General features: G+C 37.6%; 19 protein-coding genes, 1 long non-coding RNA gene and 1 pseudogene across 32 annotated transcripts in view; 12 read left to right on the forward strand and 9 right to left on the reverse strand.

Moving 5' to 3' along the window:
• The first annotated feature begins 7,477 nt into the window (after positions 1-7,477).
• Positions 7,478-9,608, forward strand: LOC121793414 (small nuclear ribonucleoprotein SmD3b-like). Its single transcript, XM_042191422.1, has 5 exons — positions 7,478-7,804; positions 8,898-8,950; positions 9,027-9,093; positions 9,173-9,229; positions 9,328-9,608. The coding sequence occupies exons 1-5, from the start codon at positions 7,646-7,648 to the stop codon at positions 9,388-9,390; spliced, it is 399 nt and encodes a 132-aa protein (XP_042047356.1). The 5' UTR covers positions 7,478-7,645; the 3' UTR covers positions 9,391-9,608.
• A 1,700-nt stretch (positions 9,609-11,308) lies between these two features.
• Positions 11,309-12,337, forward strand: LOC121795523 (transcription factor bHLH35-like). The gene is made up of 2 exons (XM_042194067.1): positions 11,309-11,515; positions 11,996-12,337. Exons 1-2 carry the CDS (start codon positions 11,309-11,311, stop codon positions 12,335-12,337), a joined length of 549 nt encoding a protein of 182 aa, XP_042050001.1.
• A 3,493-nt stretch (positions 12,338-15,830) lies between these two features.
• LOC121793703 (zinc finger protein WIP2-like) lies at positions 15,831-17,567 on the forward strand. The gene is made up of 2 exons (XM_042191745.1): positions 15,831-16,333; positions 16,917-17,567. The coding sequence occupies exons 1-2, from the start codon at positions 15,851-15,853 to the stop codon at positions 17,355-17,357; spliced, it is 924 nt and encodes a 307-aa protein (XP_042047679.1). The 5' UTR covers positions 15,831-15,850; the 3' UTR covers positions 17,358-17,567.
• A 1,895-nt stretch (positions 17,568-19,462) lies between these two features.
• LOC121795525 (protein FAR1-RELATED SEQUENCE 5-like) lies at positions 19,463-21,879 on the forward strand. Its single transcript, XM_042194069.1, has 4 exons — positions 19,463-20,136; positions 20,380-21,217; positions 21,305-21,401; positions 21,476-21,879. The coding sequence occupies exons 1-4, from the start codon at positions 19,463-19,465 to the stop codon at positions 21,877-21,879; spliced, it is 2,013 nt and encodes a 670-aa protein (XP_042050003.1).
• An 833-nt stretch (positions 21,880-22,712) lies between these two features.
• Positions 22,713-27,700, reverse strand: LOC121795527. The gene is made up of 14 exons (XM_042194071.1): positions 27,678-27,700; positions 27,428-27,582; positions 26,021-26,709; positions 25,330-25,908; positions 25,109-25,219; positions 24,939-25,001; positions 24,722-24,865; positions 24,520-24,612; positions 24,293-24,442; positions 24,054-24,226; positions 23,752-23,932; positions 23,557-23,679; positions 23,328-23,471; positions 22,713-23,230 (listed from the first exon to the last, which is right to left on the reverse strand). The coding sequence occupies exons 2-14, from the start codon at positions 27,477-27,479 to the stop codon at positions 22,850-22,852; spliced, it is 2,883 nt and encodes a 960-aa protein (XP_042050005.1). The 5' UTR covers positions 27,480-27,582; positions 27,678-27,700; the 3' UTR covers positions 22,713-22,849.
• Positions 27,701-40,273: 12,573 nt separating this feature from the next.
• On the reverse strand, positions 40,274-40,738 carry LOC121795529. Its single transcript, XM_042194072.1, has one exon. The coding sequence runs from the start codon at positions 40,736-40,738 to the stop codon at positions 40,274-40,276; it is 465 nt and encodes a 154-aa protein (XP_042050006.1).
• Positions 40,739-41,312: 574 nt separating this feature from the next.
• On the forward strand, positions 41,313-44,171 carry LOC121797123 (carboxyl-terminal-processing peptidase 3, chloroplastic). Its single transcript, XM_042195853.1, has 12 exons — positions 41,313-41,727; positions 41,907-41,988; positions 42,063-42,193; positions 42,268-42,354; positions 42,474-42,552; positions 42,736-42,824; positions 42,912-42,944; positions 43,025-43,144; positions 43,218-43,304; positions 43,396-43,545; positions 43,623-43,730; positions 43,805-44,171. The coding sequence occupies exons 1-12, from the start codon at positions 41,380-41,382 to the stop codon at positions 44,051-44,053; spliced, it is 1,563 nt and encodes a 520-aa protein (XP_042051787.1). The 5' UTR covers positions 41,313-41,379; the 3' UTR covers positions 44,054-44,171.
• Positions 44,172-47,369: 3,198 nt separating this feature from the next.
• On the reverse strand, positions 47,370-48,044 carry LOC121794311 (serine/threonine-protein kinase Nek6-like). The gene has a single exon (XM_042192415.1). It carries the CDS (start codon positions 48,042-48,044, stop codon positions 47,625-47,627), a length of 420 nt encoding a protein of 139 aa, XP_042048349.1. The 3' UTR covers positions 47,370-47,624.
• Positions 47,370-51,566, reverse strand: LOC121794309 (serine/threonine-protein kinase Nek6-like). Of its 4 annotated transcripts, none has more exons than XM_042192412.1 (11): positions 51,464-51,566; positions 50,845-51,002; positions 50,100-50,165; positions 49,960-50,003; positions 49,797-49,842; positions 49,626-49,706; positions 49,504-49,546; positions 49,358-49,407; positions 49,209-49,290; positions 49,074-49,123; positions 47,370-48,690 (listed from the first exon to the last, which is right to left on the reverse strand). In XM_042192412.1, exons 3-11 carry the CDS (start codon positions 50,163-50,165, stop codon positions 48,154-48,156), a joined length of 999 nt encoding a protein of 332 aa, XP_042048346.1. In that variant the 5' UTR covers positions 50,845-51,002; positions 51,464-51,566; the 3' UTR covers positions 47,370-48,153. The 4 variants fall into 4 exon arrangements, with proteins under 4 accessions (XP_042048346.1, XP_042048345.1, XP_042048347.1 ...); XM_042192411.1 differs by having other exon boundaries at positions 50,845-50,971; positions 51,063-51,472; XM_042192414.1 differs by adding an exon at positions 48,910-48,983 and having other exon boundaries at positions 48,534-48,690; positions 50,845-51,476.
• A 1,085-nt stretch (positions 51,567-52,651) lies between these two features.
• On the forward strand, positions 52,652-54,904 carry LOC121794312 (zinc finger A20 and AN1 domain-containing stress-associated protein 8-like). 4 transcript variants are annotated; one of them, XM_042192416.1, is made up of 2 exons: positions 52,652-52,800; positions 54,132-54,904. In XM_042192416.1, the coding sequence occupies exon 2, from the start codon at positions 54,153-54,155 to the stop codon at positions 54,651-54,653; it is 501 nt and encodes a 166-aa protein (XP_042048350.1). In that variant the 5' UTR covers positions 52,652-52,800; positions 54,132-54,152; the 3' UTR covers positions 54,654-54,904. The 4 variants fall into 4 exon arrangements, with proteins under 4 accessions (XP_042048350.1, XP_042048353.1, XP_042048351.1 ...); XM_042192419.1 differs by having other exon boundaries at positions 52,679-52,800; positions 54,140-54,904; XM_042192417.1 differs by lacking the exon at positions 52,652-52,800 and adding an exon at positions 52,828-52,952.
• A 6,712-nt stretch (positions 54,905-61,616) lies between these two features.
• LOC121794313 (probably inactive leucine-rich repeat receptor-like protein kinase At5g06940) lies at positions 61,617-64,921 on the forward strand. Its single transcript, XM_042192421.1, has 2 exons — positions 61,617-64,327; positions 64,407-64,921. The coding sequence occupies exons 1-2, from the start codon at positions 62,044-62,046 to the stop codon at positions 64,766-64,768; spliced, it is 2,646 nt and encodes an 881-aa protein (XP_042048355.1). The 5' UTR covers positions 61,617-62,043; the 3' UTR covers positions 64,769-64,921.
• A 126-nt stretch (positions 64,922-65,047) lies between these two features.
• Positions 65,048-66,955, reverse strand: LOC121795530 (annotated as a pseudogene).
• LOC121794314 lies at positions 66,816-71,513 on the reverse strand. Of its 2 annotated transcripts, none has more exons than XM_042192422.1 (8): positions 71,361-71,513; positions 69,407-70,458; positions 69,042-69,327; positions 68,552-68,761; positions 68,162-68,335; positions 67,835-68,032; positions 67,645-67,758; positions 66,816-67,312 (listed from the first exon to the last, which is right to left on the reverse strand). In XM_042192422.1, the coding sequence occupies exons 2-8, from the start codon at positions 70,432-70,434 to the stop codon at positions 66,962-66,964; spliced, it is 2,361 nt and encodes a 786-aa protein (XP_042048356.1). In that variant the 5' UTR covers positions 70,435-70,458; positions 71,361-71,513; the 3' UTR covers positions 66,816-66,961. The 2 variants fall into 2 exon arrangements, with proteins under 2 accessions (XP_042048356.1, XP_042048357.1); XM_042192423.1 differs by lacking the exon at positions 71,361-71,513 and adding an exon at positions 70,971-71,336.
• Positions 71,514-84,693: 13,180 nt separating this feature from the next.
• On the reverse strand, positions 84,694-89,054 carry LOC121794315 (transcription factor bHLH48-like). 3 transcript variants are annotated; one of them, XM_042192425.1, is made up of 7 exons: positions 88,145-89,045; positions 87,950-88,072; positions 87,770-87,835; positions 86,114-86,182; positions 85,598-85,666; positions 85,074-85,287; positions 84,694-84,962 (listed from the first exon to the last, which is right to left on the reverse strand). In XM_042192425.1, exons 1-7 carry the CDS (start codon positions 88,565-88,567, stop codon positions 84,955-84,957), a joined length of 972 nt encoding a protein of 323 aa, XP_042048359.1. In that variant the 5' UTR covers positions 88,568-89,045; the 3' UTR covers positions 84,694-84,954. The 3 variants fall into 3 exon arrangements, with proteins under 3 accessions (XP_042048359.1, XP_042048358.1, XP_042048360.1); XM_042192424.1 differs by having other exon boundaries at positions 84,694-85,287; positions 88,145-89,042; XM_042192426.1 differs by lacking the exons at positions 84,694-84,962; positions 85,074-85,287; positions 85,598-85,666; positions 86,114-86,182 and adding an exon at positions 86,655-87,285 and having other exon boundaries at positions 88,145-89,054.
• Positions 89,055-101,227: 12,173 nt separating this feature from the next.
• Positions 101,228-106,454, forward strand: LOC121795769 (UDP-N-acetylmuramoylalanine--D-glutamate ligase-like). Of its 3 annotated transcripts, none has more exons than XM_042194366.1 (14): positions 101,228-101,362; positions 101,719-101,823; positions 101,914-102,057; positions 102,253-102,369; positions 102,465-102,569; positions 102,731-102,793; positions 102,865-102,991; positions 103,245-103,327; positions 103,569-103,785; positions 104,313-104,440; positions 104,536-104,610; positions 104,720-104,840; positions 105,266-105,416; positions 106,113-106,454. In XM_042194366.1, the coding sequence occupies exons 1-13, from the start codon at positions 101,282-101,284 to the stop codon at positions 105,370-105,372; spliced, it is 1,473 nt and encodes a 490-aa protein (XP_042050300.1). In that variant the 5' UTR covers positions 101,228-101,281; the 3' UTR covers positions 105,373-105,416; positions 106,113-106,454. The 3 variants fall into 3 exon arrangements, with proteins under 3 accessions (XP_042050300.1, XP_042050302.1, XP_042050301.1); XM_042194368.1 differs by lacking the exon at positions 106,113-106,454 and adding an exon at positions 106,073-106,091; XM_042194367.1 differs by lacking the exon at positions 106,113-106,454 and having other exon boundaries at positions 105,266-105,453.
• An 8,341-nt stretch (positions 106,455-114,795) lies between these two features.
• LOC121793700 (receptor protein kinase-like protein ZAR1) lies at positions 114,796-117,946 on the forward strand. Its single transcript, XM_042191743.1, has 2 exons — positions 114,796-116,252; positions 117,254-117,946. The coding sequence occupies exons 1-2, from the start codon at positions 115,034-115,036 to the stop codon at positions 117,862-117,864; spliced, it is 1,830 nt and encodes a 609-aa protein (XP_042047677.1). The 5' UTR covers positions 114,796-115,033; the 3' UTR covers positions 117,865-117,946.
• Positions 117,947-125,484: 7,538 nt separating this feature from the next.
• On the reverse strand, positions 125,485-127,597 carry LOC121793740. Of its 2 annotated transcripts, none has more exons than XR_006049156.1 (3): positions 127,449-127,597; positions 126,799-126,850; positions 125,485-125,667 (listed from the first exon to the last, which is right to left on the reverse strand). It is a non-coding gene; the product is annotated as an uncharacterized LOC121793740 (long non-coding RNA). The 2 variants fall into 2 exon arrangements; XR_006049157.1 differs by having other exon boundaries at positions 125,485-125,693.
• A 1,429-nt stretch (positions 127,598-129,026) lies between these two features.
• On the forward strand, positions 129,027-129,445 carry LOC121795531. Its single transcript, XM_042194073.1, has one exon. The coding sequence runs from the start codon at positions 129,027-129,029 to the stop codon at positions 129,411-129,413; it is 387 nt and encodes a 128-aa protein (XP_042050007.1). The 3' UTR covers positions 129,414-129,445.
• Positions 129,446-129,538: 93 nt separating this feature from the next.
• On the forward strand, positions 129,539-132,140 carry LOC121793948 (protein POLYCHOME-like). Its single transcript, XM_042191969.1, has 3 exons — positions 129,539-129,704; positions 130,153-130,549; positions 131,383-132,140. Exons 2-3 carry the CDS (start codon positions 130,154-130,156, stop codon positions 131,731-131,733), a joined length of 747 nt encoding a protein of 248 aa, XP_042047903.1. The 5' UTR covers positions 129,539-129,704; position 130,153; the 3' UTR covers positions 131,734-132,140.
• An 891-nt stretch (positions 132,141-133,031) lies between these two features.
• Positions 133,032-134,806, forward strand: LOC121794076 (cytochrome P450 93A3-like). Its single transcript, XM_042192076.1, has 2 exons — positions 133,032-133,934; positions 134,015-134,806. The coding sequence occupies exons 1-2, from the start codon at positions 133,032-133,034 to the stop codon at positions 134,630-134,632; spliced, it is 1,521 nt and encodes a 506-aa protein (XP_042048010.1). The 3' UTR covers positions 134,633-134,806.
• A 1,357-nt stretch (positions 134,807-136,163) lies between these two features.
• Positions 136,164-139,926, reverse strand: part of LOC121794322 (bZIP transcription factor TGA10-like) — a 4,213-nt gene continuing 450 nt past the window's right edge. Inside the window, exons 1-11 of the mRNA XM_042192438.1 lie at positions 139,862-139,926; positions 139,669-139,763; positions 139,126-139,208; positions 138,910-139,023; positions 138,719-138,787; positions 138,552-138,611; positions 138,387-138,464; positions 138,217-138,289; positions 137,862-138,133; positions 137,191-137,430; positions 136,164-136,485 (exon numbers count right to left, since the gene is read on the reverse strand). The exon at positions 139,862-139,926 is cut by the window's right edge and continues 450 nt beyond it. Of these exons, the coding sequence (XP_042048372.1) occupies positions 136,336-136,485; positions 137,191-137,430; positions 137,862-138,133; positions 138,217-138,289; positions 138,387-138,464; positions 138,552-138,611; positions 138,719-138,787; positions 138,910-139,023; positions 139,126-139,208; positions 139,669-139,763; positions 139,862-139,926 (1,299 nt within the window). The 3' untranslated portion in view covers positions 136,164-136,335. The remainder of the gene's footprint in view (positions 136,486-137,190; positions 137,431-137,861; positions 138,134-138,216; positions 138,290-138,386; positions 138,465-138,551; positions 138,612-138,718; positions 138,788-138,909; positions 139,024-139,125; positions 139,209-139,668; positions 139,764-139,861) is intronic.

Here is a 139,926-nt window from a genome sequence, read left to right on the forward strand (position 1 = left end):
GACTCCTTTGATTTTTCGCACTTGTTTTGTAAAAATCATAATAAATAGTTAAAGTGGAAGAAAAGTAAATTAAAAGAGAGAATAATATGGAAGATATTGTCTTCTACATTATTCTTTTTCTTAACTTTAACTATTTATAATGATTTTTATTAAAACACGTGTGAAAAACAAAATGAGGCATCTTAAATGGGACATAGGGGTACTTATGATATACATAGAGCAAAACTGTAACTTAGATATCATAATTAATTTAATCATCTTATCTTATTTTTGATGACCACATTTGATATGTTACATTGTTATATTATGTTTTTTTGGATGGATTAGGACTTTACAAATTTTGATACTAGTATTGCTTTTGTCATTTCATTTGAAGATGACTAACATTTCATGACATGTGTGTTCAAAATGTATAAATTTTTGGTGCAAGACCATCAGATATTTTGGATTTTTGTATATTGAAGTTTGGCATTTTATTCAAAAAAGAGTTGTTTATAAAATTTTGTTGAATAGAGTATGGATTTTGTACATGAGAAAATGTATTTATATATTTTTAAAAAATGTAAATTTTAAGTTTTTAAAGAATGAAAGTATAATTTGCAAATTATGAAGATCGAAATATAAATCATAAATATTTGTAGTTAGAAAATATAAATTATATATGGAAAATTGTAATCATAAATATTTATAGGCTCCATTTAATGTATATTCAACTATAGTAAGTTAGTGTAGTCTTAGAGGTCATCTTGTGTCACCTTCTAGTGACACAAAATTAGTTTTTCCATTGACAAATTTTATGTGAAGTGATAGAATCTCTATCTTTACATATAATTTCTTCTTATTATTAGTTTATTAATATTTACAGGAGTATTAATCTTTAATATCACGTGTTACTTTCAATGATGTTAGCAATCCATAAAACTCTAAAAAAATTCTAAAAACATAAATTTTATGATAACTTTCTCAAATTAAATTATTTTTTCACATACTATATACTCTAATTAACACGAGATTTTATACAATTTCGTTTTATAAGTTGAATGGAAAAAGAATAAAGTAGAAATAATGATGTTTTCATTTTAGAATATGTGTCCACTAGAATGCGACGTCCAAAAACGGAGAATATGCCACTTAGAGTGAGATGGTGGAGTATCATAAAAGGAATTTTACTATGATTTTAACAAAATCTTAATTGCAACAAAGAAATTTGCAAAAAAAAAATTGGATATATCTATAACAACCTGTAGTATAATGTTTTTCATTGCATTGCTATGATGACTAAAGTCAATGTATAACGTCCTAAGAGCATCAGCAGTGGCGCGAAATTCCCAAAAACATCTCCTGCCACGTCATACGGACTTCCCACTGCACTGCCACGTTATAAGGAATTCCCACTGCACAGTGACAGACATCCACAAGGACATCCCGAAGGACTTCCCACAATTAAAATAATTCACAAATTCACAAATTAAACAATTTCCGGAAGTCAGAAATTTACAGAATTAAATAGTCGACACGAATACGGAGAAAATGCAACCACTTTATTTTAAAAAAACATACCACTTTATTTTAAAAAAACAGACTTCATTATAAAAAAATACATAATTACTAAAAAAATGACATTATTAAAATAAAAACCGGCTTCTCACTCCTCGAATTCCCTGTCGCCGTCCCCGCCGCCGTCACCGTCCAACATGTCTCCGAACCCCAAATCGCGCAGCATACTGTTGATGAGGGGTTTAAGCGACCGCTTGTAATGGGGGTCGGTCGATTGGCGGCATTCAACCATTGCACGTAACAAGGTTTCATGTGTCGCGATGCGGGCGAATGAGGGGTTCTCGAGATCGTTTTGAGCGGGTGCTGACGATTGGGCCCGGCGGATCCGCTGGTGCTTCCCCTCGCCATCCGCGCCGCGGACTTTTGCCCAACCGGGTGACGACAGTGGGCCGACGATGTGGGTGTCGGGAACTCTGCCTCGGGGGGAGAGTTCCGCAGAACCGGCACTGCTACTGTACTCTACGGAGTCACTGATCTTCGGCCGCTTCGGCCAGCCAGATTCAACACCCGCGGTGAACTTGGCCGAAGACTGCACCACAAGATACACCGCCCAATATTTGAATTCCCCGAAGCCCAACTGAGTGTCGGGGAACTGCTGATGAGACAGGAGCTTCACATCCTCGGCAGACATGCCGCTGGTTGCCGAGCGGAGGTTGTTTGTGTAAATGCCGGCAAATCAGCCGAGCTGCCTCTTCAGCCGATCACACTGTTTCCGGCATTGCTCTTCTTTGTGAGGCTTCCCCCTGGCGGTTTGAACTGGAGTTAGCTTTGGCTAATGCGCCACCACATCCGGTCGATGTGTTGGTTCGCCCCGACATAAGGATCCTCCACTACACTGATCCACGCCTTCGCCAGTGCTACGCACTCGTCCATGATCCAGACGGTCCTCCTGTTCCCGCTGGATCCCTCCCCCACCTCAGCGGCCCCCTCCTCACCACCGTACATCGGGACGCCCCGTCCCCTGCCCCTCATTCGCCTTGTCCTCCCACTCCTCACTGTCGCCGGTGGTGCGTCGGTGGGAGAATCCCGGATCGGAGAAAGCCCCAACTCCTCGAGCGAGAACGTGTCATTTCCAGTGAACTGAGTCTCGAGAGGAGAACTCGTCGGGTTGTCCGTCGACAGTAAATCCATATAGGGTCGATAGACGTTGTCCACCGGCGATTTGGGGACCCTCTGCCTACTCCCCCAGGCAGCGACATGCGATCCCTGCATCATCCCGGTCATCATCATCCCCGGCATTTGGGGCATCATTCCGGGCATCATTTCCGACATTCCGGGCATCATCCCCGACATTCCGGCACTCGCCCCGGGCATCTGGGGTATCATCCCATACCACTACGGGTATGTTGTAGTACCCGGGCATCATTCCCGATGGCATTTGAGATTGGGGCATCATCCCCGGCATTCCGGCACTCCCCGGCATTCCGGCACTCCCGCTGACGGAAAAATAAGGCGCCGGTGACTCGCTAGTGGCGGGGGAATCGCTATCGTGGTGCTCCATTGTTCTTCGAAAGAAAGGTATTTTTAGAGAGAGATATACTCGTTAATACAAGTGGTGCGAATGAAATGAAGTTCAACGGGGCGTATTTATAGAAATTTTAAAAAAACATTTAATGCAATAAACGAGAATTCCGCGCGGACGTCCGTGGGAGTCAACGCAATGACGGACGTCTGCGCGGCGTCGCGACGGAATTCCGCGTAAACACCGCGGAACTGCGGTGTCCTCGGCGGAATTCCGTATATGTGCCTACCATGCACAATGGCGGACGTCCGCCGCGGAATTCCGGTACGCCGGTCGGAATTTCGCCGGGACGGGCGCCATTGCTGACGCTCAACTATAACGCGTATAATGCCAAAAAAATGTAATGTTTGAATTTGTTTTTAAAAATTGCAAGCAGTTGTGGTTTATTGTAAATGAACTAAGTGCAATGTTATAAGTAAATAAAAATTTATTCTCAGCTATCTAGAAAAAGTACACATATTTAAATAGGTATTTCATTCATCCCACCGTAAGCAATTTGTATTCTTTTTACAGACATCTTATCAAAAAGTGAGCTATTTTTTTTTTTACAAAATATAATATTATCCTAATTTATTCTTTCTCCACTTCTCTAATTAGTTTATTATCTTGTCAACTTTATTCTCTATCCACATACTCTGTAAACATCATTTCTCTCTGTAAACATCATTTCTTAAATATTATATCCAAAATAAACGTTTTGTTTATGTAGGGACGTATACATACTCTGTAAACATCATTTCTTAAATTTTATATCCAAAATAAACGTTTTGTTTATGTAGGGACGCATGGAGTATTAGTTATTGAAACCAATATAACCGTCACACATATGAATGCACAATGTATGTTATAATTAAAATATACTCCTCCCATCCCTGAAAAGTATGAATTATTTCCTTATTAGTACGCTCCTAAAAAGTATGATCTTTCTAATTTCGAAATAGTTAAACAATACCTTACTCCTTACACATCTTTTTATTTACAACTTATATCACTACACTATACAACTAATGATGTGGAGCTCACTCTCCACTAACGCTACTCACCGCATCTATCTCTTACTTTACCACTTTTTACCATTTCTTATTTCATCTCTTAACTAATAAATAACACATCTAATAATCCATCTCATCCCTTAACTTTTCATGGGTCCCATTATTTTATTTCTTTTTTATTTTATTTTTTCCAACAAATTTAATTTCAATTAAACAATATACTGTATTTAACTTATTAAAAGGATATTTATATCTAAAATAAAACTAAACAATTGAAATGTTAAAATTACAATTTATTGAAAGCAATAAAATACTACTCCCTCCGTCCCAAGCTACTCGCACTTATTTCCTTTTTGGGCGTCCCAAGTTACTTGCACTCTTTCCATTTTTAGTAAAAATTTTCACCTACAGCCGTCATTTTTGACTTTCCTATACACTCATTCCTTAATCTCCGTGCCGAAAAGGAAAGGAGCGAGTAGCCCGGGACGGAGGGAGTACATAATTTTCGTGGAATCGCCTATGTGTTGCCAAATCTCATCCAAATATGTTTGATTAGATGTATGGGATGATTTGGAGGATTAAAAAAATTAACAAAGAGAAAAAAATGGTAATAAACAGTATATCAATATTTTTTTGATTTTTTTCAAAATTTTCCAATTCTTAAAAAAAATAAAAATTCCAATGGTAAAAAAGACACCCACTCACGAGGGCGATTAGGCGGCACTGCCCTCTCCATAGCGCGCCACGTGTGCCGGGTGCTAAGTCTCCCCATATAATTTTCCGCGCCGGCGGCTCGTCCCGCTGCGAGTAGGATCTCGCCACAGAGACCACGCGGGGACACACTTTTTTTATATTTTTTAAATATTAAGGTCAAAACTAATTGGCCACTTGCGCATAAATAAATATAGTCATATTTATGATGATTGACTTAGTTGTATGAACTACAGGTAGTGATAAAAATATAAAATCTTTTCGCAGTCTTTTAAATTTTATTTTAACCCCAAACTATTTTCGCAGTCTTTTAAAATCTATTTTAAACCCAAGTCAACCATTAAACCAACCACTAATTATTCTTTTAAACTTTATTTTAACCCCGAGTCAACCATTAAACCAACAACTAATTATTCCAATTCAAATATCTTCATTCATTATTTTCGTTAATTACGTAGGAGTAGTACATTTCCTAATTTTCTTTATCGAACTCTAAGATATTAAAAACTTAGCAACAAAATGGAAACTTAATTTGTTTACTCTTGTAGCATCACTTGCTTATTATCTTCTCAAATATCTTTATTCTTGTATTATGTATTCTACCACATTATATACTCGTAGTGAGCTAAATCAATATTCGTAACACATTGAATAAACCAAAAATTACAATTTTTATGAAATACTAATATCTATTAGGGCTTTTATCTATTTAACTAATGGATAAATACTTTCAGTTAAGAATTGATAGTAGTATACTTAGAGCATCTCTAAGAAGGAAATGTAAATGGAAGAGGTATATCATCTACTTATACTTTAAAAAAAATGAAATATACACTTTCAAAAAATAACATCCAAAAAATAACACATCAGTTTCAATCAATGGAGAATTTTGTGATCAACATTATTAGAAGCTAGCAGCAGCAATAAGTTTAGCTACAACAATACTTATTTGGAAATTAAAAGACAAAAACAACCAAAACCAAAAGCTAGAGTTTAGCTAATTTATCATTAACATAGAGCAAGGACAATAACCTATGGCAATATTATTATCATACTTTCCTGTCTCATTCAAGATGTCCATATTTTCTTTTTAGTTTGTCACATTAGAGATATCCACTTTCTATATTTGAAAACAAATCATTGTCCCCTCTGTCCTCATTAAAATATTTAACTAACTTTTTCTCCTGCTTACTCCACCTAACTCCTCCTAAAATCTTATATCATTCAAGATGTGAACATCTTAAGTAGACGGAGAGAGTATAAGTTAAGAAGCGACATCATAACTCTTAAATCTGAATGAAATTATCTTTACAATGACCATGCAATTTCGTTTTTATGAATATATGCAAGATATTATTAGAATTCTCATTGCGTTATTTTAACTTGATATATGTTTTATAAAAAATATTTAAATCAAGAAAACAATGCGAAAAGTTAAAAATTAAAATATTTTTTGAGATATGGTGATTATTAATAATTAAGTGATTTCAATAAATTAAAGAATAACCACAACCGAATTTGTGTATAATGACTGAAATACTATACATTTTAGTTAATTATTTAAGAATGACATGTGTCAGAATTAAAACTGTGTGAAATTCGAAGTTAGACATTAAAATTTTATTTAAATATTTGTTTTCATTTTAGTAGTACTACTATCATACTTCTGCAAAGACAATTAATGTTGAAATCACGAATTTAAAATTGGTTCAAATTTATCCCCTAACTTCCAAAATTCGAATAAAAACCACAAACTTCCATTTTTTTCCCGAATATTTTTCAAGATCTCATAGTTTTGAAATCGCTCGACTTCGAATACCTAAAACTCGAATTAAAGAGAAATTTCAGAATATGAGTTTAAATTTGCTGACCTTTCGAGATAAGGGATTCAATTCGCTTACCTTTTGAAATATGGGTCCAAGACATGCAAATTTTTCAGAATAAGGGTTTTACACCTTTTTATATTTATTCTCTTCATTTTTCTTATTATTTACCTTTCAATAATTATAGATTTACTAAACTATCCTTTAACTCATCTCTCAAAAATTTCATTTTACCTCCCTCCAAATTATTTGCGCTCCACTCTTAAAAGTCAATCTTCTCTCTCAAATTCTCACGAGAGAATGATGATTCACTACACATAATTAAGAAGCATGAATTCCTATCAATATCCAGTAAATGGTCATAAAATATATTGACTTTAAGCTGCATTAACATTAACATTAGAGTCATATGGTATTTCATCACATTGTCAATACTATGTAACATTGTAAACTGATTTTTAAGTTGATTGAGAAAAGAAAGGGCTGTGATGGAATATAAAATACAACTTGTTCACATTAAGCAATACCATTTGGAATTTGAACAATCTATTCATTTCTTCATTTAGACCAGTGAACTTGATTAATCCGGGCTAGTTTCCAGAAAATCTAGTAGCGCATAGAGATAAAATGAAATTTTTGAGAGATGGGTTAAAGGATAGTTTAGTAAATCTATAATTATTGGAAGGGAAATAATAAGAAAAATGAAGAGAATAAATATAAGGTGTAAAACCCTTATTCCGAAAAATTCACATGTCTTGGACCCATATTTCGAAAGGTACGCGAATTGAATCTCTTATCTCGAAAGGTCAGCGAATTTAAACTCACATTCCGAAATTTCTCCGAATTAAATATGCAATAGATAAGAGCGCAAATTCACAAACAACAGGGGTGTGCCTGGAATTATCATAAATCTACCCGCCAGCTATCCTCCCCGATCTCTGCACCTCGCTTGCCCTAATTTGAGCGTAAAGAAATTCAAATTCATAAGGCCGATTTTCCTTTCTCCGCGTGGTTGTGCGTGTTAGAAAGCATAACGGAGAATGAGTCGGAGCTTAGGAATTCCGGTGAAGCTACTGCACGAGGCGTCGGGGCATGTGGTGACGGTGGAGCTGAAGAGCGGCGAGCTCTATCGAGGAAGCATGATTGAGTGCGAGGATAACTGGAATTGCCAGCTCGAAAACATTACCTACACTGCTAAGGTAACACTTATGAGCTCTCTGTGTTTTACCGCATTAGTGAACTTGTTGCTCGATCAGTTTATTTTTTCTGTTTTTTTTTTAAATTTCTGGAGGCTATAGCTCGTTGGTAATTGATATGATTGTTGTTATGTTGTGCCTTCTCAAACCTTAGAGAGTGTGCTAAACCCCGATGGAGATTATATAAGTGGAGGTGGTAACTGTTTTCCTTCCTTCGTTTGCATTTGATTTTGTAGGAGCGGATAAATATATCTTGATCTTAAAACCTTGTTGATGGAGCTTGGAAACTTCAGTTGTTATATTTGGTTGGTTTGTCTTCTAAAAGTCTGTTACAGTGTGTTTCTATTGCTAGATTTCAGTGTTAAGTTTGCCATTGTTTGGTACTTTGGTCACTTGGTGAGTGGCAGTTTACTCTTGTAACTCTAGGCGTATGTTAAAACTTCGCGATACGATTTTCAGTGTAGATGCAATTTTGATGCAATCTTAATTCTTAGGTGAATGTGAAAGCTTGCAATGCTATGTTTTTCCTGTTTTGCCACAATGAATGTTGTTATTTGTTCGATTTTCTTATATTAGTTGCAGTTTATACGTACTACTAAAGCCCTGGTCTATCTAATGATGTACACTGTCGTTTCTGTTTGAGTTGATTGTTTTTCTTTATACTCACTTTACCTGGAGACTCTTTTGGTTTCATATTTGGTGTTTGGTCACCTGGGGAAAACCTACGAAGATTTCCTGAATCTCTTAGCTTTTATGAGTTTAATTTTGCTGGAAAAGGAAAGAAAATTTTGTAACTATATTGGGGGAATTGGGGGGGGGGGGGGGGAATTGGGGGGGGGGGGGGGGAGGGGGAGGGGGAGGATTCTTACACTAGTCTCAAAACTTGGTGCAGCATGCAGTGAAGTACACTATCTTCTGTCTTTATAAGAAAAAAAGCAGATAATTATTACCAGAAAAAAAGACTGAAATATTTGTATCTAGCATTTGAAAGATTGAGGATGCGGTATGCTGTTTGAATTCCATCACCAAATTTGATGGCTAAAGTCATCCTCGCATGTATTATTAATATTTTTTGTATCTCGACTACCTTTTACAGGATGGGAAGGTCTCACTACTAGAGCATGTTTTCATCAGAGGCAGCAAAGTCAGGTATATGTCTATCTTGGAAGTGTTCGCTTGCGTCAATTTGCGTGGTGATTACTAATCCTCAATCTCTATCTGCCAGGTTCATGGTAATTCCGGATATGCTTAAGAACGCTCCGATGTTTAAACGCTTGGAAGCTAGGATCAAGGTACACTATCGACCCGACATGTTTATTCTGGTGTCTCCCTGTCTAAATATTTACTGATCCATTCTATTTCCACCTACAGGGTAAGGGCTCAGCTCTTGGAGTTGGACGTGGCCGTGCAGTAGCTATGCGAGCTAGAGTAAGTTACTTCTTGTTGTCGAATGACACGCTCTGAGAACTATGCTTGATGTATGACTTAAAATTTCATATGGTTGACTTGCGAATTCTTTTTATCAGGCCCAGGCTGCTGGTCGTGGAGCTCCCCCTGGTAGAGGTGCTGCTCCACCTGCGCGGAGGTGATCATGCGTGGTAATTAGCATAACAGTGGCTCTATTACTATTGGTCATACGATGCTTGATCTCAGTTTCTCTGCTTCCCTGCTTAGTAGTATTGTAGACTGGGATGATTGATATATGCTGGGGGTGGCTGTTTTCCCAACGGCTGTAATTGCTGCTATTGCTCATGTTTTGTGTAGATCGTAGATGCAATCATGCCTTACTATGGAGCTTATGTCTATCTTTCTGCCCTCCCTCTCTCAAGAGTTTTATCACATTGGGTCCTAAAGAATGTGTTTCTGAAGGTAATAGTATGAAAAACTCGTTGAGTCTATAAAAAATCCTAAGCTAACCCGAGGATTCTCCGAGTAAGAACCCTCGGTTGATCACGGATTTCATGAATTGGATAATATGACTAAAAAAAAAAGAAAGATTTTTCTTTCTTCAAACGGGTTGCATTTTTTTTGCCGCCGGATACGAGGTCAAATATTCAGTATGAATCATAGTTCAAATATTTATTAATCTTATCTGTCTTTAAAACTCTATCCATCTCTATCTCTCTTCAAATCGTTGCTAAATGATCCGTTATCTCGTCGACGACATCTATTTGAAGTGGCTCACCCCCGAGAACACTATTTTTGGTCCCAATAGGCCAAAAAAGTTCATTTCGCCCTTAGAATGCACAAAAACCAACGAGCATTCAATGTCCTACAAACGCTAATAATTTTGGATGTTAATCGGGCTAACACGTTTGAGTTGTCAAGCTATCAGGCTGCGACTTGGGTTATCATTTTTAGTTATAAATTGTCAACCTTAACCCCATTGTGTTTGGGGCTAATCCATTGAGACAATCGAATTTAAAAAATTATCAGAGTATGAATTTTTAACTAATATACTTATGTTGATAATATTATATTTATAATAATTAAACTAGTAGAGTATGTATGACGTTGTGATGAGAATACATTTTTTTTCTAAATAATTATATACTTATTATTTTTTACTTTTACATATAATTTTTTATAAGCATAAAATTAAAATATAAAAAAATCTACTGTGTTAAAATATATTTTAATGTGCATTGGAAAAAATATGTTACTAATTTTAAAATTTTGAAAAAACAATGAAAGTTGAAAGCTAAATAATAATTTTTTATTTGCATATTTGTTATAAAGTTCTAAATTACTATAAATTAAATTATATTTTATTTTATGGAGGAGTTTTTATATAGTAAATCTACAAAGTATGAGATTGAAATGAATGATTTGACTGAAGCTTCACAAATTGTCGATGTTGAAGAACAATTTTATTCACATGTTTTGGATTTATATTCATATATACTTTGACCCATGTATCTTCAAATTTCATACTACATACATGTGTATTTATTTTAAACATGTCATTAAATATAAAATAAATAAAATTTAATTTTCATAGTTAAGATTGAATTTTATAATCCGTTAAAATTTTGGGTCCCATAACCCATACTTGCAGGCTGAACATAAATGAATCAAGACTAGTGAAGTGGCTCCATTTTACTCGGTACACATTTGGAATTTCATATCATCCTCAACATCTTGAATTCCTCTGTAATTAGGTTGCGTGGCGGCATGTGATTGGCTCACAAGCACATAACAGATAATCATATCCGTCAACAATAATTGGTGGCCTTTTTGACAATGCTGATAACTTGAAGTCTCGCTCGCACCAAGCCTGAATCCGAGTGGTTCTTCATGGCCTCCATCACCAGACTATTCGCGGCCACCGAAGACCTCGAATATCTGGCTGGTCGGGCCCCAGCAGCTCAGCCTCTGCGGCTCCGAGAGGGCCAAAGAAGCTGAGCTACATGGAGTCAGAAAACCCTCGCTCTCGTACCAACTTGTAACGGCGTTGTCGAATTAGGCTCCTCTGATTTGATCAAGGAGAACTGGTTGCTTATCTACATGGTTGCCAACTCTTTCAATCCTCAGATTCAATCCGGGTCGTCCGAGAAAGAACGGACAACTCCGGAGGCAGAAAGCCGGAAGGAGAAGGTTCCGGTGAATCATCAGGTGGCGGAGAGGAAGCGCAGGGAGAAGCTGAACCAGCGATTCTACGCTCTGAGAAGCGTGGTCCCCAACGTGTCGAAGATGGACAAGGCCTCGCTGCTGGTTGACAAGAATATTATCGATTTGAATAGAATAAAACAATATTTAGCTTAATATAACTAACCGTATCACAATATCAAAAACATGAAAATCATCCTAGACAATGATGCCAAAAAAATGATACACTATTTATTAAGTTATAATTTTATTGCAAGAGGAGAATACAACTACTCCATAATATAACAATGCAATGATCACTAAAAGCTCATATCCACAACCTATTTATACTATCTAGATGACACATTCATTTTCAAGTCATTCCATATATATATATATATATATATATATATAATATGACACTATTCACATTATTTTACATCAATTTTCAACTCACTAGTACCCTTTCCCAAGTCAAAGCTGATGTTCCGATCATTGGGCTTTAGGCCCATTATTCAGCAACCAATGTATCGGCCCAATAAAGAAAACTTGCGAATACGATGGCCCAAAGAGGAGAGTGTATCGTATAGTCTTATACCCTTGTAGGTAGGGTTTTGGCAGCAAGAGAGGGAAACGGAGCGCGACGAACATTTTCCAGCGATTCCACCACAAGCAGCAGCCATGGCGAGCACGAAAGTTCAACGTATTATGACCCAACCAATTAACCTGATCTTCAGGTATCTTCAGAGCAAGGCGCGCATTCAGATTTGGCTGTTTGAGCAGAAGGATCTGAGGATCGAAGGCCGAATTATCGGGTTCGACGAGTACATGAATTTGGTGCTGGATGAAGCTGAGGAGGTCAACATCAAGAAGAACAGCAGGAAGCATCTCGGGAGGATTTTGTTGAAAGGGGATAACATCACGCTGATGATGAATACTGGCAAGTGATGCTCAACTTCCAGGTACTGAGTGTAAATGATTTTGGTTTGTTTTTTGATTTATTTGCTTTTATTTATTCTGGTTTGCCCTTTTGTTGTGTTTCGACGCGGAATTGTTAGGGTTTATGATACTTTCACGTGGTCTGTTTGGTACTGTTATAAGTGTTTGATGAAATGTCCCAATTGGGAATTGCAGTTACATGGTTATTGAACTGTACTTGAGTAATGGTTGTTTGTTAGAATGGCTTATTTATGGTATACCTCATAGTTGGCATGGTGCGTGCGAACTGTTTGTTGTGGTAAATTTGTTTTGGAGAACTGGAAACAGGGTTGTTTTGAGCATGTAGCACACAAATAACATTAGTTTTAGAATTGCCTGCACTAGAATTTAGATATGGGCGTGTAATTATAGCTAGTTTGTGTAGGATGATATTGTGTTGGATTGGGGTGAGTTGTTTCTAAACAATGATTAGAGAGGTAGTCATGTCTTTGTGTTAATACTACTAAGCAACCTGTCCTAAGACATGATCATTTTTAATCACTTAATCGTTAGCTAATACGAGTTTTTTTTGCCACTAAGTCATTCTTCCATGCTTTTAAGGTCTTACTAAGTTTGAGCTGTTAATTATGCCATTTTCTTTTCCAACACACTTGGCTGATTAATCCTTAACATGGTTGTTGGTTATTGTGATGATATGACATAGGTTCTCACTCTCTTGAATTTTTGCAGGTTAAAAGACTAACGAAGGGGCTGGGTTCTTGCAGTTCTTTCAGAATGACTTCGTCTGGATTTGTCTCGTTAGGGTGTCTGTTTGCTTATCCTGGATTTCACCCCACCTCGTGCATTATTTCTCTCGCTATCCTACTTACCTGTATGCTACTGTGTTTCTGTACCAAGATTTGCTAGTATTTGAAGTTGGATATCCTGTAAAGAATAGAATTTGCTTGAATCTGGCTATTGAAGAATCGAAAGTATTCATTCACATATCTGACCCTTGTCCAGTCTAATTTGTTGTTTTTTCTCATAATATCCTTACCTTATTGAGATGATTCTTCATGTTATGCTCGTTGATGCTAACAGTATGCTGCCAATTTTATTGGAGCCATATGGTCATAATATGACTTGATAGTTGATATGTAAAGTTGCTACTAACCTCAGATAGCAATTATGTTCAGTTTTCCTAGAGAATGTGAGACTGTTTGGTGGCCCTTGACCAGACTCCCTTGAATTTAGAATCACACTCTGCTGCTTATAGCAAATAGTGTGAATGATTATATCAGGATAAGCATGGAATGTTTGTTTTTTTACTGCTATGCTACTTATTTGTTGCGAATGTTTTCTTCACTGTCCAAACATATCACACTACCAAAACTTATTCAATCCCTACATCTTCTCTTTTAGAGTCTTTCATCACATGGCATGTTCTGTCCATCAATAATGTGTTTCTTACCGAAGTCTTTATTTCTTGAACGTGTACTGTCGATTATCCTAATCCCTAGGAAAGCCGTCTTTATTCTTGCAATCATGCTAATTTCGTCTACCTCGAACTGTTTCATACTCTTGCTTTGTGAAATTTACAATTTTAGGAACTGTTTCTTAAGGGTCTGGTTACCCTTAGGTTTTCTTACCAGGTTACTTGCTAGAAATAAGAGTGTTTATCTGATTTGCAGTTTATACATGATTTTTTCGTAATGTTGCAAATTTAACCCCCTCCCTTTTATTTTTCCAGTCCTAGTTTAGAATAGAACGACGTTATGCCTAGTTTTGAGGTGGTGTTATAATTTTATTTTGAGTAATCAAGCCTTGTATACCTCGATTGTTCCTAATTAAGGCTCACTTTTTATTACTACTACGTTTTGATAAATAAGATGCTACTAACTTTTTATAGAATGGTAAAAATAAATTAGGCAATATTGAAAGTTTACAGAATGGTAAAAATAAATTAGACAATGATATGATGCAACTCTTGGTTCCATGTTTTCTCCATAAAATTTATGATAGATATGGATTGATCGTTCTCGTTATAAACCATATAATACGTAATTGATATTGAGCCAAAATTTATTGGTTAATGGAGTGGAGATAATAGTAACTTTAGATCAATGAATCAATGGAAAGTCTATGATTAAAGAGAGGGTAGATAGCATTTATTCATGAGGTTGTTGGAAAGATTATCCTAATTAACTTTATTTATTTTCATGGTAAATTGCTTTTTGTTTGACGTTACCCTTAGAAAATGACCATTTTCCATGGCTAGGATATGCAGGAAACGTCAGGACTCGATATTTTAAGTATTCCCTCACACCAGAATAATTGTATTCATTCTTACACTCTTGCAGATTTTTTTAATATACTTTGTACATGCACAAATTTACACGTAATTTTATTCCTCCTTAGTAGTATATAAGTTTATCAGTCGCTTATTTAAGAGTTCAATTTGAAAATAAATAATATAATATGGTTTTTTGTTGAATTATTTGAGGTGTTCATTTGTAAGGGCAGAAATGCTATTTTTAAAGAGTGACAAAATTATTACAAATTAAAGACTATGTACGAAAAGAAAAACCTTTGACAAAGACTTATACTAGTTTGAATACAGACAAGTCAAATTTAAGAGGATATATTAAAAGCATCGTAAATGCTTGATTGAATTGAAATGTAATGTTACTATGTGTACTTATTATTACGATAAAAAAAAATCATTACAGATGTATAGTGTGTATTAAATCGGACCTAAAAAATGAATGATGCATGGAAATTGCTGACAGCAGAATTTACCCTATAGTTCAGCAGACAATATGGGAAATGTTTGTAAAGACTTTCTTTTTTGGTTCTTACAAACGTATTATCTACAGTCAATGTTCACATTAATGAATAATACAAAATATAATATCTAGGTTAAAGAGAAATCAACTTATATCCATTGTAGTTGCCCAACAATTTGAATAGGTTTTGCAGACTTTTTAAATTAAACCAAGTTGCATGGACTCATATAGTATAGTATACTTCTATCACAAAACATAGTACTATAATATATTCTATTTACTGCTATAGAAATGCATTATTTTTTTTTACCAATTATGATTATATTTATAATATCTTTGTTTTACTAAATTTTTTAAAGATATTATTATAGTGTTAACTTTTGTTTCTCAAAAGGATGATAGTTGTATGATTTATCCATTTCTTAATATATATGATGAATTGTAAAATTTTGTTGTGATCAAGTCAGTCTTTTGGAATGATGCAACACTAATAATACAAAATGGGGATACATAAAAAAGGAAATCCAATGATTTTCCCCAGTTATGGGGTAGTAATAAAAAAGGTGCATCCTCAATACTCTTTTCTTAAATTTGATTCTTTAAATCTAATCATGTCCCAAACATCAACTTTAAATTGTGTGTGTGTATCATTACATTATATACATACATACATATATATATACATATCTCTTCTCTCTCTCTCTCTATAAAGGCAAGGTCCTCCAGCCCACCATTTTCCTCTCCCACCTTTTTCACAATGACTGATCCCCACTCAAATCTCTATGCTCAATGGCTCTTCAAATACAGCCATTTCTCCACCTCCAATCCTCCCCACCACCACTCCTTCCTCCACAGCTACGCCGCCGCCAATAACGAAACCCCTCCCCCCTCCCCTCCCCTCCGCGAGGCCCTCCCTCTCCTCTCCAGATATGAGGAGCAGCAGCAGCAAGAGCCCTCCTGCTCCGGCATGGATCTCGACAAGATCACCAAACCCATCCCAATTGATGATGATAATGGTGTCACCGTCGCCCTACACATAGGCTTGCCAAACCCTAGCGCAGCTGATCTCGCCTCCATCTTGGTCTCCGCCGACAAGGAGGAGGAACCCCCCGCCACCGCCATCACCAGTCTCAACAAAGGCCAGTATTGGATCCCCACTCCCTCGCAAATTCTCATTGGCCCAACCCAGTTTTCATGCCCGGTTTGCTGCAAGACCTTCAACAGATACAACAACATGCAGGTTTTTGATTTTACCATTCATTTCTCTTTTTTCTTTCATCAATTTCTTTATAGTTTTCACCTTTTTCGAATTTCTTCATTTCTAGTAGGAGTGTAAAAACTTTTTTTTTAAAAATACTACTAATAATCTGTATATGTGAATATGTGATATATTGGGGTTTATTTAAAAGAGATTGGAAATTGAATTATATTGCATGGGTTAAGGTAGTAGTAGAAGTTAGAAGAAAATAGAGTTTGTGATGTGTGATGGTGATCAGACTTCATTTATGTGATTGAACTACTCAGGCAATGTTCCTTATGCTTTTTGCTAATTACCCCTTTGAAATCTGTGCTCTGGTAAATTGGTAACTGTGTTGAACTGAAACTTCAACAGTTTCTAGGGATTCAGATTTGATCTCTCCCTCCCTCCCTCCCTCCTTCCACACAGTCACACTCACTCAACTCTGTGAATCTCAATCCCATACCTAAACTTTGATACTACTCCTACTATCATCTCAATAGTCTTCTTAATTACTTTGGGAATTGTTGCTACTACTACTTTTTCAACATTTTATTTATATTAAAATTGATACCACTAATTACAGATGCACATGTGGGGCCACGGGTCTCAATACCGGCGAGGGCCGGAGTCGCTGCGGGGGACGCAGCCGACGGGGATGCTGCGTCTCCCGTGCTACTGCTGCGCCCCCGGGTGCCGCAACAACATCGACCACCCGAGGGCGAAGCCGCTAAAGGATTTCCGAACCCTCCAAACGCACTACAAGAGGAAGCACGGGATAAAGCCCTTCATGTGCAGGAAATGCGGAAAGGCCTTCGCCGTCAGAGGCGATTGGCGCACTCACGAGAAGAACTGCGGCAAGCTCTGGTACTGCATTTGCGGCTCTGATTTCAAGCACAAGAGGTCCCTCAAGGACCACATCAAGGCCTTTGGCAACGGCCACGGCGCCTACGGCCTCGACGGCTTCGAGGAGGAAGACGATCCCGCCTCTGAGCTTGAGCAAGATGATGACTCCTCAAGGAATTAAGCTCTAATTTTTTCCTAGGGTTTTTTTTTTTTTTTTAATTTTTGGTTTTGGATATGTCTGGAACTCTAATTATTTTTAAGATGGGTTTACACCAGCTAAGCTTATGTAATGATGTAAATCGTTGTTTTCTTTTTCACTAGCTAGCTAATGTATCTCAAAGAGAACCTTAATTTGGAATTGGATTATCATGCTAGTGTTTGATTAGTCCTAGAATATCTACCATGATAATTAAGTGACAATTAATTATGATAATATTTTGATTGCACACACATCTGGCTAAGTTTAGAAACAGTGGACATGGGAAACATAGCCCCATAAAGTGCGGGAAAGTATATGCATTAATTGCGGTCTAGGAAATTTGATCAGTAAGTTGTTTCAAGATACAAAAAAATCAGTAGAATTTAGGTTTTTATATTTTCAAGAATTTGTCACTACTCACTAGCTAGATCAAGAAAAATTGTTCTTATATATATGAGTCAAGCTTTGATCGGATATATACTAGCTAGTGGTTGAATCTTTGCTGTTTTAGGGTTGAGGATATGTTTATTTTATCATGAGAATCATGATCAGATAGTCATGGGGTTTCATTTCAATTCAAAAAGAGAAAGAGAGAGAGAGAGAGAGAGTGTGTGTCTGATGATGATGAGGTGTTTCCAGGTGTTATGTCTTTCAGTTATTCTGTTTGAGAGTCTTCACTAATCCAAAAAGAATCAAGGAAAGATGAAGAGAGAGATTATATATATGCCCTAGAAAAATGGCCATAATGTGGATAGGCTTTTCATTCTGCAAAACACACACCAGCTTTTGGGGTGCATATGAATATGATGCCCTTTTGATTTGGCTAGTGGGAGATATAGGTCTGGTCATGGATGGAACATATACCATTTCAGATTCACTGCCTTTAAAAATAATGCAAACCAAATGATTAGCCAACTCTCTCTAGGTTTCTCTCTCTCTTTGTGGAGAAAGAGAGAGAGAGTCATGATTTAAATGTTGATGAATTTGATCAATAAGAGAGTGTTTGAGATGTGGATAGAAAGATTTAATGTACTACTACTAATGTTTAAAGTTTAGATGGAGTTAGACTGAGAAAGATAAGATGGAACAAGAAAACATATATACTTTGGGAAAAGTATATCAATCAATCAGTGTACATGAAATTGGTTTTTCATAGTTACCCTAGCTAATTTGATAAAAGAAAAGCATAAATTTGTTTTGCAGTATACTAGTATAAAATAAAAGAGGGGCCATATACTGTTATATAGGTTCTTGTTCAAATACTAACTATTTAGTGAAATAACTAATACCATCTTAATGGCCTTTTGATATGGGTGATCTCATGGCCTTAAATTGATACAAACTAATAATTACTAAATATTCAAAATTAAGAAAAAATCAGACAAGGATAATTATGTAAATCTATATAATTGACTGTTACTAAATCACATGATTGTCTCTTCCTTTCCATTTTAATTATGATACACGATCTGTCTCCATTAATTCACTAATATTAGATGTCTACCTACAAATACAACTCATATTCCTACACAGAAATTTCATCACATTCATCTCTCTTCTCGTGTATTCATCTCTCTTCTCGTGTCTTCCCCCAGGAACTCCAACTTCACGGTAATCGTATGCTATCTCTTATAATGTTCTTCATTGTCTTGAACCATGATTCTTTATTGTGTATTTATTTTCGTCATCATATTCTTCCTACCTTCATATATTTTTGCGTTCTATGCAATTATCTATTGTTTCACATCGGAAGTTGACGTTCTATTCAAGCGCGTGGTTGTTTGTCGGTGAGTTTTCTCACTGCTAGAAAATTGCTTATTTTTTCTAGTTTGGCAGATTCTAGCTGATTTTTTCTCACTATAAAAATGAAAATGGACAGATTCATTCATCTTTTCCTTAATTTCATATAGTTTTATGTACACTGATGGTTGGCCAGATTCTAGGTTGATATATTTGTTTCCGTATGATGACTTTTTTTTTATCTGTGTTGATATATTGTTAGTCTTTTACGTTGCTTTCTTGATACATTGATATTTGTCCTTAATCGTATATAGTACTCATGTTTTTAAATTTACTGTCAGGCAGTTATGGTCATACCCGAATGCAAAGATGGTTTGAAGCCTGTTGTTGGCATGGTCTTTAAATCAATTGAAGATGCACGTTCGTTCTATGCTGAATATGCTCGAGATGCAGGTTTTGAGACTCGGAAATTCAGTCACAAAGCATCGGGGGATGTTGTTACGTGGCTGTATATGGTGTGCAGTAGGGAGGGTATAAAGAGGACACGAGAATTTGATGCAGTTAATGCTCGACAAGGTTTTGCAAACAGACGTAGACGTGGATCAAAGAGATGTGGATGCAATGCAAAGTTAACGTTCAAGTTTGTCTCCGAAGGTGGGGTTGCTTGGTATGTTGTTCACTACTTTATTGAGGAGCACAACCACTCTATGGTGGAGGATCAACATAAGCGCTACATGAAATCGAATCGTCGACTAGATCAACTACATTCGAAATTCATTGACGATTGTATGAAAGCCAACATTGGTCCCACAATGACATTTAATCTATTAAGAGAGGTGTTGGGCGGATATGATTCGGTTGGTTGCACCGTAACGGACATCAGGAATTGTGTTCGTGACATGAAAGAACATCTGAAAGAGGTTGATGCTCAATTGATTCTGAATAAAATGAGTAAGAAGAAAGAATCATGCCCAGGCTTTCACTATGTGTTCGAGGTAGACTCCAATAACAAATTGACAAGGTTATTTTGGTGCGATGCTGTGTCAAGAAAAAATTACCATATGTTTGGCGATGTGGTTGCGTTCGATACTACGTACTCGACTAACAGGTCGACCCCACCCTCACATTTTGTTTATGTTATGCACATATGTCACTACTCCATTTTATTCCTTGATTTTGCATATATGCACTACTGCATTTATAATTATAATACCGTTCGCATTGACTTTACTTCAATTGTACTGATTTCATTTTGAACATGAAGGTACTGTATGATATTTGGTCCTTTCACGGGTAAAGACAATCATGGTTGCCCTGTAACCTTTGCGGCTGGATTTTTATCCAATGAGAGTAACGAATCATTTTCATGGTTATTCAAGCAGCTTGTTGAATGCATGGGTGCAGCCCCTAAAATGATAATTACAGATCAGGATCGGGGCATGAGACTTGCTATTGAACTAGTGTTGCCAGATACAAGACACCGGTGGTGCATGTGGCACATTATGCTCAAACTTGCGGATAAAGTACCTAAACAACTTCATGCGGATGAGTCTTTTAAGAAAGATTTGAATGCTTGTGTTTGGTCTGAATTGTTGGAACCTGCTGAATTTGAGGAATCGTGGAATAATGTAATCACACAATATGGTTTGGAAAATGTGCCATGGTTCAAGACAATGTTTGAAGATAGAACATTTTGGGTTCCTGCGTACTTTAGAGATTTTCCAATGGCCTCTTTATTGAAGACAACATCAATATCTGAAGCAGAGAATAGCTTCTTCAAAAGGTACTCAAAACCTCAATTCTATTTTGCTGAATTCGTTATGCAGTACGATAAAGCGTTAGATGCTCAAAGGAATAAGTCAGAGAGACTCGATTATTTCGATTCCACAATTGTTCCAATACTTGCAACAGAATTACCATTCGAGGAACATGCGACTACAATTTATACCGACAAAATGTTTAAAGATGTTCAGGCTGAAATTGTTGAGGCTTATCATAGCTGTAACATGGTTGATATGTCAGTTCAGTCAAGCAACAAAGTTTACAGAGTATCAGATGGTAGTCGCAATACCTTTAACGTCAACCATGAAGTTGGAGCTGAGGTGTATAGTTGTGAATGCAAGTTGTACTCAAGGCTTGGTATTTTATGTAGTCACATATTTTTTGTTTTCAAAAATACTAATGTGCAGCAAATTCCTGAGCAATATTTTGGATCACGATGGCTGAAGAGGCCCTTACTAAAGGCCGTACATGGTTTTCCAAGACACGAGTTTGAAATGACTGGAGGTACTTTGTTTTTTATCTGTGATGTCCTGATATGTTTACTAAACTGTATTGACACTTTTCAATGGTATTAACAGCTCCAGAAGTTGACGCTAAACGAAATGCAATCACCAAGATGCACAAAACATATTACCGTTTAGCTCAAAAGGCAGAGTCCCACATCAATGATGTCAATGCACTCATAACTGGAATGGAGAGGCTTGGTCTTGAACTGTTTGGTGATGAATGGTTAGAAGTGCCTTCTTTGGATAAGGGAAAGAGGATTGAAAATGTGTTTGGTGATCCAATACCGGATGCTATCAATGTTCACCCACCTGATACTGTGCATACCAAGGGTTCTGGAAGCCGGAAGGTGTCAAGGAAAGAAGCGGCTATCAGGCAAATGCATAAACCTCTGCGACGTTGCAAGAAATGCCGTGAACTAGTGAGGCATGATTCAAGAAACTGTGGCAAAGAGAAAGAGAAAAACAAAAACAAGTGACAATGTTAAGGATTTTTATTTCAATTTTTCCTTGATTTTGTTGCCCCATTTTTCTATTCGGCTCGTCTTTTTTATACAGTTCATTGGATATTTTTTTAGTTTATTGCTTCTTTGGATTCTTCAACAAGTACTCATATTGTTTGTTTGGTTGCCTCTATTTTCAATTATATAGTTTAACTGCTATTTGGTCAATTGCGTTGTTCAATATACAGTTCAATGCAAAAATGTGCAAATATCTAAACTCTTTTTTGACTCGTATGCTGCATCAATGTTGTTCAATGCAAATATCAATCCAACCCAGTTCAAATTTCAAAGCAAAAATGTGCAAATATCTAACTGCTATTTTGTGTTGTCTATACGTCAACATTGTTCAGTATAAACTTCATTGCAAAAATGTGCAAATATCTACACTCTTTTTTTACTTGTATGTACATCAAAATTGTTCAATGCCAAAATCAATCCAGTCTTGTGCAAATATCAATCCAATCCAGTTCAAATATCATGTCTTGTTTTATGGAGCTGTAGAACTATTTTGTCGTTTCCAATAATTTTCTTGTGCACTCTGAACACCAATATTGTTCAAGATTAATTTGACTGCAAAACTATCAACATATCTATGGCTTTTTTAGTTGTTTGTAAATCAATGTTATTCACTTTAAGTATCAATTTAATTTTTTATAATTATCAATGCACTTCGAATAAAATATGACCATTGACATTATTCCCAATAAAGTATGAATTGTTGCATGGAGCATAAAAAATGACGTGCTGCTATATTAACAGTACACAATGTAGACACAAATTCCTTAAAAAAGCTACATATAAAAATCATCCTGTAAAACACATCATCCAGAAAATAACAACAGAAAACATCATCTTCATAATAACAGCCAAAAACACCATCTAGAATTCAAAACAAATGATCTAGAAGATCAAACACACTGGACAACTAATATAATTAAATCAACTTTCACTTAGGCTTCTTGCACATCAAATCTGCCATAAACTTAACTATCTTGGTCCTCTTCTCTTTATTATCCTTGAAATATTTCTTCACGCAATCCTTAATGTCAACAGAATGGTAATTGAAGTCTGTCGTCAGCAAGGCCTTGCAGTATTTACCCCGCATATTCTGCAGATTCTTCATAGATATGTTTGCAAGCCCCATATGCCAATCCTTCACCTTTTGGCCCATATATGTTTCCATGTGCCGCATTAAGAATATAGCATCATCATCCTTGCCTCCGGTACCTTGCCATGGCATATTTATGATCCGAATTTCGCACCCTTTGATTATGTTTGCTAGCATTTTATGTTTCTTACCCTCAAGATATGAACTAAAAAAATATTGCTGCAAAAGAATAAAAGGACTTCACTGTTATACTGAATTGATGATTGATATCTATAAATATGCTACAAAATATCAATACATCAATGAATGTACATACCAGTAACTCAATGTCGTCACCATACTTGCTATGATCTTTCAATCCATTGGATGGGGGGCAGCTGTCAATTATGTCCATTTTTCCAGTCTTCAGTCCAAAACTAATAAGGTAATAATGTCGTTTGGAGTACATAGGAAAAAGCACCTAATATACAAGGGGCAGATGGATTAACTAAAGGCGATAGATATTGAAGAAAAGCTAAATAAGTATTGACTTAAAAGGTATTTACCATATCGATCACATTCCAATTGAAATGTGTGAGATTCTGGACATGAGAATCAACACTTTGGCAGAAATCATGAAATCCAGCAGTACGATCCCAATCGCGAGTATGATTCAGGAAACTGTGCAACTGCAATTAATATGTATTTCAGCAACTTTATAGATTAGTTTGGTTTTACTGTTAGCATAGTGGTTCACATACACATGGGAAAGTGGTCATGAACACCCGTGACGGTGACGACGGTGCTCGATAAAATTCCATGTTATTCAAGTATGACGACCAGGCGTCAACCACCTTCTCAAAAACATGGCTATGAGGTTTCATTGAGAGCATCTGTATCTTTGTTAGTAGGACGATGTCGTCGAAGTAAACCTCCATGTTGCTGTATACGAGCCAGTAAATTTAGTAAATCAATAAATCAACAACAAAAACTCAAATGTCAACATAAATAGAAAACTATGTCAATAGGACGAGATGTAAATGTAAATGCGAAATTATCTTACTCATTTTCTCCTTGAGTCCACACCAACCAGTAGTACATGTCTCTTTCTTCGCTACTCAGTTTTATCGTAATCGGTACAGCCCTTTCATTGTAAGGTGAACACAAAGCTGGACCCTTACGCTTCGTAGCACGCTTCTGAACCCCTCGCACCAGCTCTTCAGATATTGGAGACGCCTGAGTTCAAGGATTTATAATCAGAAAATAAGAACTTTAGTGAAACAAATTTTTAATATCTTTAACCTCAATTGCAATCTTGTCTGTTGTCTGGTGTCTATCTTGATATTCTGATACTTCCAAAGTTGGTCCATGTGCCTTTTCTTTCCCTTTCTCGACAATCAAAGCCTGTTGATGTTCCGAACATATAATCGAGTCTGTGTGGTCGTGCTCGAGCTGTTGAAGTTTAACAAAATAACGAAACATTGTAAACTTAAAACCGTCACACGATAACTTCTACTATGTTGTATTACCTCTCTTGCTATGTCCTGGACAATTGAATTTGTCAATTTAATTGCGTTGGCAATCTCAACACTTGTTCCCTTCTCATGACACCAAGACTCGTCCTACACGGATGTTGCCGACAACATCAACAAAATAAATATTGCATATCAATATAGTATAACACTTCAACACAGTACGAAAACGTAGACTGCTATGTGTAATACGTCCTACCAAGCTTATGCCGTCCGATTTATTCACTTTTGGTATAGTATGCACACCACCAGCCATTGTACTTGGAGTATGATTTGCAACACCTTTTGCGATGACCTCAGCACCATTGTTCCCAACAGTCATATCCGGTTCCATATTACATTCCTAAACATCATTTGTCAACACATATACGTTAAAACTTTTTTTTGCTTTTAGTAAGTCTCCTAATTATGCTTACATATTCAGTTAGGCTTGCAACAAGTAGGTGATGCTCTTCAATGTCAATGTCAGACCATCCCCCCTTAAAGATGTGAAATGTTTTCAACATCAATTCAACTTTATAATTTTTTATACGAACTAATTGCATTGATGTTGTACTGATACTGCCCTGATATTAAAATTACTAACCATTGCATCTATTACCACGTCATCAGTTTTGTGTTTCTCATGAATAAGAACTTCGTTTATAGCCCCGAGGCCTCCATTGCCACCACCAATGTCAGCTCTGGCATATAAATCCTTACAATTAATCAAAAACACCATATATTAATCAATATCAACCTGAATGCTGCTTAATGTTACAAGCATTAACAAAAGTATATTTTTAGACAGACAAACACTACACTTACTTGTGTGAACCCCATGCCCAAACTAAAACTTGGGAACTCATGTCTTTTGTCTAACAACTCCTCAGCCCCCTTCAAGAGCGCATCCAATGTCTCGGACCATTGACTACCATGACACTCTTCCTGTGACATTGATTGTGTGAGGGTGCCCACTGGATTTGTGTTTTGTTCAATTGTGGTATCAGCTATACCGAATGCCCTCCTCATCATGTCCCACATCATTTTGAAATAGTCTGAACTTCGTATTTCTACAGGAGTATCCTTCAGTACTTGCATTAGATTGATCACAGCATCAGCCACCTTAATGGTACCATTTGTCCCAGATAGGTGTGTCGTATTTCTCGGATAATCAGTTGGTTGTTTTCCACTCTGTCGTTCGCTTAAACCACCGTCAACGAATTCAGCCCTAGACTTGTCTTGACGTTTGTCAAACTGTTGATCTAAATATCCCTTGCCATAAGACCCGTCCTTTTTTTCTGCTTCATGCCGCTCTTTCAAAAGACCTTCAGTCCATCCTTTGACCGTAGGATAGCAACGTGGCACAGGTCGTTGGCCATGGACAATTCGATCAACATAGCAACACTGACAAAATATAATTAAAGTATATAACATCAACACAATACGAGGTTATAATCAACACAACAGTATGCGCATGTCAACACAAGAAAATACTGAATTTAATTTGGGAGCTTACCACCAAAAAAACAATTGGACCACTAAATGTTGCTGTTTTGTGTTCTTTCCAATGTCTATGCATTTTAAGCAGAACGGAAATCATATACCCACACCAATTGACACGACGAAAATCTGTAATATCTTCGATGAAATGTAATATTTTTGGCCTAACATAGCCACACGCCGACGTCTCAATTAATGCAGACTCCAACAAAATTAGAAAAAGCTTTTTAAACCAAGCTCCACCTTCAACGTCCTTCAACATCTCCTCTGCAACCTTACTAGCTTTAACGTTTGGTCTTTTTTTACCCACTACACCTGCTATCTTACTCATTATGGTTAGATCATCCTGCCTGTCAATCCTTTCTACTCTGACGTCACCTCGTGGAAAACCGAATGTCAATTCTACATCACTTTCATCTATGTGCAAATCAGGCCCACTACCTGGTAGCGCAATGTTGCATTTAATTGGGTCAAAATTGTTTAACAACCAATAGGCCAACTCTCTTGGTATTGCATAAACATTGTAATGTATAAGTTCTCCAAACCCCATTTCTGTAACTGCTGCTATTTGTTTTTCATTCAAACATTGTAAAATCTTCACAAAATTTCTTGTATTCCTTTTGATTAGGAGCGTTGCCCCATCATCAGTTGCATCAATCCTATTGCTTACAACGATTGCAGTTGAGGCTTTATTACGCTTTGTACCTATAATGTTTACAATGATTGACATTAACATTTATAATATCTACATAGCTAGTACGACACATCACTACAATAGAGGAGATACATCAATACAGCAGATACATCAATACAAGGGAGATATCAAACTTTCTTACATCAATACAAAGCATATATACATCAACACAGCAGATACATCAACACATCACTTAAATGAAGGCCAAAATTTCTCTTTGTTCATCAACCCATCAGATACATCACTACAACAGAGGAGATACATCACAATTACTATGGCAAGAGATCAATAGTGTCTGCTAAATGTCAAGAGAAATTTGAAATTAAATGTGCAAAGAACTCGCTTCTACAATATCTAAACAATACATTGGACAAATCAACACAACAAAACACCACACGCCCTTCATTATCACCGAAACAAGTAATAGATTAACTGGACAAACTCTATTGTTACCCAATTGTAATCGGAAAAAACAGCGAGACATTTTTGGAAAAACCCAATATCTAAACAATACATTGGTCAAATCAATACAACAAGACAACACACGGCCTTCATTATCACCAAAACAAGTAATAGATTCACTGGACAAACTCCATTGATACTCAACTGTAATAGGCCAAAACAATGTGACATTTTCGGAGTTCGCATAAATGAACACCAATGGAAGCAAAGTTCTACCGAAAACACCAAATTAAGAACGAATAACATAAAACATAGACATTAAATCACCTCCAGATGATTCCCCAACATGTTTCGCCGCCATTCTCTTCAACCGGGACATTGTTGTTCGATGATAACTGATGCCGGAGAGAGATTGAATCTGTTTGCTTCAACACTAGGGTTCGCCTGCTTCAGTAGTTGAGGGAGAGAGTGTGAATACATTCCTAGAATAAGAAGCATGATTGATCGGAAAATTAGGGGAGAGGGAGCGAGAGATCATACGGAAGATCTGTTGATTTCCAGAAATCTCGTTGCCCACCTAAAATAAAAATGGACGACATTTTACAATGTGACTCAATTACCCTCTTTAGATATTTCTCCCAAACAGTATTGCCATCCATCTAACTAAATTAGAAGCACACGATTTCAAGATCATATGACATACATTTGGTAGTTGTTATTTACTTAAGGTGGTATCACACTAGTGTGACCCTATATTCTTATACTATAACTTTCAACTGTAGTTGAGGGTATTTATTCAGAATGTAAGTCTATATGAGTATCAACTGTGCTACATTAATCAACAGTGCCATTAAATGGATGTTGGTGGGAAGGTATGAAAGATGAGAGAGAAAGTGAGAGCATGGGCAAATTAAGGTGAAGAAAATAGCTAGTTCAGACAACTTTAAATACTGTGGAGCCAAAGCTTCTATTTGTTGAGGTTTTATGTAAAAGCCTCCAACAAAAACACTGTAGCCCCCAACAGATTGCCCATACAATATAAATTAAATTATAAAAATTCAACTGTAGATTGAAACGACATGTCAATGACTCTTTTGACCGCTCTCTCTATCTCTAACACACAATCACAGTTGCATTTAAAAACGAAATATTGGTGGGGAATAATACTACATGAAGTAGTAGTAGTACTAATAAAATGCATTTACACTTTCTCAAATTAATAACAGAAGATAAAAACAGCATCCCGGGCAAAGATATCAGCCAAATTCAATTAATTATATTTTTCATGGTGTGATATGGAAATGGTTCGATCGATGATCACGATTGTGTTTTGAAGTTCGAAATTACGGAATGGAGAAAATATAAAATATTAGTACTAATATATTTTGAGGTACATGAGAAGGTACCATGGTGTAAAATCATTAACCCTTTTGAGTTTTGAACGCTGTGTGTACATCAATCGAGTTACTGCACCATAAATCAGCTGTAATTTTTTTGTTATATTTGATTGTTATATAGCATTTCTATGATTGAAAATAGTTTCTCTATATGTAGCATATATTTTCACCTAAGTTAAAAGCACTAGCTATTCTTGCATTCCAGTCTTTATCTGAGCACTGTTTGGACCGACCCTTTTGTTCATTTGTCTTTATGTTGGTCAAAAGAATTTCTCATGAAACAATTAATTTAGCTCACACTAATTATAATCATCTACCCAATAATTTGCATTTTCTTTTCCCATTGGCTCATCTTTTTTTTTTACAATTCAATCTTGAAGTAACAAAGTAAAGTCTTTCTCTTTCTCTTTCTCTTTCTCTCTCAACCTAATAAATATTCTCAACGTCCTATTCATTTTGTATTTTCTCAGTCTTAAAATCCCAATGAGCATTGCTCTATTTTCCTCATGGCCATGATCTTTTCCCATGTAAGATTGTGTGTGTATTTGTGTTGGCATAAAAAAAAAGAATAATGCTATACGGCCACATTATGACCAGCCATAAATTAAGTAAATAACAAAAAAAATTGATTTTTTTTCAAATTTTTGGTTTAATACTATTTGATTTTACTTTTATATCATCTTCATTATATGTTGCTCAACATGTTAGTGTTGTTCTTTCGTAGTTTTTGCTCAACTTATTACTACTGTCATTTCTTGATTGTTGCTCAACGTATACAGTAATTCGTGATATTAATGTGTTTTACGTAATGAAATTCAAAGATAAGTATCAACTCACAAGTCCATTCACACACATATAAGTTTATATCGATAATTCTAATTTTTTTTATACATGTAAATGGACTAAATTAACTTTTTATGGCCAGCCACATTATGACCATTTAGCATCACTCTAAAAAAAATGTACATGGGAAAGAATGCAGGGAGACCAAGAATCCGAACAAGAAGGAATTATGCGTATATGTTTTATCCTATCTTTGTATTCATATTCCTCTATAAAGGAGACAGCTTTGTCTCCTCACACCCTCTAAAATATAATTATTCTATTATTTATTTTAACTCAATCCCAAGATATAGTATATAAAGCTCACCCCCCACTGAAAATATAATATACTAATACTATTACACACTAATGTATATTTATAGTATTTATTTGTTTGTGTGTGTGTACTTACACACGAGTGGTGTGTTGGGTATGTGCCTTGATACACGCACGGGTGCATATATACAATATGACATTGAGTTCCTTTTTCGATGTTTTGAATTTGATGTAACAAATATTGTTGTGTATAGTTACACTATAAAGTAACTATTTAAATAGCACAGGCAGGAAGTTAAATTGGTGCGTGTTCATATTATGTCGAACATATGTACTTATATAATATAGTTCGTATGATTTAATTAATTGAAACTTGGTCTTTCAATATGTTCTTCAATTTGCGCGGATGAAATTCAATGGTTCACATTTTATGTCCTACTATTATAGTATACATCTTTTTTTAATTTCACTTATTTTAAATTATAATCTTGTTTGTTTTAATTGGATTTTGTATATTGCATCATATTATGTAATTATTTTTATAAGTTGATAATTTCAAAAGTAGGGTATATAATTTCAAAAATAATTATAGTAGTAATTTATAGTAATAAATATTATTAAAATAACTAATTTACTAATAAGAGGTAAATGAGACAATATATAAAGAACACTACATCACATTCGATAGTGCATGGATAAAGAGATCTCATAAATCAAATAATAACGCGTGTGTATAATTGGTGTCCTATCATCTAAAAAAACTAATAAAATTTTATTCACTATTATATTTTTAGCTTATTTCTTTAATTTATTTTAATTTTAATTCTATTTGCCTTTGTGGTGGGAAATATGTAGTTAAATAATCCCTGTTTGACGTCGGTGGTTATGATCATATATAAGTAATCATACAATTAATTTAATTTTTTTGGGGTATGCTTCGAATAAAAATTTCTAACATCGTAAATACTATGACTAGACATTGGCTAGTTGACACGTAATAATAAATATAATAATTACGGCATTAATTGTACATGAAATATCAAAAATGCCCCGTAGCATAATTCATGAAAGACACCTTTAGTTCATAGGCCCCGTTGGAGAAAAGATAAAGAGGTAAAGAGAAAAAACCATTTTTTGACTCATGATTCACCTTTGAAAAAGAGAAATAATAATATAAGTATTAGTCGTATAATAGTATTAGTACCCATAACGACAATGCCATATTTGATGATCAACTATTAATTAGAATTTAGAAAAGCACAGCATAATATAAATACATATACGTATTTATAAAAGAAGTAAAAATATTTGTTTTATTGGACTAAATATCCCCCAAGATCTCCTTTTGCACTAATCATTATCCATGAAATATGCCTTGCATTGATTGATTGATAAAGCTATCTATCTTTGATGTTTGTTTGGGAGATTCTCCAATATATATAATTTGTATTACATATTACATTATCTTTGTTGTAGGAATATTTATGCAGATAAAATCTTCATTGTGAAGATACACACACACCCTTCTGTGTGTGTAGAGATAGAGAGAGATGCAAAATCTAGGTTTTTCTTTCTGCATAACTATAAGGACAAATATCTCATGGCGTAAGATAAAAAAAAAACATGAAATGTTACAACGCGAGAATATTAATTGTGCATTTATTCGGCTTGTATAGTTGTATATATATATTGACCGTAATTAGTAGTATAATATTGCTCATAATCTATTTTATACATACTAATTACTACATGCATTGATGATGGTTCCAGAAAAAGTACTATAAATTGATGAAATTTCATTTGTGACTTGACACTGTTTCTTTTGCAACAAAAGAATATATGTAGTGAAATTCAAAGGATCTAGCCGAGTGGCATGAGACTCGCTCATTTTAAATTAGATATTTAGGGGATTGATCTTTGTCTTTGGATATGGAGCAATTTTAAATTCTTAGGTCAGCTATCACACTCTTCGAGATACCCCTGTCGAAAAAAAAGAAGAAGAATATATGTAGTGTTAATTAGCTAGTCTTAATTAATTTGGAATGAGAACAATGGTCAAGGTATATATAGTATGAACTTTAACTAATATGTTTTTCATCATATCTTCAACAAAATAATATCATATGTGGGCTTCATATGGTATGTTATTTTACATAATCACACCTATCATTCCCATTTAACGGGTCATCATTTTTTGTACTCCAAAGAATTCTAAAGAGTAGTAAAAGATTTAGCTATATATGGTGCTTCATAATTCATTGTTGTATTACTATCATTTGATAATATCTACAAAATATGATTAATGTTACAAAATATTAAATAAATCATTATGGTAGTCAACATAACCACTAGAGATAACAATAAAACAATCATTAAGAATTTTCTTTGTTATATCTCGATCAAAATTACTTTCTTAACTTATTAATGAAACTTTTGGTGGACCATGATATCTATCAGTATTACAGCTTTCTATGGGTTTATAAATTATAAAGTATATGATTATAAAAACTAGAAAAATCACCAAAGTTGAAAACAAAATTTAAAGGGGAAACTCTTCCTTTTCACAAAAGAGCACTTTCACCAGTTTCTTAGTAGGATCCTCTTTTTCCTCCTTATACATCTAGTGGATGTTGCATGTCACCTATAATTAAATAAGAAAAAGTTTATAAAAGTAATTTCATTCACATATATCTCGATATATCGTGTATACTAATAAATGTATTTAATCGGAGATATAATTAATTGGAAACAATTTCTTCACAATCCCTATTGTGTATTACCTATATCAGTGGTTCTGGTGAAAACATTTTTTAAACATAAAATAGCTTAGAAATATCCATAAATGGTGAGAGACAGTAATTTAAATTAAATGCTCATGAAGTAATGATCTTAAAATTTAGTTACTTGAGTTGTGAGATTCATGATCCTTCACATTCTTGGAAAAGGGTGTCTCTTTTATGGCCTTTATTCCATTCTGTTCATCATATAATTCCCCATGCAATGTGCCCATACTTAAATATTGAGAGAATTTCTATCATTTTTCTGCACATAAATCCCCTTTGTCAGTTGTACTGCTTAGACACTTTCAGATGCCACTTTTAATGCTAACATTCACAGGGTCAGAATCTTGATTCTTTGCCCACTATTCCCACCTTTTGGATTATTTTCATTCTCTTATTTTATTTTTACCAACAACATTAAATACGTACATTTTGTGTGTGTGTGACGTATAGCGGTAAATCAATGGGAAAAAAAGAGAGGCAATTAATGGGCACACGGAAGCACATTATCGATAAGTAAAAAATTGAGTGGCCATTAAGAAAGCTAGCTAGGAATTTATCAAGAGCAAGAAGACTAGTCCTAACCAAAGTAGTTCTAATTTCATAGAAAATGATCCAAAAATCAAATTATACAGACCCATATATATAAGCCCTGACAAGTGTCCCATTCTAGTGATCCGGATAAATTGATCTTTGTGCTAGCCTCTTTACAAATGAGGCATAAAAGCCTATTTGTACAAGAAATCAGAAATAATATAAAAGCCCCAAAAGTAGGCTTGAAACAAGTTCAAAAAATTGACCCAAAGGTGATCCGGTCGAGTTGATCATGGCTTCATCAATTTCCACTGGGTCGGGTGGATGCTCCTGACTCGACCGAGAACTCACCCAACCAGGTGAATGTGCGAGCAAGGCTGCTGGTCGGGTAGCCGAGTCTGTTTTCTAAGGAGCCTCACCCAAGCAATTGATTCGACCTCCTTTTGTTGGTAATTGAAACTAAAAAAATATTACTCTCCCCGTCTCCAAAAAAAATATGTGCACTTTTCATTTTCTGCCTGTCCCATAAAAATATGGGCATTTCCACTTATGGAAAGTTATTTCCAACTCATTACCCATATGCACCAATTTATTTACAACTTATACCACTATTACCCACCATTACAATTCATTAAACACTAATAATCCACTAACACTATTTTAACTACATTTCACAACATCTCTCTTACATTACCAATTGTGTATTAATTCCTGTGTCATTTCAAATGCCCATATTTTTATGGGATGGAGGGAGTAACATATAAGTATCACACATTGTTGTCAAGAGAAAGCTGAAACCACTATATAAAGTATCATGGGCCAGTCATCCGATCACCAATTGATTTTGGGATGAAACTCATGGATTTTTATCATGGTATCAGAGCGGATCGTCGATTGTGGGTCAAATTTAATTGACCCAACAGTACATCTAGACTGAAACCAAAAAAGAAAATGACTGCCCCAGCAGTATATCTGAGCTTTAAATTGGACCAGTGGTCCAACCGATCAGAAATAATTTGGGCTAGTGGTCCATCTGATTAGAGAAAAAAGTCCAACCCCTCCAATTGGTTATATGATGGAAACTGCGGATTTTTATCGCCTTTGGTCTACATGGCTCGACCCATCGTCCTCGTCTCACCTCTCCTTCCTTCGTCTTTAGCCCCAATCAGTCCAAGACCATCGAGGACGTCGTTTTACATGACGTGGAGTACCCGGGCTTGCATCAGCTTGATTTCTCCATATCCGAAAGAAACATACTACTAATATGAGCATCATTACTCCTAATTATCAACAAAATCATGGAAATATGAAGGCTCACACAAGAAAAGAAGACGCTTTGCAGAATTGTTCCTTAGATCCAAATTGTATGATTGCGAACCTTGATTCTCCAAATCAGAAACAGTGTTTTTCATCTCCTTGATTCTCCGTATCAAAATAAGTGTTTTAGAGCATCCGCAGTAGGATAGACTAACGATTGGTTTTTGTAGCGGGATAAGAGCACCCGCAACGCGGGCCGTGGGCGTTCCGCGTTTCGTTCCTCCGGAACGAAACCGTAGCGGAACGCGTTGCGGCGCTACGTTTCGTCACGGTTCCGTGCCCATGCCGTCCCGGGTGCCGTTGGCACGAGACGCGGCACGGTCTGTGCCGCCACGCGCTTCGGCGACGTGGCTCTCCCCGCGACGTGCGTGACGCCCACTCGCTGCCCCGTGAGTGGGCGTCGTCACGGTGACGCAATAATTCGATTTTTTTAAAAAAAAAAATCAAAATTTAAAAAAAATACTTTTATTTATAAAAATTGTTTTTATAATTAAAAACAATTTTTACAAATAAATGAATACAAGAAATTCGTAATATCCCATATATATTTGATGGACTTGCGAATTTATGAAACCATTCTTGGTTGTTTCTCTTTTATAGAGACAACCTTGAATGTTTTATGTTCCACTTTCGATGTGGGATAAAATCATCCTTGGTTGTTTCTCTTTTATAGAGACATCCTTGAATGATTTTGTCCCACATCGAAAGTGAAACATAAAACATTTAAGGATGTCTCTATAAAATTGTATTTTAAATTATGTCATTTTTTTTAGGATTTTAATTATATCTTTTTTTATTTTTTTGAATTTTAAGTTGTATTTATATTTTATGTTGTAATGTTATTTTAATTTTAATGAAGTGTGTTTGTTTTAATTGAATTGGATTGGAAATAAAAATAAAAATGAAATTGAATGAATAGTAATTTAAGGAACGGTTAAGGAACGGATAAGAAACGGATGGTTGCAGGTTCCGTTCCTTAGTTAAGGAATGGAGTAAAAAAGTACAGTGGGGCCCTCAAATAGTGGTTTAAGGAACGGGATAGAAACGGTATAGGAACAGCGTTGTGGATGGCCTAAATAAGAATCTATTTAGTTTGATTGATTGATTTACATCTAAATATGCCTTTTCAAATTGTAAACTTAGAACCATTTTCAAACAAGCATATAATTACATATCATACTGAATATATGCAATTAAATACAACATACAGTAGAAATTCAAGAGTTGAATCGGTCACCTTCTTCAATTCAAACTCTACCACGGATCTTCTGATCTGTTCCATTTAACTTGAATTTAACCTTTGTGTGGGCAAAGCTCGTCAAATCCTCAAAAGCTGGAGAAGAATTGAAGACAGAAAGAAGAACCCTAAATCTCGAAATTTCACTCTCTCACATATGGCAGAGAACGAAAATTATCGGTAGAATTAATTCTGTCTTTTTTCTTCTCTCTTTTATATTAAGTTAATTATTTTGGGTCAGACCAGGAATCTATGGAGGATTGGATTGTGCCACAGTTCAGGCTTTCACTAAAAAAAATTAAAAGTAATTTAATTCAAGCCCAAACTTAAATATTATTATCATCCACTATAGATATAATATTGACTGCCCGTCCAAACCGAAATTACGAGTATTCCGGGACTTCCTCTTTAATTAAATTATTTCCCGTGTTTAAGATCTAAATATTCATTAATTAATATCAAGTTCTGACTTTTATTAATTAATAGTATCTTTTTCCAAGAGTGGTCTAGTTTAGAAACATTATTTATTATTCATTGAATAAATTCCAACTGGCCAGTTTTCTGAATAATAAAACTTTTTTCTAAACACCTCTTGAGGATATTATCATACTGGCCTCTCCCAGCTCACGATTCATTGCAATAACAATACTAGCACCACTTAGACATATGATTATTACTCAATCTATCAGGATTCTTGGGCAACGAAATACCCTCACCATTTGATAAGTCAAAGTAGTTTTCAATTAATATCGTATGCTCAAAGTTATGTCGACAATTATTAAGAAACGACAATCACCGAGACCTCGTATTTCAGTAAATAGCCAAGAATGACTTATCTCACTGTTTGATACTTTCTGTCACGACCGCCCACCCCAGGGGTGTTACAAACGAGGCGATCGTGACCAAGGGACAAACATTAAGAATAGCATTTAAGGATAACAGTTCATAAGAAAGGCTCAATTAGCTTAAAAGAATAATATATATCAGAGTGTATGATACACAGAGTGCAAACTCGACTTTAGCTCCAAACAAATGGGAAAAGCTCAAATAAAATCAGAGTGTCTTTTCAACAATCAGCAACTCGAGATAAAATTATCTCAACAATACTTGGCGGAAGCATTCGAGAGTAGAATACTATTATGTATGAAGACATAATATATTCAGAAAGTTTTATTTACAATCTTCTTCACTTTCATGCTCAACACCCACCGCGCTCGTCACCGCTCAACCTGCACATAGAGAAAACATGCAGGGCTGAGTACTTGGTGTACTCAGTGGACACGTGCCAAAATATATTTTATAAAAATAGATTTTGTCAAGCCACTCTTTGAGTGAACTCGGGATTTTAGGAAAAGTCCGAGAACACTAAACATTTTTCTTTTCCTTTTTCAAAAGCGATCTTTCGATCTATTTTCCTGGAACATATGCCGTATCTGACAAACCCGATTTCACTATCTCTTGTTCATTCATCAGTCCATTCATCATTCATCTTTCCTTTCATCATTCATCATATCTTAACATTCAAGTGCCTGGGAAGTGGTTACCTCCCACGGTCACCCATCAATCCATTTCATTCATCGTTGCAGTCAGATAGGCATAGTTCCAAAACAAAATATGGCTTGACATAACCTTTTCAACTTTATTTTTCTGTAAGACCGTTTTTTTTTTTTTAAATAACTCATCTTTCTTTCATCAAAAGAAGCACATATAACCTTCAAAACATCAAAACTTCATCTCTTTTTTTTTTCGTCGTAAACGTATTTGGATCAAAACTCATTTCTATCGGTCAAAGCCGAACTCAAGAATCAACGCAGGCTACACTTCATAAGCAATCGTAAAGCAACACATAACATCATATAATAACACCAAGCAAATAGCACTTTTCATAATACTTCACGTTAATTAGCAAGCTCGCACGTAACATCATATAATAAATAGAAAGCACATAAAACAATTCTCATAACCACTTTATAGTAAACTAAAAACCTTCATAAAAATATTTTAGTTCGAAAGCCCACATAAATATACTTTTCGTAAAAAAAACTGTAACTTTAACAGAAAGCCCACCTCGTTTGCTTAAACCATTCAATATCCATTTAAGGCAACCCTCGTTCCTTGTGCTCACGTACACACAATAATCCTTGCCAACATCACAACATAAGTCAGCCTTCCATAAACTCATTTTTTTCTATGCATGTCCTATCGTTCCTCTCTCATCGTTTTTCTCAATTTACCCAACCCAATGTTCAACACAAGAGGGAAAAACACACCATAACATATTTCAAAGTGCAACACCTAACCACACCAATAAACACACTCCTTAGATATACATGCATCATATAACACCATATATCTTGAAAATAAGCACTATTTTATTAAGGCATAAAACTGGCAGAACTGCGCGACCGTTTTGTAAAAATCACTAAAAATCCATTCGACCTCATATGAAGCTAAAATTTGGTCACAACACAGTAGACACATTCAAGTTCACCCAGTTAAAATTTCACACCGAAATAATATCATTTGGTCAGTCAAAACATTAATACAACACTCTGGTTGGAACATAAAGATTCGCGTAGCATTGCGCAGTTCGTTTGAAAAATTCACCATAAATTCATACGATGTCCAATAAGGCTGAAATTTTTACACGACTCAGACGACACTTCAAATTTTCACATAGTTCAAGAATAACATCAAACGGAGGTCATTTGATCGGTCAAACAGAATACGAAACTTTCTAGCCGAGAACACAAGTTTCTGGCAGAATTGCGCAGTCAACTTCAAATATTTTTCAAAAATTCATTTTTCGATAAAAAGGGCTGAAATTTATACGAGACATAGAAAACACCTTGAAATTAACTCAGTAAAATTTTCATACCAAAATTCGATCGTTTGGTCAGTCAAATACACGTCGGAATCCACTAACCGAACACCACAATTTTCATACTCAAAATTTCGAAATTAGGGTTTCTTCCACAATCATCCAAACAAAATTTTCTCATGCTTATAACACACAATCATGCTTGATAAGACTCTTATAAATATGTTTGCACATAAACTTACATCATTCACCAAGGATTCAAAACAATCTCTACATAAACTCATTCAAAAATCGCATAACTATCAAAGTTCTCAAGCAGACTCACTTTCCCACCGATTAACTTTGTGATCTATGATTCCTACACCCACTACATGCATGTAGGAGTCAAGAACATGGTTCAAACGAAAAGAATGAGGGAAAGTGAAGCAAATATACCTTCTTTGACAAAAATGGATCGGTAGAGACAAGAAACGATGCGATTCGTCGGAGATTCTTGAAAATAAACTTCAATGGTTGCAAGAACAAGAATTGGAAGGAAATTTTGAAGAGGATGAAGAGGGGTCGGAAATCTTGATAGTAGCTCTTTGTTGTGAAGTAAAAGAATGAAGTGAATGGAAGGTTATATTTATAGAAAATTTTTTCATAAAAGACAAAAATTCACGTCTTTTCGTTTTGATTTGACGACTAATTAATGCGGCCTTAGGAAAACGTGTCTGATGCGACGTGGTTCTTATCTAATTTTTCGTCTTGATGTGACGCGGTTCTTATCCAACTTTTCGTCTTGATTTGTTGTCGAAAGTGTATTTGATACGTGGTCTATTCTTTCGTGTAGGTATCATTTTGGGCTCGTAACAATTGGGTTTCAAATTGGGCTAGGAAGAATAATTGTTTGGCCTCAAAAGTGAAATACTTCTCTCGACAAAAGAAACAAGGTCGAAAAAAATTTTCAAGTGCACAAACGACAGTCCTTTCAAGAACTCAATAAAAAGGTAGAAAAAGTCGGGGTGTTACACTTTCAGTGCTATACCATACCGACGTCGTTCATTTCCTTATGTAAGGAAACTTTTAGACTGACGTCACAACCTTTCACGATAGGTGGTCAAAGCCTATCTAGGTTGTGAAAAAGTTTTCATTCTGCAAGAATCGACAAGTTACCTACTGTGAACGCCTATACTTCTTCAATCATATCCTGCTGGAGTCGAATATGGGCTTCTTGTTGGCGAATATCGGCAAATGCTTGGACCCTTTCGACGTCCCCTCAAGGTATCCCCATTCGTACATTGGCGTTGGCCACGCCGTGGCTTAGACCGACAACATCTTCATTGGCCCAATCAATCAGTTCTGGACCTTAATTTTTCACGATCATATTGTGCATGATAATACATGTGTGCATGACATCAGCAATGCAGTGTTCATACCATATCCACGTTGGACCCTTCACCGCCGCCCATCGAGCCTGGAGCACACCAAATGCCCGTTCCACATCCTTGCGCACCGCCTCCTGTCGTTGCACAAAGTAAATCCTCTTTGGATATGTTGGGCATCTGATCGTCTTCACAAAGATGGGCCACCTAGGGTATATCCCATCCGCCAAATAGTAGCCCATATCGTGCTGGTTACCGTTGGCGACGAAACTAATGGCCAGACCAACGCCCATGCACTGCTCGTTGAAAAGGGACGGCGACTGGAGGACATTGACATCGTTGTTCGACCCGACTACCCCAAAATACGCATGCCAAATCCATAGTCGGTAGTCAGCTATGGCTTCGAGGATCATCGTGGGATTCTTGCCTTGAAGCCGGTCATGTACATCTCTTTCCAGGCGGTGGGGCAGTTCTTCCATTCCCAATGCATACAATCTATGATGTACAACATTTCGGAAAACCCGTGCAAATTCCCGTGCATCTCCATCAGACCTTGGCAGTCTTCGGGGGTAGGCTTTTGAAGATACCTATCTCCGAATATGTGAATGACGCCTCGACAGAAATGCTATAGATACTCGCGGGCAGTCGTCTCGCCTATGTGAAAGTACTCATCGAACATGTCGGCCGGGCCTCCGTAGGCCAACAATCTGATTGCGGCAGTGTGCTTCTGTATGGGTGAGTGACCGGGTCTGCCACTCGCATCCTCTCTGAACCGGAAATACTTGTACCAACGCTCTAAAGTGTTCACGATACTCATAAATAACGGCCGGTGCATCCTAAAACGCTGTCGGAAGAAGGTCTCCCCAAACCGCAGCTGCTTAGCGAAGTAGTCGTCATACAACCGTTGGTGGGCACCGACGTGGTCCCAGGGGACTACAGCTAAATGATGGATGTGGCGAGGGACCGTCGGCTGCTGCTGCTGCTGCTGGCACAAGTGCTCTTGTATCAACCGATTTATATCCGCGGACATATAGGCCCGCAACTCTTCGTTAATTCGCCGTGCGTCGTCGGCATCACCATCACTAGCCATATTTTATCTACAGATCAGATGAGAAATGAAGAGAGAAGGAAGAGAAACTTGTTAACACAAGTGGTGCGAATGAAATGAAATGCAACGAGCCATATATATAGAGTTGGAAAAAAAATAAAAAATACCGCTAGCCGATCGCGTTAGCACAACAGCGGACGAGCGATCAGCTAACGCTGATGCATCGCGGACGACCGCTCGTCCTTGCCTTTCGTCCATTGTGCTTTCGCCGCATGCAATAGCGGACGAACGCGGTGCCCTAGCCGCTAGCCGGTCGCTAGGGCGTGCGTTCGTCCGCTATTGCTGGGTGCTCTTACGTACCAAAATTAGCGGCTAGGGCACCGCGTTCGTCCGCTATTGCCGGGTGCTCTTACGTACCAAAATTGCAAATAGAGATTAGTTTTGGCTTCCTGACTCTATGGATGTTGTAAGATAGCAAAATGAAAATTTAGAAAAATTCATTTGTAAAAATAAATAAATAAACAAATAAAAACCATTAGTTGTCAGTTTGTGGGAAGATTCTGGGAGACACGCAACTAACTTAACCACCACAAGACTCAAGATTCATGTGGCGCCACTCCCTTTGTAGAATCAAGAAACCAAAATTATAACCATCTCCCTCCAATATTTGCAACACTTTTTGAATGAGAAATTCTTGCAAATCTCCCATGAAAATGGAGGCCCTCAACTCTAATCTTGACTCTACCCTCTCCACTCTCTCCAAATTTACATCAAAGCCCACCTCCAAACCCTTCTTCTCTTGCCGATCTCCGAGATTGAGCTGTCGGAAGCCCAAGAAATTTACGGTGAGCAGCAATAAAAGAGGCAGTTTGGAATCGCAGAATGGCAATTTTTTAGCAGAAAATGAGGATTTGATGAAAAGGGTTGGAAGAGGAGTGCTAGGTTTCGCCGCTGCAGCTTCATTGTGCTGGGATTCGTCAGCGTCGGCGGAGTCTCTGACGGTTGCGTTTCCTGTTTCTCACACTCGTGAGGTGATCGAGTTCTTGGAGTCTATTGTTTTGAATTTTGATAGCTGTTTATAAGTCTTAATTAATGTTTCTATTTTGGACTGATTAATTAAGCTATTGCATAGTTATATATGATGCTTATAGAAGATTTATGATTTGTCGTTTGCGGAAAATGTTGATGTGGATTGAGGTTGTTTGAGCAGGTAAATACAGTTCAGAGAACTCTTGTTGAGGCATGGGGCTTGATTAGAGAGACCTTCATAGATCCAACTTTCAATCATCAAGGTAAGTGTAGGAAAATGCCCTTTTCAATTTCTTTGGTAGATATGTAGTGTTGAAGTTGTTAGAATTATTTGCAGATTGGGACTTGAAACTGCAGCAAACGATGGTGGAAATGTTTCCACTGAGGTCAGAAGATGCTGCGTACAACAAAATTAAAGGCATGCTTTCGACTCTGGGTGATCCCTTCACACGCATCATCAGTCCTAAGGTATTCAAAACTTGGCTGCAACATTAAACTGAATGGCAACATTACTACTCTTATGATGACATGATGATGTGCAGGAATATCAAAGTTTTAGAATAGGGAGTGATGGAAATTTGCAGGGCGTTGGCTTATTCATCAATGCTGAGCCAAAGACCGGCCACCTGGTGGGTTGAGTTCAGTTGATTATACGCATGTACACGGATTTGAAGCCAATATTATCTTCTGTGGCTAACAACTGAGGCATACATTTGTTGCTCTAATCTATGTTGTGTCTCTGTTTAAGGTTGTTCTGTCGTGCATAGAGAATAGCCCGGCTGCACGTGCTGGCATACACGAAGGAGATGAGCTAATGGAAATAAATGGTACTGAATCCCTCACTATCCAATATGTAAAAAATGTTTTGTTTTTCTCCTTTTTCTCGACCCATGACGTGTGAGCTCAAAACACACGACACTTAAAGAAATAACCCAACACCCCATACACGAAAACACATTCAGTTTCATATATGACATATTTCATATTTTCTTCAATGTGGTATTGTTCAGGTGAAAGACTCGACGGGGTGGCCAGCGAAGCAGCTGCACAGAAACTAAGGGGGCGCGTTGGAACCACTGTCACATTAAAAGTTCACAGTGTGAGAAGAAAATTTGTTCATGTTCTACAATAAAAGTTTCATAAGTCTTGTAATTACAGATTCTGTTCCTCTTGGTGTTTTTTCCAGTTTGATGAGTTGGGGAGTCCTTGTATTAGAGAGGTATACTTCCAGTGTAGGTATTTCAGGATACCAACAACAAATAAGCAACTTGTTGGCTAATACCGCGTGAACTTTGATAGGTTAGGATGCCTCGCGAAGTAATCAACCTTTCACCCGTTTCTAGCACCATCATTCTCCACAGAGCACCTGATGGTCACGTATCAAAAACTGGATATGTAAAGCTGTCTACTTTTTCACAGGTATTCTTAAGCATGGTGTTTTTTTTCCTTTTAAAAACGGAGTTGGTTTATTAAGTTTTCAAGAAAATGATAGACTGCTGCAATGGAGATGGAAAACACTGTTTCTGATATGGAGAATCGAGGTGTGCAGTCATACATTTTGGATCTAAGGAACAATCCAGTAAGAGTCTTATTTTCTTGTTTGAGCCTTCCTTTTTTCATGGTTTTGTAGATTGTTAGGAGTAATGATGCTTCTCTCTCTCTGTGTAAAGGGTGGATTGGTGAAAGCAGGACTCGATGTTGCACAGATATGGCTCGAGGGGACCGAGACGCTGGTGAACACAATCGACAGAGAGGGGAACATGCTGCCTATCAACATGATAGACGGCCATGCCATAACACATGATCCCCTCGTCGTCCTTGTAAGTTCAAGTTCATTCACATCGCGTCGCGTTTCCAATATTACCTCACCATTAAATCCCTCTTTCCTTATAAAAAGGTGAATGAAGGAAGTGCGAGTGCTAGTGAGATTCTTGCAGGAGCGCTCCACGACAACGGGCGAGCCACCCTCATTGGACACAGAACCTTCGGCAAAGGAAAAATACAAGTAAAACATTACTACAAAATAAGTTGTTGCCTTACTTATTATCAGCCGAATAATTCGAAAAACATTTGATGCAGAGTGTGACAGAGCTACATGATGGATCAGCCCTTTTCATTACAGTAGCCAAGTATTTGTCTCCTTCACTTCATGACATAGATCAGGTTGGAATCGCACCAGATGTGCAGTGCTCAACTGACATGCTAAATGCACCACGATCCGACCCTCTTAAGGTCCGGAGCTCTGGATCCAACTTGGAGAGAGATTCTTGCATACTGGTTGCGGAGCATCAGCTTGATATTCAAGAATCTAAAGGCTCTGCTTCTTGATACACAAGCTTGTATAAACTTGGCTTTATAGATATGCTTCTTAAATATATGTAGTTGCAGTAGTATATGTTGTTACACCAAAGTTGATGCTAATAATACATAGTATTGGTTTAGGTAAGAATTCTCACTACAAATGTGGACTGATAGAGAGTACAATTGAACATGTAGAGAAGGGATTTTATTAACACATCAAAACATGACAATATAATGTACAAAGCACACTCATAAGAAATATGTATACAAGCTTTATATCAAAATCACACTTGATTTACGCAAGCAATATAGTGAAAAGGTAAAGTAAAATAGGAGAAACTGTAAGTAAATAGGAAATTACAGGTTGAAAGCCGTTCCCTGCAACCGCATCCGGTATAGGTGCCGGTGCAGCATCTTGCGCTGCCACCGCCACCGACAAAAATGCAGCGACGACGGACAAAAATAGAGCCATGTAGAGGAAGGTGGAGATACCAAAATTTGCCATTATATAGTATCAGTATAAATTTCGAATGGAAGAAGAATACAATGTCTTCACTATGGATGGTGGTATGAATATGTTGCGGAATTGTCCCAATTTATATAGTGGTGTTTTTTAAGTTCATTTCTTGCCTTCTATTTTAAGGTTACTATTATTAATAGTAGTAGTATAATGGGATCCACATGAATGTGAAAGAAAAAAATAGGTTGTATATCTCAATCATGGTTCAATTGCGATAAGTATACTTGTTAATGTATTGTTTTAATGACGATGATAATCCACCCAATGTACAAATTAAATTCTCTATAGTTTGTTTGTATTTTGTTAAGAAAAAAAAATGTATTGATATGCATATTTATATTAAAATGGTCTATGAGTGAGTAGACAATATTATCAGCATATACATTAATTTATCAGCATGCACTTAAATTGAAATCACTTTAAATCCAAAACTATTACAGCACATCAATTATATCCCGAATTTGAAATCATTTTTAAATTGTGAGCGGCTCCAAAAGAATTGAAGCTGTTCATTGAATTGTCGCAGTGTGTTTAATTTCTTTATATATTTAAATTAAAATTAAATGGTGGAATTTAATTATGAGTGTCAGTGTTTTGGATCCAAAAACTGGACGCATAGCACAATTTATAGAAGATCTCTACTCACAACTTTTAGCCAAAATTATAAACTTAAATCTTATAGGTGGATTTCTTACAAATTTGAACTTTTTTCCAAATTGAAACCAAACTTGTAGTAGAAAATTGTTACAAGGCCTAAGTTTATAATTTTTGCGATCAAATTTAAATTCATGGAAAATATCAAATTTGACACAAGTTTGTAATGTTAAGATACAATAGCCTTTATTATGTTTGCTAAGGTAATAATATAGTAGCTTATTATAGTTTAATGTTTATATTTATTCACCTTTTATAAAACTAATTTTGTAGAACTTATACAAATACAAACAATCAACAAAGATTTTTTCCTTATATACCATCAAACGTATCTCATTCGTATTATGAGAAGCCTCGTAGTAGATTTTCCAAGACATGCTGTTTCAATTTGGGGAAATCGAATATTTGAAAAATTCACTATAATGCTTAAATTCATGATTTCTGCAATTAAAATTTAAACTCATGAAAAATATGAACTTGGGCTAAAGTTTATTTTAAGTACGGATGGTATGAATAGTTCATTTTCTAGAAACAAAACTAATTTTGATAATGTAGGAGTAATTGATAGTGTATTAGTAGTAAAGGTCTTAAAGTGATAAATTTCCAATATTCTACTAATACTATTTATTAAAAATCGAAATGGCAAAAGAAATAGGTAGTTTGCAATGGTCCGGATGGGACGCCTTGCCTTATCATTTATAGTAGGGAATTGGTAAGACATCAGATTTTATATCTTATGATTAATAATGATTTTGATAGTTTATCTCAGAAAATGCCCGTCATAATATTCTCACCACATACTGATCATCACACATGTCGATTGTTGATCAATCCATATTATATAGTGCTATGAAGATAAGAGCATCCGCAGCGGTGAGATTTGTCCGTCCGTGCCAGCGGCAAGGACACCCCTGTCCGCCGTTGCGCTCTTGCCGCTGGCACGGCGCTGCTCTTAGCTAAGAGCACGTCCGTGCCAGCGAGCAGGGCGACGTGACGCGTTTCTATTGGCCGTTGACATTTTGTTAAAATAAAAATAATACCAAAAATTAAAAATATATATATTTTCGGATTCCAAAAAATATAGCCGTTTTATTACCGTTTTTTTTAAATTTTTTTGAAAATTTAAAAAAAAAATAATCCCAAAATCATCTATAAATACACACATTCATCATCCATTTGGACGAAATTCGGCCACTTATGAATTAAATTATGCAATTTTTAATTTTTAGGATTTAAATTATGTAATTTTTAATATTTAAGACTTTAATTATGAAATTTTTAATTTTTAGGATTTTAATTATGTAATTTTTAATTTTTTTAGTAATTAGTAATAGTATTTTGGGTATTTTTAATGCATTTTAATATTGTGGAAAGTTTTTATTAAAATTGAATAATAGAATGGTTGGACCCTTGAGCATGTCCTTGCGGAAGAGCACGGATGTGGGTGTTGTGCTCTTGCCTAAGAACATGGAGTAAAAGTGTGTCCGGACCTACATCCGTACTCGTTGGCAAGAGCACGGATGTGGATGCTCTAACTCAATATTTTTTACTCTAAATTACATAAGTTTCTACTTATTCTTAGAAAGATACCTGAATTGCGTATTGGATATGCAGACATGTCAATGCTAGAGTCGGTCGCTACAGCCAACAATATATACCCCCAAAACTTTTATGTCAAAATTTCGGTACGAGTAAAAATCATATCTTTATCTTATTTCAATTTTTCGGTATATCTTATTTTTATTTTGATACGACACCGTTTTTAAATATGCCAGAAATTTGATATATCAAAAGTTACATATTGGATTTTAATTTATGTATATTAATATCTGTAAATTTTTTTCATACTACATGTTTATATATTATGAAATAGGGTAGTGATAAATGCAAACTTAAATATTGTACAAACACCAAACTGTGATCTTGACCATTAAAAAATATCAACAGTTGACAAAATAATAGCAATAGAAAATGCCAATACAATATGAACAAAACATCAACCGTTGATACTGCATAGAAAATGCGTTGACATTTTCTGTTGCTACTATTTTGTCATCTATTGACATTTTCTAACGGTACAGATCATAGTTTGAAGTTTGTACAATATTTAGAGTTTGCATTTGATTACGTCCCTCATATAAAATTCATTAGCAGTAATAAAGAAAACTCTTGTCATCATCCTCAAGCTTGAATTAAAAAGTAAAAAAGATTACAATATTTTGGATAGTTTCTTATTTCAATACACTAAACACCATTTAGGGAGAAAAGGCAAAATCAAACTAACTTTAGTTTCCTCTACAGATTCATCCTTAAAACTCAATCACACTCGCTTTTAGCTAACAAATTATACACACACCCCACAAAAAAGCACAAACTTGACCTTTACAATAAATAAATCACTAGAAATTGAACACTAATAAATCACTAGGAGTTCTCAGCCTGATTCTGAGCCTTCATTAAGCTTTTGGTGAGCCAGATCGCTGTCTCTCGTGAAGAGACAGCGTCTTCCCCGAAGGCCTTTAGCACGCCCGCGAGCTCATCGAACTTATGCTCTTTGAGCAAACGTGCACACAGTTCAAGGAGTGATTCTAAAGCATGAGCTCTGTGTTCACCTGGATTTTCATGCTTGCTTTCGACAACATCGCTGCTCGCTGCAGTCCGCGTGCTCAGGAGTAGATTGTCACCCGTGGCTTTCTTCGTTGCTCTTGGTGTAGTCCAGAGATCATCTCTGATCTTCAGGGCATCCTCATCAACTTTATCTTCATGGCTATTCAACAACAGCCCGACTTTCGTATCTTTCTCTGTTTGCCTCGATTCAACTACGACATCATCTTTGCTCTCCATGCGATCCTTATTGGACGACTCACTTATGCTTTCGTCTACATGGGATGAGCTTCTTGATTCTTCTTCAGCTTTAGATCTTACCTTTTCATCGGTTGAGGGGCCATTTTCATCAGTAGAAGATATCCCCACCTTCGTTTTCGCACTCCCTCTTTCTCCGTAACTTCGTATTCTTTCTGAGAGCATATTCCTCTGGCTCCTCACGCAACGCGTTTGCCAGTCTTACCAAAGCGTCCATCATGTAGATGCTCTCTTGATGCGATGAAGACTTATGATTGTCATGATCAGTCATCTCGCTCGTGTCCCCGCTCTTTGAGTCCTCGCTGTCGTGAGACATCTTTCCCGAGTAGCTCGTTGGATCGACCCTCTTGGTCTCAAGTAGATCTTCGATCAAGGCATCATCATCTAGTAAAGTCGGATGCTGCGTATTAATACTCCCTGTGAACAAAAGAAGCAGATCCCTCTGTTTCAGCTTCACCTCTCTTTCTTGGTGGCTTTTCCGACCCTCGGAGCTACAGGGTGATAACCTATTTGATCTCCCGTTTGCAGCATCGGGTGACGGAGACTTCACAGGGAGGAAAACAGTAGACAGGTTCTGACAGCGAAGGAGAAACGGCTGCAAATGTGGGTGTCTTAACAGCTCTGCGGCCTATGATGCGCATATAAATCAGATTAGTATGATACTTACCATTGCGAGCAAACGAAGTAAGCAAAAAATCGTGAACTTAACGTCGGCCTGTGTTTGGGGCTCATCCTCAGCATACTCTTTATAATTTGTTTCCTTAAGCCCTAAAATTTAAATTCTATTTAGCAGAGTATTAATTTTATGCCAGCGAATAAATATTTTCAAATTTTGAGAAAAACTTACTGAGTTGAAGAGTATATGATAGGCATTGGTGAGATCAAAGATCTGTTAATCTTGTTGATGAGTCCATCCATATCCTATTTCATTCATTTTTCTAATTCAGAATGTATCTAATTGTGTATATATAATTATAGTATTTACTACAATGCGAAACTATTAGAACTTACAGGTGCTTTGAATGCTTGTTGGTGTGCAGCAATCTCAAACATACAGCAACCTGTAACAAGAAACACCACACTTTAAAAAAATGAAGAAAAAAGAGTGAAATGGATGTTATATTCTTGTGATTGAACTCTGTTTACCTAGAGACCATATGTCTGATTTATAGCCATACGGTGTATTGGCAAGAAGCTCGGGACACATATAGTTTGGGGTTCCAACAACCTAGTTTGCCGCAAAGAGGTCATTAGCTTACAATTGCGCATAATAGAGATATGTTGTGCTATCATACCGATGAGGCTACGCTTTCCAAATTCAGAAGTTTACCTAATCCAAAATCACCTGTGAATTACATCAGTGGAAACATTACATCATTGAAATGAACAAAAGATGGTTCTAGGACCTAGGTGAGAGTACAACTTGCTTTGGCATTCTTACCAAGACAAATGGTATTGTCCTTTGTCACAAATATGTTTGATAACTGAAACGAGAAAACTATGCATGTAAGAAATCAATCAAGACAATGCACGCCAACTGAAAATTATGAGCATGTGTCGAACCTTGAGGTTCCTGTGAAGGACACGATTGGAATGAAGATAGTCGATAGCTAATAACAACTGAATCATCCAATTGCAAATTTTCTGGGCATTAGCAAGAAAATTAGAAACTCGGCATGAATTAGCTAAAGTAGATAAAAGAGAGACTTCTGCTGATGATACCGATCAGATTACCTCCTCCGGGAAATATGCCTTTCTTGCCTTGCTCATTACATCAGATCTGCAAATCGAATTAGTAAAGATAAGAGAATACTGGGAAAGGCATAATATATTATTTCTAGTTGCAGGAATGGTATTCGGGGAGGACTGAGTTCGAGTTTTCAGCTAAAGCACTTACATATTTCCTGATTCACAATAATTGGTCAGGATGCAGATATTCCCCTGCGAAGAACGAAAACATAAGGTCACCTTTAGCATTGGTTTTCAAGCCGTTCGTATGAGCTTTCGATATGGAAATCAAATTAATATGCACCATACTTTTTCCACCCAAGCATCTTTGCACTCAACTATGTATGGATGGCTTAGTTTTGCAATTAATTCCATCTGCAACAGACACAGGCAAACATTACAATATGGTGTACAAATTGGTGAAAATTATTGTTCTCTTCAAGGTTATCCGACAATCTAATTTGCCAAAAACCAACAATACTGGAGCCAGAATTTACAAATATAAGGCTTCACCAAAACAAAAATAGAGTACATGGCTTGTGGAAACAGTGGAAAAGAATTTCAGCTGCTTAGAGTGTTTTTATCAATAAAGCATAATGATGATCAGAGTTGCTTCTCTGGAAACATAGAGAAACTAACAAGGAGATTCAGAATACTCTAACAACTCAGAAGCATCGTCGAAATAGTTCTGTTCCAGAATACTTAACAACTCAGAAGGCTCCTTAACAGATTAGTATCCGAAGCACTATTCAGTAACTTTTTCCCTATAGATACCAATCAAGAGTTCAATAACGAACACAAGCAATAAACGCCATATATTTCTTATTTCACATAGCCACTCCAAAAAAGTCAGGGATGCTAATTTCGAACAAAATTAACTTTGTGATTTCCACCTAATCTCGCTCACACAAACTGCCATTGCTACATTACAAAAATTTTTCTAATTTCTAAGCCGTGGTTAGCATAATAGCATCCCTTGAGCTAAATTTGCAAACAATTTGAGAAATATTGAAAACTTTTTTGCATGCACCGACTTAGAAAAAGAAATTCTTACTGCTGATTCTCAGTTTTATGCAGCACAAGAAATGCAGCTCCAAAAGCACCCTTCCCAATCTGCTCAATGGCTTCATAATCTTCCATCTTCGGCTTCGAAATGCCGTTCTCTCTCTCTCCATCAAGGCCTTCAAAACCCAGAATCTCCATATGGTCACCCTATTTTCAGATAAAAAAAGATTCAATCTTTAACCAAAATCCATCCGTTAATAAACTCACCTAATTCTTCAGAGCAAAACCTCCACAGCCCAAAAAAAAAAAACAATTCTTGGGTGCTCAAAGAACAGCAGCTTCAAGCAGAAGACCCCTCCAAAAAAATACATATATAGATATCTACCATTCTTTAATTGCCTTATATTTTTTTTTGTCTAATTCAGTTTGCCTAATCCAACGTAGGTATCAATGTAAAACATAACAATATGTAAGTGCAGCAAAGAGGCTGGCCAGTCAATTTTGCAATCTATATCTATATTCATATAGTACTACTCCATAACACAGTTGCCTTGTGCAGTCACTCATAAATACAAGTGCTTCATAAAGAGAAACTAGAATTGCAAATGCTCAATAAAAGATGGGAAGCAACAAGATAGGGATAAATTGTGCGAAAAAAATTGTTTTACCGTGAAAAAAATTGTGGGTAGAATGAGATCTTTATAGATGAGTATCGAATGTATTTCAGGGAAAAAAATAATAAAGGCGAAATCCGTTGGATTCCTTAGACTATTCAACACAAACTTGTGAGTGGTGGAAATATGTTCAAAACATTTTTAAGCTATTCAAAAAATAAGTTATTCAACCCAAATTTATTTTTCGTAATATAGTAAGGAACAACCATTTTATAGAATTAAATTTACTGTAAATTATCATTTTTCTACCCTTCCAACATCATTTCTCAAATATAGCTAATTTTATTATTTTCACTTTCCACTCAAAATTCTCTCTGTAGTATATAAGCTACATTATCTAAATATTTTAATAGCTCATCAACCCTTTTCTCATCCATGGGTATCACCACAAAAATGAAGGGATTAGATTAGATAACTTGTGATACGACATAGCTTACTAATAAGTTTAGATACGTTATTCATGTATTTGAAAAATAGAAACATTTGAAACGGCATAGATTTTAATGTACAATTGGTAAAATAAGAGAGATGAAGAGAAAAACGAGTAAAATAAGAGAAAGGAAGAAAATAAGTAATTGAAGTATTGTTAATGGATTGTGGAGTCCACTTTCTAATTTAGAAAATTTCTATTTTAAGGAACGTACCAAAATGAAAATAGTTTCTATTTTTAAGAGACGGATGTAGCATAACAATATCCATATATTATATTAAGCCCAAGATGGGGAAGAGCCCACTGATAATAGTATTTTATAAATGGATTACTACCAACTTCGGGCTTTTATATCTTGGGCCGAGGAACTACAAAAATTATTAGTCTATTACGTAGATTATTGAAATTGTAAAATAATATTTTTAGCTACGGTAAAATAAAAAATACATGAAATAACACATTTAGGTGAGAATTTTAAATATTACTATTACTAGTATAACTTTCGTTGGTTTGATTTAATCTCACTTATCTATTTGTTTCCATTTCATTTATCTTAAGTTGTCATTGGTGCAGAAAATATATTTAATTTAATTTTATGAATTTGTGATGACATACAAGAAATAGTGCTGAATGCCTGCATAAAAGGGATTAAAAACTTAATACTCGTATTATTTTGGATTAAATTAAATGAAACATTTAATATGAAATCCCTGTCTTCTCAATTCAAAATCCAATGTATTCATATTTAATGTTTTTAAATAAAAAAATTTACTTTAATTACCGAGGGGTACAAACAAGGGCAGAGTATTATCGCCTGATCAAAGATCAAACCCGAGTCTCTTTCTCCTCTTTTGTAGCCCCTACGCCACTGCAATCTTGATCATATAATCCATCATACCAGGTATTTTTCGTCTTTTTTCTTACCCAATTCTTAGTTTCGTGTAAAATTCGTTTACGGTGTTGTGATCTGCTTGTGGGTTTTGTTTCTTTCGCGGAAAAATTGAATCTTGCGGTTTCTTGTTGGAGGGGAAATATAGTCTACGCGAATTCTAGGTCATCTGGAAACTTGCTTTGTTATGCGATCCAAGTCTGAGAATTTCTTTCTCTTTTTCATTTTATTCTAATTATGACTTGCAAGACTTCATTATTTGGCTCATGAGATATTATGATTGAAGTGGAAAGATTTACTCTATTTTTATCATTGTTGGGGTTGAGTTGTTCATTAATATGGGTTAACTCTTAAGTTTTTGTGATCTTGGTGCCCTGATATTTTTTTAAAAACTTGCTGTAAGCCAAATCTGTGTGATATTCTTTGTTTTTTTTGAAATGAAGCATAGCTTCCCTTTAACTTAGTATGTTTTAGATGATTTTTTTTTTCAATTTTAAACCGAGGAATTTTGATTAAAGAAGAAATTTGAGAATTTTGGAACTTTTTTCTAGAAAATTCTCAATTTTTAGGTGTTATTATCTTTTAGTTTCTTTATTTAAGAGTAGTAATTTGGCAAGCTTACTATAATAGTGTGATCCCTGCGGTATTTTGTTTCTGTTTGTACTTATAAAGTCTTCATGAGTTTTTTAGTATATACTCTATTTTGTTTGCCTGTTTGTGCTACGGATGAGTCATATATCAACAAACATGGCTCAAATACAGATAGTAAACCAGTTTTTTTGTATTGTAATGAGATGAATGACATGCCTGGGTAGCTGAATGATTAAGCATAGTCCTTCAATTATCAAGTAGATTAGATCTTCATTGCCTGCATCCTATTCCTTTTGTGCTGTTACACTTTATGGTCTGTTGCTGCTACATCGATGTTAGTGGTCCAATTTCAGACATCTCTTTTTAGTTACTCTTATTGTTGAAGTTTGTTGAAGTGGACCGGTGGTTGGATTTTCTGTAGTGTGATACTGTTTACCTAAAAATGTTTTGGATTTGTACTCCTATCAGTTAAATTTGATTATTTGATCCAACTACTTGTTAAAAAAAATTCTTGTTATTGTTTCCTTTTGGAGACTTTGAGATTACAATTATGCATAATATTGATTCCCTATGTTCGCATTCTCGATAACCGAGTATAGATGAACAGGTTAAGATTAATTCATAATCGTCCAAGTGTGGAATATATGTTTTTTTTTTTGTGGAATTTCATTGTTTTTCATGATTATTTTATTGTGAAATTGCATGAGCATGTTACTCTTATAACCTCCCGGGCCACTTGTCATTCGTTGTAGATTGACAGGATTCTTGCACATATGGAGTCCTCCAAAGAGAATGATGGTTGCCAACCTGCAGAAGGTCCTATTTTATGCATCAACAACTGTGGCTTCTATGGGAGTTCTACGACGATGAATATGTGCTCCAAGTGTCACAAGGACATGATACTGAAACAATCGCACGCCCAGCTTGCATCATCGTCCATTGAGAACGTTGTAAACGGTGGATCAAGTAGCAACTGGAAAGCACTTGTTTCTGATGATGCAGCCAGTGCGGAAGCAGGATCAGTCGAGTTGAAGGCAGCACCCCAGCAATCATCCAATGCAGAGCCTAAGGCGAAGCAGGGGCCGAACCGATGCACTATCTGTTGCAAGCGAGTAGGTTTGACTCCATTCAAGTGCAAGTGTGGGGACCTCTTCTGCTCAGTTCATCGCTATGCAGACAAACACGCCTGCCCATTTGATTATCAGGCTGCTGCTCGGGATGCCATAGCAAAAGCAAATCCTCTTGTTAAAGCTGAAAAGGTGGATAAGATCTAGTAGCAGTCATGAAGAGAAACATGATGCTCACTTTGTACATCTTTGTGTAAGTCCATTATCTTCAAAGCTGTCTAGTTCATCTTGGTTGGCTGGGGTAAGTAAGGCGGTGGTATTTGGGGTTTCGTTTTCTTGCATTCTACGAACCTTTCAGTTGTTGCACATTTACTAGATCATCTTGGTTCATCCAGTGTGTAAGTTGTTATTTGCTGGCTCAAAATCAAGTTATTATAAAATTCATGACTTGGCAATCATGTTGCTATGCATTTTACGCCCCTTTGCTCGTTGCATTCGCATCTCTTCCACACTGTATTCGTCTTAAAAAACTAATCAAACTCGCATATTGATCATACATGTTTCTGCATCAAACCACCACATGATGCAGATGGAGTCGAAGCAAGCAGGTATGTTTGGCCGTTCGCCATTTCTCACCCGATGATACATGCTGCTGGTTGGCTTCTTTGCAAGTGTTGGTCTTCATCTTCTGTGAAATTTTCTTTCTACTTATTTGAGATTAAGCAATCTTGTTATTGTACTCTGACTGTGGTGAAGGCTTTGAGTTTGAGTGTGAATCTCACTAATATCTTACTTATATCTTAAATTCTGAATATTTAAATGAAATGAAAATGAGCTTGAACCTTTTATAACAAATGTGCATTTTGAGGTTGCCCTAATTTCTACTCCTCTGTCCCAAAATAATATATTCTCTTTCCTTTTTAGTTCATCCGTTGATAATATGCACTTTTCAATCTTGAAAATTAAGGTGAAACTCATTTTTCATTAATAATATTTTATTTTTATTTTTATTTTTATTTTATTTCTCTCTTATTTTTCCAATTGCTCATTAAAACTCGTGTCCATCTAAAAGTGTATATTTTTGTGAGACGGAGTGAATATTTAGGGCATAAAGTATTAATTTTGTTTGTTTTCTTATAAAAAAAATTGGGGTTTTCTGGGGTACAATTCAGGATGTAATTTCCAACACTCAATTTTATTGTTCCGATGTATGATTGGGTATTAAGTTGGATAATCAATGTATCATATTGGTTTCCTCCAATAGTCTTGACGGAGAATTGTTGCGAAAATATGTACTTTCTCTCTCTGAACTAGCATTTTTTTAATTAATAAAACATACTCCTATAAGTAATTCTTCAATTAAAAGACTATAAGCATTCTCTCTTGTAATAGGCTTCGTAAAAATAAATTATAAATTGTGATAGTGTTGCCTCATTGAAAAGCTGAACACCATCTATACCACCAAGTTACACGTGTACAAATTACACACAAAATTGTGGACAGGGCGTCTATTACCTTTTTTTCTTTAATGTTTTTTTTTTAAATTAAAAGTGTGTTTTGTTTTTTGTTTTTTTTGGGTATGTGAAATATTATCATACCACAAAAGCATCCGTAAAGATATGACAAAAATAGACTTTGCAAAAATGTTGAAGGTAAAGTCATGTGAGCAAGAATATATTGGATGCTGTAAACTTTTTGGCATTTAGATCCTCACCCCAAAAAGCTGCAATATTAACTTTTCAATGTTAAAAGAATACCTAATTTTCGATGAAAGTCAGCTTGCAATTTAGCCAGAAAGATGAAAAAAAAGGTGTCCTACTTTTATAGTATATTTTTATTTATGAATAACAGTTCCAGACTTCTAAATTTGCTCTTGTTTAATTGTTCGATAGTACTACTCCATGATCTTCTAGAGTCTTTCCCACAATAATATTATTTTCAATATTATTATGATCTCTAGAGTTTTTTTTTTTTGCTAATACTAACACTTGTTTGAGCAGAAGATTCACTTATTCAACTTTAGTTGTTTAGTTTCATGTCATATACTTGGTCTATAAAAATAGTCTCATGTTTTTGTCTCACCGGATTCTCTATTATGTATGCACTTACTATAAATAAAATCAAATTTTAAAATAAATAACCACCCGTCAGGTACATAAAGCACACATATATAATTTCAAAAACTACCATATACCATATACACATTTCAAAACATTCTAAATCATAGTGGGACCATCTCACCACTCTATATACTACACATTTATCTACATGCAAAAATAATGAGGAGGAGAAGGTTGTCAAAACGCGTCAGCCGCCGAACCTGATGACACGTGCAGTTCCTACGACCCACGTCAACCAAAAACTTCATTGATATTTTATTCCTGAAAAATAATAGTGGTGTATATGAGCCACAACTCAGTGTCTACAAATCTTACCTTTAATTCCACAGTCCAAAAATCAAATATATTCTTTAACTAGTATACGTAACAATAATCAACAAATATTAACATATACATATGCATATGCCACTCAGTTCAGTTTATTATTCTGTGACAAAACAAGCCTGGTATCTGCCCGGGATTCCATTGTATATGACCCGAAGGTCCCATTGCTATTGTATATATGTATATATATATGATCCGGAGGTCCATTGCCATTGTATATACGAAAAGTAGGTCCCATTGCCATTGCATATATACGACCCGTAGGTCCCATTGTCATTGCATACATATATATGACCCATAGGTCCATTGCCATTGTATATATGACCTGTAGGTCCATTGCCAATGATATCAGACCCATGACAAGACTGTCAGAGATCTTATTTAATCCAATTATTCAAAATAGTTCCAAAACCATGTATGAACATATCGATTGCATCAATTAAATATCAATATCATATTCCACCATTGATATCAAATAACACATAATCATATTAGAGTCACATCAAATAGTCCAATTATTCACTTTATTTAAATACCTAGCTAATAAGCACATAAAATATGTAAAATTAAAAGTGTGATTTATACACACCTGATTATGACAGATAATCTAGTTGAGCACTTGTTCTTGCTTCACGATCTACGATTCTTGATGCTATACAAATAAATACAAAAACTACTTTAATGCCTCTATTTGCATATTAACTACTATAATAATTACTCTAGTTTGATCTCATATAATCACTAAAATGAATTTATATACTTATTGACTATTGAAATCATTTGATTATAGTATTATAAATACACAATTGATTATGATGTAGTAATATATATTCCAAAATTATTTATGAATCTTCGAAATTTCAAACCTTGTGTTCTTCAAATTTTCTTTACATAAAATTGAAAAGTAGGGTACTATATGCTACTTATGATAATTAAATCATTGATAAGTATAATTATTATTCGAAGTCCATAAGAGTAACTAACTCAATTAAATATCTCACCTCCCCTAATCCAAGAAATTCGGAGTAATTTATTTGGACTAATCTTTTGCTTTCTCCTTAGTGCTTTAGTCCACCGTACTTGTGTTTATACTTCATATTGTAGAAAATGAACACTTATTTATCTTGGCCGCCTTAATTCTCTACTACAAAACTAATGGTGAAAAGTGGCCTACTAATATCACTACACGCACACACATACAGTGGCGGATACAGAAATTTTACTTTGGGGGTACAAAAATTGTACGGCAAATAATCACATCACCTATTAAAAATAAAATAATACTCACTATAAATAAATCCGTCCACTCAATTTAGTTAAGTCGTATTCCTTTTTAAGATGTCTCGACTTAGTAAAGTCGTTTTATTAGCAGAGAAACAAAACACATAGTCACTCTTAACTCTACTTTATTCTCTTTTTTATTTTATTTTATCTTCATTTATTTTGTATAACACAAATTTTCAATATTTATGCCCAAAAGAAACGCTTTAATTAAACTAGGACGAAGAGAGTAGTAGTGTAACCAAATTAACAAGCTATATTCGTAAAAATGAATACTATATCCACAAAAGAAAATAATAAAAAATAAAGTACTATAAAAATATACACACATACTTAGAATTATTTTAAAACAATCATACTAAGCCATGAAAAATATTATTGAAATAAAAAATAAATTGCAAACTATCACATAAGAATATAATTTAGCTAAAAGAAAAATACTATAAACTGCTAATTGGAAAGAAAGTGTCAGCCCGAGGAATCAAACACGGGTTCAAAGGAAGGCAAGTGAAGCGTTCAACCACTAGACCACAAAGACTATTGTTTATTCATACAACAATTATATATTAAGACAACTAAATATGGGGTACAGTTGTATCCCCTTGCTCCCATGTGGCTCTGCCACTGCACACATATATGCTTGCATGTATAGGAAAATATAGTGTGTGGCATAATAATAGGAATCCCTAATTAATGATGATTAAAACATATAAACTATATAAAAAAATATTATTTACACACTTTAATTCATTTCCATTTGAATACAAATATATATAGATACTATATATTTATCTAACATTTTCGTGCATAACTACACACATTGATATATTTTAATTTATTTGTTTTGTATGTGTATTCTAAACACAATAATATTTACGATTAGAAAAACTATTTGGTATAGTTACTGTGTAATATGATATGCAAATTATAATATAATATGTAATCATGAAAAATGATGCATGTTGCGGATTTGGAATGTCACAGTTTTCATTTCAATTCATTCATTAAAATTAATCTCATGTCAAAAAATACAAAATTTTTCATAATTAATTAACATACTTTACCTATTTTTATCTTTATCTCATTTACTTACCTATATTTTTCCTACTTTGCCCCTTTTTAAATCTAATTTTACTAATTTTATATTAAAACTGTTGTTGTTGCCTGTCAAATGACTATTTTATACTGAGAAATTAATATACGACTTTCACGAATTCACATTCCACTGACTAAATGATTTCAATGACAATGAGACATAAAAAAACACGAAAAATAACTTTTTCTAAATTGAATATTGCTAGTTTATTTTGTAACAATCACAAGAGAATCAAATGCCCTATAATTATTTTATTCACGGTGAAACAAAAAGAACTTTTGATTCTTTCTTTTAAAAACATGTACTATTCCATTATAATTGTTCAACTTCTTAATTACACATGTTGTTATATAAATGGATTGACAATAAATAAGGTTTAGATTTTACAAATATGTTCTGCTGATATTGTTGCGAAAACAATAATGATATTTGTAAGTAATTATTTGCCAGATTTTCATATAGAATCAATCATAGGGTGCGAGAATGCTGCTAAATGAAAGTAGTCAGAAAATTAATGATAAAAAGCAAACCATAAAATTCATTGCATCTTTCTTAATTATGAATTTTGTTGCTACATACTATAAGTTGCACTACCCTACATATATGCAGTGTTCAATTAATTCATAATTGTAGCCTATAACGCATGGCATTGTCAATAAAGATAGCAATATTAAAGTTGCGTGTTTTTTGTCTTTTCCTTAATGAATTCATTTTTCTTTTGTTTGTTCTATAGAAAACATTCATTTATATTGCATAAATAAAATTATTACTATTTCATTCACTCATCAATAATATAGTAATTTCGTATTGTTTGACTTTTGTCTCTCTAAATAGAGGGGTAATATAATGATAGTTGGCATAAAATTATCGGTAAAGTGAAGAGTGTATTTTGTGTATTGCACATGATTTGGCCATATCAATTAGTTTCCTTAAATTGGGTGTAATAACTAATAGTATGTCTTGGGTCTTGGGTAAAATTAGGAAATTATCATCGGTGATATGGACAAGGAGCAATTCCTAAAGAGTTAACCGTTGGTGTATAGGCACAAGCAATTGGATACTTCTACTTCTAAATGGAAGGGTGTATGAATGAATTGAAGCACACTAGAAAGAGAGAAACTCCGAGAATATATAGGTATGTGAATGCATATAGTTTCGATTATAGTTTAGCATATTTGATAGGTGCTACTTATACTAATAAGATATCATCTTCTTATTGGTCGTTCATCTCGCAAGAACTCTAAGATTAAGCGTGTAACTTGATGCAAGGGTAAAATGAGCGATCCTAGGAAGTTTTTCAGAGAACATGTGAGAGAGGGAGGGACTCCTAAGAAGTTTTTCAGAGAGAGTGTTTGTGAGGATGAAACACACTAGAAGTTTTTCAATAACATTTTTTAATGTATTAGAATTAAACAAAATATATAAATCAAAACGAAAAACCCTAAATGTGCGTTAAACGAGAGTGATGCTCTCAATAAGGTGTGTAACATATAATTCATCTATATCATTTTGCATCTGATAAATTAATTTGTTATCATGTTAATTAATTTGTGATATCTTTGTGTTTTACATACGTAGTAGGAGTAGTATTAAGTTAAACGTAAAAAAAGTTAATAAATAAATCGAATGTATGTTGTCTTTACGTGAAGAAGCTATCTAGCCAAGAGAAATTCACGGATACGCAATAGAATAGCTCGTCATTTAAACACACTTCTGTCACAAGACTGTTATTTTATTTTATTTTATTTTATTTTTACTTTATTTTTTGATCCGTTTTTTATTACTATTAGTAAGTAGTAGTAGTAGTACGAGGATTTCGTAATTTTTCTTGCTTATTCACAAATTCGTTTTTGCCCGAATTTAAATAAATATGGTGACCACCATTTCTTTTGATGATCGATTTGATTGCTTTGCTTACTATGAGTTTATCTATTTCCCCTCCAAGCTTTTCTATATTGCATATCATTTTGAAACTATTCTTTTAGTTTGAGCATAATCAAGTATTTCTTGAAATCAATCAAAGTATACGTTATTTGTATAAAATTAACAACTACGGTTATATAATTATATTATATGCCCTTGACATAGATGCAAATTGCGTAATTTAAGGAGTAGTAGAAAGTTCGTTTCTGAAAGTCAAAAAAATCACGGATGTTTCATGAAATAAACTCAATAATAGTGTTACTACTATTATAGGTTGGTGTAAGGTCAAATCCTATAGACACAGAAAAAGAACAAAATCCCTAAATTTGTACTATGATTAGATGTCGCATTGGATTCCTTATTTTGAGAAATATAATGCCAAAGTAAAACTCCATTTATTTCTGCAAAAAAAACATAAATCCAAACCTCTATTTATGAAAGTTCTCTTTCTCACACACACATCCTTGGATGCTCGACCTTTTTTTTGATAGTTTGAGCTGTCATCCTCATTAAATTGGTCATGATTTCAAAACCTTTGAAATTTACTTAATTTTTGTTGATATGGTTGTTTAACAATTAGTCAAATAAAAGATGTTAAATTGTGCTAATCTTTGTTTCTTGTCGCCATTGACTTCGTAGCCTTCAAAAAGGGTCCAACTCCAAGCTGTATTAGCTTTATGTTGACTAGGTGAGGTTGAAAACAACAATTCATTCGTTCCCAAATCTTAATATATTAATTGCATTCTCTCCCGCAAATCTCTAATCCAACATTGAAACATTCCAAACGCACTGTAATCCCTTTAGCAAAGTAGCACCAAACCCTCACTCATCACTCTCTCCCCTCCAAATTCCAATGGCCACCGCCTGCACCCACTATCTCTTTCTCTCACTATCATTCTCACTTCTTCTTCTCACCTCAGCAGTTTCTGAGCCAGAAATCTTGCTCCAGTTCAAGAACTCCATTGATGACCCTTTGAACATTCTATCTGGCTGGTCCAGCGCTTCATCACTTCACCATTGTAACTGGACTGGGGTTTCTTGCACCAATGCAGCTCCATTTCTGGTTACTTCTCTCAATCTTCAAAGCTCGAATCTTTCTGGTGAAATCTCTGCTTCCATATGCAACCTTCCTAGCCTTGCTCATCTCAATCTTGCTAATAACTTCTTTAACCAGCCTATCCCACTCCACCTCTCTGAATGTGAGACTTTGATAACTTTGAATGTCAGTGACAATCTCATTTGGGGCACAATCCCAGAGCAAATTTCTCAGTTTAAGACTTTGGAGATTCTGGATTTTAGCAGGAATCACATTGAGGGAGAAATCCCAGAAAATATTGGCTTGCTGCAACAGCTTAGAGTTCTTGACTTGGGCGGCAACTTGCTCTCAGGTAGTGTTCCTGTTGTTTTTGAAAATTTTAGTGAGCTTGTGGTTCTTGATTTGTCACATAATACATTCTTGGTTAGTCAAATTCCTGTTGATATTGGTGGGCTAAGTAAACTTGAGCAGCTTTTGTTGCAAAGCTCTGGTTTTTATGGTGAAATACCAGATCTTTTTAGTGGGTTGAAGAGTTTGATGGTTTTAGACCTTTCTCAAAATAATCTCACTGGTGTTTTGCCTCAGATTGAGTTGTTACTCCCAAATTTAGTTTCTTTTGATGTTTCACAAAACAAGCTTTCTGGGCCATTTCCTGATGGGGTTTGTGAAGCTAAGGGTCTCGTGAGTTTGAGTTTGCACACAAATTTCTTTAATGGATTGGTGCCAAATGATTTGATCAGTGAATGCAAGAATCTTGAGAGGTTTGAGGTTCATAACAATGGTTTTAGTGGAAACTTTCCTTCTTGGTTGTGGTCACTGCCTAAAATCAAGCTCATCAGAGCTGAAAACAATATGTTTAGTGGTGAAATCCCTGATTCGATCTCACAAGCTGCTCAGCTTGAGCATGTTCAGATTGATAACAACAGTTTTACCAGCCGGTTTCCTCAGGGCGTTGGCAGAGTTCGAAACTTGTACAGATTCTCTGCCTCATTGAATCGTTTGTATGGAGATCTCCCTCCGAATTTCTGTGATTCGCCTGTCATGAGCATCATCAACCTCTCCCACAACTCTCTCTCCGGGAGGATTCCGGAGGTGAAGAACTGTAGGAAGCTGGTGTCGTTGTCTTTGGCGAGCAACAGTTTTGTAGGTGAGATCCCTGAATCTCTGGCTGATCTGCCTGTGCTAACCTACCTAGATCTTTCTGAAAACAATCTGACTGGTTTAATTCCACATGAGCTTGAAAAGCTAAAGCTTGCTCTCTTTAATGTGTCTTTCAACAAGCTATCTGGCAGAGTTCCAGCCTCGTTGATTTCAGGCCTTCCAGCCTCGTATTTAGAGGGAAACGCCGGGTTATGTGGGCCGGGGCTTCCCCATGGTTGTTTAGGTGATGACAAGCCAAAGCGCAAACAATCAAGCTTCGCTAAACTGACCTGTGCTTTAGTTATCATAACCATAGCTTTTGCCCTTTTCGTCTTGGCGTTTGGATTCTATCTGATGAGGTCTCACAAGCAGAGAGCTCAGTTAGGGATGTGGAGATCAGTGTTCTTTTACCCTCTTAGAGTCACTGAGCACGACTTGCTTATGTCGATGGATGAGAAGACAGCCCGTGGTGCTGGTGGGGATATCGGGAGGGTCTATGTTGTCACCTTACCAAGTGGTGAGCTTGTTGCTGTGAAGAAGATACTGAATTTTGCCACCCAGTCTTCAAAAGCTCTGCAAAATGAGGTCAAGACTCTAGCAAAGATCAGACACAAAAACATTGTGAAGATTCTTGGTTTCTGCCACTCTGATGATTCCATATTCTTGATATATGAGTACCTACCAAAGGGAAGCCTTGGTGATCTTCTTGGCAAACCCGACCTTGATTTGCCATGGAGTTTGAGGCTTAAGATTGCCATTGGCATTGCTCAAGGCCTGGTTTATCTTCACAAGGATTACCTCCCACGTTTGCTGCATAGAAATTTGAAGTCGAACAACGTGCTTCTTGATGCTGATTTCCAGCCAAAGCTCACTGATTTTTCCTTGGACAGGATCATCGGAGAGAACGTATTTCAGTCAGTAGTTTCTTCAGAATCTGCAACATCCTGCTATTTTGCACCAGGTAGTAAGCAATGCTCTTAGATGCTGCCTTTTGTTTTTAGGTTGTTGGCTGATTTTTTTTCTCATATTGTATTGTGCAGAATATGGCCTCACAAAGAAGGCAACGGAGCAGATTGACACATACAGCTTTGGTGTCGTCCTGTTAGAGCTCCTAACTGGTCGACTAGCAGTAGAAATGGAACCGGAGGATCCTACACTTGACGTTGTGAAGTGGGTAAGAAGAAAGATCAACATAACCAATGGCTCCCTCAAAGTTCTTGATCCCAATATCTCAAGATCCTCCCAGCATTTGCAGCAGATGCTCGAAGCCCTAGAAATTGGGCTACGTTGCACTTGTGTGATGCCGGAGAAGAGGCCATCAATGGCTGAAGTTGTCAAAGCACTTCAGTCACTTGAAACCACTACTTTTCAAGGTTTGGAGTTGTCTGCTGATGTTGCTTAGTTCAGTTCCTGTCTGAACCTACCTGTGTTAACATCCTCATTCTGTCAATGCTTTGAAACAAGGGAAACTTGTATTTTGGTTTGATCTTTTCTGATCAATGTAATATAATCTTGTCTGCCTATGCATATTTATATATAAAGAACCTTGACATAACTTTAACATCACTATTATTAGTTATTAGTATAATTTATGTAGTGTTTCTCTGCATTAAATAGACAGAGCAACACAATAAGCAAAACACCACTACAACCAATATGCTAATGTAGTATGATCAAATAGCTATATATTGGTTGAGCTCTTTCTGCAAATGCTCATGAGTTCTTGAGCTACTTCATCGATCTCTTGATCGCCCTTCCAGGCAAGCTTCGTTATAATATCATCAGCCTTCCCCCTCACATCGCCACCACCATCTTCCACCACGACATGATTGATGACTGCAGCAACGGTTTCTGCATTCAGCCTCCCGTCTCTGTCTCTCAACACCTCCATCCCCACACCAACCTCCTCGACTAGCCTAGCATTAATGGGCTGGTCCAGATGCATTGCAACCGCGATGACTTCAAGCTCTCCATCACAGAGTTCCAACGCAGTGGCTCACAAAGCCTCCCACATTTGCATGTGCTAGGATTTTTGTCTGTGGCGCCCAAATCTTACCCCTATCACCAACCTTTGGAAGAAATCCTTCTGGAAACTTCTTTTCAAGACAACCATTGCGCACGACACCTTCTGGAAACCTTACAACCCAAATAAAGTTTACTTTGGATAGCAGCAAACCAAGAGCAATCCCATCCATGTCCTCCTTACTAAGGAAGCACTCACTCCCGAATGAGACAAAGGCAGTCGATTTCGCCTCTTTCTTGTCCAGCCACAACAGCACCTCTGAGTTCCCAGCATCATCTATAGAACAAGAGGGCCAACAAGAACAAACCTCTTTCCAGTCAAACCAAACACATAATCAATGTATCTCCCTTGAATCTCTCTAAGACCCTTGATTAGAACAATCTTTCAAGACTTGTTGACTCCTACAGAGCCCTTCTCTCTCTTTACAGTCCCTAGCATTCTCCAACAACTCATCCATAAAACGAGACTCATAGTCATGAAACCTGATATTCTTGTAAGGGAACTCAGTGTCTGGATTGTTGAAGTGGTGGAACATGAAACTGGTCATGACAGAGCTACTAGTGATGAATATAACAGATGGGATGTTTTCATCTTCGGCAAGCAGAGGGGCCCATGGCTGTAGGAAATCGAAGATGAGCAGATCAGGCTTCAAATTTTTAAAATAGTTGAGAAGTTTAATTTTCGACGGATTTGTCAAAAGCCTCCTTCAGCTTGACCATAAGATGGGGTGGGAGGCCAAAGGTGGTGTGCAACTTCTCAGGGAGCTCGGATGAAACCTCTAAGAAAAGGGGCACTAGTTTAATGGGGTTTGAGAAGTTTTGAGTGATTTTGTTATGGATGGAAGTGAGTGTGGCTTGAGTGGAGCACAAGTATACGAAGAAGCCTTTTGTTGTGAGTTTTTTGGCTAGCTCCAAGTAGGGTGTTATGTGGCCATAACCTAACCATGGGAACATCATAATACGGGGGCTTTCGTTTTTGGTGGAATTCAATCCCACCACTCAATCCTAAATGAATAATTATGGAATAATTAGTCATAGCTAACCCCTTCCAACTAAAATAATTTCACAACTCAATCTCATATCTTAGTAGCACTATTTTATCAAAGAAACCAAACATCACCTAAAGATATGGATTATATTTTGATTTTGCCACCAACTAAAAGAGGTAAATATGATTTAGAATTGGGATTTCAATCTTAAGTGGGTAGTTTGGTCCATTTATAAATTTTGTGTGAGAAATAATAAGAAAAAAGAAGAAAAAATAACCAAAAATCCCTTATTCTTAAAAATTCACAAGTCTCGGATCTCATATTCTAAAAGGACAACTAATTTCATCCCAAATTATAAAAAGTTTAGCGAATTTAATCTTTTTTCTGAAATTTCTCAAAAAAATGGTCCATTTGTAATGTGAGAAAAGGGGCGTAATATACATATGGAATCGATGAATTATGTTTTTTGCTGTAGTAAAATTTTTCACTCAGTTCTTTCAGTATTTACCTGTTTCTCATAATAAAGAAAAAACAAAAAGAAAATACATACACAATTCTTGCAAGCAAGCATATCCCATCCGTCTCTATGTGGATTGCCAGACCTCACGAAGAAGATCATACCTAGCGTTGGCTCCATCATCGCCACATACTTCGCTGCCGCTACTACCTTTGCCATTTCCCCTTACGGCAGTGGGAGATGGAGGAAGCGTGTCGACGACAGAAGACAAACACGACTCCATTTCATCCAGCTCCTCGTCGCTGGTGTACCCTTTTCTCTGCACAGATGATGCACTTCGGTAGAACTTAGTGCTTGCACCGGCCTCTGCGACTTTCTCTGCCACATCGGAAGAGGAGGGAGGCGTGTACACCGTCGGAGCAGCAGTGTAAGGGAAGCTAGTGGCGGACTCCCCTGATATTCTACGCTCTATGATGGACTGTAAAATGCAAATCAACTCTTTAAAATAGTAACCTCAGTAACATAGTCAAAATATTGAAATCTCAATCACCAGAAAGGAGGGAATAATTTCCAAAGGCTTCATTGATGTCTAAAGCATAGAAAACATGCAAATTAAAGCGCCTTTATCTGAACAAATAATTTGTCAAATGATACTTATTCACAAAACTCAAACTCTATTCACGAAGTTCCGTTTTCCCCTCGTTTTTACAAGAATGCAACTGTCGTGGATAGTGTGCTCACAGAGAATATTTTATTTGGACAAGAAGATAGAGAGAGCTGCTAAAGACTGTGATGCAAATAATAGCATACCTCAGCATTTAGCGCCTCTAGCACAGAACCTGGGACAGGATCAGGACAGAACTCATCAGGAGAGAAGTTGCAGAGCACTCGCTTAACCAATGCAAGACTGATTTCAGGACAGACCTATAACGAGACAATGGTTGAGATGATGATAAACATAACATGGAGATATGACAAAGTAAGATTTAGTTCGGCTGACCTCCATTCTTATTGTACGGTCCATGAGCATATCTTTGGGGAGCATTAGAAGATCACTCAAGGCGTGAAGAAGTGGGAAGCTCTTTGGTTTATCGGTACCTTGCTTATCATCGTTCTCCAGCGTAGCATTTACGTCTTGCGCAGAACTATCAGAATCCATGCCAAGAAAATCAGATAACCATCTTCCCCAATTGCCAACCTGAGGAAGTGTGCAGTCAGCATAATACTTGAAGGAAATAATATAGGATGTGATTAAGCTCCTGACCTCACTCAAGCAACTCTACTATGCATATGATAATGATTGCCTAGAATAAAGCAAGGCACTTACAGAATTTTTAAGTTGTGCACCAGAACCAAAGCTCAAATCTCCGGCGGGAATAGGCAAAACCTTGGAGTCCACAATAGGATCAGATACAGGGTCAGTAGGGATCTCATGGGTCGACTCACGAAGAATAGCATTAAACATGGCTACATCAAGCCTGCCAATACATAGCTCCATCACCTAATAAAATGCATATGTCCGGTTAGTTATTTTCAGTGGTATCACCATGCAGCCAAAATATTGATTAAAAGAAAAGAAACTCATGCTTCAGCTTAAATATCATATACAACATGATAATCACCCCCTCCCCATCTCCTAAAAAGAAACAGAAAAATACACTATACACGGACATGGGTAGAATGATGGAAAAGAAGAGTAGCACGAAGCAAAATGCACCTTCCTAGCCAAAACTGGCAAGCAACCACACTCATGTCCCCCAGCTCGAACAGGGCAAAGTCTTCTGAAAGCATCCTGAAAGGCATTTTTCCATAGGTTGATGGAAAAGCTTCCTTGTTTCTGGTCACCAAGGGCCGGACCAAGTAACCTATCCGAACCTTTGGGTGTGGTAGAATCATCAACAGGTGATTGCATGTTAGGTGTCAGTGTCTGAACCAATAGAAACAGTACTTTAGAATCAGATGAGAGAGTTTAAATGGACTATAGAAATGTGGATAATAATCTTAATAGCCCAAAATATATGAAAGCAAAATTTGATTCATTAAATTTTAGATGAAAGGGTACATATCATTTTAGATGGAGAAACAAACTGAAATCGGAGCATGGCAGCAATCCAGTGAGATGATTAATGTTCAATCCTTCAATTGATTACCTCAAGTAATCAAAATACTAGCATAGTTTCTCTGTGTGAAGGTTATAGAGAAATAACCTGCCACCAGATTGACTCAACAATCCTTGAGAAAATCCAGGACTCAACTTTCTCCAAGGCAGCAGTGAAGGTTCTTGTTTCTTGCCAATCATCCACAAACTGCAAGAAACCCTTCTTATTCAATTGTCTGTTTCCACCACTATTCTTCCAGTTATTTGTAGATGACTTTGTGTCACCTCCACTGGACTTGAATAATTTTGCAGAAGCATTAGATTGACATGAACTCCCAAATGCGTGAGATATAATTTCCCGTAGTACAACAGTGTTCGATAGCCAAAATGTCAACCTAAATAAGACAGTATATGAGATATTGGATTTCCTTATGTACATGCTTACTAACCAGAAGAATTTCATGTTATACTAACCTGGAAACATCATTGCCACAGGATTTAGAAACTAAAACAAACCCAGACACAGTGTTTCGAGCCACAGTAGCTCGCCTATCTTGAGACCAGTGTTTGCAAGCATAAATATATAGCCTAGAAAGGCGTCTTGCAGGTGTATGCACCTTGTGTGCGGAGCTACCATGCTCGGGAACCACAGAATATAGTGCAATTTCAAGAGCAGCAACTTCTCTAAGTTCGCTCTCAAGATTCTTGATCCTCGTTTCCATTTCCTCAATCTTTTGATCTTGATCAATGTTGTCTTCTCGCTTGCGATTTTCCTCAGTATTGACTGCTTCATCGTCACTACACACAGTAAGAGCACCACTGGAAGCCTCATCCAGGGGATCCACTCCATTGTCCTGTTCAAGTGGTTGGCTATCAGCCCCTTCGGAGGAATCAGAAAGAGCCTTTGGATGGACCTTCATATTTTTCAAACTATCAGATGAACTCTTGGCAGATTTTAATAACCCATTTTCAGGCCCTTTCCTTGGAGTTTGCTTAGATGCTTTAGTCTGTAGATTATTTGCTCCCCTATCAGATTTCAATCTCTGTGCTTGGGCAGAGCCAGATGAAAGATTTCTAACCCGGGTAACTTTTTCTGCTTTACCCTCATCTGCTGTTTGTGGATCCCCTTGAGATGAAACTGAATCATTAGTAGTCTCAGCATCAGATTCATCCACAATATCCATATCACTAGAAATATCACTCAATTTTTCATTGCCTCGTCTCTCATCTGTTTTGAGATTTCTGGTACTATGCAGTGATTCCTCTGACCTGCACTCATCATCGACATAACCTATCACCACATTCTCGAAAGCTTCTGATGGCTCGACACCACTTCCTAAATTTCTGTTCTGTTTATCAGACGAAGACTTGGCCTCAACCTCTCTTTCTTTCAAGTTTCTACCAGCATTCTTTCCAGGAAGCTTCCGATCCCTTGTTTCAGGTCTTGCAGGACGGGTTTTCTCTTTGTTGTTTAGGCCCTTTCTCCTGTCAGTCTCCTTCATGCTGTATATATTTCTTCTTTATAACTGAACCATAACAAAAATGAAGACCACATAAGAAATCAAGGCTAGAGATTATTTTTTTCCAAGGGCTAGACTTGTTCACCGAACTAAATTGATGCCACTCAATTTTACTCTAAATCGACAATTTTACTCTTTTATCCACATTCCGATTAACAAATAAAAGAATCATCTTTGTGCTACTACTTGTAAATTAACCTCCAATTCAACGATGAGAGAGAAACTTCCAGCTTGATCAGACGAACAATAAGAAATCACACACTCCAATTTAATGCTTATCACTTTTCAGATTCACAAAGAGAAGGAGAGAGATAACCGCTACGCTTAATAGATCACCGCCAGAAAATGTGAATATCTTAATCAAACGAGTCCCATACAACAAGAGATCATCAAAATAAAGGAAATGGAACTTGTGAAGAAAAAAAAATCAAATGATTTAGCATAGAACATAACATCTGCTGCACAATTCGTTTAAGCAAAAACACACAAAACTACGGTGAGGGCAAGAATTTTAGTACCGTATCCAGAAATCTGCAATTTCGATACAAGGATTAACGCGGCAGTAAAATGATGAACGCGGACGGTTACATTGCCGCAGAAGAAGTGATAGTAACTGCCATAGCGAGAGGCACGGTTTCTCGGACAATATAATAACACCACCACAGAATTTAATTTCTACGCAATCTAAAACCTAATGCCACTCCAATCGGATTTAAAAAGAGAAGAGATAAAAAACTACAATCCCATACAAAAAATTGATGATAAAATAATAAGGCTTCCAAAACGACAAGATCTAAGAATTGAAACAATTGAGAAAAAGTACATCGAGAGTAGCGAAAGCGATTTCTTTTTGCTCCAAACCATCCAAAAGAAATCGGTTAAAAGGTGTAATTCAGATGGTAATTTACCGTAGCTTTTAGGAATAGCAACATCGAACTTCACAAGCTTTTTCCACTGTCACCAACCAAGCTCCTCGCTGCCTCTCTCTCTCTCTCTTGGCTGGAAACTAGTAATGCAGGACCATGTGAATATCTGTGAATACATGTGTGCGTGTTTAGAGGTGGTGGAGTGAGGTGAGAAGGGAGTTACAGTGGTGGAGGAGGGCCCCACGGTTAGGCTATTTTATTTAAATATTTATTTAATTGGATGTATAGATGCGGGCCGGGGTGTCGGTGGGGGAAAGTGACCGGGGCTCCCGGTTGCGTTACGTTACACCAACAATGTATTTTTTCAAAATAATTTTTTTGGTTCAAAATCGGTTATGCAACTGAAATTATTTTGTTGGAAATAAATTAGGTGCGCCGTTCATGGAAAATGCTTATCAAATTGGGCTAAACTTTCTGATTTTAGGAACTAATTAGCTTTACTAAATCTCATATTTAAAATATTTGCTACTTATACTAAATACTTATTTGGCAGATAATATTAATTAAATTAATGAATATGATCATTTCGATTTGAAATCTTAAAATATTTAATTGTGCATATTTGACGTAACAAGTAAATTAAATATAAAATGAAGTCCATTTAGAAAATTTGGAAAGCCATCGAATTATTGATCATTCCCTAAATTAGACAAGCAAAATATAGTAGTGGTACTAAGAATAATAAAAGGGGAAGAGGAGAATAAACTAAATATAATGATATTTTAGGGGTGAAAATGACAATGTACGATTGTATGTGTGTGTGGTCAACAATGTAAGTGTCACCTGTGATTGGTCGGTTTCCTCATGAACCATCACCGACAACGACACTCTACTATCCAACGTTTTAATCAAAGTTGGCACTATCACTATGCATTGCATTGCAGCCTCAATTTATAATTTATACAAAATATTTGTTATTTTTTGTGGGGTGTATCATGTATGGATCAAAGACCAACCGATGTAATTAGTCTTCTATACAATTATGATTTGCCCTACTTTGGTGGACCAGATGGACTATTTTGTCTTTGTCCATAAAAAATGGTAGTAGAATACTTTTTCTTGGACTTGCATAGAGTGAATTAGTGTCACTAACATATTTTATATTTACATATTTTATAAGACTTTTTAGATTGATCCCGTCACATTATTTGTATGATAAGATATGTAGGTTAATGGTCATGAATTAAAGAAATGGAAGTATTGAGATAATTTTTAATTTATTTATGAGCTTGCGCCGCGCGTAGGCCTAATTGTGCGGTCCAGTTCATTTATTGGCGTTTTCTAATAAATAGAGAATTGGAGGGAGACAGGAACTGATTAATTCTGTATATCCCTATTCATTTAATTCTATTTATAAATAATTTTACTCCTAAGAGTCCACAATGGTTTTCGTCTAGTCATAGGCTAGCCACAAACTCCTCTTGTCACATTATCAGCACTAAAAATCCTCCTGGCACATCATCAAAACAAGCAAATAGCCCAGCCATAGCCCAGTCACATCACTCAAAATTATATAAAACAAATAATGAACAATCACACAAAATACGAAATTAAATTTACGCCACAGATACGGGAAAATGCAACAATTTTATTTAAATTTTAAATAAATTACATTTTAAAAAATTACATAAATAAAAAAACTAACTCTGAGTAGTCCTCCGCGCCCACAACTCTTCAATCGCGTATATATAGTGTTTCGAAAAAAAAAAACAGCTGGGCTATGCGCTGGGCGATCCGGGCGCTGCAATGGCGCCGAGCGGATCGCCCAGCGGATTTTGACTGCCTAGCGCTAGGCGAAATTCATTTCCGAAAAACCGCTCGGCGGTTTTCGGCTCCTGCAATGGTTCGCCTAGCGATCGCCTAGCGCCGGCGCTCGGCTAGGCGGTGCGCTAGGCGCCATTGTGAATGCTCTAAACTACAATACAATTTCATTTTTTACAGCTCAAGAGCTAATAGATTTATTCCAAGTTGAACGATAATTAATCACAGTGAGTGAAGACTTACTAACGTTATTTAAGTTTGAATGTTAACTTCCGAAATAAAATTTAAGTATAAAAACCCAATCCCAAGCTTGACATTTATAATATAAAAAATAAGAAGTATGAAGCATCCACATTCGCATGCAGATTCTCTTTGCTACTTAAATGTCAAGGAAGCTACTGCATGCTTGCTGGCTTTATAGCAGTAAATATATAGTAATTGAGAGGCTTATTATAATGAAGATTTGACAACTCGTTGTGATCTTCATTGTATTAAATACATCGAATTCTAATATGAATATTGCTATATAGATATCATATCCAATCACACGGTTAATCAAAAAAAATTTTTTTGCAGAAACATGAAATTGTATGGCCCGATCCACAGTGGCGGATCTAAGTTGGTACAAACAGTGGCGGAGGGAATTCAGGACAAGGAGGACGGTGGTACCCTCAATTTTTTTTTACTACTAATATTATATATATAATTTATTAGTAATGTATATTACAAAAATTTCCAAAAGATAGCTATGAATATTGAAGAAAGATTCATCTAAATCTAAGGAAATAAATAAGAATATAAGGTTTGAGATAAAATTTAAATTAAAAAATTAAATCCTAATTAAAATCTACAAAAAAAACTCCTTCCGTCAATTGCCAGACCAAGTCTCTAGTCCGCAATCCTCCACCTTCCCTTCCCATCCGGTGATCAGCAGCCTGCAGGAGCAGAGTCGTGCTCGGCGCTCCGTCAACTGCAGAACATTCAATCCAGCTATCCAGCCTCAGAGTATCCTGGTTTGTTTCTTGATTTCTATGAGTATTAAAAGCTTTATTTCAGTGCTGCTAATCTGCTATGTTGTTAAAACTTTAATTTAATGTTTGTTTAATTTATCATTCTAGTTATAGTTGTAGCCGTAGACTTGTAGTTGGGAATTGTGAAAGCATGAGTTTTATACTTTTATATAGTTTGAGTTATCTATAAACTGCAAAATACCCTTTCTAGCTAGATATAAGTTTGTATATTTTTAATATTTTTGCAGAAAGTAGAATTAAAAAGAATGAAGAAACAATCTGATCTTCGAAATATGTTCAAAAGAATGAAATCTCATGATAGTTCAAGTTCTTAGGCTCCAAATGATAATACGTCTCCTTCAAATGCTAGTGCGTCTCTAGCTCCTCCCAATATTACCGTGACTCCTTCAAATGTTAGTGTGTCTCCGACTCCTTCAAATGTTACCGTGACTCCTTCAAATGCTAGTGTATCTCCGACTCGAAGTGTCCCGTTAGAGGAAAAAGAATTGATTTACGATGTTGAAAAACTTAATCATGATCCTGCAAAAAGAGATAGTATAATGAAATATCCTCCAAATGAGCGAGATGCAGTTAGGAGAGCATATATTCTTAAAAAACCTTGTCAACTAAGATCTCACAACTTTCCTAGAAAAAAATTGGAGGACGTCGATTTATGCCTTATTGGTTCGGTACATGGGATTGGCTTGAATATAGCATAACAGAAGATGTTGCATTTTGTTTTGTTTGCTACTTGTTTAAGAATGAAGTTGGACTTAGTGTGGGGGGAGATGCATTTGTGAACAAAGGATTTAAGTCGTGGAATAAGCTGGACAGATTTACGAAGCATATTGGTGGAGTAAAAAGTGCTCACAATCTTGCTTATGAAAAATATGTGAACTTAAGAGAGTATTTTCTGGAATGGCGTTTGTGAAGAATAAGTTGCGAAATAGAATTGGTGATAAACCTTTGAATGATTGTTTGGTGACTTTCATTGAGAAAGAAATGTTTCTACAAGTCTCTGATGATTATATAGCCCCGCTTTGAGGAAATGAAGACTCGTAGAAAAATAAATTAGATGTTATGTTTAGTTTTTGGTTTATTTTATTTTAAAATACACGAGTTCAAAATTGAATAATATTTCAAATATTATTTTATCGTTATTTTCTATTTTTTTTAAGTGTTATGTAATTATTTATCATACGACTCGTACCCCCAGATGACAAATCCTGAATCCGCCACTGTCCATTAAGCATTTATAACCTCATTGACTTAAAAAACAATTGTTAAAAAAAACCTTTAATACAAAAACATTGTCAAAAAAGTAAGAATGCCCGTCACCGCCGGTGATAGAAGAGAGAGAAAGGGATGTACTAATGTAGAGACAAAAATAGTCGGGGGGTGAAGGGTGAGATGGATTGTACGGGATTTAAGCCATATTTTTCAATCTTGATATGGGCTTCGTCGGGCCATGACTCTTGAGTTGCGGGCCAAATTTTTGTGGATATTGACCAACCGAACACCAGATTATATGCAATCCTGGCATAAGTTCGAGTAACCGAACGGCGCCTAAGGAGGTGTTCGTTTTGCAAGATTATATCCGGGATTAAATTTGTAGTGTGTTTGGTTCATGAGATTCAACCCCACAACTCAATCCTAGATGAATAATCATGGGATAATTAGTCATAGCTAACTCCCTATGACTAAAATAATCTCACAACTTAATCCTAGATTATATCTTGGTATTATTTTATCTTGGAAACCGAACACCACCTAACAATAACAATATAGTATATGTTCAAAGCACTCATAGCACGTGATACTACAATTTGAATCCTGTGAATTCTAAGATGATGTTATTCTAAGAGCATAATGGTGAAAAATCAACCCGCTTCCTAAGTTTAAACTACTACTTCACTTGGGTATTCAGTTTTCATCATTCCACACAACGACAATACTAGCTAGCATCAGATAGAAGCAATCTTCGAACAACAACAATGACTGTCCAAAAAATGAGTGGCAAATGAAGATGTTGCAGACCAAGCACAAGCAACCTAGAGATGAATGCATGACCCTGTATGTTTCTATGCATACAAGTTTCACCAAACAAATCCTATTAGTTTCATAGCTGAAAACATTATAATGTAGACAAATCAAAACATAATGAGTAAATTTAGGTAAACCGCTCCAAAAAAAACCATACTATTACTTAGTATTTCTTTTCTTTCCATCAAGTTTGTGTAGAAAGCTCTGATATGATCCTCGGATCAACATTAGTTCAAGTCCCCAACATGTCTTCAGCATTTCCGGAACCTGAGCAATTTCTGCACTTGACACCAACGACAGACCTGAACCTGAATCTTAGAGTCACTTTTGATCAAACCTTTTGCAACTAAGTTATGAGGCTCCAATTCGTACCCGACTCCTCGGATGCTTAGCTACCAATCGTGGATACAGACCCAATCGATTGAAAACAAGAACAACGATAGAAGGTTGTGCATTTAGGTTCCGAAACATGTTGCGGTCGTAACTAAAGGTCTTCCTTGAGCGTCTTGATCAATTGGAATTCCTTAGACGCAATCAGGATAGGTGCAGCGAGCGAGGACAAAGTTGACAGAAGCATCAGAGATCAGGGCGGTGGTGAAGACGTCAATTTTATCAGGCATAAAACCGAGGCGAGTCAGCGAGTGCGATGGCTATGGTCCCGACAAAGAAGACGGGATACGACAGCCAACCACAAGAGGCAGGTGGTCAAGTGGGCAGCAACAAAAAGATTACTTCTTTTTTTAGAAGAATGTTGACCCATGCCATTTGAATGAAACAGAAAGTGGAGCTAATAACAAATGCAGTTGCAGAAGGAAATGGAACAGAAGAAAAAGAGTGAGCCGTAAAAAGAGAATAAGGAGTTGTTGCAGCGCTCCATTCTTGCGGAACAGCAGCACATGCATGAGTCACATAGAGAGACCAAGGTTTAGAAGCCATACTCAGTTGTTGTGGAGGCTTATGAAGGTACATGGGAAGAAGAAGAAGGTTTGAGGACAAATCCTTGGGGGGGAGCTGATATGACCCTCGGATTAACATTAATTCAAGTCCCGGATGGCCAGACATGTCTTCAACATTCTCAGAATCTGAGCAAGTTCTGCAATTGACGCCAACTTCAGACCTGTTTCCTAGCCTAGCGTCGCTACTGATCAAACCCAAGCAGCTAAGTTTAGAGGCTCAAATGCATACCTAATTCCCGACTCTGTAGAATAGATTGACAGCTGACACATATGAAGAAGAAGCCGGCAGAACCCGTTCTGCTTAGCGAAGATAGGTGCCATCAACGTAGCTGATTTCAGAAGCACTGCTTAGTTCTGATCCAAGAGTCAATCCAATTCTGCAGCAAGAGTCTCCATGCCCTGAATTACTTGACTTGGAGTGATACGCGTGATGAAGATTATCTCTATCTTATACTAGTTATTTCGTTTTATTTTGTTTAGTGTTTACTAATCATTATCTACATTGCCTTCCTAACCTTAATCAGATTGCTCAAAGCAATTCACATTACTATATAAATTACTTTAAAAAGCTAGTATTCATCTATTTATTCTAACTTACAAGGACTGAATAAAACATACTATTCACATTTGAAAAAGAAAATGATGGATCCTAATCAGAGTATACACATTGTAACAGAAGAGATATATCGAACTGGAATCAACTGACCAGAGGCATTCATTACACCAATAAACAAACTTAGATTTCTAACACCAATCATAAAGTATCAAATAATTTACAACATAGCAACGCCAAATTTCAAAATCATCACAGAGATTAGTTGGAACTCTGCAACATATGAAATATAAATACCACAAACTTCCAGCAGCAACAAAATTATATTGATAGCATCCGAAAACAACAAGGTCTAAAACACCAACAGCAAAGCAAGTCAGTCAATTACATTTATTTCTCCAAACAGTTCAGCTGCACAAAATCTTATAATTCACGAAGATCCCTCCGTCGCCACATCCCTCGTTAAGAAGAGGGGGGAAAGAAAAGTGAAAGCAAATAGAAGATACCTTCTTCGTCAATCAGAGTTAGCGCGCTGCGACGCTTCCGATTCGAGCCGTTCTAGGGCTTTCTGGTGGGCCCAGGTCTCGATCGTGAGATCGGGCTTCGCGCTGAGGCCCACTCCGAGGATGACGACGGTTAGGAAACTGGTGAGATAGCACGGCAGCTCCCAATCCTCCCACTTCCGCGATTGCCCAGCCGGCTCCGGCGTCCGGTTGAAGGCAAAACCCTTGGGTCGCTCTTCGTGGCCCGGAGTGGTCCAGCGGCTTGGACCGCCTCCTCCGCCACGAGTACGAAGCGACGGGGTCAGGCGAGCCCGGAGAGTGCTTGCGGCGGTCACGAACGGCTTGAACGGCGGCATTATGGTGAGAGAGGAGTGTAATGGTGTTCTGTGATTCAAGGACACCGATCCTGTTTTGGGGACGTATATACGACGTCGTATGTGAACTGCTATAATAAATTTCAGTCCTTATAGTTAGAGGATATGCAGCTGAGGAATTATAATTTCTAAAAATTTTAGTTTCGACCCGCAGTACTTTTATAAATATTCATTACAGAGTAATTAGGCTATAGTAATGTCTCAAATTTTACATGGAATGTATTAATGAATTAGGTTTTAAGCACATCTCCAATCACAATGTTGATTACTACTACAATTTATTAACTCACTTAAAATTTATTTCAATTAATATTTATTAATCTCACTTAACGGGAGTGCACTCCCTCCGTCCGCCACTAGGAGGTTCATTTCTCGACGGCACGAGTTGCTAAAAAATAAACTGGGACTCCTGTTCGCGGACGATGGAGTATTTTATTAGTACTTTTTAAAATCTACGGTATTAGTGTCAAAATCTTGTTGAAGGTGAGTTCATGGAAGAATGTTTCATATTAAATGTCCAACATCGATCGTAAGATCAATTTGTGTAGGATTTAGACTAAATGAGCCATCTCTTTCCTAACAAACTCATCTTTTGAGATGAGTTTTCAACTTTTCATGTGTGGTCTATTGATACGCTCGGATTTTGCACTATTTTAAGCCCATTTTTTGGTCCGTTTTGAGTGTCAAAGTTGCATTACATGTCCATTATTTGCATATTTTATCTATTTTGGTATTTTGACGTGTTTTGTGAGAAATGTGCAAAATATAGCTAAAAAGGGCATAAAAACGTCAAAGTTCGGAAGCTGGAGCAGAAGGCAACCCAGCGGACCGCTGGCGCACGCCAGCGGTCGCGAAAAATCACTCTAGAAGGTTCTGACTCTCTCCAGCGCCCGCTGGGCATGTTCGCGCACAACAACCTCTTTTCAAATTCAATTTTCTGGAGATTCTTAAGTCCGATCAGGGCGTTCTATATACCATTCTCTTAATCTTTGAAAGAGCTTCACGTTAGTACCTTGATCATCTCAATCGGAGTTCTGTAGAGAAAGTTATGGCCGTTCTACCAAAGTCACGCAAAACTGTCAAGTGCAGAATTTTAGGTGGAAATTCAAGGAATGAAAGAAGACATTACCTTGTGAAGCCAAATCTTTTCCTTAACCTATGGGGCACGAAAATTCCTTAATTACTATTACTTGGAGGAAACTTTTTACCAAGTTTAAATCCTTTTTGAGCCTATAAATACCACATAACCTAATTCATAATATTAACCCATCTATAGCCCCCAAAAGGGGAGCCTCCAAGGCTCCTCCCTCTCTACTCCATATTTTAATTCTTCCATCATTCTTGAATATTGAAGCAAGGCAAGAGGAGCATGAAGACTTCAAGATTCAACCTTGGGTTTTGTTTGTTTATTTCATGTCTCGTACTTTAATTATTATTTTAGTTCATCTGTCTATGGAATACTAAACAATAAAATTTTGAGGTTTGATAGTAATTAATTTTTATGTAGTTCTTTTTATGTTTAAAGTTCAGAACTCGTTCCACTTGATTTTTCTTGAACTTTTGTTCGAATAATTGGTCGTTACCTTGATTATTGTCAATCTTTGATTGGTGATAGCTTTGAATGGTTTATCTTATATGTTTATACAATAATTGTGACATGAGTATTGATGCATGATAGGGAGAAATCGTGGTAAAAGTTGAGTCGGATGGACGTAGAACTAATTAAAATAACTAAAGAATTAGTGAAATCATTATCCTTGAAATTCCTCTATTTGTCTGATTCTATCTTATTTGTTTTACGTTTTTACTTTATTTATTTTTATTTAGTTTCAAACCTAAAACTCGGTTCTCTAGATAGTATTTGACGTTTAGTACATGATAGCCAGTTGCAATTCTATTCCCTGAGTTTCGATATCCTGGTACTGACCTTTAGCTATACTATTTCTGCCTTGTATATTTGCAAGTAGTTGTAGTGCTAAAAAATAGTGCATCATCTATAACATTGGCGTTTTCATTGAGAGATCAAACGGATCGTAATGCTGGTTATGCAAAGCACTCCCTATAAGAGCAATTAATGTAGGATTTATATAGTAAATAGACTCTCTTCGTACAGACAAGTCTCTTTGGATGAGTTCTCATGTCTAGCCTGTAACTAAGAATTGCATTTACTCTGTGTGATTTGGTTAATGTTTTACTTCCTCCATCCACCAATAAAGGTCCCATTTTGCCATTTTCGTCCGTCCACCAAAAATGTCCCATTTGCTTTTTTACTACTTTTTGGTAATGGACCCCACATTTCACTCTTCATTCCGTAAAGGTAAGACTCTTTATGTTTTAGTTCGTCCCAAAAAAATAATCCACTTTTATTTTTTGTAATTCTTTTCTCTAATAAGGTGGATCACATTCTCTACTAACAATACTTCAATCACATTTTATTTTTATTTTCTCCTACTTTACAAATTGTGCTTTCAAAACTCTCTATTTCCATGGGACGGAGATAGTTTTCCACTAGCTTAAGCCTAAGGCCATCCATATCTCTGTCTCAATACTGTTTCAATACCATCTCATCCCTTAACTATTCATGGGCCCAACTGCACTTTTTACCCCATCTCTTAACTAAGAGACAGCACCTGCAACCCTTCATCTCTTAACCATCTCATCCATTAACTATTCATTCAATTTCATTTCTTATTTTTATTTCCAACAAATTCAATTAATATTTCATTGAAATATTAAATTAATATTAATAATTCATAAAATCATTAAAACCCATGAAAATTACAACATCCGAAAATACAAAAAATTCATAATTGAAATCCTAATATTACAATTTATTGAAATCCGCATAATCATGGAAAGTGATGCGGTGATCGTCTAACGGTTGTCAAATTTTGCCCAAATGTGTTCCATTAGATCTTCCTGGAGTTGGACGTGGGCGATAGAATCACGTGTCCTTGCCCGAACACACATTCGCTCTTGCAAAGAAGGATGCACTCCACTGCGAGGCGGACTACTTGCGGTAGGGCCTCCCGGGGTTTCAGGGCCGAACCAATTTTCCGCATTAGGTCCTTCGTCGACGACAATTATGTTGTGCAAGATTATGCACGTATACATGATGTCGACCATATTCTCCATAAACCACGTATGAGCCGAGGATTTGATAATGTGGAATTGAGCTTGTAGAACCCCGAACGCTCTCTCCACATCCTTGCGAACAGCCTCTTGCTTCTGCTCAAAAAGAGCATGTTTTTCGTTTATCGGCCTGTTGAACGTATTCACGAAGGTTGGCCACTTCGGATAGATGTCGTCGGCAAGATAGTACCTCATTTTATACTAGCGGTTGTTAGCGGTGAAGTTGATGGTCGGCGCTTTACCATTCAAAACTTCGTTGAAGAGTTCGGATTGGTTGAGCACGTTGATGTCGTTGTTCGATCCGGGGACCCCGAAAAACGCATGTCAAATTCATAGCTGGTAGTCGGCAACGGCCTCGAGTATAACGGTGGGGTGGGTGCCTTTGTGGCCGCTCGTGTATAATCCCCTCCACGCCACAAGGCAATTCTTCCATTGCCAATGCATGCAATCAACGCTGCCAAGCATCCCGGGGAATCCGTGCATTGTTTCGTGAAGTTGGAGCAAAAACTGACAATCTGCGGTGCTTGGCTTCCCGAGAAATTCATCGGTGAAAGCTACCTGGACACCGTTTGTCCAGTAGCAAGCTGACGGATTGCTGCAGTACATTTCTGGAGCATCGTGAGATTGGGACGGCCAATAGCGTCGAACCCTTCTTGGAAGTATTCTTCCCGGGCCGCCAATGTATTTGCGATATGCAGAAATTGCTCCCGCCGCATGCGGAAACGGCGACGGAGGTAGGTATCTCCCCATACCAGGTTCTCACAAAAGTAATCTCGTACCAACCTTGCGACGGCTTCGTCCCGGTCACGATGGATGTATTTCCGGGGTCGCTTTTGACGCGCCGCGGCTTCCTCCTCCTCCCTACGTCGATCTACTTCTAGCGATTCTTCCATCATTCGACGCATTTGCTCAAATGGGTCCATTAATAGATTAAATTTGGGAGAAGAATAATGTTTTGAGATGAAGAATGTAGTGTGTTTGAGTGAGAATAGAGAGTTTTTTATGGTGGATAATTTGTGGGAATGATTTGATATTTATAGAAGTGATTGGGGGCTTAAAAAAATAGGAAAAAAATTTAAAATATTGAAAAAAATGGCTAGTATTTTTGGGGGATTTTTTTTTATTTTCGATTTTTTTCTGAATTTAAAAAAAAAATCAACGGATATAAACAACGCCCACTCGCGGGCCGGCGAGTGGGCGTCACTGCCGCACAGGAGCTCGCCACGTGGCCAACAAGCGTGGCGAGCCAGCTCGCCAACATGCTCTCGGCGGAGGGATACGGGACGAGACAGAGTGGCAGCATCGCTGGCTCGATGTTGTCTCGTCTCGCCGAGACGAGACCGAGCTGGCAACGAGCCAGCGCTGCGGATGCCCTAAGGATATGACTTAATCATGAAAAAACACCAGAAAGTGTCATAATAAAACCAATATGAAAAAGTGGGTCTCACATGCCACTATCTTTCCCAACCAACTTTTTCTTTGCATTTCTTAAAACCCGTGCGCACAATAAGAGTGACAATTATTATGGGACGGAGGGAGTATTATACTACTATAATTCATGTTATAATGTTTATTTAATGGTGGTGGTGGTGGTGGTGTGTGACGCCCATCTTTACCATCGTATTCTAAAAACGGGCGAATGATTAGTCATGTGTCGACAAATTCAAACGAAAGTAGCATCAATGTTAATCACAAAGCGGCAAAGAAGAAGGTGAACGGGAAGGCTTAGTGGATCGACAGTGCATAGAATGTTTCTGGACTTAACTGAAAAATAAGCTTGATTGGTGAGACAATGTTAATCAAGCATTGCATGAAAACGCTCGACAAAGATGCGTCGACACTAGACAGTTATCCGAAGCCAATAACTTGAAAACCTTAGTTTAGCTACTTGCATGTGAGATGTGATTAATATATTGTTTTATTTTTAATTACTTAACCTTGGATAACTAAAATTATGAAAATTTTGGCATTTAAATTAATTTTAGTTATTCAAATATAATTTTATAAATGAGTTAAAATGTTATTAAATTTTAAATCATTCATTTTTAATTTACAAATAGCATAATTAAATAAACATGTGAAATTAAAAAGTAATTTTAATGAGAATAATTTTAGTGCATGTAAAGGACAAGTGATTTTTCTGAAAAATGTTATAATTAGGGGTGGGAATCCTTAGTTCCCTCCATTCGCAATTATAGTCTTATTTTGACTCGACTTATATTTTAAGAAGTTGTTTGACATTATGCAAAAAGAAAAGAAAAAAATAAGTTAGTAAATGTGAACATCACTTTTCTATATTGATTTTATAGTAGAATGTCAGTTCAATAATTTAAGTGAACGAATGGTCCATTTACTTAAAATGGAAAAAATAAGACTTTAAATCGCAGACTCATCGAAATGTTTTCATTTTGCCATGGACGATCCGTCCCAATAAATATGAAATATTTATTTTTCAGCGCAAGATTTTATGTAGTGTTGTGTTATTGTTGTGAGTAAATGAAGAAAAAATAAAATGAGAACGTGAAAAAAGTAGAGAGAATATTATTTTCATTTTAGGAAATATATTATTTTTAATTGAACAACTCAAAACAGAAAACGTTTCATTTTTAACTGGACATATGGAGTGCTACTATAAATTAAGGATCTCCCTGATTGAGTCTCTGTTTCTGTAATGTAGTTCGAGGAATAATTGGAAATGGGAGTGTCACTAATTTTTTTTTTTCAATTTTTTTATGTTATCGCAAGTTGCTACTGATATAATAGTGTCAATTTTCTTGGATAAGGAAAAGTCCAGTTTCATTATCCAAGAAAATTAAATATCGCATCTACAAATTTCGTGTCATAAACTCGACCAATGCCATAGCCTTTCAGTACACAATAATACAACACATCAATAAAAAAATATCTCCTAAAACAAGAGCTGAAGGATTCTAAAAAATTATTTAAAAAATACTGGAAGACAGCAAATGACCAATTAAAATGCTGAGGGTGTAATAAGTAGAAATATTCTCATTAAATGAAGCACCTCATAAATGTGATGACTTTTTCAGTTAGTAGCAATGGCCATCTTATCTACTACTAGTATAACATAAAACTAGAATTCTTACTTAGTAATCCAAGCTTGCTGCTGAGATCTTAACTATATTTCTCAACTATATATCTACTAAATTACAATACCTCCACATATATATACAAACCACATCCTCGCATAATTCACAGCTCCATTTTCAGGTGGCTGGACTGCTTAGAAGGCTGTGGGGTCACAACAAGGTAAAAACTCACAAGTGCTGTAAAAACTCAACAAGTTCATCTTAAGAATCACGAGTCTCTAAGAAGTGGTACATCGTGGAGCAACTGGTTTACCTGAATTCGCGGAGGTGGAGTCGTAACTCAATAGAGAATTTGCAGGAGCAATGAAATTAGAGGTGTCAGTTTCTCTGGCCCAGACAGACTGATGAAGCTCATCACAATGCCACAGCTGTTGGAGCTGTAATTGTCTGGCCCCATCGAGTTGTCCCTCAGTGCAGATGGGTGGAGCGAGCATGCCACTGTAGCTGTTATCGTTTGAAGATCCATTCTACATGTAACAATTCAAGATATTGCACGAAAGTTAGATCAAATTTACTGCAGATTTTTTTGAGGCCTCTTTCTATATAAATAACCATATAGCACCAAAAGGCATAGCAATGAAATTGATTGATAAGAAATAACAAGGGATGCGTCATCCATGAGAACGCAAGCAGAACGTAGTCTTTTTTCAAGATTACAATTTTGAAAGTATGTTTATTTTTTTATGAAAATCTGGCATACACATAAATTAGAAGTAAATTTTGACAAACTACTTCACGGCCATAGTGAAAAATATTTATAAGCTCAATACTACTTACCACAGTGAATAGGGAATCGAGGTCAAAATCAATTCCTGGGCTAACAGCAGCAAGCCTCATGGATAAAAACTGGTTCGAGAAAAGTAGACTGAATAAGCTAAAGCAATCAGAGATAAGAAACTGAAAGATGACAACCTACTCTAAGTGAATATACACTCTATTTCAGGTTCTCCCATTTATAAATCTATTTGTGTAAGAAATCTAGTAGTGCATTGATTAATTTGGATGTTAGAATCTGGAATAACATGTAGTTTTGTGTTCTCGCTTATGGTAAACTATAAGGCATTGTCACCTCAACAGTCACCAAGTTTTTAACATCATGTGAACATTTTTCAGACTGGTATTCTGTAAACATCTATTTAAATGCATTATACCAATTCTGGTGAGATATGTTTGAGTTTCATACTTGTTTAAATGAATCCCAAATAATCTGCATAATATCTAGTCAAACTGCAACGCCAAACAAGATATGGATCGATCACTATATATAAAAGGCAATGAAGTGCTAAGTCTGACCTCCACTTGGCGTTGAAGAGCTTGGACATGATTAATTATCTCATCCAACACCATTGCAGTTCCTGAAATCTATAGCCAACAAAAGTAAATCCACTGATCTCTATACATGCAGGATAGTATCCTAGCAAAGAAATAGCTAACAGAAAAATAAAAATCACATCATGAACTTTCTTGGATCACTAAAGAAATATTAAGACAAACCCCCTCACACCTTCAACCAACAGTATATTTCAAGAACTTGATGAAAATAATTGCAGCATTTACATGAATGATCAGGGATAAAGATGATCAAATTATTTAAAGATCTACTCCCTCTGTCCCATAGAAACATGTCATATTTCCTTTTGCGTCCATCCCATAGAAATAGTCCATATTAAGTTATGACAACCTTTTTCTATTTCTATTTTACTTTACTGTTATCACATCAAAGGATGATTTTTTTAAATGCAGCTGTGTTTCACTGGCTGATGGGGCCATACAGTAGGTGTTGGTTATTAAGAGGTGTTCTAATAATGCAAAACACAAATGTCAGAATGGAGACTTAAAAATGCATGTATATCAACCCAAACCAGATCAATAATGTCAAGATAATTTTGGTAACTATACAAACGTCGTGCATTGGAGTGAGAACCATATACAGGTGATCTTATAACAGACGACGATGAACAACTGCTTGGACAGATGATATCAACTCTGACACCATTATTTCACTAGTCCTTTTCACTGAAAGTTATTGCCAGGCAACATTAACCCCAAGGCTTGTACAGATGATGAGGAAAATAGCTTCTTCCAGTTCCACCCCACAATGATCTAGTGCTCCAATTGTCTGCCTATTTTCTCACGACTGATTATGATTAAACACTAACCTGTTATTTTACATCACATAAATTGCGCACTCAACACCCAACAATCACTACAGAGACTGGCAAAAATAATGTAATTACACCCCCTATTGGCACCATATTAATTTTATCTAAATAGATCCGAAGAAAAATTTATTCGTCTTAATTCTTAAATTTAATTAGCATACTGTCATATCGTGCAGGTAAGTAATCAGCCTTGAGCAAGGTAGTACTTCTTTTACTTATCTTCCTAGATTGATTGCTATCCAAATATGCTTCCAGTTGTAGACCAATAACATAGAAGGAACTCCAACCAAAATATCCAAACACCTACAAATGCACTTGGTTAAAGGAGCCAAAAGCAAAGGCACAAAAGGTATTTTAAGAATGGCCAAAAAATATCAATCCTATCTGATGAGGAAGAAAGCAGAACGTTGCTTAGCAAATGACAGCAAGGGCCTAACAAGGACCGCTAACGAACCGATTTTAAAAGGCCGAAAAGATTAAACACAAAACAAGAATTAAGAGGGATGAGAGTGACAATTCAGAAGAACCCCACCACTTCTCTTGATGCAAAAGCCATCACTTTTTCCTTTCTTTTTCCCAATTAAAAAAGTTGAAAGTGACACGCTTATGCAATTATCAATAATTATCTAATTAACAAACAATCTACAAGCCAAAATTATAATCAGCCCATCATTAGCAAAAGGCTGTCATATTCAAGTAAGAAATGATGCTGCTCCCTCACATAATCCCCACAATTAGACCCCATTGAACTAACAATAATGGATAACAGACAGTTGTGACAGCTAACCTTGTTGCATCCGGGTACTAGCTCCTGTAACAGCTTCATTCTGGCATTAATCTTCTCCCTCCTTGCCTGCATACGACAGCAATTATACATTAATTACAAACTTAATTGCAGTTTTCAAGGTTACCCAATCAAGATTAGCGAGATGTGTAGAGGTCAACAATGGGATCCAGAGATATTTACTCTTTCAGCTAAGCTATGGCTGTCCGTGGCTTGGCCGCGGCGAGCTCTGACGTGAACGTAAGGCAGCTCCTCGCCGTCGTCGTTTGCTGCCTTACTTTTGCTCTTTTTATTCGATTCTTTCAACTGCAGAAGAAAAACAATTTCAAATGAATAAATAATTCCACAGGTTTCATGTGCTACAGAGTGTGAATTTACCTTTTTCTCCCTCTCCTTTCGCTTGCCGGACTTGAGACTCTGATCCGAACCCGCCGGAGAAGAGGAATTTCGGCGGGAATCCGCGTCCAGATCCTCCTGCTTCACCGGAATCGAGTTTGAGACCGAGAGAATCGTATTGCTCTCCATAGAATTATCAGCCGAAGCAAAGACGGAGAACTTTGAGGCGCGGTGGATGAGACCGATATCAGTAGGAAAAATTGGAGGCGGCAGAGGTTGTTTAGCCGGAAAATCTTCCGTAACCAGGAGCTCCACCGCTTGCGGCGGGGCAAGCTCGAGCAGCGCCGTGAACGAGCTGCCACCGGTGACCTGTGGAGTGGAGATGAGTCCATGAAAGTCGTCGAACGCGCACCCCATTTCAGCGGATCTAAATTGCAGTTGAGGTGGTTCGAGTTCGGGCTCCATAAAAAAATTCAGAAATGTAGGAATTAACTCAAAATTCAAAAAATTATTGAGTCAATGTTCATTGATGAGATGAGAAAGCAGTTGAAGAACAAAACTTTATTCTCTTTTCCTCCTCCTCCTCCTCCTCCTTTTTTTCAGGTTTTTCTTTCCCCAGGGTGGCAGGAGGTTGGGCAGAGTGAGAAAGCTTCGTATCAATGGCGGTCAAAATCGGAGTCCTCTCTCTATCTGTGGAGCGTAATGGATTTGGCTTTTGAAAATTTTGTCAGTGCTAAAAATCAGAATTCAGAAGCCCAAACTGTACACACCAAAGCTGCGGTTGCAGGGCCCCACTCTTTCTTCTCTATTCTTTGCTTTTTTTGGTGGGGTCGCTACCGCACGAAATTTTCTTTCACAAATTCTTGTTCTTCTTCTTCTTCTTCGTGTAATCATTTATAAATGTGGAGTAGCATTTAATTTTTTTAACAAATTATTAGATCTAAGCCCATCCACATCGCTGTTCCTATACCGTTCTTATACCGTTCCTTAAACAACTATTTGAGGGCCACACTGTACTTTTTTATTTCATTCCTTAACTAAGGAACGGAACCTGCAACCCTTCGTTCCTTAACCGTTCCTTAAATTACTATTCATTCAATTTCATTTTTTTTTCCAACCCAATTCAATTTAAATAAACACACTTTAATAAAAAACAAACACACTTTATTAAAAAACACACAACATTAAAAAAAAATTCAACTTAAACTTAAAAAAAATAAAAAAAGCACACAATTAAAATCCTAAAAACATAAAAAACACAAAATAAAAAACACACAATTAAACGTGGGAAAATAAAAAAACTACTCCGCCAGCAAATCATCCTCCGGAGGCGGTCGAGGTTGAGGGGAGTCGGAAGGCCAAGTTGTGATGCCATATACACAATTCCGTTCCACCAGGCCGTGAATTGGGCATACGAGAAGCGGGAAGTGTCCGCCATTGTGGCGGTCATGTACGCCACCATAAGTGTGTCCGAGCCTCCCCGCGAGCCCGATCCCGAGGCCGACTGGCTTGATTCGCCTCGGCCCTTCCTCGCTCTAGCCGTCTTCGCCGCCTTCGTCCCTTGCGGCCGACGGCGCCCACGGCTGGATCCCCCGTATTCGTCGGGCATTGGATCCCCCGTACCCCCAAACACCTGCGGTGTACCCTCGCTGGCCTCACCGGTGTCACCAGACGAGTAGCGGCCGCTCGCCGTGTGCTTCGTGCGCTTTGAGGTTGAGCCCGAGCTCGAGCGGACACCGCCGGCCCACCTTTCCTCGTCCTTGACGAGCTGCCAAATATCAACATATTTGAACTGTAGGCCGGTGTCCTGGTAGAAGACGCGCAAAGCCGCCCTCAGAATGTCGGCGCCCGAAGCTCCGCTTTGGTAGTTCGCCGCTTCGGCCGCGTAGATGCCGCAAAATTTTTTGACCTGTGCGTCGACTCGGCCAAAGTGAGCACGGAGCATTGTATATTTGCGCTTCCGGGCCCCTTTCGGCTTAGTCTGGTGGTAGACATCACGGACCTTTTCCCATAAGCACTTGGCGGCTTGTTGGTTCCCGACGATGGGATCGTACGAGACGGTGAGCCAGGCGGTGTACACCGCCTTAGTTTCTTCGTTGTTGTACGGATGCCGGCTCAGATCCTCCAGTTTCTCCTCCTCCTCCTCGGGTGCCTCAGACGCAGCCCTAGAGCTTCCACTGCCTCGGCTTCCTCCCTGGGTGGCTTCTACGGGGATATCCTCCCGAATCTGGGACAAACCCTGAGAAAGCCGCGAGCCGGGTGGTCGAGCGTAGGCATCCACATCGAAAGTGGGTGGTTGGTACCCACCCGGCGTCGCCGACCCCTGGGTGCCCGGCGTCGACGACCCGGAACCACCTAGTGTGTTGTACATGGTCTCCCAATCGCCGAACGCGTTGAGATCCCACCCACCGGAGCCGCCACCGCCGTAATTCCCGTCGCCGAACATTTTGTAAAGGAGATTGAAATAGAAAATTGGAAAGGAATTGATGTTGGTTTAGGAAGAGTAGATGTGTAGTTGTGTGTGAAATGTAATAAATTAGGTGTATTTATAGAATAAGAAAATAAAAATAAAAATTAAAAATATTAAAAAAAGGTTAAAAAAACGGTAATATGACCCTTTAAAAAAAATTTATAAAAATATATTTTTAATAAAAAATTAATTATTGCGTCATCCCTGACGTGTCCCACTCGCGGGCCGGCGAGTGGGAAGCACGCACGAAGCGGGGAGCGCCACGTCGCCCGAGCGCGTGGCGGCACAAGCCGTGCCGCGTTCCGTGCCGTCGGCACGCGGAACGGAATGGGAGCGGAACGGTGCGCCGCAACGCGTTCCGCGGCGAAACCGCTCCGGCGGAACGGCACGCGGAACGCCGGCGGCACGCGTTGCGGGTGCCCTAAGAAATTACCAGTTGATAACCATGCGACTCATTGGCGGACCCACGTATAAAGAGGGGAGGGCTTAAGCCCCTAATGAATTCAATTTTTTAATTTTTTTCTATTATAAAATTTTAAAATTTATTCATATTTTGAACATATTGGTATATAAAAGCCTCTAATAATATTTTAAATTATATGAAAATTTATTTTTGTATAAAATTTTGAAAATTTAGCCCCTACTCATGTTTATTTATGCGTCCGCCCCTGATGCGACTGTTTATGCTGCTGAAACTTTAATATTAGGACATCCACAATAGGAATAGCCCAACAATAGCCCAGCCATAGCCTAGCCACAAACGTCACATCATCAGCACTAAAAATCCTCCTGCCACATCATCAAAACAAGCAAATAGCTCAGTCATAGCCCAGCCATAGCCTATCCACATCACTAATAACAATTATATAAAAATGAAATAATTAACAATCACACAATATATGGAATTTAATTTACGAGACGTATACGGGAAACATTAATAATACTATTAAAATTTTAAAAAGTACCATAATTTAAAAAAAGTACAATAATTTTAAAAAATTACAATAATAAAAAAAGTACAATAATTCACTCCTCGTCTCCGTCGTCGTCTCCTCCGTCGCTGTCGCCACCGTCGCCATCGTCGTCGCCGCCTCTACTCCCGCCGGTCTCCCTCCGTGCCGCCTCCAACTCGTCCTGCATGCTCATGAGCAATGTTTGAAGCAAACTCTTCTCCACGGGGTCCACCGTAGCCCGCCATTCGGCCATCGTCTTGACCATCTGAGTGCGCGTTTGTTGACGCGCGAAGAATTTGAGATCCGCTGTGGATTGGCCAAGGGGGGATGCCGACTGGACCTCCTGGGAACCCTGGCGACCCCTTCGCCTCCCGTTGAGCCCGTTTGTGCCCAACCGGGCGAGTTCGGCGAGCGAACGAACAAGGGGTCGGGACCTCCTGGGCCGTCTCGGGGAGGTCGTGGGAACCACCGCTGTTGCCGCTGTAATCACCGGTATAGTTCAATCGTTGCTTCTTCGGCCAGCCAGCGTCGACACCTACTCGGAACTTCTCGGAGTCGTTCAGCACAAGATAGCAGTTCCAATAAGTGAACTCCTTATACAACTCGGGCTGGGGAAAGGCTTTCTCCGCTATCGTCCTGCAGTCTTCCTCCGTTTGGCCACTACTCTGCATGCGGGGGGCGTTGGCGTACAAACCCGAAAAACGGGAGACGACAGCCCTAATTCGATCCCACCCCTTCCGGCAATCCTCCCGGTTGCGTGGCCTCCCCTCCGGGCAAAATGTCTGGTAGGCTGCTGCTATCTTGCCCTACAAGTTGACGATCCTCTGGTTGTTCGAAGCGAGAGGATCATCGCAAACACTGACCCGCACCTTGCACAACGCGACGTTCTCAGCGTCCGTCCACCTCCTCCGGACCTGGCTATCCTCACCCGGCTGCGACGACTCGCCCTTCTTCTTTGGGGCGCCCCGCACTGCTCCCCCGCAGGAACGGGAGTTTCCGGAACACCGAGCATATCAAACCCTAACTCCTCCAAGGAGAAAGTCTCAAATTGCGTGAACTGCGTCTCCGTTGGAGTCGAAGTGTGCGAAGAAGCAGTCGAAAAATCAAAACTGGGGCGATAGACATTTTCATCCCCCTGCGTCCCCAGTACCCCCCCTGTCGGGGGTAGCACCGCCGGTACCCACCCTGTCGTCCCCTGCGTCGGGGGCTGCATCGTCGTCCCCCCCAGGCATCATCTGCATCCCGGGTGTCCACCCCGACATCATATGCACATCGGGCTGCATCCTCGGTACCCCCTGCCACGCCGGCATACTCCCCCCAGCTGCCATCCCGGGTATCATCCCCTGCCAAGGGTACATGTTGTAGTACCCTGGCATCGGACCTCATCCACCTCCCACGGGTACCGAGGGAGTTTGAGACCCGGTCGTCACTGGAGTACTTTCGTTGATGTTCTCCATTTCTCGGCGTTGATCTTGTACAGAAATTAAGATAGATAGAGTACTCGTTAAAACAAGTGGTGCGAATGAAAATGACGTGCAAACCGCGTATATATAGTGTTTCGAAAAAAAAACCGTCTAGGCGATGCGCTAGGCGATCCGGACGCTGCAATAGCGCCGAGCGGATCGCCCAGCGCATCGCCTAGCGCCACGAAATCGCAGAGCGCTAGGCGGTTTTTAATTCCGAAAATGGTTGGGAGGTTGCAATGGACCACTTAGCGCCGGCGCTCGGCTAGGCGGTGCGCTAGGCGCCATTGCAGATGGCCTTACATCCCGCTGTTGCCAACTACGCTGCCCCTGCGGGCAGCTGAAACTTTAATATTATTAACACACTCCGTCACACTATAAATGAGTATTACTCCCTCCGTCTCATGTTACTCGCACTTTTCATTTTAGGCCGTAAATTTGAGATTGATTTTTTAGTGTAATTAAATTAAAATTTTAAGTGTAATGAGACATCACTTAATAAAGGAGCTCTTAACTTAAACTAACATATTAATTAAATGTATTAATTCTAACTTAAACTATAAATGGTGTAAGGAGTTTGTGACGAGCCAAAAAGTAACAGTACAAGTAACATGAGACGGAGGAGTAGTAGTTTTTTTGTGCCAGAAACTTTAATTTATATATTCTCTTTTATTTTAATTTTCCTCTACTTTAACTATTTATTATCATTTTTATAAAATAACGTTTGAAGATAAATTGTTCATTTGTAATGGAACGGAGGGATTATTACATTTAAAGGTGTTTCGTTCGATCGCTATTTTCATCAATTTAAAAGTATAAAAATGTTAATTTGATAGAATAAGATGTATGGGTTTTAAGATTCAATTGATAAAATAAGACAAATTTATATATAGCACGGATTTTAATATGCAATTGATGAAATAAGATAGAGATTGAAAAAGGTAAGAAACTGAGAAGAAAAGGTAGTAGAAGTTGTGTTAGTGGATTGTGGGGTGCATATTATTAGTTGTGTATAAATGGTTAAAAACTTTTCATACTTTATCTAATTTTGCGGAAGGCGCAAAATGTTAAAACTAGTCTATTTTTTGGGACAGATGGAGTATATCAAAATGCGTAATAATTGTGGTTTAATGTTTTATGTGTAGCGTGTGTAATATTCTAAATGTAGCATATGTAATGACCTAGGTGCAATTAATGCCCTATTCAACTATCTCATAGAAATAGGCTAATCAGGATCACACAAGTTTTAATCTATAATTGGTTAAGTAAGAGAAAATGAGAAAAAGTACTCCCTCGTCCAAGTAATTTGTCACCATTTTACCTGGCACGGAATTTAAGAAATGTAATATAAAGTTGGTTGAGAAGTTAGTAGAATGTGGGTCCAACTTTTATATACTTGAAACTCAGGCGATATCGGGTATGCACGCTTATAACTAAAATAAAACGCAGATTGACCAAGCAGACATCAACCAAATGATCCAATAGACATACTTCAAACTCACATGCAATAACTTGCGGACTGAACAAGTAACATAAATCTAACTGGTCAAGGTGACTCCCTAGAATCTATCCACGTGCCATTGGACGCACAAACCGAAGCTGATTTCAAAACCTTAACCCACGATACTACAAATTAATAAAGGGTAGTAATGATCGAATTCCACAAGGATGAAAGTGCGGACACTTGTGTCGCCGACATTTTGAGATGGCTGCTGCCACGCAACTAAGTGGGTTAAGTTATACCTACTTGACTTAGCGGACTATAAGAGAAAATATTCTTAACTGATCAACTGGACTGAAGTATGCGAAAACATGATTGGTCCATGAACTCTTCCAAACTGATCCAGCAAAGACTCGAAAAAAAGAATAAACGGTAAAAATAAGCTGCAAATCTACCCTCCTAACTATCTCCCGACTTCTTCCTCAACTAACTTAAACACCATAGACGATTGAACTTGATGAAAACAAAGCATGATTCAAATGCAACAAAAGTGAGAAATCAAACAAGTAACGGTGAGATCTACGATAACTGACTGAGCAAACAACGAATCAAAACAGTAACTTGCCATAATCACGCAAATCTCCACAAGGAACTCCAGATCGGAAAAAAATCAAATACTAACTAGCTAGATCTAAAAATCTTAACGGCAATCAAGTGCGAAAATCAGCCTACAAAACATAATCTAACTCGTCATCACAAGATCTAACAGAAAATCCAACAACAAACTTCATAGCAACAACGATTCACAAAATCCCAGATCCAGATTACAATAATCAAACTCGAAACAACAAGATTCAGTTGAGAAACAACTTGCAATAGAATTTTAACTAAGAAAACTTGAAAATACGAACACTTTAGTACTTTAACTAAAACGAAATAAAAATGGCAAAAGAACGATTGTATCTGCTCCTAAGAGTTGTTGAACGACAGATGAACGGTGGATTTTAGCCAGAACCGAGGTTCTCTCCCTCCAAGCTAGGAGGAAGAGGGCATTCTCCCTATGGAACTTTCTTTTTTTCTTTCCTTTCTTGGTATGTGTTTCTGTGTGCCCCTTTCTTCAGATTTCCTCCCCTTTTTATAGGATGGCTGCCAGCTCAAATCTCTAGGATATAGCCTTTATGATTTGGCATTTATACCCTTGCAGCAAAAAAGTACCTGCAGATTCTCTCTCCTCTGCCACACTCTTTGCGGCGCCACTTCCTTTGGCAAATCCACTTGATCAGCACGGCTTTTGGTTGCTCCATCTGCGTCCACTTGATCAGTTTGCACGAACTACTTGATCAAGCGATAACCTGCACACTAAAACTCCAATTTTCTGCATTATCTCCTCAAAAGGCACATTAAACCACCATCAAAACCATGCATGAAACAAGCCTTCTTAATATCCATTTTTATTATAAAATATGAGTGACAATGAGTTAGTAGAATGTGTGATCTAATACCAAAAATAGTACAAGTGAAAAGTGACAAATTTTTGGGAACGAACAAAAATGAAAATAAGTGAAAAATTTTCATGGACTCAGGTAGAAGTTGAAATAATGCAGTGGATATTGAGACCCACAAATAATAAAGTAGAAACAAAAGAGAAAAAATTGTCATAAATGAATATTAAATATATATATGCGACGAACGATTTTTTTTTTGGCATATTTATGTGGAACAGAGAGAGTATAACTAATGTTGGGCATAAACCTTAATTTTAACCATTCATTTTTTTAAAAATCTAAATTGCACAAGGGCATACATTATACATACGTTGCACTTAGAACATTACATAATTGTTATACATTTTGATATAAGAATAAGTATGATATTAACTCTATCCTATGTTAATATGTATAATTAAATACTCCCCCCGTCCCATCTTAATTGTCACTCTTGGAGTGGGCACGTGTTTTAAGAAATGTAAAGAAAAGTTGATTGAAAAAGTTAGTGGAATGTGGGGCCCACTTTTTTATATTGATTTTATAATAAAATGTGAGTGAAATGAGTTAGTGGAATGTGGGACCTACTTACCATTTATGGTAAAAATGAAGTGTGACAATTAAGTTGGGACGAAGGGAGTATTATTTAGTGTAGATTATAAATAAGAGGTGCGTTATATTGCTAACTTTTTAAGTTGTTAATTTTGCTAACTCATCAACGCAGTATATTAAAAATGTTAATACAATGATGTGTTGATATTTTAATGTTATTGTATTGATATTTTTAATACTTAAAAAAATTAGCAGAGTTAACCACTTAAAAAATTTAGAATTGATCACACCTCTTATAAATAATATCTCTTGTATTTAAATATAATTAGGTATGTAAGTTAAAAATTTAATTTAATATTAATTAATATGACTTAAAAGGCACATTATATATCAAACTCAGTAGTGCGATTGGGCTCCAACTCAAAATGAATGAAGTACGAGCAATTCAAATTCGAATGGTGTGATCGAATAGTATAAGACTCGTACATCCTTAATGAAATAGTAAGAGGATCAATTAGTGTCTTTGTATCCTTTGGTCTCCATATCTTGGGGCCAATTGTTCCATTCTCCAAAGTGTCTGTTCTTGGGCCAACCGTCTCGTTTCACCTGTGAGGTGCCTATTATTGGGACAACTACCCCACCGAGATACCATTGCTCTGTTAGGCCACCCGCAAACCGTTACGTGGGTGGCCCGTATTTCGTTCCTCCGTGACGGAACGGTGGCGGGACGCGTTGCAGCGTCTCGTCCCGTCACCATCCCACCGGATCGCCCGTCCCTCCGAAACCCGTTGCGTGACGTATCGCCACGCGCTCCAGCGACGTGGCGAGCTCCCAGGCCATGCGTGACGCCCACTCGCCTGCCCGCGAGTAGGATTCGTCATGCTGACGCAATAAATCATTTTTTTTAAATTCGAATTAAAATTTTAAAAAAAATTTTTAAATGGGCAAACGGTAATATTACCGTTTTATAGCCGTTTTCCTTTTTTATTATTTTTATTTTTTTACTCTATAAATACTCCTAATTCATCCTCATTTCACACACAACTGCACATCTATTCTTCCCAAATCATCTCCATTTCCTCACCAATTTTCATCTCAAATAATCTCTCTTTTATTCTTTCCCCAAATTTAAAATATCTCATGGATCCGTATGAGCAAATGCGTCGAATAATGGAAGAATCACTTTAAGAAGATCGACGTTGGGAGGCGGAGGAAGCCGCGCCGCCCCAAACACGCTTCCGGACTTACATCCATCGTAACCGGGAGGAAGCCGCCGCAAGGTTAGTCCGCGACTACTTCTGCTATAACCCGGTGTGGGGAGATACCTACAACAATCCGTCAACTTGCAACTGGACAAACGACGGATGTGTTCGATGAATACCTCCACATTGGAGACATCACTGGGAGAATATGCTTGCTCCAATTCCCCAAAGGTGTCCGGGCAGCCTTCACCGACGAATTTCTCCGGAAGCCAAGCACGACAGATTGCCAGTTCCTGCTCCGCCTTCACGAAGAAGTGCACGGATTCCCCGGGATGCTTGGCAGCGTCGATTGCATGCACTGGCAATGGAAGAATTGCCTGGTGGCGTGGAGGGGGTCGTACACGAGCGGCCACAAAGGCACCCACCCCTACCGTTATACTCGAGGTCGTCGCCGACTACCGGCTATGGATCTGGCATGCGTACTTCGGGGTCCCCGCTCGAACAACGACATAAACGTGCTCCACCAATCCGACCTCTTCGCCGAAGTTTTGGATGGTAAAGCGCTGACCATCAACTTCACCGCTAACAACCGGCGCTATAAAATGGGGTACTATCTTGCCGACGGCATCTACCTGAAGTGACCAACCTTCGTGAAGACGTGCACTAGGCCTGTGAACGCAAAGCGGACACTTTTTGCGCAGAAGCAGGAGACTGCTCGGAAGGATGTGGAGTGGGTGTTCGGGGTTCTCCAAGCGCGCTTCAACATTATCAAAGCCCCGTCTCGTACGTGGTTCATGGAGAGCATGATCGACATCATGTATACGTGCATAATCTTGCACAACATGATTGTCCAAGACGAAGGACCCGAGGTCGGACATTGGTTCGACCCTGAAGCCCCCGGAAGCTCAACCGCAAGTAGTCCGCCTCGAAGTGGAGTGCATCCGTCTATACAAGAACGATTGTCTATTCGGGCAAGGACACGTGACTCTACCGCCCTCGCCCAACTCCAAGATGATCTAATGGAGCACATTTGGGCAAACTTTGGCGGAGGAAATTAAATTATGTATTTTTAATTTTTGTAGGATTTTTAATTATGTTTTTAAATTTTTTTTTTAATTTTATGTCATAATGTTTATTTTTAATGAAGTGTGTTTTTTATTAATTGAATATGCTGAAAAAAAATTAAAAAAATGAAATTGAATGAATAGTAATTTAAGAGACGGTTAAGAGACGGATAAGTGAGGGGGTTGTAGGTTTCGTCCCTTAGTTAAGAGATGGAGTAAAAAAGTACAGTGGGGCCCATAAATAGTAATTTAAGGGACGGTTAATGGACGGATAAGTGACAACGCTGTGGATGGTTTTAAAAAAAATGCGAGAGATTCAATTTGATAACCTATAGTATTTATTTTGCCAAATTTTGTTTGATTTAGTATATTCGGGATAATTACTTTACAATAAGCTTATTCATATAGTTTTCCTTAGAGCATCCGCAACGGTGGTGGGGAAGAAGGCCGTCGTCCGTGCCAGCAGCGAGGACGAGGCTAGCCGCCGCTAGCACGGCGCTGCTTGATGCATCGAGCAGCTCCGTGCCAGCGAGCAGTCGATGTGGCGGCACACGATTGGGCAACGGCATAGCCGTTGTCTTTGAATAATTTTTTTAAAAAAATTCGTTAATTAATTTTATATAATGATAGAAAATAAAAAAAATTATTTTCCAAATCCCAAAAATATGGTCGTTTTTTTGCCCGTTTTTCTGGATTTTTTTGATTTTATTGATTTTTTCCCCAAAATCATCTATAAATACACACATTCATCATCCATTTATCACATCAAATCATCTCTCATTCATCTCTCATTCTTAATTCTCATACAAACTATCAACACATTCATCCCTCACTCAAAACTTCAAATGGATTTCACCCATATTATGGCGGAAGCGGAGCGCGAAGAACAAGAATACTACGAACAACATCGTGCCGCTTACGAAGCATATGTCGCGGCGAATACCCCCGCTCCTCCTCCTCAACGAACTAGATCAAATTGCCGCTACATCCATCGTGACCGGGAGGGAGCCCACGAAAGGCTCGTTGCCGACTACTTTGCCGACCAGCCGCGGTTTCCGGCAGATTACTTCAGGCGCCGTTTTCGCATGTCAAAGCGCTTGTTCATGCGAATTGTCAACACATTGTCCGCACGTGTTGAATTCTTCCAAACAGGTCCAGATGCAGCCGGCCGGCAAAGTATCACGCCGTTGCAGAAGTGTACGTGTGCCATCCGACAACTCGCTGCTGGGCAAACGGCCGACATTTTCGACAAGTATTTGCATATCGGTGAGTCCACTGGAATCCTTTGTCTAAAGAATTTTTGCGATGACGTTCGTTCAGCTTTCGGGGTGAATTCCTTCGGGCACCCAGCACCGATGATTGCCAACGGTTGCTTCGTCTTCACGAATCAGTCCATGGCTTTCCCGGAATGCTTGGCAGCATTGACTGCATGCATTGGAGGTGGAAGAATTGCCCGAATGCTTGGAGGGGGCAACACTTAAGCGGTCACAAAGGCGGCGGCCCAACACTTATCCTTGAGGCGGTCGCCGACTACCGCCTATGGATTTGACATGCATATTTCGGCGTTGCCGGAGCCAACAACGACTTGAACGTGCTCTATTCTTCACCACTATTCAATGATGTGATGAATGGTGTAGCACCGGCGATCGACTTCACCATCAACGGAAATACATACCACATGGGTTACTATATCGCCGATGGTATCTACCCAAGGTGGTCGACGTTCGTGAAGACGCTCCACAACCCGCAGACCCGAGACGGGTTCTTTTTGCGCAGCGTCAAGAGTCCGCGCGGAAAGACGTCGAAAGAGCCTTCGGGGTCCTTCAAGCCCGATTCAACATTGTGAAGGCCCAGGCTCGGCTGTGGTACGTGAATAATATCGCCGACATCATGTTCACTTGTATTATCTTACACAACATGATTATAGCCGACGAAGGGCCGAGAGCGGCTAGCTTCTACGACGAGGATGAAGCCGGAAGCTCAACAACGAGGTGAGGATGAAGCCGGAAGCTCAACAGCGAGGTCTCCCCCACGCCGAGGTGAGCATACGACGGTTGGCCAGAGGATCGAGACAAGACACACAATGCGCGATACCCGAACCCACATTCAGTTACAAGAAGACCTAATCAACCACATGTGGATGAAATTCGGTAACGAGTAGTGGTTTTTTTAATTTTTAGTATTTTAATTATGTAATTTTTAATTTTTAGTCTTTTAATTATGTCGTTTTTATTTTATTTGTCATTTGTAATTTTATTTAGTTTTTTTTAATGAATTTTATTATTATGGAAATGTTATTGTTTAATTGAATTTTAAATTAATTGTGCTCGTCCTTGCGGAAGAGCACAGCTGTGGGTGTTGTGCTCTTGCAAGAGAGCGGGCAGAAAAAGTGGGGCCGGACCCACAACCGTGCCGCTGGCAAGAGCACGGTTGTGGATGCTCTTATTTTGAAAACCTAAGTCTGCACGAAATTATTTACGCTCTGTTAAAGCAGCACTTGTTCATAAAACATTTTTTTGGCCTCAGCAAATGTTGAGCTCATGAGTCACGATGCTTGCAACTGAGAGAGATTTCCGCCCAAAAATTGAAGCTTCCGTTCCCAAATATGATCTCCAAGGGCAATCAGTCGCTGTATGCCTGCTCATTGTTCTTTTCTATTACTACTCCTAAAACAATGGGCGGCTTTAAAATCTATTCTAACTGTTTGATTTTATGCCTACTGAAAGTTTGGCTTTGTACGATGCATTATTATGAGGTTTGGTACGTTTGGGAGTAAAACCATGGTGATTCTGCGTGGTGAGGAGTTAATATTTGTGTTGAGTGGCAAAAACAGAGCTGCTATGGTGAATTGTACTAGCTGTATTTCTAGGTTTCGCAATGCATGTCCATTTTTAGCTAATTCTTACTTTTAATCAGTTTATATAGAACTGGAATCAAAATTAAAATATGGCAAGTTTCTTTACTTGAGGAATGGGTTTGAATTGTAGATTATAGGATTGGGGAAGTCTGGGATTGCAGCGGCTAAACTTGCTCTTGCTAGAGGTGCTTCAGTTCTCGCCCTTGACCAGAATGAGACGTTGAAACCGCTGGAGGTATGCTGTGGCATTGATTTCTGACTTAATGATTTTCTAGTTGATTGTTTTTGCTTTATATGTCTTGATGCCAGTGTATTCCAACTGCAGCAAACACTTTTAAATGTTAAAGATGGTCGTTTGAAGACAGTTCTTGGTTGTTTTGATCATGAGTTATTTGATGAGGCCGATCTCATAGTTGTTTCCCCAGGAGTTGCTCTGGAAAATTATTGCCTATCATCTTTGTTGCAATCTGTAAGCTCGATTTAATGCTCAAAGATTCTATCTAGAGAGAAGACTTGTATCTTAGATCATTTCTTGATATCTATATTTGTTTGTGCTTGTGCTGAGTTCTTCCATCTGCTTTTGTGTCTCTACTTTATTCATATTGCTTTAAGATTGTTGGTGTCGAGTCATGGGGCATGCGTGATTCTTTTGTTTTGAATGAAGGGAAGGCGTGTGATATCTGAGTTGAATTTTGCTGCTGAAGTTCTCCCTCAGTGCACAAAGGTTTTGGCTGTCACAGGAACTAATGGAAAATCTACAGTGGCCACTTTCGCCGGACAGGTTTCTATTTTCTTTGTATATGCTTTCATGCTTTTATGCAGTACAAACTTTATCGTGTAATTCCTTTTTGATAATATACCAATTACGGGATACAGATGCTCAACCATTCCAACATCAGAACATTTGTTGGGGGAAACCTTGGTATTCCTCTCTCAGAAGCAGCTTTTGAGTGCTTGTTATCACCTCAAGAACCTTACCAGGCAAGAAGGAACTTAGCTTATTTTATCTGTAATACTGTATCAACTGCAGAATGCTGCAGCTGGTCAGGGTTTTACTCAACATGCAACAATATTTTGACTTTGAAGTTGGATCCTTCTAATAGTAGCCACATTCAGTATTGGGATTGTTTCCATCTTTCTAGGCTGCTGTAGTGGAAGTAAGCAGCTATCAGCTTGAAATTCCAAACAAGTTCTTCTTGCCTTCGGTAAGTAGAATTCGTGTGGTTTTTCGTTCTTACTGTACTTTACTCGAGTTTTCTCACATTATTAACTTCAGGTTTCTGTGATCTTAAATCTCACTCCTGATCACCTAGAGAGACACAAGTCTATGACTAATTATTCCACGATCAAGTGCCGTGTACTTTCCCACATGAGTGGCAGAAAGATTGCCATTCTTCCCATGGGTATGAAACAAAATTCTTTCTATTCCACTATCTGCCTGCTTACCGTTTTGTTCTAGTATTATAAACAGCTCTAGGCATTGGTTTGACTTAATTAAAGATTTATTGAGTGATATGTTAACTCATCAACTGTTGAAAGCAAATAAACGTATTTTAATGTTACTATCTCAATATCTTGTCCCAATGTACGTCATGTCTATGTGTATGTGTATGTGTAAGCCATCACATGACGTGTAACATTTTTTGATGTCTACAGGAAATCCATATATAACTGATGCCATTGCGAGTCATGGAAATGAATGTATGTTTGCTTGGATTGGTGCTTATCCTGGTATTAAAGTAAGAAAAATTTTAACTTCATTTTGGTGCATTTTTCACGTGACTGTGATTTTCTTGTTTCAGCATTTCTGGCAGCATGCAGGCTTCCTATCTGTTTATCTTAGAAGATACATATTGGTCATCTTCCATGTTGGACTGTTATAGAAATATATGCTGGTCACGATTCCACTTTGCATTGTAGATACAGCTTGATCAGTTTGTGATTGGTGAAATTTATCTTCTTCTTGCCAACACTTGAAAGGTTGACATGGAGCAGAAAGTAGCCAACTTCAATGTCCCCGGAATTGGGCTTCTCTCGCAGTTGCCATTGAATGCAATGAAGGCTGTTGGAACACACAATTACTACAATGCTGCTATCGCTGCATTATCTGTTATCGGGCTGGACGTTGGAATTGATACTGCAGCCATCAGTTTAACAATTGATAGATTAAAAGCTCCACCTCATAGAATGCAAATTGGTAAACAGCATCATCCTCTAGAGCATTTCTATGGCTCGTTTAGAATTACTGTGTTATGGAGTGATAGGCAGTAAGAACCAATGGATAAACAAAGAACAGAAAATAACTCTCAAGCTTTTGTAAACAAGAACCAACAGAACTTGGAAATAAAATAGATAATAATCCTCTCACCGAGGCCTCGGTTTTCACCGCCTAACTGCTTTGATCTCTCTGGATACATTCTTCAAGCTCCCCTATGGAATATATAGGAGTGCAGTAGACAATAATCCCGCCAAATTTGCTCTAATTAATTCAATTATTCAATCAATCCCTAATTTATTCAAATCCCATGAAATCCTAACTTTCTTAATTTAAAACTAAATCAAAGATAATGCAATAGGCCTAGAAATCAGTAATCACTTGGATCCAATCACCATCATTTCCATTCCTAGTAATCGATATCATACTCTGATAATTTAGAGTGATTGTCTGTGATCAATTTTTATCATTTCAAATAGTTTCGGTCTATACCTGACATCCTGTTTCAGTTCATGAAGATGGTAATGGAGTAACTTGGGTAGATGATAGCAAGGCAACCAATGTCGAATCAACATATGCTGGCTTAACTGGTCTCAAAGAAAAGAAGGCAGTGGTTTTGCTTGGTGGTCTTTCAAAGGTGATGTGCTTTGCCTCCGACTCTATTTTCACACAAGCTATGACTGCACACCAATTTTTTTATCAATCGATGACATTTTCCATTGCTATTTCCAGATTTTGGACGCCCAAGGTTCTAATGGTTTCGAGCATCTGATGGAGCCATTGAAGAACCACCGAGGTGTTGTCACTGTAAGTGATTAATTTTTACTTCAACATTCTCATTTCACTGAAGCTGTCAAAATCATCTTCTCCGTCAATATGTTCGTGCCTGGACTCATACATCTTCGTCGTTATCAAGTTTGGTTCTTCAGGAGCGCTGATCCAAGACACTCTATCGTCTCATGGTCTTGCCATTCCTTGTTTACAAGCAAAAGATCTTAAGGGCGCCGTGAGCTTAGCAAAGAACATGGCAAAACCTGGTAGAATCATGCATCCAAAACTAATGCAAGAGCTATCTTATACTCCCTCCGTCCCGCACTACTCGCACTTATTTCCTTTTTGGGCGTCCCAAGTTACTTGCACTCTTTCCATTTTTAGTAAAAAATTTCACCTACAGCCGTCATTTTTGACTTTCCTATACACTCATTCCTTAATCTCCGAGCCGAAAAGGAAATGAGCGAGTAGCCCGGGACAGAGGGAGTATATTGAATTCAAATGGAAATCCACTCTCTTTTACTACAAAAGGATTCAAAGAATACTTCATAGTTTGTACATGGAAATAAACGAAGCTTAGATTTGGTTTCCACAATTCTGCTACATCTTAACCACAACTGCAAGCATGAAGTTATTAATTTTGTTTTAAAGTTGGTGAATAGAAGATGATTGTTTAATTTTTGTAATGCAGGGGATGTCATATTACTGAGTCCAGGTTGTGCTAGTTTTGATGAGTTCATAAATTTTGAGCATAGAGGAAAGTTCTTTCAAGAGCTTGCCCTATCCATGAAGGTCTAGTTGAGACCATCGACTTGTTTGTTGACGCTAGGATTTTGATCAAGGTAAATTGCAGAATCAATGTTAATATATTTTGGTTAATTATAATCTGTGTATTTTATAGACTACTCTGGTTTTTCACTTTCTATTGCTCTACCAATGTAAAAGAGTTAGTATTTTCTAGGGGTGGCAAATCGTGCGTGTTGTGTCCTTATCGTGTCGACACGATAACGACACGCCACGATAACAACAAACACGAACACGAACATGACCTGCTACCCCCAGACACGAACACGATACGAACACGACACGAACCACTTCGCATCAACATGTCGTGATATATATGACACGACACAATAACGACACTATATTAATATTATTTCTTAACGTGTAACACGACACTATACTAATACTAAGTGCTTCATTAGACTAAACCTAATTTAAATTTTAAAATAAATAAAATAATAATATTATAATATTATTTTTTAACGTGTAACATGAACACGATACGAAATTTTCGTGTCATTATCGTGTCGACACGATAAGGACACGAACTCAATAAGCTTTGACACATATCATTAATTTCGTCCGGGTTCGTGTCGTGCCAAAAATTGTTAGCTGTGCCAAAAATTGTTAGCTATAGAATTTCCCTCTCCATTTATCCATCTATTTATTGCTCTCGCCAATAAATTGCTGAAGTCTTTGCAATTTGAATTCTAAGGGGTGACGACTTTACCAAAATAGCCCTATAAAATGCGCAGATTCTCTGAGAAAGCGGGATTTAGCTGTGCCCTCTTTAGCTGCATAATTTCCCGACAACACATGCCCCAAGTGGATACTATTTATATACAAGCCCTCCAATAATTCGTGCTTTTGCTAGCTTCCCTAAGAGCATCGTTAACGGGGGAGGCCGGGCCGCAAAACGCGAGTCCCGACCCGTCCTACGAGTTGGAGAGGTGGAGGTTCCGGCCCAGGCCGGTCCCGGGGCTGCAGTTGCGGCCCGGTGACGCTCCCGCGGTGCGGCCTTGCCGACGTTGGAGCTTCCGGGGCGAGGGGGTTCAGGCCGCTCCTGTGCCCCAAGTTCTGAATTTTTACATTTTGGAAAAGGAAGAAGAGGGAGGGGGAGGGGGAGGAGGAAGAGGGAGGAGGGAGAGGAAGATGGAGAGGGAGAGGGGCGACGGGGCTGCAGATTTGTAATTTTTTTTTGCACTTTTTTTAATATTCTATTTTTTTAATATTTTTTAGGTTATAATTTATTGTTTTCGTATTAAAAATGAAATTCTTGTGTTGTAAATGAAATTTTCCATGTTATAAATTTTTGGCGTTTTTTTATTTTATGTGTAAAATAGGTTGAAGTTGTTAATAGTGTCATTTATTAGTTGCGGCCCGGGTTGTGGCCTGCAAGGTTAGAATAGTTGGGCCTGGCCGCAACTGTAGAGGAATGATGAAGTGGAGGGGACTTGGGGCCTGAAACTGGATCGGGGTTAATGATGCCTTAAGAGCATCCGCAATGGCGGAATTGCCACGGACGTCGCGGACGTCCGCCATTAGGTGTGCCCGCCACGGATACGGAATTGGGCCGAGGACATTGCAGGTCCGCGACGTTAAGCAGAATTCCACCCGGACGTCCGTCATTGCGTCGACTCCCGCGGAATTCCGCTTTATTTCATTTTTTTTTGTAATGTCCGTCATTGCGTCAACTCCCGCGGAACTTCGTTTCATTATTGAAATGTATTTTTTTTATTTGGTGAAATGTACTTTTCTTATTTTAATGGAATTTTTTTTCCTTATTTTCGTCGAAATTTTAATTACGTAAATTGTTTACTTTCGGAAATTGTTTAATTTGTGAATTTGTGATTTTTTTTAATGTGGGAATTCCGTCGGGAATTCCGCAGGGGAATTCCCCCACTGTGCAGTGGGAAGTCCGTATGACGTGGCAGTGCAGTGTGAAGTCCGTATGACGTGACAGTATGTGTTTTTGAGAATTCCGCGACGAATTCCTCCTGGACATCCGCACCATTGGGGATGCCTAAATTAGCGACCGCCTGCTTTCACCCAAAAATATCTATTTCGAGAGAAACGATATACCGAGGACTAAAAATGAGGGACTGTCAGCGCCTCTTGTAATCTCTCTCTTCAATCTCTCTCTCTTATCTCAACTATCGTCTCCCTCTAATCTCCACTTTTTTTTCGCTGCAACAATTTAGCGGCACATCTAATCTCATCTTGGATTTCTTGCTTACCAGCAGTTCCTCTTCATTATTTTTTTTCTCCTGCTTGAAATTACACAACACATCAGCATTTGATTTCTTTCTTCTCCTAATGTTTCAGAAATCTCAAAATTGCAGCGAGATGTAAAATCCACATCAATTTCTCATACTCTCTTACTTCTCCTTAATTTTCAGAATTCTTAAAATTGCAATCGTCAAAGATGTAAACCACAACAAATTTCTTATTTCACTCTAGCCTACTGCCATTGATATTGCTGTAGTTAAAAACTTATGTGCCAAGCATTCACTTTTTTTTGTTTCATAAGGTTTACTCGACAGCCCTTTTTTTGGGCGTATGGAGATTTCAATTTTAATTGAGCAGCTGCCAACACTTGAAATCAATCAAGACAATTTGATGTGAAAGTGATAAAATCCGCAGGGGATGAAGTTTGGGGAGAAGTTTTTGGAGTATTTGGGTAGAAATTACGAGATATACATGGAGAATTCCCCTAGAAGCTTCTTAAAAGAAGCTGTATTCTACTGCTCGAGGATAATGGGGCTAAGCTGTGCTCTGCCAGTTTTGGTGGTTGGTAGAGGTGATTGTATAAATTGTTGGAAAATAAAAATAAAAATAAAAATAAAAATAAAAATAAAAATAAAAATAAAAATAAAAATAAAAATAAAATAAAAATAAAAATAAAAATAAAAATAAAAATAAAAATAAAAATAAAAATAAAAATAAAAATAAAAATAAAAATAAAAATGAAATTAAAGAATGACGAAGGTAATTAAGAGAGCTCAAATTGAAAGAAGAATTGCAGAACGAAAACTAGTTTCACCCCTTTTCGCCAAACTGGATTATGAAAAAATTTAAGAATTTGGCAGTATTGTAGCACATCATTAAGGCGATAGAATTTCAGAACAAAGAGAAAAAAGTGGAGATAGAGGCTGAGGGAGACGATAGTTGAGATAGAGGGAGAGGGGATTGTGATGGTTGAAAAGTGTTGTAGCTAGGGATGTCAATCGGGTCGGCCCATTGGGTTTCGGGCCGGCCCTACTCGGGTTGCGGGTCAATCGGGTGTAGGCTAATCGGGTTGTGAATTTTTTCGGGTTGTAAAAGTTCTACCCTAACCCTAAAAGCTCGGGTTTCGGGCTAGCCCAGCGGGCTAATCGGATTGCTACCGATAAGATTAACATGCAATCAATCCAATAAATAACGATGAAAATTAGTTATATTCATAAAATGTAAAATATTTAATTATGATACATTTGAGATATATGGTCAAACTCAATCATAAACATGATCAAATACTAATATTTGAGATATTTCGAGAAATTTTAATGTATGTCGTAGAAATTTAAATATTTTTTTAAGTGAATTTGAAGTTTTTAATTTATTTATCAATTATTATATTAATAAAAATTCAATATATAATTTGTATATTTAATATAAAATTGAAAGTTATTTTTTTAGTTATCTATATTATAAAATTAATCAATAAAATGTCGAATTATGAGTAAAAAATAGAATAATAGAAATTTTATCGGGTTTTCGGGCCAGCCCATCGGGTTTTCAGGTCTAGCCCTAACGGGTCGCAGGTTAATCGGGTGCGGGCTAATCGAGTTTTAATTTTATCGGGCTAGAAATTTCCAGCCCTAACCTTATAAATTTGGCTGGCTATTCGGGTCAGCCCACGGGTTGCGGGCTACATTGACATCCCTGGTTATAGCATAGAAAAACGGAGGGCTAGAAATTGAGAAGAGAGAGAAAACGCACAGTCCCTAGCATATCATCTCTCTATTTCGATATTTTTGTTTTTTTTTCTTGATAAGAATTAACATTTAGTATTTACCATTTTACGGCAGCCAGGCCCGGTCCTGAGTTTTTATTGGCCCGGGGCGGAACTAAAAGAGGGGCCCCATAATCATTTTACGTGAGGCTTATTAGCTTGTATTTAGGCTTTAGCGCTGCCTGCCTTTGCGGCTCTCTGCTGTGGGCTCTTGTTTCTTGCTTGGACCTGGCCCAGTAGCATGTATATACTCATGTATGTATTTGGATTTTGGAGGCCCCAACGTTTTGGGGGCCCGGGGCGGGGGCACTGCTCGACCCCCAGGGCCGGGCCTGACGGCAGCCTCACCCATGAATTATATTACTAGTACTTCATTCTACTATGAAACTATAAAAATAGAGATTCTTCTCATTTTAATTTGTATCATACCAAATAATTTACTTTAATTTTTGTTTATTTATTTTTCTTTAATGATGCGTGGTACATTCTATACTAACATACAACTTTTTTTCTCCATCTTCAAACTTTATTAATTATACATTAAAACATGTGTCATCCCAAATATCTCTATTTTTATAGGACTGAGGGAGTTATTTTTTTTTATTACCCATGATTTATACTCCCTCCGTCTTAGAAAAATATAAACATTTAGGACGACATGAGAATTAATGCATAATTGGTAAAGTATGAAATATAAGGAGAAATGTAGTTAAAATATTGTCATTTACACACTGAACACCATGCATAGAAATAAACCCAATTCTACCCATATCTGATACACTGAGCATGTCTTTAGTGTTTAATGATGGACCATAATGGTATACGTTGTAAATAAATTGATGGATAATGAGTTGAGTAGAACTTTCCATAAATTGAAATAGATGATTTTTATGGGACGGACGGAAACGAAAAGTGTCGCTGTTTTTATGGAACGAAGGGAATGATTTAGATCATCTTCAACTATTTGTATTAAACCTAAACTCATTTTTCAGTAAATGTATAGTAAATAGATAAGTAGATTCTAGTAATTATTTATGTCAATTTCAAACACCATAATATTTCCTTTATTATTTATAATAAAATTTGATTATTAAACATTTACGTAATAAATATTTTTTTACTACTCATATTAAATAAAAATGTAAGTTGAAGAATTACACATTCGTATATTATACTCATATTTTATATACTCGACACTATAATAAATAAATATAACTAATATAGCTAACATTTAATGAAATTCCGATTAGATTAATGGGCTATTAACCGAACCCATTATATTAAATTGCGCTAATATAACAAACCAACCTATTTACAATTAATAATTAAATCGCTGAGAAGCATTCACTTTTTTGTTTAGTTTACCCTTTAAAAAGGTCAAATTTTTTTGAAGAAAAAAATCTCTCCTACATTAATATATAATAATATATTTTTTCTCCACATTTAACACACAAAACAACATCTACTAAATTTTATGCTATCACCCCAAGTGCGACATCTATAACTCCCTTCATCCATCATTAAACATCACACTTTGACCAAACACATGTTTTAAAAAATATAATAGAAAATTAGTTGAAAAAGTGAGTCATACTTTTGTATTAATTTTATAATAAAATGTGATAAGAATGAATTGGCGGAATGTATAATTCATTATCAAAAGTAGTAGTAGTAGTAAAAAACAAGTGTGACATCAAGTTAAAAAGAAACTAATGGAAGTACAATGAACAAAGGAATACTTAGAGCATCCCCAACGGTGCTCATTGGCAAAGGCAGCTGCCGTGCCGAAGAGCACACTGATGTGGGGCATCCTCATTGCCAATGGCAATTCCGTTGGAATTTCTACTTTTTAAAAAAAATTCAAAAATAATCCAAAAAAAATTCGGATTCCTAAAAATATAGCCATTTATATACTGTTTTTTCAAAAAATTAAATAAAAAATTTATCCCAAAATCACCTATAAATACACACATTCATCATCCATTTTTTACATCAAATTATCTCTCACTCATACTTCTCTCATATTTTTTCATACAATTCACCTACATCTTCCTCTCTCACTCAAACACTCTGTAAATTAAAAAATGGATCCCAACAAAATCACCTATAAATAACCGGTCGGCAAAGTCTCTCGTCGTTGTAGAAGTGTACTTGTGCCATCCGACAACTTGCTACCGGGTAATCGGCTGATATATTCGACGAGTATTTGCATGTGGGGGGTCAACTAAAATCCTATATCTCAAAAATTTTTGGGTCGGCGTTCGTTCTGCTTTCGGTGAGGAATTCCTTCGGGCACCCACCACCGAAGATTGTCAACGATTGCTTCATCTTCGCGAAGCAGTCCACGGATTTCCCGGTTTGCTTGACAGCATTGACTGCATGCATTGGAAGTGGAAGAATTGCCTGAATGCTTGGAGGGGGCAACACTTAAGCGGCCGCAAAGGCGGCGGCCCAACGCTCATCCCTGAAGCAAACGCCGACTACGGCCTATGGATTTGGCATCAGGAGCGGACGCAGAAATAAACATTGATAGGGGCTGAGATTTCTAATTTTTATTTCAATGTATATTTTTGGACAATTTACATTATTCGTAAGGGTTGTTATATAATAATTTACATTAAATATCATTAAATTTCAAAAAAATTAAGGGATTTATCCCCTAGTCACCTCCATTTGGGTCCGCCCATGTATGGCATGCATATTTCGGTGCGGCCGGATCCAACAACGACTTGAACGTGCTCTCTTCTTCCCTCCTCTTCAAAGATCTTTTAGATTGTGTAGCACCGGTGATCGACTTCACCGTCAACGGCCATCATACCACATGGGGTACTATCTCGACGATGGTATCTACCTAGGGTGGCCGACTTTCGTGAAGACGCTCAACATACCGCAAGACCCGAAACGAATTTTTTATGGGCAGCGTCAAGAGGCTGCTCAGAAAGACGTCGAAAGAGCTTTTGGGGTCCTTTAAGCCCGATTCAACATTGTGAAGACCCCGTCTCGGATGTGGCACGCAAAGAATATTGCCGACATCATGTACACTTGTATTATATTGCACAACATGATTATAGACGACGAAGGACCGAGGGCGGCTAACTTTTTCGAGCTACAGGGCTATGTGTGAAACGAATTTGGGTCTGATGTCTAGTTCGTTTGAGCTTGCTCCGTTAGGCTATAGGGCTATGTGTGAAACGAATTCGGGTCTGAGTAGGGCCGCAAACCCTATCAGGCTGTGTACACAGGTGGGATCTGGAGCCGTCCTTGCTAGTCGGCCGGTCTCGTGGGTGAATAGTGTTGCCACACTTTCGTCGCACTATGGTAAGAGGATGTGATTGATTGATGAGAAAGTGAGGAGATTGTTTTGACTGGCCAGTCTACGAAAATGTTTTGTGATACTCGATGATATTCTTTTCTAAAATGTTAAAACTCGAGTTTATTATGGTATGGATGACATAACTTTTATCAAATATTTTGGCGTGTATCCACTGAGTATGTCAAGTACTCAGCCCTGCATATGTTTTCTTTATGTGCAGGTTGAGCGGTGATGTTGCGGCGGATGTTGAGTCGAGCCTTAAGAAATTCTGGATGCGTCGTGTCTTCATACATAGGCGTCTCCCTAATCCCTATGACTCTCTAGACACCTTTATTCCGCTGCCTTGTTTCGAATCGTTCTTAATAAAGTCTTTTGTTTTGCTCTACACTACTTTATGACATTAATTACCTTGAGATATTAACCCGCTGCTTAATTGTTTAATCGATTAAAACTTTTCTTTTGAAACTTTGTTTAAGATGTTGTCTTTCATTGTTTTCCCCTTCTTCTTCCCCGCTCCTTAGTCCCTTCCCTAGTCACGATTTCTCCGTCTTTACTATCCTTAGTAAGGGCGGCCGTGACAATACTCCGCAGTCATTTTGACCGAGTCGACAGAGATGTCAAAATTTTTTGTAGGATCTAAAAGAATGAAGCGGCGAATTACCAAAGCAGAGCCAGTGGAGCCGACATTCTGAGAGCGGCTATGCGAGTCTTTTTTTACGACAACAGCAAATAATTCTAACATGTCGATATTTGGGAGGCGGTCAAAGACCTTGAAAGGTGGGCACGGGCTCGAGCTCGAAACGCACGGGCTCGAGCTTGAAATAATTCAGTCCAGCACGGGCTCGAGCTCTAAACGCACGAAGCACACGGCGGGTGGTCAATACTCGTCTAGTGAGGGCGGGTCAGGCAACTCCTCACAAGAGGTTGAGGGCACGGCCACCGATGCAGGGGGCTCCTCCAGTGGGCGTCGTCGGCCGCAAGGGACCAAGGCGGCGAAGGCGGCTAGAGGGAGGATGGGTCGAGGCGAATCAAGCCAGGCGGGCTCGGTCTCGGGCTCGAACACCCTAATGTCCATGTACTTGACCGCCACGATGGCTGACACTTCCCGCATGACGCCTCCCCAATATCAAGTCCATCTTGCTGGAATTGAGTATATGGCAAGACAAATTGGTATTCCGCCTACAGGTGGCTTGAGTCCACCGCCACCGCCTTCGGGGGATGATTCGCCAGCGGAGTAGTTTTTATAATTTATATAAAATTGTTTTTAAAATTATGTATTTTACTTTTTTCCACTTTTTTATTATGTGTTTTTATTTTTTCCCACTTTTTTATATTTTTTAGGATTTTAAATTGTAATTTTATTTTATTTAATGAAGTGTGTTTTTATTAATTGAATTTGTTGGAAATAAAAATAAAAAATGAAATTGAATGAATAGTTAAGGGATGAGATGGTTAAGAGACGGTTAAGGGATGGAGGGATGCATGTGTTGTCTCTTAGTTAAGAGATGTGGTGAAAAGTATAGTGGAGCCCATGAATAATGAAGAGATGAGACGGATAAGAGATAGAGATGCGGATGACCTAATCTTGTTTTGTCACATGAGAAAAAGACTGGTTTCAGACATTAGATAAAATAAATCAAAGATTTACAATTCTCTCTCTATGTCTCATTCCCCAATGTGCATAATCCACCCTAAAAAATCAATATTTTTTGGTTATAAAAAATTAAATTTTTACCTGCATACCCCCCGTCTGCGAATAGGTGTCTCATTTTTCCGTTTTAGTCCGTCTGCGAATAGGAGTCTCGGTTCACGATTACCATAAATGGTAATAGGGTCTCACCTTCTACTAACTTATTCCACTCACATTTCATTTAAAATTATTATATACAAGTGAGACTACTATTTCACTAACTTTTTTCTATCCATTTTTCTTAACATTTCTTAAAACTCGTACCGCCAAGAAATGAGATTCCTAACGACGGATGGAGGGAATATATACTAATGAAAACAAACAACCGTATCCCAAAACATTAATTACTAAAATCACTAGCATAATTTCAAAGTAAATTTCTACATTTATTATGCCATTAAAATTTCCTCGAAAATACCATTTCATATGATCCCACTCACTAGTCGTTCAAATCCTTCTTCTCATCATCCCCCCCACACAGTCCTCACCTAATATCATACTCCGTACATTCTTTCTGCAATTCGTGGGCCTATTCCAGAAGCATTTTCACAAGACTCATTCCTTCACAAAACCCACCAATTAATTCCTCTTCACATGCGAGGCTTCGAACTCGATGCATTTCAAAAGACTCGATTTTTACTGAGATTCTTCCTCGCAAGCCTATAAAGATTGAATTTTTATGCAAAAAATGCGAAGCGTAAATGCTCTTTTGAACATCTTCTACTTGTCCACATTCTGCATTTCTGTCTCATCTTCACTCAACACCGATGGCCTCTCCCTCTTAGCTCTAAAAGCCGCCATTGTCAAAGATCCAAACATGGCTCTAATTTCATGGCTGGAGGTCGACGCAACCCCGTGCAGGTGGGCCGGGATCACCTGCGATCGCGTCCACCGCCGCGTCGTCTCCGTCTCACTCCCGAGCAAGAACCTGACCGGCTACATTCCGTCGGAGATCGGCGCGCTCTCCTTTCTCGCCTCCCTTGATCTCTCCCACAACTTCTTCTGTGGGCACCTGCCGCACCAGATCGCCACCCTCCAAAACCTCGTTCATTTCGACATCTCTTCCAACAATTTCAACGGCTCGCTTCTCCAAGGGCTAAGCAATCTGACCCATTTGCAGGGGACTTTGAATCTCTCTTACAATGCCTTTTCCGGCGAGATTCCGGCTAGTTTTGGACAGTTTCCGGTGATGGTGAGCCTTGACCTCCGCTGCAATGAGCTCACCGGAAAAATACCTCAGGCGGGTTCGCTGTTGAACCAGGGCCCCACCGCATTTTCAGGGAATCTTAATCTCTGCGGGTTTCCATTGAGCACTCCATGCACAGTGCCGGAAGCTCAAAATCCGAGATTTTTGGAAAACCCTCAAAAACCGGAGGGTAATGGCGGTGGTGAGTTGGTGGAGGGAAAAAATATCAACGGCTCGGTGACAGTTTCGGTGATTACCGGCGTTTCTGTGGTGGTTGGAGTGGTGGCTGTTGCAGTGTGGTTCATTAGGAAGAGATGGAAGCTGGAGCAGAAGTTGGGGAAGGAGAGTGTTGAGGATGTGAAGAAGGGTAAATTTGTTGTGATTGATGAAGGGTTTGGGTTGGAATTGGAGGATTTGTTGAGGGCTTCAGCCTATGTTCTTGGGAAAAGCAGGAGTGGGATAGTTTATAGGGTGGTGGCTGGTGGCCGCAAGGGGGCGGCTCCTGCTGCTGCTCCGGTGGTGGTGGCTGTGAGGCGGCTGAGTGAGGGGGACGTGGCGTGGAGCTTGAAGGAGTTCGAGGCGGAGGTGGAGACCATTGGGAAAGTGAGGCACCCCAACATTGTGAGGCTGAGGGCTTATTACTATGCCAGTGATGAGAAGTTGCTGATTTCGGATTTCATCAGCAATGGAAGCTTGTACAATGCATTGCATGGTGAGCATTTTTGCAATTTTCTTATTTAGATCTTCATCATCGTTATTTATTCATCTCTGCAAGATTTATTTTCAGCTGGATAGATTGCCATTTGAGATAGCAAGGGGTATAGGATTAACAATATTTTGCATGTTTTTTCATTAACTTTTTAGGAAGTAAAGATCCTTTTAGGAATCATTAAATACTTGTAATGTGATCTTTAGATCTTTGAATGTTGAACACTATTCTGTTTTTCTGAGGCCAAACATAAAAAGATTGATGAACACTATGTAAGAATATCCTCATTGTAGAAAGGTTTTTTGGACAACATAATGAAAAGACCAAAATAAGCAATCTTAAACTTCACAAGGTAGAATAGCATGGTGGTGGATTGGTAGTGGGGTTCGAACACGGACCACACATCACTCGCAGACCTTCAATGATTATCAGGACCACACTTGGGTAGGAGAGGGTGTGTTTGTTTTGATTTTTATGAATAGTGAGACACCACATTTCAACTTGCTTTTCTGTATATATCAGGTTTTAAACAAGATAAATTAAGTTGTATTCCCTTGCTGATTCTGCATATTCAATGATTCCGGTTTTATGAATTGGATTCTTCATATATGCATATCGGATGAGCCTTAGAGCAAGCCAATCGTGGTGTACGAACGCAATTCTGCAATACAGAATCCAAATTACAAAATTAAATAGCATCATCAATAATTTGAAGCTGTTATTTGTTGGTTTTTTCAGTATATTATGTTCCTTAGCTAGATGAGTAGTACTATACTACTATGCTGTTGTAAATGATTCCTCGTGAGTTCATCGCTCTTTACATGATTCGACATTTCTTGGCACGATGCGTAGTTCATTTTTTTTCTGCAGCTGCTTTATTGTAGTTGTCCTCTTCTTGGTTAATTCAGACAGCAATGCAGCAGGGCCAAATAAAAAAAATGTGGTTTGTGGAACTTGAAATCTTGATTTGAATAACCATAGATTTTTTTCATTTTCCGGTGCAGGCGGAGCAGGGAACGTGGCACCTCCGCTGTCATGGACTGCAAGGCTAAGAATCATCCAAGAAACTGCAAGGGGTTTGATGCACATACATGACTGCAGCCCTAAAAAGTATGTGCACGGAAGCCTCAAATCCTCGAAGATCCTCCTCGACGACGACTTAAAGCCCTACATCTCCGGTTTTGGCCTGTCCCGTCTCGTCCTGGCTATCTCAAAATCAGCAACCGCCCCTTCAAAGAAGCCGATCTCAGTGACTCCCAAAACTAGGTCCTCATCAAACATCATGTGTGTGGCTCCGGAAGCTCAGGGCTCGGGCGCCAAAGTCAACCAAAAGTGTGATGTCTACGCGTTCGGGATCTTGGTCATGGAGATCCTGACAGGCCAGGCCCCCGACAACGATGGGGAGGAGGGGCTCGAGAGCTGGGTGAAGAGGATTTTCTGGGAAGAGAGGCCGTTGTCGGAGATAATAGATCCCACGCTCTTGAACGAGGTTCGTGCCAAGAAGCAGGTTGTTGCTGCGTTTCATGTTTCACTAAACTGTACGGAACGCGATCCGGAACTCCGACCGAAAATGAGGACGGTTTCATATAACCTAGATCGGATCAAGTTGCAGTGATGTTGTGAAGATATTTGTGTTTGTAGGATTCATGATTAATTTCTAATTGTTATAAGGTTATGATATTATATATTTTTCCCAATCTCTGCATGCTGCATGTAAAGATGTTATTATCATCAGTGTAGTATTAATCTCTTCATTAAAATGCCATTTTTTGCAGCATGAACTAAATCATCTAAAGCTATGCTATATTATTAGAATATTTTCTAAGTGCAGAAGAAAATTTAAGAACGGGTAAACGTTTTTAGGTTCGGCCCAAAATAACTTGTTTGGTTAGGTTGGGTCTATTACTTTAAAAAACGGTCACTTAACTCTCTTTCCTACCATATGGCATGATCACTGATTACTTTATTTTGTTTTATTTTATGTGAATTATATCCATTAACAGGCTCTATGTTGATGGTACCAGAAATGATATGAAGTAATTATTTTAATATATTCTTATTTCACTTCCGTTGATTTCCTTATTTTATGTGATTTTCACTTCCGTTGATTTCCTTATTTCTTCTTATTTTTTTCTTTTCATAATTAATAACCGATCCTTTATAATTTTTTTCAGAGAGCTTTCAATTTAATTTTGGTGTCACTCTTCTCAATTTAATTTTTGTGTCACTCTTCTTTATTCGAAAAACACATTTGTGTTAGATATTGTGGAATAGAAATTAATAAATAAAATTAAAAAATATATAAATAAAAAATCAGTGTATTTTACACCTTTTTTTTAAAGAGAGGGCAGAGCCCTTAAGAAAATGATACGGCCTATCCAACTCGAACATATGCAATTCTCAAACGATCGCTCAATAACAAGTTTCATGCCCCAATTGGTGGCTGCTCATCATGCAAATACATACCTGTATCCCGACCTGACAACAGCTTACCAAATAATCTGCAATCGAATTAGCCTCACAATATACGTGTTTCATCACCACAAACCAGTTTTTGTCACACATACTGATAAGCTAGGATTTTGCACGATTTTAAGACCATTATTTGGTCTATTTTGAATGTCAAAGTTGCATTACATGTCTATTATTTGCATATTTTATCTTTTTTTGATATTTTGACATGTTTTGTGAGAATTATGCATATTTGAGCCTAAAAAGGGAGTCAAAACGCAAAGTTGAACATCCGGAGATTCTGGGTGCGTCCAGCGGTCGCTGCAACACCACCGGCGACCGCCAACGCCCAGCGACCACGAAGTCAGCAGCGGTCCGCTCCGGGAAAATTGTGCATGGAATGAAGACACGCCCAATGACCTCTGGGAAGGGTGTGGCGACCGCTACAAAGAGTTCAGAAAGTTAAGGGATGATAGTCGGCGATCGCTGAAACAGGTGCAGCGGCTCGCCATCCAAGAGTCAGAAGCTTGGGACAACCCACAGCGGCGAGCAGAATTTGCCCTACTTTCTCTCCAAGATTTACCATATTTTGCAACCAATTTCCTTATTTGAAGGGGCGAATTTTCAGCTATATATACCCCCTCAAGCTTCATCATTATGATCCTCTTTTTGCAACATATTTTCCGGAGATTAAAAGTTAGAGTACTTCATTGTGCAAGGAGTTGAAGAAGGATTCAAGATCATTAAAGTAACAAGGATTCAACCTTTGGGTTTTATTTGCTTTAGTTTGGTGTTTTCACTATGTTTCCTTCTATCTATATTTTTAGATTTTTCTATCATGTGTAACTAAATTCATAGGATTCTAGGAATGTGTTAGTAACAACTTTGATTATAGTGCTAATACAAAGTGCATCACATACTCCAAATATTTCGAATGACACTGAAACAACTTCCATCCTCTCTATTCAAGTGATAATCAAACAATAATAATAATTATTATTATTATTATTATTATTATTATTATTATTATTATTACTACTTTAAACAAAAGAGTTTTGAAGTCAAAACCGGACAGCTTATTCGCTATTGAAGTTTTTGATGATAATCACTACTCCCTCAGTTCGCCATTATGAGTTCCATTTATGGGCGGGAAGAGTTTTAAGAAATCTTAAGAAAAATTAATGGAAAAATGTTAGTGGAATAATAGTCTCACTTGTATATATTAGTTTTAAATGAAATGTGAGTGGAATGAGTTAGTAAAGGTGGGACCCTATTACCATTTATGGTAAAAGTGAACCGGGACTCCTATTCGCGGATGGACAAAAATGGAAAAACGGGGCTCTTATTCGTGGACGGAGGGAGTATTTAGATTAAAATATTTGTATAGTGTAAACATGGATTTTAATACCTTTTTTATTAATTTTATAAAATTCTTATTATAATAAAATTTATTATCTAACATAATAAATTCCATTATGTTAATATTCTATTTTCAAATATACATTGGAAAATATTCTAAATAAAAATATATTCTATGTTCAATTTTATTTTCGAATATTTTAACATAATAAAATATTATCTGCCATAGTAATTTCAAAGGTAATTTATTATCTAACTTAATAAAATTATATTTTATGAATCTGACTCTATATTACAAAATAATAAAATCAGACATGTAATTAGCTTAAACAAAATTCTATTGAGTCCAGAATGTACATAATGCAAAGAGTTAAGTTAAACAGTACTTCTTCCGTCCCATTTTAATTACTAACACATTTTATTTTGGAAATGCTCATTCTAAATGACACATTTCTAATATATAAACATATTTCTCTACTTTTGTCCTCCTCCTCACTTTATTCTTTCCATTTTACTAATAAAATAATATTATATAAAATCTCATGACGAATTAGTAATGCTACTTGGAGTAGGGGTGGTCCGGTACGGTATACCGTACTTTGAGTGTCATACTGCATACCGTACCAAAAGTTACGGTATGACAAAACACCATACTGATACCGTACCGAATTTTTCGGTATACCGGAAATTCGGTATGATAGTTTTTGATACCGTTACCATACCATGTTTTTGATATACCGTACCGTATTTTGGTATACCGTACTTTTGCGGTATACCGAACTTCGGTACGGCATACCGTTATACCGGAAAAATAATATATTATACCTAAAATATTAAAAAAAACAATTATATTGTTCAACTACTTCAAAAAGTATAAAACAATTATACTCCATACAGTCATTCCAATATTCAAATTTATAAAACTTTGACAACTAAACCAAAAACAAATTATAAAATCATGAGCAACATTATCTACATTTCTTGGAACCTTGTTGGTGAATTTGACAAAAAACATTACTTGTAGATGACACTGAAAATGGAGGATCCAACCTGCTATAAATATAAGGGTTTTATATATATAATAATCAACGGTATATCGAAGCGCCGGTATATACTGAATCGTCGATATGCCGGTATATACCGGTATACCGAAGATTCGGTATACCGCGGTATAGAAAATCTAATACCGTTACCGTACCGAAAACTACGGTATACCAAAAAATTGGTATTTTCGGTACGATAAGTCCAGTATTCTGGTATTTCGGTATAATTCCCCACCCCTAAGTTGGAGTGTGATGGAGGGAGTATAAAGTTTTATGCATTGGAAACCCTAAATATGTGCATGAGCATCTCCAATAGAAATAGACCAGCCATAGCATAGCCACAAACTCCACCTGCCACATCAGCAGCACTAAAAACTCCTCCTGTCACATCATCAGGACAAGCAACTGGACAAGCAATAGGTCAGTCATAGCCTAGCCACAATAAACAAAATTATAAAAAAAATAAATAATTAACAATCACACAAAATACGGAATTAAATTTACGACACAGATATGGAAAAATTCAATAATAATATTAAAAATTAAAAAATTACATTAAGTAAAAAAATACATTAATTAAAAAAAATTACATTAATTTAAAAAAACCTCCTCCTCCACACACGAGCCCCCACCTCCGCCTCACTCCTCGCCGTCGTCGTCGTCGCCGCCGCCGTTGTCGCCGCTATCCGGGACCCCCAAATCTGCGGCATCTGAGCCCCCCAACTGTGCCGCGGCGGCATTCAAATCGGCCCCCGCATACTCACGAGCATTGAGTGAAGTAAACTCTTCTCCTCGGGGTCAGTTGTCGCCTTCCAGTCAGCTAAGATCTTGTACATCTGAGCCCGTGTTTGTTGACGGGCGAAGAAGGCGAGCTCGGCTATCGACCTGCCAGCAGGGGGATGCCGACTGGACCTCCTGGGACCCCTAGTGAGCCCGTTGCGCCCGCCTTTGACCAACCGGGCGAGTGCGGCGAGTAAACGCGGGAGGGGACGGGAACTCCTGAACATCCTCGGGGAGGTCGTGGGAACCGCCGTTGCTGCCGCCGCAGTAATCACCGGTATAGTTCAGTCACTGATTTTTCGGCCAGCCAACATCGACACCTGCCCGAAACTTCTCGGAGTCCATCAGCACCTCATAGCAGTTCCAGTAGGTGAACTCCTTATAAAGCCCGGGCACGGGGAAGACTTTCTCCGCTATCCTCCTGCAGTCCTCGTCAGTTTGGCCACTGGTCTGCATGCGGAGGGCGTTGGTGTACAAGCCCGAAAATCGAGAGACTGCAGCCCTGATTCGGTCCCACCCCTTCCGGCACTCCTCCCCACTACGTGGCCTCCCCTCCGGGCAAAATGCCTTGTAGGCTGCTGCTATTTTAGCCCACAAGTTGACGATCCTCTGATTGTTCGAGGCGAGGGGATCATCGCAAACACTCACTCACGCCTTGGACAGTGCGACGTTCTGCGTATCCGTCCACCTCCTCCGTGCCGGACTCTCGACATCAGCCGGCTGCGACGACTCGCCGACCACCCTCTTGCCCTTCTTCTTCTTTGGCGCGCCCCGACCCCGCCCTACTCCCCCCGTTTGAACGGGAGTGTCCGCATCTCCTAGATCTATCCCCAACTCCTCTAAGGAGAAAGTATCACACCCAGTGAACTGCGTCTCCGATGGGGTCGATGTGTGCGAAGAAGCAGTCAAAAAATCAAAATTGGGGCGATAGACGTTGTCCCCCCCCCCCGGCGTCCCCTGCATCCCCGGCTGCCACCCCTGCATCATCTGCATCTCGGGTATCCCCTGCCTGCCCGGCATCGCCGGTCCCCCCTGTATCCCTGCCATCCCGGCATACTACCCCCGGATGCCATCCCAGGCATCATCTGCTGCCAAGGGTACATGTTGTAGTACCCGACCATCGGACCCCATCCACTTCCCACGGGTACCGTGGGAGTTTGAGACCCGCTCGTCACTGGAGTAGACTCGTTATTGTGCTCCATTTTGCATTGATGCTCTTGTACATAAATTAAGATAGAGAGAAAACTCATTTAAACAAGTGGTGCGAATGAAAATGACGTGCAAATCGTGTATATATAGTGTTTTAAAAATTAAATAAAAAAAATCGGCTGGCCGATCAGGAGCTTGCAATGGCGTCCAGCCGATCGGCGAGCTCATCGGCCAGCGCCCGGGAATCAGTGTGCGCTAGCCGTTTTTCTCGCCGATTTGGCGCTCGCCTGCTGCAATTGTTCGGCGAGACGACCGGCCAGTGCCGGGAATCGGCTAGCCGGTCCGCTCGCCACCATTGTGGATGCTCTTGTACATTTCACACTTATTATTAAATCCTTTTCTCCCTCAATTCTTGTACATATCGGGGCACACAATTTGTTTATTTAATCTTTTTCACGGGTAGGCCGTACGGACCATTCTAATGGAATGGCCAAACATTTAATATTTTTTCATCATTATACTGTATATATACTCTCTCTATACACGAAAAATAGTTTTGTGATCTTAGGATGCTCAATAACAATAGTTTCATCTTTAAAAATATAAAGTTTTCATCTCATTTTTTTTGTACTTTTTCTCCTCTATCTCATATCTTGACTTTTTTTATACGTTTCTCTAATACTTTACTCACTTTTTCTCTTCTTCTCTATTACTTTACCAATTTCTTATTAAAAAATCATGTCCTCTATAAATGAACTATTTTTTATGAACAGAGGAAGTAATTCCTTGAAATGGTCTAACATTTACTCTCTTTATTCTGATAAATTAACATCTTAGCGAGCACAACGTGTCTACCTAGTGCTCACTAGGTCTCAGGAGCACTAAATTTCTTGCAAATCCCGTCGATATTTTGTGAGAACTGAGAGTATATATCTTCAAATACTCATAAATGTTTGAAGCGAAGTTCAGCGAATTTTTTTTATAATCCTTATCGAGTATACATTTGTGTAATTGTGTTATAAAGCTGTGAAGAAATATTATTTTAACCAATACTAATACGATTTGGATAATGAAGCAGCGTTCTTATAAATTACTACACAGTTATGATATTAAAAATGTGTTCGAAAACTAATCGAAGAATATTCTTAATGTTATTCCTTTGGCTAATATTATTCAAATTCTATGCTTATCAGTTTTAAATCTCACTGATTGTTCAATTACATATATATTCCGATTCATCTTCTTCCCATCTTTGTTCTATACGCTCCCAAGAATTGCAGATTTAAAATATTTTCTCCTACTACTCTTTTCAACGTGCGTATAAATAGATATATGTACACGATTTTTGTAGTGGTTTAATTTATACAAATAATGGAGTACTTATTTTTTTACCATGTTTTTTAAATTATTTCATGACATAAAACAATTGTTCTTCAAATTTATATTTAACGGATTTTAACTTTTCCTCTACCTTTTCCCCTTTTGCGTAGGAGTATGTGAATTATTGGAATGGTATGTAGTCCTTGGAATTATCATTCAAATTAAGTTAGAAGTTCAAATTACAATTATTATACTATATGCTATTATTATAGTCCTTGGGGTGGGTAATACTTTACTAGCGATCTCACCTCTTGGTGGGGGGCTACCGATGCATTATCACTACACACAAAATTCTTCCTCATTTATTTTTCGATTTAAAATTATATATCAAGGTTTTAAATTCGGCCCACACTTTCATATTTGAAATGGAATGAATAAACTTATCTAAATTATTATTAACTATAAATACGAGTTTTAATTAACTTTTTACGAGATATTCGTTGTGCCTCTTATCTTCTATAGCACTTATACCATTTAAATACTAATATTCGTTCATTTAGATTCCTTCGATGCTCGTGAAAAAACGAATCTCTATCTTATTTGTAGTAATGTCCATTACTCAAATACCCATTTCGCAAAATTTTCGATACGATTGATAAAATCACTATTTTGTATGGAAACTTTTGGCATAGGATACATACACTAAGAAAAAAAAGTGGCCGTTTGCATGTTGCTAGCAAAACTGTATTAAAATGCTCGCAACAATCAGTTTTGCTAGCAGATTTCGAGCACTAATTCTGCTAGCTATAGCGCTTGTAGCAAATTTAATAGCAGTTTTGCTAGCAGAAGTTCTTTTCCGACCACTTTATTGCTCGCAAATGGGCAATGTTGACCAAGCTATATATGTGCTCGCAAAATTGCTAGCACCTACATTATGCTAGTAAGTTTTCTAGCACCTCCCTTGTACTCGCAAATTTTAGACTATTTAATTTCAGCTCTTTTTGCGAGCACAATGGTGCTAGCAATTACTATTCAGAATATATTTTTTGTTTGCAAATTCTAATATTATATTTTTAAAATTTTTATCTAGATAATTTATTAAATAAAAATAATAATGAAACGAAAATGAAAAGTTATCAAAATTCAAAACTTACATAAAATTAATAAGATTGTTATACACTGAGTTTTTACTCATTCTATTAACCTTTTCACTTTTCACTAAGGGTAAACAATTGTTCTAATACACTCTCATTTTCTTTCGCAAATTCCGAGCGTAACTCCACGCTAGTGTGATGCTGCATTTAGCCTCTCCAGCTCTGCACGCAACGCCGCATTTATATGACTACAATATATGAAGAAGATGTAGATATATAATATTTGCCAGGCAGTTTAGTTCAACCTTCATTTCACACAGCCACTAAATGAGGTTAATTAATTAGGTACTGACAGAAAAACCATGTTATCAAATTCTGAGGTCGCCCCATTTGAATTTACTAACACATACACATAGATAATGCGCATAATTGGTGCCAGATGTACCATATAAACAGAGAAACATTTCATATCTTATTCTGAAAGGATGTTACTGTCTACTTTTGAAAATAAAGCATATAAAGTAGGGCAACAGAACAAGAAAGGGGAGCAGCCAACGTAGAATTATCTTTTTTTATTATCACAAGATCGTATCCATTTTGTGAGGAGCAAATAAAAAAAGGAAACAGCAATATATATGACATAAGAACCATAATCAGTTTGATTAAGTGACTCATCAAGATCATAGCTAGAAAACTAAGAAGATGGGTGCGAAACATCAAGCTAGAGCATCACACTGTACGTTTCACTCTAGAGGAATATATGTTTGTTAGTAACTTAGCATGGTAATCTCATTTAGTTCAACCTTCATTTAGTTCAACCTTCATTTCAATTAACATGATTAGTTAGACACTGTACATTTCACTCTAGAACATGATTTAGTCATGAATCTCATCTTTGCTTAAAAGTTCTTGTATACAATCCATGCAGGAATTTAATCCTCTCAAGTACTAATTAGCTTAATGCTCGGAGAGGTCATTCAAGAGAGGTTTGTTTTCAAGAGGCCTTTCGAAATTCCAATATTCTGGAAGACTAAGGACAGAACTTAATCTAAAAAACTGTACTAGAGGATCAAAGTACATTGAATAACCTGAAATTAAACAACAAGAATGAATCCACTCTACTAGATATCAGTAACTAGATAGCATATACGCAACCCATCAGAATTTAGAAACCACTCTATCACTTTTGTGCCTCTTCCCATGTCACTTCTCCATTTTACTATGCAAAATTCAAAGCAACCAAACTCACAACCACCTTTCAAATCCTATCAGAAGATAATCACTAACACTATTTGCCTAGAATAAATACAAAATCAGGCAAATTGATTCATCAATTTGAAAGAAATATTATACCTCCAGCAGTTCCCTTCAGTTTAGCAGCCACGGTATCTGGATACTGTGAAATCTGTTCCAAGACCTTTGCCCATATCAGCACAAGATGCAAATTCACCAGATAAAATAGCAAAAGACAAAGAAGAGGAAGATGGGGTTAATCATTACAATGTTTCTATTGTACCATAGAAATGGGTATTTCTTTTCAATTATACTCCAATGCTAAAATAATGATGATCTATAGATAAGTGCATTTGTCCAGAAATTGTTTGATTAAGCTCTATAGATAACATTCTGGTAATCAAACACTGCTAATTAAGTGTGGCCATTATTGAATCCTAATCATAGATCTGTTTGAACATTTTAACAAACACATGGAAGATGGCACGAATGTGCTCTACATCTGTTCATAATTTTTAATCGAATTAGGGCAAAATCGAATCTGCAAAACTCTCATTTTCTCTTATTACTACTTCAATCAACGCTATAATCAACATTCTATACAAGTAATCACCTGAATCTGATTTCATTCCTAAAAATATTCATTTCCTAATCAAAATCAAAAACTCAAAAGCCATTGCTAAAATTGAGGGGAGAACACTACAGCTCTAAATCTCTAACCAATTAGCATAATCGAAAGAGTAATTGAACAAAGGAACGAAGATATTCACCTCGATCTCAATTAAGAGGAAAAACCGCTGGAAAATTTGTCTTGAGCGGGAAATGAAGCGTCCTCGAGCAGAGATGAATCACACCTATTGCAGACGAGAATTGGGGGAGGAGGTGAGATTGGGAGAGGAGGCGGTGCTCTGTGAAGACCTTTCATAATTTGATTAATAGTACTCCTATAGTTATCACACTTATTAATAAATATTAATCACACCTATAGTTATCATTTTTAAAATAAAATATTTCAAAAATGATAGTAATAACTATTAATTCATATTTTACGAAATTGTCTAATTATGTCTAATTCTTCTCAATACAATTGGACTTCATAATTGCTTCTCCCAATACAATTAAGTTTATATTTTACATTTCATAATTTGATTAATATTTATTAATATTAATAAATTATGTCTAATGGCAGAAGGGATGGAATCATATGGTGATAACAAATATGAGGAAAGGTAATGAGAAAGAACAAAGTAGATCTGGATAAGAATTAAAGTTTTGCTTGCACCTATTTATGCTCGCTAATTTGCTAGCACCTATTCCTGCTTGCTAAATTGCTAGCACATGTATATTTTGCACAGTTTGCTAGCACCGTTTGCTCGAAAACTTGCGAGCCTTAAATCTGTGCTTGCAAAGCCCCCTTTTATTCCCCCTGCAGAAATGAGTCGTTGTTTACATTTTTGCTCGGTTTCTGCTAGCATAATTGCGAGCACCATGGTATGCTAGAAAAAAAGCAATTAACGCTTTTTTTAGTGAAATATTCCAATGTGATTTTCATCAACACAATTATTAGTCCCCTCACGAGCTGCATCAGATTCCCAAAATAGAATTTAGATTTTTAAGATAAGATTTTGCATTTTTACATCACGCTTATACAACAAATAATTCAAAAATAAAGTATTTCCTTTTTTAAAAATTCATTTTGATATTATCGTAGCATATAGTATAAATAATTAATTCTAATTGCAATATTCGATCAGATACATCCAGACCAACAATACAAATTTACAATGTATCTTTCTTATTCTCAATTTAAAACTACACTTATTTTCCAAGTAAATAAAATAGGATGATGCCATTCACTTGCTACTCATATAAATTAATATAAAAATAAAAAATAGAAACTGTACAAACTTCCAAAACATCCTAATTTTGCATATTTCCGAGGAACAAAATCACCCCCTAAAATGGAAATGTTACTTGATTTGTTTTAGTTTGAACTAAAAGGTTCTTTTTCAAAGAAGAAAGTGTTAAGTAAAAGGCTGCAACTACTCCCTTTTTCTTAATTTCTTCTCTCACCCCAAAAAAAGTCTATGCCCAAGACAGACCTCATCTACTCCACCTTCTTTAATTTTTACACCACTCCTACATAGTGAGAGAAGACACATTTCTCCACCATCTCCAAAATCATCCAACTTCACCATTCCTTGGGCTTAAAAAACAGATCTTTGTTGCTTCAACGACAAGATTTGAGGCTCCCAACAGCTTGAAGAAGAAGCGGTTCCAACGGTTGGTTTGACAGAGACTTGGGGAATTTTGTGGAAGAATAGATTCGACAAAAAAAGAGGAGAGGAATGTATGGTGATTCCCATGCATTATCTTCTATATTTCCACCCAATTTCAAGCATAAAGAAGAGCAGCACCAAATGGAATCCGACTACTGCAACAACAACAGTTATGGGCTGCTGAGATTTAGGTCTGCTCCCACTTCTCTGCTCGAGAGTTTCACAGAGAAGACTGGGAAATTGGGGGATGAAATGAATGAGGCTGAGGCTGAAAACGGCGACGTTGATGATGGACATGGCTGTGCTAATAATAATAATAATAATAATAATAGATTTGCGAATTCGCAACTTCCGCCGCAGTATCCGAGGCAACGTGGAGCTCAAATGGGATACAGAGGTGTGGCCTTGAATCAGGAAATTAGAAGAAAATTCGTCAACATTTTAACCCAAAAATAGGAAAAAAAGTGATACGGGGTAGAGCAGTAATTTCATCAACAGTGAAATTTGAAAATCGAAATATTTACAGTGAATACATTTGAGTTGTGCCAAGTATAAAGGGCGCCCAAATTTCATTTGAAAAATTCGCCAGTTCACCTTCTCGGTTTCGCATATCCAAATTCCAAATCTCGTCTTCGTCTATTTGTCTCACTTCGCAGACGCGCAGCTGAATGCCCAACGCCATTGTTGTCTAAATCTACTTTGATTCCACGATTGAAGTCCTCTCGAGATTTTCCATACAACATTAAGGTGCCTAAGAAAGATTTTTATTTATTTTGGGGTTTTCTATCGATTAGTTCGTCGGCATGTCAAAAACTGATTGGATTTTATGTTGGATGATGCTTCGGAGTCTTTCATTTCGGCATTTATGCTGGTATTCAATTTTCCGGAGTGTTTGTATTTCCAGATTTTGTTTCTTCATTTTTGTTGAGTTTAGGGTTATAGATGTTTCGGTTATTAATATTTCATCAACAATCTCGTAGTGCGGTATTATGTTGAAAAACTATCGATTAAATCTGCGTATGAAATTTCTAAAGAAATCGTATTACTATTTCTTGTCATCAATAAGGAGTTCTTAGTTGTCTTTGATGATTTTATGTATGGACTAAACTTGTTTGGACTTCACATTTTCAAACACATACTACTTCTGTTCGTATCTGATTAGAGCAATGTATTGTGTTATTGGTGAATTTGATAGAATGCCGGAGACGAGAGACAGATTACCAAGGGAGGACGACGTTATGGCCTCGTACAGCAATCGGAGGCGGATCATTAGCGGTGGGAACAGAAATTCGGATGTTTCCATCCTAGTGGATGAGGCTGAGGATCAAGCAACAAGAAATCCCTTCCGGTGGAGAGGTGCTTCAATGGTGGGTACACCGGCATCAATGGCGGTTACACGTCGAAGGGGTGACCTCGGAAGTCCAAGATTTGTGCGTTCCCCAAACTTTGGTAGATCATCGCCACTGGTCATAGGGCGAGAAAACATGTCCCCTGTGGTTGGAAGTGGCCGTGGTCTCCGAGGGCGAGGAAGCATTCTTTTGCCTGCTTGGTATCCGAGGAAACCTCTCAGGGACATCACTGCTGTCATGAAGGTAATGTTGAAAAAATTAAGAAATTTATTGATTGTTTCTTGACTCTGCATGATTCTCGATTGGTCGTGCTTTGTGTTAGAAAATATGAGTAGCCTTTCATAAGTTGTTGAATCTTTTACATGCAGGATTAGTGATTTCTAATTGGAACATTTTGCATCTGTCTACTTATAAATTGTTCATTAATTATGGTTATTTTCGGTCTTTGGTATCATGATATGCTGGTTTGGGTGCTCCCATCTCTTGGATATGTTCAGCCTTTTGCAGATTTGAAATTAGTGATTCAAAAACAATTAAATACTGGGGGTGAGTTTTGTGTGTACACTAACTGACATTTAATTATCAGAGAGTAATCTATAGTAACAATTATGGTAACAAATTAGTGAATAGTGTTATCATATTGCCTCTAATTACTAATTCATTTATTTAAGTTAAAGAATTGGGCTACTTTTGTCTTAAATGATGGTTCATTATTAACTCACGCTTACCTGAAAATAGAAGTTCAGAATCCCATGAGTCAACAGTCAACTTATTGAATTCAGATAGTAATAATTCAGCAAACAATTCACTAAGATTTTTTTTCTTATATTGGTTACTTCTTTACATGGATTCTGGAGATGCAGTCATGCATATGATTTATTTGGCTTTGGTTTTCATGCAAATCCAGTCTTACAAAAGTTTCATGATTCTTGAGCATGAACATGTTAATGCTGAATTTTGTACAGGTTTCCAGTGCAGACTAATATGCACAAAGTTTGAATAAGCAAGTTTTGGACACAGATCTCTTCCAACATATCTAGTTTAGTACACTAATCCTGAGATGATTCTGTGACCAGGCAATTGAAAGAAGAAGGGCACATCAGGAAGAAGGTGAAGGCCTAGAAACTGAGAGTCCTGAACTCCAGGACCAGATAGTTCATGATCCATCTGTATCTACTTCCCCACTTCCCATTGCTGGAATTAGGCGCTGCCCACCAACTGTTGGCAAAGTGCCAAAGATATTGCTCAATATCACCAATCAGAGTGAAGGAGGTTCAACTTGCTTAACACCTCAAAAGAAGCTCTTGAACAACATTGAGGCAGTTGAAAGAGAGGTGATGGAGGAGCTTCATAAGCTAAAGAGAACTCCATCTGCTAAGAAAGCTGAAAGGCAGAAAAGAGTGAGGACATTGATGTCAATGCGCTAAGGTTTGACTGTTTTTCACTTGTTGCATCATCTTCCTCAACCAAGGTTGAGATTTAAGGATTTGGGGGGGGGGTTGTCAGAGGACAAAGAACATCTGACTGGTTAAGTACTGTTTATCATCTCTTGATGATTGGATTCTTAGTTTCAAGATCATCCCTTAATGATCAAACTATCCACTTTAGAGAACATCCTCAGTTCTCCCTAAATGTTCATATGCTATTAGAGGCCATATAGATTAGCAGAGATCAGTTAGGCAAGAACAAGAGAGCTTGTTGAAGCATGTAGGAGTTATCAGTTTTTTTTACTCCCGCTATTCAATAGCTGCAGTAAAAAATATGTAAAATTCTCATTTTCTGCTGATAACTGTTGACTTCATTTTCAAGTCTTTCCAATGAAATGTCTTACTACTTGATGTATGTTGTGTTACAACTTACAAGAGTTGGTTCCTTATCATTCAGCTTATGTTACTTGAAGCTGGAATATTAATAATTTTTCATAGGCATGTATGATGCCAGAGTTACATATTTCTAATGTCTGCCAAGTTCTTTATCAGCCAAAACTAAAAGCAGCAGGTTTATTCCATGTACTGTTCATTTCTTCAAATATAACATCAATATTTAAGATGCTTCCCATCAACTAGATTAGTGTGTAGCTCTAAAAAGAATGTAAAGCATCATTGTATATTTATATAGGCTGTTTATCAAGAGTCCACTTAAAAAATAAATTCTACTCCACTATTAGTAGTGTCAGTCTGTATCTATACATAAAATTGTTTGTCTCTAAAATATTTATAGTACAACATGATCATATAAATCCCAGAAGTATAGAATCAAACAAGCAGAAACAGACAAACTAGCAGCAAAGACTTGGTCACAGACGTCTGCAAAAACAGTGTCAAAATCTTGACGGATACTAGAAGAATAACAGGCATTTAATTTTGAAATTTAGCTTCAATTACAAAGACAATCTAGGGACGTAGTTCTTTTTATATTTGTCACTGTTTTTCCTTTTAATAAATCTGCTTCATGCCAAGATAAACAAACAAATGCACAAGTCATAGAGAAGAATCAGAACCATACAAAGAGAGCAACATGCTAAGAAAGGAATGTTGCCGGCCGGCATAAGTGAGTACATTACAAATACTTAAAAATTGATTATGTAACAGAAGTTGTAGTAGAAGTCAAACATATAATCTTGAAGCAATAGAAAAGTTTACCAAGTCAAGAACTCCTAGTAAGAGAACTATATAAGAATCCTACATTCATTTTATCATCATCATTTAGAGATAGAGCTTCTATAATGGCTGAATTTCAAGAATATATCATTTTCTTCCTCATATGGTTCGTCTCCGCCATTCTAACACATTCATTCTTCAGAAACCGATCTTCCAAGAAACTCCCTCCGAGCCCTCTAGCCCTGCCAATCATCGGCCATCTCCATCTCCTAGCTCCAATACCTCACCAAGCATTAGCCAAGCTCTCAAAGCACCATGGCCCATTGATTCATTTATCTCTTGGCTCAGTTCCTTGCATAGTTGCTTCATCGCCCGAGGTCTGCAAGGAGCTGCTCAAAACACACGAAAGTTCTTTCCTAGACCGGCCTCAAACAGCTGCAACCGACTACCTGACATATGGCTCCCAAGACTTCTCCTTTGCGCCTTATGGAACTTACTGGAAGTTCATGAAGATGGTGTGCATGTCACAGCTTCTCGGTGGACAGACGCTAGACCTGCTGCAGCCGGTCAGGCGCCACGAGATAAAGCAGCTCATTCGGTCCTTGGCAAGGAAAGATGGGAAATCAGTTGACATTGGGAAGGAGCTTATTATGATGTCAAACAATGTGATTTCAAGAATGATAATGAGTGAGAGGTGCTCTGAAGACGAAGACGAGGCTGGAGCAGTGAGAAAACTGGTTCAAGAAACTGCAGAGCTCACTGGGAAATTCAACTTATCTGACTACATTTGGTTCTGCAGGAATTTGGATCTGCAGGGATTTGGGAAGCGGTTGAAGGAGGTTCGTGACAGGTTCGACGAGATGATGGAGAGGATCATTGAAGAACATCAAACTGCTAGAAGGAAATCAAAAGAAAATGTTGAAGAAAGTGAAATTGTGAAAGATCTGCTCCACATTTTACTTGATATAGCAGAAGAAGGAAGTTCAGAAGTAAAATTAACTAGAGAGAACATCAAGGCTTTCATATTAGTAAGTTTCTATTTTGATTTCATCTTCATTTTCCATCAAATTCTGTTGCAAAATGATGTAAAACTTTTAGTTAATTGCAGGACTTATTTGCAGCTGGAACTGATACATCAGCCATCACTGTAGAATGGGCATTAGCAGAGCTGATCAATCATCCAAACATCCTGCAAAAAGCAGTGCAAGAAATCGACTCTTTTGTAGGGAAAGAAAGACTAGTCCAAGAATCAGATATACCGAGCCTCCCATACCTACAAGCCACTGTGAAGGAAACACTTAGGCTTCACCCCACAGGGCCTATGAGTGTTAGGGAGTCCAGTGAGGACTGCACCGTTGCAGGGTACGACATTCCAGCTAGGACGCGGCTGTTTGTCAATATTTGGGCGATCAACAGGGATCCTAACCACTGGGAAGATGCACTTGAGTTCAAGCCAGAGAGGTTCCTTTCTAAGGACTTGGATGTGAGGGGGCAGCATTATCATTTCTTGCCATTTGGGACAGGGAGACGAGGTTGCCCGGGGACTACTTTGGCATTGCAGGTTGTTCAGACAACCTTAGCCGCACTGATCCAGTGCTTCGAGTTTAAAGTCGAGGGAGGGAAGAGCAGCGTCGATATGGAAGAGGGGGCCGGGATCACTCTTCCGAGGGCTCATCCACTGAAATGCATCCCAGTATCCAGACTCAGTTCTATTCCATCCATGTAAGATGAAAACAGAATCTGATGTATTGTTCTCCATGTTATTTTGCAAAAGAAATATATTAAGTAATTATCACAAGGAGCATTAAAGAACAAAACTTGTATACAGATTAGTCTGATGGATCTTTGTCTGTAATAACATGCTGTATCAATGACTGAATTCATTAACTTCATCAAGGAATCCGACCTCTTAACTAAATAGAAGTGAACAATCCAATTCATTGAACTAGATAGAGATTAATTAGTAGCAGATCTTAATTAACATAGAGCACTGGCACAGTATTCATGAAACTTGGAGCATTTCATATGCACAAAGTACCTGATAAGGTGGATTGCCTTCATTCTTACAATAGTCATAGTGCCAACAAACAATAACATTTAACAGCCCAATTAGCTTGCCGTTGAAAGAAAAAAATAAGATAGCTACTAAATATAATAAGGATGAACTACTGTACTAATTAAGCTGGACAAAAGTCCTAAACAAGGAATTTTATTTTTGCTTCTAGGAGTAATTCACTATGGGCTTAACTTGTAGGATCAGACAATCAATCCCCTCTTCCTCATAGTCAGCCACATCATCTTCAAATCAGAACCCATATATTGATAAATTAGTGAAGGGAAACAAATAAAAAAATAGTGGAAAAATCTACTGGGATATATAATTGTATTTTCTTTAGCAATATATTATGTACACACATCCACAATTCGTGTAAGATGTAAATGAATTAAACTTATACCATTATTTCCGATCGAACAAAATCTTAACTTTTTGTTAGTGTAAATTCACATTGAAATAGGATGAAATACTATTTTGATATAGTGATACGTGCTTCATGTTCATCTATCAAACATTGATTAGATCTTATGTAGTAGAGTAGTATTCGATATGGTTCAAAGACAATATTACTCATATGATATTATTTACAGAAGACAAATAATGGAGGTCGTGTGGAAGATGGTGGTTGGAAAAGAAGGAAATACAAATAATTATAATGAGGACAATATCTGTTGAATTTAATCTACCTACTACCAACTACAGATTATAAATATTCTACGCATGATTTATTTATTTCTCTTCTTTCGTTTCCACATATCTCTATTTCTTCCATTTAATAAATACTATTAGTATATTGTTTCACTATCTACACTAAACAACTTTCCCTTTCACTAATAATCAAGCGCAAACTGCCATAAAAATCGTATACTAAAAACTGAACAAATAAAATATTTGTATCTTGACGTCCTTTTTCTATAAAATTCTCAAATAGGATTCTTGAACAATGTTCAATTCTGAATTATGTGTTCGTTGTACATACATCATATTTATTTCAGAACCACTTCTTACAACACCGAGATTGAATATTGGTCTTTGTTCCAACATGAGGTACCGCTGCATATTTAATTAGCTAATTAAATATGGTGGTGAATTATGATTTACTGTTTTACTCAAACATAGTTCATTACAAACTACGTTGATGTAAGATACAAACATTGCCTTGCCTGACATTTAAGGCAAATATATGTCGACAAAGTGAAAATTAATTGTTGATTGATCAGTACTTGTAGTTGTACCATTAATTAATTAATTAATTTTTACATTTCTCTGTGTTCCTACGTACATACCTCCTTAATCATCAACCTAAAAGAGAAAAAAGAAAAAGAAAATCCCATGGTACATAGAAAGATAGATGTCTAAATTATGGTAGTGATTTACTCCGGGCGGGGGCGCGCTACCCAGAGCGAGCTGAGGGCGCGGAGGCGGTGGAAGTACTCCGCGATGGCCAGAAAACACCGCGCGGCCTGGCGGGTGGTCAGGGTTTGGTGCAGCCGGTGGAGTGTTTGGTGCCTCAGATTATCTGCCTGCACTCACTCAATTTTTATTTGTTGTTCAAACTGTTGAATAAAAGTTTTTAACAAGCCTACCACTCATCATGCATGAATCTTGACTTTATAGGGTTTTCATTAATCAATAATCTACCATACCTGCTTACTTTTCTATGTTGACATGATTTTATAATATCTCTAAATATTAAGGAATACAATATGGAGTAATGATTGTTCAATGACATAGATAGCGGACACGTGTCGAATAGCTTCTTCATCCATACCTCTTATACTATTTTCTAAATTAAACATTACAATGAATGGAATGTCACACGCCAAAATGAGTCGTCATGGGGGTATAAGTGTCTTTTTGTTCGAGCAATTTAAGGTACTTGCGTGCCTACGTGTCAAATCCTCATCTTTCAACATAGCTAATTTGTTTTATTAAAATAATAATACTAATAAGATCTTAAATATTGGAAAAAATAGGAGAGAATATATATAAATTTGGGCATGGTCAAAACGGTTAGAAAATTACATCAGAAGCACATGATGGGCCAGGTGACAGGGATATTTTTGTCCCACCACTTATTTACAACTGTTATATTGGAAATTTGCTTCCACTGAATTTCATGCACCATTTCCATTATATGTGAATGGTTTTTAGTTCTTCTTTATGGGCAAATATAGTAAGTATGTTTTTGTAAAAAAAAACATAAAATGCATGTGTAAGTAAAGTACCTGTCGAATGAAGCCTTCAAGGGTGGAGAGCTTGTTGATGGCGAGGGCCATTTGAGGCATGTAGGTGTTGATGTTAGGAGGGAGTGTGAGTGAGTCTGAAGCAATGGTTTCTGAAAGGGAAGCAGTCAGAGATTCAAGCCCTTGTGACAGACCTTCTTCTGCCTCTTGTGTTGATTGTTGAACCCCACATATGGTCATCAGTTGCTGCTCACTCAATGCCTCTACTTGCCTCATTATTATCTGCAAATATTATTCATTTACTAACTAATTTCTCTTTTCTTCAATCTATTTTACCAAATTAATTTATAGTAACAAAAAAATTCCACTAGAATCCGAAAGTACAAGATTCCAAGAAAGAAAAATGTATGAATGGTGGGGGTGTGGAGAGGCATATGATGCAAGAAAGGGAAAAAAGGCGTGCAAGTATAAAACATGAAACCAAAATCAGTAGCAACACACATAGGCTTTATGGGCTACTTGTGAATAAAACCTACCAATCTGCTATAATTGGTAACGCCACACACATTTATACTTCTAAATTCTTGTCCCACAATTAATTAATGCCTCATCACTTTCATGCCTTTACAAGAAATATTCAATAATTATTTGCAAAAAAACCCTGTCCACTTATTAATTAGGGTTTTCGTTCCTTATTTTATCGATGTACAAACCTTAATGACCTCGGACGGCCGGAAGCCGCCCATCCACATGAAGCACCGCTCGGCTGGCGTCTTCCACATGCCGGAGACGAGGTGGAAGACGTCGGATTTGGCGATCATGCTCTTCAGGTTGATAACCTGATCATAGTGTGCCAAGCAGTTGTCCACAAAGAGCCTGAGCTCGTTCTCCGGTAGGTGCTCGTGCACTGCATTCCGGAGCTCCACCGTCAGGCGGTGGTGCTCCTCTAGCCACCGGGCGTACTCCATGTCAAACATGGCCGTCTCTGAAAACGAGGCATGTCAAATAAATTTATTGAGGTTGTGTAAACAATATTAAAAGAAAGTAGCTAATTATGTAAATTGGTACCATGACTTATGTTGCTCATAGGAGCAGGAACGCCGCCTTGATCTCCCAAACTAGCATTTCCTATAAGAAACCCCTATCAATTGGGAAACGAACTATTAGAGCTACTTGATAACAAAATTTGATCAGCCTAGATTTAACAAATTGAAAATCAATGAAGAATAGTAACGCACTTGTGTTCTAGCTCTTTGTATTTCTTGCTCTAATTGAGAAAGCCTCACCCTACTTGATTCTAGCTGCTGAACATAAGCCTGCAAATGTAATTAACCCAAAAATCAATACATATATAGTATGTAGAAATAAAAATAATCTTGTTGAACTAGCAGTCTAAGACTTGCCTTTTTCCTAAGCCTGCTTTTCCTAGCCGCTTCTCTATTCTGAGCAAGCCTCCTCAGCGTCTGCATATGAAGAAATAAAACTCAAAACTACACACATACCCACATTGGTGTGTGTGTGTCACATATCTAATAGTATGGACACATGGAGAGAGGGGAGTAAAAAGAACCTTGGGGTCTGGTGTTTTTGGTCCTTCTTGCTCCGAACTTGAGGTAGGGCCTTTGCGGTTTCCCTCACGCTGCCACAAACAACAACGGAAAAACAAACATTTTAATAGTATTATTATAACTACTAAATCTCAGTTTACAAGAATCTTTGCTATATAAAATCCCTAACAAACCTAATATTTTATGTCCTAACCTTAACTGCTTTGCCCGAAGCGGCATTAGTTTTAGGGTTGGATAACTCCATGGACGGCTCAGATGATCTCTTGGAGCCGCTCGTTGATGGAGAAACTAATCCAGTACTATTTGGCTACCAAACACAAATATTTAACCAACCCATTAGCTGTTAATCATTGTTAATTAGAGAGAGAAAAAAGGGAATTAATGAAGAAATATTTAACTGTTTTAGTACCTTTGATGTTGTAGCTGATGGCTCTACATGCATTGGCTGTGAAGGGAAAATGTTGAGAGTTGGTGGCCTCATCCCATAATTTTCTGCAAACAAGAAAAACAAAAAGAAAATATAATTAGGTGAAAGAAAAGAAAGAAATTCTGACAATAATAATGGAGAAGAAAAGAGGAAGGAAAAGTGATGCAATTGAAGTGAAAAAAGGAAACAAGATAGAGAAAGAGCAGGGAGAAAAAAAGATGAAACAAAAGCACCCAATCTGTGTTTGGTACTGTCATTTGTAGTACAATCAGGCTGCAGAAATTCATGTATCAGACGAGTTTGTTACATTACATGCCATGGTTTTCAGACCAGATGATGGAATTCAGAACAACATCATTTTCTTCTAATCTTTAGTATTTTATTCATATTAAAAATCAATTCTGGTCAAAAGAAAGGACAATTAGCATACTTTCTTCATGAACCAGAACAACTATTCCCGATGACGATGGCAAATTAGGATTTAAAGAAAAGCATAAAATTGGAATCGAGAATGTAATTAATTACGTTTGAGGTCGTGAGTTGAATGATCTTGGCCGTCGAGGTATAAGAAAAGAGCTTGATCTAACTCGCCCAAGTCGTAGGTGCTTGAATCATTGCTTCTGTGTAATCATTCCACATCAATTATTACAGCAACAAACATAAATTAATTAGTAATAAGTATTCAACTAGAGAGAGAGAGAGAAATAGTATTACTAACATATTGAAACTTCCTGGAATGGCGGAAGAGGAAGATGGGTGCATCATCCCAAATGATATCTGATT

Source organism: Salvia splendens, chromosome 3 (genome assembly GCF_004379255.2).
Source record: "Salvia splendens isolate huo1 chromosome 3, SspV2, whole genome shotgun sequence".
In the NCBI taxonomy this organism is placed as follows: domain Eukaryota; kingdom Viridiplantae; phylum Streptophyta; class Magnoliopsida; order Lamiales; family Lamiaceae; genus Salvia; species Salvia splendens.

Bases quoted from the DNA above. Each gene is read 5' to 3' on its own strand.
- LOC121793414 (XM_042191422.1), top strand. From the start codon at position 7,646: ATGAGTCGGAGCTTAGGAATTCCGGTGAAGCTACTGCACGAGGCGTCG. The intron at 8,951-9,026 runs GTATATGTCTAT...TCTATCTGCCAG, and splicing joins ATCAGAGGCAGCAAAGTCAG to GTTCATGGTAATTCCGGATA. The intron at 9,094-9,172 runs GTACACTATCGA...TTCCACCTACAG, and splicing joins GCTTGGAAGCTAGGATCAAG to GGTAAGGGCTCAGCTCTTGG.
- LOC121795531 (XM_042194073.1), top strand. From the start codon at position 129,027: ATGTATGGTGATTCCCATGCATTATCTTCTATATTTCCACCCAATTTC.
- LOC121793700 (XM_042191743.1), top strand. From the start codon at position 115,034: ATGCAAAAAATGCGAAGCGTAAATGCTCTTTTGAACATCTTCTACTTG. The intron at 116,253-117,253 runs GTGAGCATTTTT...TTTCCGGTGCAG, and splicing joins CTTGTACAATGCATTGCATG to GCGGAGCAGGGAACGTGGCA.
- LOC121794076 (XM_042192076.1), top strand. From the start codon at position 133,032: ATGGCTGAATTTCAAGAATATATCATTTTCTTCCTCATATGGTTCGTC. The intron at 133,935-134,014 runs GTAAGTTTCTAT...AGTTAATTGCAG, and splicing joins ACATCAAGGCTTTCATATTA to GACTTATTTGCAGCTGGAAC.
- LOC121795769 (XM_042194366.1), top strand. From the start codon at position 101,282: ATGCTTGCAACTGAGAGAGATTTCCGCCCAAAAATTGAAGCTTCCGTT. The intron at 103,328-103,568 runs GTAAGAAAAATT...AACACTTGAAAG, and splicing joins GTGCTTATCCTGGTATTAAA to GTTGACATGGAGCAGAAAGT. The intron at 104,611-104,719 runs GTAAGTGATTAA...GTCGTTATCAAG, and splicing joins ACCACCGAGGTGTTGTCACT to TTTGGTTCTTCAGGAGCGCT.
- LOC121793948 (XM_042191969.1), top strand. From the start codon at position 130,154: ATGCCGGAGACGAGAGACAGATTACCAAGGGAGGACGACGTTATGGCC. The intron at 130,550-131,382 runs GTAATGTTGAAA...TTCTGTGACCAG, and splicing joins ACATCACTGCTGTCATGAAG to GCAATTGAAAGAAGAAGGGC.
- LOC121793703 (XM_042191745.1), top strand. From the start codon at position 15,851: ATGACTGATCCCCACTCAAATCTCTATGCTCAATGGCTCTTCAAATAC. The intron at 16,334-16,916 runs GTTTTTGATTTT...CACTAATTACAG, and splicing joins ACAGATACAACAACATGCAG to ATGCACATGTGGGGCCACGG.
- LOC121794315 (XM_042192424.1), bottom strand. From the start codon at position 88,567: ATGGAGCCCGAACTCGAACCACCTCAACTGCAATTTAGATCCGCTGAA. The intron at 87,836-87,949 runs GTAAATATCTCT...TGTCGTATGCAG, and splicing joins GCCATAGCTTAGCTGAAAGA to GCAAGGAGGGAGAAGATTAA. The intron at 86,183-87,769 runs GTTAGCTGTCAC...TGTTGGCTATAG, and splicing joins TAGTACCCGGATGCAACAAG to ATTTCAGGAACTGCAATGGT.
- LOC121794313 (XM_042192421.1), top strand. From the start codon at position 62,044: ATGGCCACCGCCTGCACCCACTATCTCTTTCTCTCACTATCATTCTCA. The intron at 64,328-64,406 runs GTAGTAAGCAAT...TGTATTGTGCAG, and splicing joins ATCCTGCTATTTTGCACCAG to AATATGGCCTCACAAAGAAG.
- LOC121795529 (XM_042194072.1), bottom strand. From the start codon at position 40,738: ATGGCTAGTGATGGTGATGCCGACGACGCACGGCGAATTAACGAAGAG.
- LOC121794309 (XM_042192412.1), bottom strand. From the start codon at position 50,165: ATGGAATTAATTGCAAAACTAAGCCATCCATACATAGTTGAGTGCAAA. The intron at 49,707-49,796 runs GTAATCTGATCG...GCTAATGCCCAG, and splicing joins AGGCATATTTCCCGGAGGAG to AAAATTTGCAATTGGATGAT. The intron at 49,547-49,625 runs GTTCGACACATG...TTCTCGTTTCAG, and splicing joins TCCTTCACAGGAACCTCAAG to TTATCAAACATATTTGTGAC.
- LOC121795525 (XM_042194069.1), top strand. From the start codon at position 19,463: ATGGTCATACCCGAATGCAAAGATGGTTTGAAGCCTGTTGTTGGCATG. The intron at 20,137-20,379 runs GTTATTTTGGTG...TTGAACATGAAG, and splicing joins TCCAATAACAAATTGACAAG to GTACTGTATGATATTTGGTC. The intron at 21,402-21,475 runs GTACTTTGTTTT...TGGTATTAACAG, and splicing joins CGAGTTTGAAATGACTGGAG to CTCCAGAAGTTGACGCTAAA.
- LOC121797123 (XM_042195853.1), top strand. From the start codon at position 41,380: ATGAGAAATTCTTGCAAATCTCCCATGAAAATGGAGGCCCTCAACTCT. The intron at 42,194-42,267 runs GTATTCAAAACT...GATGATGTGCAG, and splicing joins CACGCATCATCAGTCCTAAG to GAATATCAAAGTTTTAGAAT. The intron at 42,945-43,024 runs GTATACTTCCAG...GAACTTTGATAG, and splicing joins GGAGTCCTTGTATTAGAGAG to GTTAGGATGCCTCGCGAAGT.
- LOC121795527 (XM_042194071.1), bottom strand. From the start codon at position 27,479: ATGTCCCGGTTGAAGAGAATGGCGGCGAAACATGTTGGGGAATCATCT. The intron at 24,866-24,938 runs GTAAGCATAATT...AATGATGTTTAG, and splicing joins TTGCAAGCCTAACTGAATAT to GAATGTAATATGGAACCGGA. The intron at 23,231-23,327 runs GTATGTACATTC...ATTCTTTTGCAG, and splicing joins GTGACGACATTGAGTTACTG to CAATATTTTTTTAGTTCATA.
- LOC121794314 (XM_042192422.1), bottom strand. From the start codon at position 70,434: ATGAAGGAGACTGACAGGAGAAAGGGCCTAAACAACAAAGAGAAAACC. The intron at 69,328-69,406 runs GTTAGTATAACA...TGTCTTATTTAG, and splicing joins TGTGGCAATGATGTTTCCAG to GTTGACATTTTGGCTATCGA. The intron at 68,336-68,551 runs GTGCATTTTGCT...GCATTTTATTAG, and splicing joins TGCCAGTTTTGGCTAGGAAG to GTGATGGAGCTATGTATTGG.
- LOC121794311 (XM_042192415.1), bottom strand. From the start codon at position 48,044: ATGGAGAGCAAAGATGATGTCGTAGTTGAATCGAGGCAAACAGAGAAA.
- LOC121795523 (XM_042194067.1), top strand. From the start codon at position 11,309: ATGGTTGCCAACTCTTTCAATCCTCAGATTCAATCCGGGTCGTCCGAG. The intron at 11,516-11,995 runs GTTGACAAGAAT...ATACCCTTGTAG, and splicing joins TGGACAAGGCCTCGCTGCTG to GTAGGGTTTTGGCAGCAAGA.
- LOC121794312 (XM_042192416.1), top strand. From the start codon at position 54,153: ATGGAGTCCTCCAAAGAGAATGATGGTTGCCAACCTGCAGAAGGTCCT.